The sequence below is a fragment of the Gymnoscopelus microlampas genome (assembly GCF_963454915.1).
Source record: "Gymnoscopelus microlampas genome assembly, chromosome: 18".
Classification (NCBI taxonomy): Eukaryota; Metazoa; Chordata; class Actinopteri; order Myctophiformes; family Myctophidae; genus Gymnoscopelus; species Gymnoscopelus microlampas.
In genome coordinates, this window is record NC_139955.1 from 36,580,144 (window position 1) to 36,724,322 (window position 144,179).

Below are 144,179 nucleotides of genomic sequence, written 5' to 3' on the forward strand. Positions count from 1 at the left end.
AGCCATCAATTAAACCAGGGATCCCCTGAAATACCAAATGTGCCAGATAGAGTAGTCATTTTCTTGCCCGTACATCTCAATAGACTTGTGTCAATGCTTAACCACTTAAGCCTTATTTTATACGTCGTCATACGATGGGGTCGTGCGGCGAAAATAGACAACCTACAAGTTCACAACAATGCAACACGTGAGCTTGTGAAGTAGATTGGCTATTTTCACTACTTTTGAAAATGTTTGACATTTTTAATCTACTGTATAATGACATGCTCAAAATAGGGACGCCAGGTTGAAAGTGGTTACAGAGACTTTTTCTCCAACTAGGAGAATGCAGCAGACCAAAAACATGGGACCGAATGCCAACTGATTCAATGAAAGAAAGAGTATGTTTGATTGCGTGTTTGTGTGTGTGTGTGTGTGCGTGCATTTGTGCGTGCGTGTGAGTGCGTGTGTGTGTGTGTGTTGGAGGGGGGGGGGGTTATTTTGTTTTGTTATCCACATACAGTAGTATTTCTAGTTCCCAGGGATGAGGACTGGAATGTCATGGTGTCCAATCAGATTAAAGCACCACAGAGTTAGAAGAGTGCCTTAACAGGAAGTTCAAACAGTTCAAGGCTCTTCTTCGGAAATGTATGTGAAAGGATAAAATGGACTGCATAGATTTTCACTTCAAGAGTTGTGTGACTTTTCACACTTTATTTTTATTTCTTGTCAATATGGTATGCATCCGCCCTCCATATTACTCCTGGCCTTAAAACACTGTGTTACTATGGAAATGGGCATTTACCATCCACCAAGGACAGTCCAATATCAGACCTGTTTGTATATACAGCTACAGTCCTGAGGCAAGAGAAAGATAGGGAGGGAGGGAGAAAAAGAGAATGCAGAGAATAAAAGAGATTTCTATCAGCCTCGGCTACAGGGCTTGCATCTCCAAGGTATAAATTCTGTTTATATAAGATAGAATATATATATATACATATATATATGAATATATATATACAGTACATATAATAAGCAATTAAGATTAAGGCCACAGTGAATTTATTTATTTTGTGAATTTCAAAATTCTGTATAAAAAAGGCACATTTGTTTTTCTATTTACATGTGTAAACACGAGGGAATATTACAAAAAATATTGAACTACTTACCAGGATTATTTGGTAGTTTATTTTCTTTCTTTTTTATGACCAGACCAATATTTTTCATTTGTAAAGCATTCTGTATAATCATCACAGCTTTGGTATTTTCACGGTTTTGGACTCAAGCGGGTGTGCAATGCCGCGTTGTTATCATGCTGATGTCTTTGTAGATATATTTTTGTTGTGCGTCTGATTTAAACATACATGTATGTGCTTTGGTTCTCCTCCTTAGTGGACATACCTCTTTACCTTTCACAACAGTATGGCAGCAGGGGCTACGCAGTCAAAAATGTATATTGTGTGCACATGCCTAAAATAATCTTACAAGTACCTTCATTTGCATCTGTTTGATGTTGTTGCTGTGGGACAGAAACCTTGCATCTCCATATCCAGTCTTTCTATGTTTATGTAGTCTGAATTTCATACTTCATCATACGAAAATGTTGCGCAAAAGTAGCGAAAATAGATCTTTCTTTGGCATGTGGGTAGACTGGTCTTTCATCGCAAAGGTGATGTTAATTGGTGCAAAAATGGCGCAAAAATGTCATAAACATTGTAGTGCTCTACGTCATGTTACGTCACAAACACAGCATGCCCCTATTTGGAGACCACTTGAAACTGGCCTGAACATTTAAAAAGAAATGGGGACGACAGGTTGAAAAGTGGTTAAGTCTGTCTGTGGGCTTTATAAATATTTAACCAATGATAAGTATTAAAAATACACAGGCCTCCTGGCCTGCCCAGTAATGCGTGTCGAAGTGTCACTGAGCGAGACACTTAACCCCTAACTTATCCTCCGTCAGCACTCATCATGATCATCTGAGCAGTCATCAGCTGGCTGAAACTGAAACTGAATTTCAGTAGTAACGGTTTTGGACATATAATAAGGTTTCTGCCCAACAGTGACGATAATCATATCTCTCCACTTCCTTTGGTTATTTAGCAAAATGTCTTAGCAGTACTGTTTTTTTTTTGTGATGCACTTGCCATTCTGGTGCTCTCTTCCTGTGCTGTGGCCAGTAGTCTACGCTTTCTATATGATCTGTCATGGTTTGTTAAGGACCGCACAGGCTTAACGTCTAATTGGTCCAGAAGGCCCGCAGGAGCTGAATTCGTATTGATCATGAGAGCTATCGTGGCTAAACTGGTTGTATTTTCACTTGGAAGGTGCAGCTGCAGAGTGAGAACAGTCAGACACGCTGTGACCTCCCTCTGCACCGGCACCTGAGGACAGAACAGGAGTTAAATGCTGGTTTACAACTCACCATGTCACACAATGGGCTCTGTGTCTGCACTGACAATCAGAATGTATGCATACTGTACATACTGGACAATGTTGACAATCAATTATTATGCTGAGTTGTGTTACCATGTTTTGTTGAAATCTGTCTCCATGACAGTCCTTGGGTGCGGATTGAGCTGTGTCCTCATATGCTTTACAGAGGCGTATTTTGTAAACTGTAGATAATATATTCTGTCTGCCATTTCCTTAAAGCACTGTTGTGAGATATTTAGAGGTATGTCCGCTGTTTATTTCTGCTCATTATGTTTTGTGTCCATTGTCTTGGGTTCTCTCCATGGCTTCCCCTATGCTGAAAATAGAATAGATTTTTAAGGAAAGTCAATGTAAGAAATAAAAGCTAATATTTCTTCATTGAAATCCAACATTTCTTTTTTTATATACTAGAGTTTCGGGGGGCTACGCCCCCCTCAACCCCAGCCGCGCACGGGGCCCAGCGTGGCCGTGTGTATATTGGGGGACCCAAATCGCCGGAGTGAAACTGTGGAAATTTTTTTTTGAAAAAGGAAAAAATTTGAAGAAATAATATTTGTTATGTTTCATCCGCCATCAGGGGGTCCGCGGACCCCCTGATGGTCCACTGACCCCCTGTGGAGTGTTGGGACGCGCGGGGACACCCCTGGAACATTGCGGACCATTTCGGTGTTTTTTTTTTTTTTCATGAAGGTGGTTGCTTGTTTCTGGCGCAGGCTGTGCAAACCTGGCAACCCAGCGCATGCTGCCGCACGTTTAAGTGGCGTAGCGTCATGAGGGTGAGTGGGGCCGTGGCTCGGTCAGTGAAGACCCTGTAGTGCGGATGATATGTGGCATAGAGGGGCAGATTGTAAATCCACAGAGGAAACATCCGTGGGCTACCATTGGTTCAGCGATGTGTGCGGTCGCCCTGCGGCCCCTCCTCCTCCTCCACCAATGTGCAGTATTGAGAGCCCTGACATCACAACAATTGGAGCGATGGGCACTGCACTGTGGTTGGTTAGGGTACACCTAGGGCGCAGGTAGAACCCAGTTAAAGCCTGCATGGGCAAACGCAGTTAGGACCCGCCTTGGTCCCACATAAACATGGCTAGTTGGGGCCCACCTAAGGGCCAGGTAGAAGCTACTTATAGCCTGCATGGGCATCGCAGTTGGGACTGAAGTGGATGCCGCTGACATTGCTGACATGGGGTCCATATGGTTTAGCCCACCTTGAAACCATATGGGAACTACGCTGGCATGCTGGCTGTAATGCAAACGCTGCATCATACCTGCAGTGTGTAGTTTGATGTTGTGTGTGTAGCAGATATGCCTGCAGTGTGTAGATCAATGTCCATAGGAAAGTCAATGCCCAGCAGTGTTTTTTTTCCCCAGCAGAGTTTCTAGTGTGTCTGTGTCTCTGTGGAAGAGGTTGCACATGAACTCTGCAGCCGCACTGAGGCGCTCCAACACAAACACTCTGACATTAAGCTGCTTGACACAACAAACATCAGCACCACGCTGCTGTTTGTCCAAAAGACACAATATGTCCTCTCCCACTGACGTCATGTGTTCATTTATCGACAGCCGTACAGACTCCTTTTGACACATTTTACGTCGTTTATCCAGCTCTCACTGACTCTCCACATCGGGCTGTTATTTTGCTGCGATCAAGTCAACGATGTGAGAGATTAGCTATCACAGATGGACGGACAGGGGGTGAAACATAGTCTTGCGCCATGCCTTTCGGCCTGGCGGAGACAATAAAAAACCGAAAGTAAAGGAAATGGCCATTTCTGCAACAGAAGTAGTCAATAAACTATGCTATGAAAACATGGGCCACATTGGCAAAGAATGTAAGAAAGAGGCAATCATGTAGAAAATAGCCGATCTCCAAGCTTACAAAGCCTCTCAACGTGAGGCGTTTCGAGCTTGTAGATCGGCTATTTTCACAATATTTACTTGTGGAACGGAGTCAAACAGAATGGGGGGGTCCCAGATCAAGTACGTGTATTTGTGGGGGGGGGGGGGGGGGGGGGCGGCGTGAAAGGGTTGATAAACACTGCTGTAATCGGAGCGAAATTATCTGAAATTACTACATGACCATAATGCAGCCTAACATGCGTTGCACGTGGCGGTCCTGCCATTACGTTAGTTACTGTAGTTGCTGTGGAGCGACATAGTTCTCCAGAAGACACACACAAACATACACCATGTACAATGGACGAACTGAGCAGCAATGTAGACATTCACCACACGAACGTGCATTGTTGACAAAGTGATTGCACAGGCGCTGCAGGCATGACAACCAGATTAGCGTTAGCGACATGGCAGCTATCACAGCGCCCTGTCCGTCGTGCTGCAACTGCCTGTGATGGCTACAGCAGTAACAGCAAGCTGTCTGCGATGCCATTGTCTGGAGACTGCTCGTAGCGTGACAGGACCAATGAGAGTGAGCGCTGTAGTTGTTGCTAAGATACGGTGGCGTCTCTGCCCCATAGCTTGTAGATCTCTCACACATGATTGGCCTAGGCTGCGTTGCCAGGTCTGACTTTGTGTCTAAGCAATGGTCGGCTTATTTTTGCGCGCCTTTGGGCTCGTTTGCATTGTGCGCACGGCAGCGCTTGTTTAGCGTACGTCAGCGCGACGTGGCAACGGACGTGGCAACGTGAAAGGTGATTGGCTGGTGAAAAGAAACACCCGACGTTACACCAGAAATGGTGCCTGGAGAAAATGGTGACCAAAAAAAAAGTTTGGAAAAAAAGGAAAAAAACCCCGCAGCGGCTGCCAGCTGTTGTGGTGATGAGGTCGTGCGCACGGTAAACGGTACGAAGCTGCTTCCACTTCCGTTGTGTCCGACATTTGGTGAGTAGAATTAATTATGTTGCGAGGTGGGAACGGTGTAGTGAGGCATGCCAGGTGCCCTACGCGAAACGTAAATTCAGGCCGCCCGCCGTGGCGACAGTGTTGGCGACATGTGGTCTGACGGTGTTGTGTTTAGTCGATCACAGAGCTGTGGGGTGTCACCACCGAGGGCGCGGAAGTTGCTCGGCATTTATATAGTTAGATTGAAAGAGAGCTTTCATGGAATGGTTGCCCACAAAAGACATGATAAATCTCACAAGACCATATTTTTCCAATTAAACTGCATTCACTTGTTTTCCTTGTTAGCATGAATACTAAGTGAACAAGGGCCTTTGAAGTCATACACTCTCCAGTGTATCACAACAATAGAATGGCAGATGAGACACAGACTGTTCCTAAGCTTATAGAAATGTGTATCACATCGTAGTATGTTAACCACAAGGAGCCCAGCTGCTAATTGAACAATAATCAATACTTTTTTGACCATTGGATCAAAACAATCAGATTGGTTTACAGTTGCTATAGAATACTGGAAACTGCCGGTCTCCAAAATGTTACAGAATCAATTAATCTTTATTGTACGGCTTACAATACATTGTCAGCATTTAGCAGGCACAAGCAGAGTGCAAAGAAAACAAGTGCTACAAAATAATTAGGTTACCAGGTAAATATCAAACCCACATCTGTCGAACCTGCTTTCGAATAAGATATTTAGCATGTGGACAAGAAGCAAACAGTAGCATAATGTTAACAAGTAACCAGCATACATCTACATAGTATAACTAGCTTCTAATAAAATAGGCAACAAGAAGTGATACAAGGAATGAAGAGAGCCAGGGGGTGAGGTGGAGGCAGAAGAGGTGAGTTTTCAGACTGCGACAGAAAATGGGCAGTGAGTCTGTAGTTCTGACTGCAAGAAGAGGGTCATTCCACAGCTTGGTGGCCAGGAGGGAGAAGAGTCTTGGATGCTTGGAGCACTGGCCAGGGTGTCGTAGGCCCGTGTTTCTCAACCTATGGGTCGGGACCCCCAGGTGGGTCCCCACATGATTTTGAGGGGGTCCCCAGATGACAGTGAAGTGACAATTAAAAAAAAAAAATTAGATAAACAAGCTCACAGCGCCTCGCAACACGAGGCGTTGTGAGCTTGCCGCCAGGCTGAAAGACAAGGCCGAGTCAGGGTGGGGGGTCCCCAGTTCAAATATGATTATTTTGGGGGGTCGCGGCCTGAAAAGGTTGAGAACCACTATGTAGGGAAGGGAGGGACAGACATCCTGTGTTAGCTGATCTAAGTAAGTATGTAGGAAGGGGTGTAAGAAGGATCATGTCCTGAAGGTAAAGGGTGCATGCCCTTGATTGTCTTATCACCAGTGTTTTAAAGCATGGGTTTTCAACTGGTGGTCCGTGGACCACTGGTAGTCCGTGAAGGTATTGCATGTGGTCCCTGTGTCAGTGTTGCCAAGTCCGCTTATTATAAGCGACTTTGGGCTTGTTTTTCCTGTAAAGTCACTTGTAAATATTGGTAGTTGGTTATTTGGGCCTCTTACTAATGTTGTTTAAACCAGTGGTTCTCAAACTTTTCCCATGTCAACGACCCCCAAATTAATGTATTTGTTTGTAGACCCCCATCTGAAAATATTTGTGCCAGTTACCCCCATACAAGATTAATTTGTTGTAATATGTTTGAAAAGAATATTGCTTATTTTTTGGGACTTGTTTCTCTCGCAAAACCTGGCAACGTTGATACTTGCGTACCGCTCAAATTAACCGCCATGCCTGTTTGTTCTGCTTTGACCGACGTGCGTGGAAACAGAACGTGTTGCTGAGCCACGCTGACAGTGACACACTGGAACCTCATAATGTGACAAAATATAATACAAATAAAGCAAAAGAAAGGCCCTTGAATTAGACGCTTAAAACAAAAATGTTCAGAGCCAACACTGTCATAGTTGGGCTGTTTGTAGCAGAGGTCAGTGGTTACCGTTAGTTAAAAGTGTTGAACTGGCACTAATCTATAAAGTACGAGTTACATTTTAAGCATTTAGCTCAAATTAGCAGATGCTCTTTAATCTGCGACACCCAACTTAACTCGTTGCATCGCATTTTTAACCAGCGACGTGGTGTGGTCTTGGAACTATAAAGCGTCAACCCCCTCAACCAACAACAACACGGTATGTGGTCAAGTTCTTATTTGTGTTAAAACAAGTGATGTGCTACATTGTAACAAAACATTTTTGCTACAATGTAGCATCTGTGAACACGTAAACAAACACCAAACGTCTTTGTAAACAGTGACCTCTAGTGGCGTATTGCTTTACTAGACTAGTGGTTCTCAAACTTTTTCATGTCAAGGACCCCCAAATTGACACTTATTAGCCCGCGGACCCCCATTTGAAAAGATATGCCAGGGACCCACCCCCATAAGAGAAGAATTTTAGTAGTAGTGATTCTCAACAATTTTAAATTTCAAGGACCCCCATTTGACATGCATTAATTTGTCTCTGGGACCCCAATTTATATTGTAAAATCAATGTTAATTTAACTCTGAGAGTGTACCAAATGGACCCGTTAGGGTCCATTTGAACGGGTCCATTTGGTACACTCTCAGAGTTACATACCCATAAGGGTCCATTGTGTTCCTAACTATCCATCATTTAGCTGGGGAGTGGACCCCCTGGAACTCCCTCAAGGACCCCTGGGGGTCCCCGGACCCCACTTTGAGAACCAATGTACTAGACAACAGATGGCACCTGTTGTTAAAGGTTGGGTATGCTCTACCTTTAACAGCACCCTATTATAGGCCTATTATGTTTTTGTTTTAACTACTTACTTTAAAAAAAAAACAAAAACATTTGTGTTAAAAGGTTAAAGATTATATTCGGACAGTAATCATTGCTATAGCGTGTTTGTTCAGTAAACGGGGGGTCTCCCTGTCTCTCCGGCTCTTTAATAAACAGAAAATACATTTTCATTTTCAGCCAGTCAGGAGAGAGTACCCATTTATCAGCTTAAATTTTATAGTGTTGCAGTTTAAAATGTGTCTGCTCACTTCTTTGCGTCATCACTTCCAATTTCACTTGTTTATCCTGCATCTCTCCTGATTGGAAAAAAATGCTATCCCGACCTGAAAATGAATTTTCTGTTTACTAAAGGAGTGAAGAGACAGGAAGACCCTGAACAAACAAACACACACTATAGGATTGATAACTATGTGAATATTGATCCATTTAACACGTATTTGAACAAAATGATCATCATACTATCATCATCATCATCATCATCATCATACTATAATTCTAGTAACCTCTGTAGTGGTACGTGAGTGAAGATACCCGGTTCTCCTCACTGGCTGGACCAATTGCTCTGATTTTGCACACAGCCATTGACCATTACCATCTGAACGCAACTGTGAAGCCCGTTTTTCAATTTCATCAAATCTTAGCTTCTTATTAGCGTTTTTGTGTTAGCGTTTTTGTGTCAAACACAAATTGTTCTTTTGCTTCTGTGTAAAGGTGAAGATAGTGGAACGGGAGAAGAGTGGGGAAAACCCCGGCCAGGACCCATCTCAGAGAAACTGCCAGGTACGTGACGGGTTACACATTCCGGGTTTGTTTGTATGTCAACGACCCCCAAATTAATGTATTTGTTTGTAGACCCCCATCTGAAAATATTTGTGCCAGTTACCCCCATACAAGATTAATTTGTTGTAATATGTTTGAAAAGAATATTGCTTATTTTTTGGGACTTGTTTCTCTCGCAAAACCTGGCAACGTTGATACTTGCGTACCGCTCAAATTAACCGCCATGCCTGTTTGTTCTGCTTTGACCGACGTGCGTGGAAACAGAACGTGTTGCTGAGCCACGCTGACAGTGACACACTGGAACCTCATAATGTGACAAAATATAATACAAATAGAGCAAAAGAAAGGCCCTTGAATTAGACGCTTAAAACAAAAATGTTCAGAGCCAACACTGTCACAGTTGGGCTGTTTGTAGCAGAGGTCAGTGGTTACCGTTAGTTAAAAGTGTTGAACTGTGACCATTACCATCTGAACGCAACTGTGAATCCCGTTTTTCAATTTCATCAAATCTTAGCTTCTTATTAGCGTTTTTGTGTCAAACACTGTCGCCATGGTTACGGGGCTGCCCAGCTATGGGACGAACTGCCTCCCGGGTTGCCAGATCATGTGCGCATATCCCCCCACGGATGCGCTGCGCCGACCGGGTATGGTCTAGTACCTTTAACAAGAAAATAACGTAGCCCAACTAGCATCTATGGAAATAGGTGCAATGATTAGGCTGAGTGCTATGCTGCACCAGTTATCATCACACATACTGTGAAGGTGCATAGCAGGCCTACTTGTGAGAATGGGGTAGACCTTTGTGTTAATTGTACATTTTAAAGTGCACGACTGCACTCCCAATAATGCTATTTAAAATATGTACATGATACAGTCTCTCTCTCTCTCTCTCTCTCTCTCTCTCTCGCTGTCTCTCTCTCTCTCTCTCTCTCTCTCTCTCTCTCTCTCTCTCTCTCTCTCTCTCTCTCTCTCTCTCTCTCTCTCTCTCTCACATATTTATATATTCTCAATATATATTCTCAATTTCACACATACACAGACAGAGCCCTCTCTCTCTCTCTTTCTCTCTCTCATATCTAACTATATAAATGCCGAGCAACTTCCGCGCCCTCGGTGGTGACACCCCACAGCTCTGTGATCGACTAAACACAACACCGTCAGACCACATGTCGCCAACACTGTCGCCACGGCGGGCGGCCTGAATTTACGTTTCGCGTAGGGCACCTGGCATGCCTCACTACACCGTTCCCACCTCGCAACATAATTAATTCTACTCACCAAATGTCGGACACAACGGAAGTGGAAGCAGCTTCGTACCGTTTACCGTGCGCACGACCTCATCACCACAACAGCTGGCAGCCGCTGCGGGGTTTTTTTCCTTTTTTTCCAAACTTTTTTTTTGGTCACCATTTTCTCCAGGCACCATTTCTGGTGTAACGTCGGGTGTTTCTTTTCACCAGCCAATCACCTTTCACGTTGCCACGTCCGTTGCCACGTCGCGCTGACGTACGCTAAACAAGCGCTGCCGTGCGCACAATGCAAACGAGCCCAAAGGCGCGCAAAAATAAGCCGACCATTGCTTAGACACAAAGTCAGACCTGGCAACGCAGCCTAGGCCAATCATGTGTGAGAGATCTACAAGCTATGGGGCAGAGACGCCACCGTATCTTAGCAACAACTACAGCGCTCACTCTCATTGGTCCTGTCACGCTACGAGCAGTCTCCAGACAATGGCATCGCAGACAGCTTGCTGTTACTGCTGTAGCCATCACAGGCAGTTGCAGCACGACGGACAGGGCGCTGTGATAGCTGCCATGTCGCTAACGCTAATCTGGTTGTCATGCCTGCAGCGCCTGTGCAATCACTTTGTCAACAATGCACGTTCGTGTGGTGAATGTCTACATTGCTGCTCAGTTCGTCCATTGTACATGGTGTATGTTTGTGTGTGTCTTCTGGAGAACTATGTCGCTCCACAGCAACTACAGTAACTAACGTAATGGCAGGACCGCCACGTGCAACGCATGTTAGGCTGCATTATGGTCATGTAGTAATTTCAGATAATTTCGCTCCGATTACAGCAGTGTTTATCAACCCTTTCACGCCGCCCCCCCCCCCCCCCCCCCCCACAAATACACGTACTTGATCTGGGACCCCCCCATTCTGTTTGACTCCGTTCCACAAGTAAATATTGTGAAAATAGCCGATCTACAAGCTCGAAACGCCTCACGTTGAGAGGCTTTGTAAGCTTGGAGATCGGCTATTTTCTACATGATTGCCTCTTTCTTACATTCTTTGCCAATGTGGCCCATGTTTTCATAGCATAGTTTATTGACTACTTCTGTTGCAGAAATGGCCATTTCCTTTACTTTCGGTTTTTTATTGTCTCCGCCAGGCCGAAAGGCATGGCGCAAGACTATGTTTCACCCCCTGTCCGTCCATCTGTGATAGCTAATCTCTCACATCGTTGACTTGATCGCAGCAAAATAACAGCCCGATGTGGAGAGTCAGTGAGAGCTGGATAAACGACGTAAAATGTGTCAAAAGGAGTCTGTACGGCTGTCGATAAATGAACACATGACGTCAGTGGGAGAGGACATATTGTGTCTTTTGGACAAACAGCAGCGTGGTGCTGATGTTTGTTGTGTCAAGCAGCTTAATGTCAGAGTGTTTGTGTTGGAGCGCCTCAGTGCGGCTGCAGAGTTCATGTGCAACCTCTTCCACAGAGACACAGACACACTAGAAACTCTGCTGGGGAAAAAAAACACTGCTGGGCATTGACTTTCCTATGGACATTGATCTACACACTGCAGGCATATCTGCTACACACACAACATCAAACTACACACTGCAGGTATGATGCAGCGTTTGCATTACAGCCAGCATGCCAGCGTAGTTCCCATATGGTTTCAAGGTGGGCTAAACCATATGGACCCCATGTCAGCAATGTCAGCGGCATCCACTTCAGTCCCAACTGCGATGCCCATGCAGGCTATAAGTAGCTTCTACCTGGCCCTTAGGTGGGCCCCAACTAGCCATGTTTATGTGGGACCAAGGCGGGTCCTAACTGCGTTTGCCCATGCAGGCTTTAACTGGGTTCTACCTGCGCCCTAGGTGTACCCTAACCAACCACAGTGCAGTGCCCATCGCTCCAATTGTTGTGATGTCAGGGCTCTCAATACTGCACATTGGTGGAGGAGGAGGAGGGGCCGCAGGGCGACCGCACACATCGCTGAACCAATGGTAGCCCACGGATGTTTCCTCTGTGGATTTACAATCTGCCCCTCTATGCCACATATCATCCGCACTACAGGGTCTTCACTGACCGAGCCACGGCCCCACTCACCCTCATGACGCTACGCCACTTAAACGTGCGGCAGCATGCGCTGGGTTGCCAGGTTTGCACAGCCTGCGCCAGAAACAAGCAACCACCTTCATGAAAAAAAAAAAAAACACCGAAATGGTCCGCAATGTTCCAGGGGTGTCCCCGCGCGTCCCAACACTCCACAGGGGGTCAGTGGACCATCAGGGGGTCCGCGGACCCCCTGATGGCGGATGAAACATAACAAATATTATTTCTTCAAATTTTTTCCTTTTTCAAAAAAAAATTTCCACAGTTTCACTCCGGCGATTTGGGTCCCCCAATATACACACGGCCACGCTGGGCCCCGTGCGCGGCTGGGGTTGAGGGGGGCGTAGCCCCCCGAAACTCTAGTATTTATATATTCTCAATTTCACACATACACACACAGAGCCAGAAAGAAAGAATAGGCCGGCTGGCTCAGGTGGTAAAGCCGCCTGTGAATCAGAAAAGTTCCCGGTTGGGTTCGATCCATGGCTCCCCCTGGGTTTAGTGTCGAAGTGTCCTGTGTGAGCAAGACACTGAACCCCTACTGCTCCCAATGAGGAGAATGGTACCTTCCATAGTTTCCTCCACTGTTGCTGTGTGAATGTGTGTGTGTGTATGAATGGTTGAATGTAATGCAAGTGCATTACATTGATTGCATTACATGATAAAGGTGCTATATACGGGCATGCACCATTCATAAATAGACAGACAGAGCGAAGCCTTTATTATTTGGAGTACTATCCTGGAGTTTTTTGTTTGGATATTCTTTGTAGGATGCATCTCCCAGTCTCAGTTACTATATGGGATAGACTGAGCGTGTTTCTTTTCACATCTTGTTGATTGTACATTTGGCCAGCCTTTTGTAAGGCCTCTTCTGGCTGCACTGTACAAATAGGTTATTTGCACAGTACGGTTGTAAAGGGAGAAAGGGGTTTTGTAAGCAACAGCACAATGAAAGAGAAATTGTTCTTTTGCTTCTGTGTAAAGGTGAAGATAGTGGAACGGGAGAAGAGTGGGGAAAACCCCGGCCAGGACCCATCTCAGAGAAACTGCCAGGTACGTGACGGGTTACACATTCCGGGTTTGTTTGTATGCTATGATTCTAATCTAGCAGGCTTTGATTAATGACAGATCTTTTTTTTGTGCAGTACATATTCATGCTTTTTCAAATTAAGTTGTTAATTTGCATTTTTATGGTATTTGCTAGGTCATTGGTTCTCAAAGTGGGGTCCGGGGACCCCCAGGGGTCCTTGAGGGAGTTCCAGGGGGTCCCCAGCTAAATGATGGCTGGTTAGGAACCAAATGGACCCTTATGGGTCTGTAACTCTGAGAGTGTACAAATGGAACCAAATGGACCCTAACGGGTCCATTTGGTTCCATTTGTACACTCTCAGAGTTAAATTAACATTGATTTTACAATATAAATTGGGGTCCCAGAGATATAAATGCCATTAAATGGGGGTCCGTAGCCTCTAATGCATGTCAAACTGGGGGGTCCTTGAAATTAAAATGGTTGAGAATCACTGTGCTACTGTAGGTGGTAAATGCAGAGTTGTTGCCTGTGTTTGTTTTAGACTTCCCCAGGCCTTGAATTATTGCCCCAGTCCGGCCCGGGATCCACCGCCAGCTATTTCACCCCAAGGAGTCCGCTATCATGGTAAGAAACTGAAAACTGTGGGCGCTGGGGGCGTGTCTCCTCCTCCGCGTCATCAGCGCCCATACCCTAGGTGGGGTTGGCGAAAAGGGCCTACTCTGTGTGGAGTTTGCATGTTCTCCCCGTGTCTCTCAGGGTAGTTGATACCCTCACAAAAACATGTAGTAATCCTGGTCACTAAACTCCTCCCCCATGACAGCCGGGGCGCCTGATGGAGGGGAAGGGAACTGGTTGGAATAACGTGTTCCTTCCACGCGCTACGTCCAACCAGGGAAACTCTCCCGTCAGGTGACAAGAAGGTCAGTTGGCTCTCAGGCATTGAAGGAGGCATGAGCTTGGCCCTGGCCTCCCTAGGCTGGTGAGGGGAGTGTAGTGCCCAGGATCACTTAGAAAATCGGCACCGGGTGAAAAATAAGGGTTACAAAATCGTGGGATAAAAAAATGAAAAAATGAAAACAACAACAACAACAACAACAACATGGTAACAGATGCACAGTGAGCAGCAAATACACTTCAAATAACAAAAGTAAAAGGCAAAACACTTTTTGCGTACCGCTCAGTGGTTCAAAGGAAGTCCACCATATGGTAAGCAGTGATTGTAATGGAATATGTAACTATAATGAAAAGGCTACTAACACAGTCTGCACAGTCTTTATTCCTGGGTTTTTTCCAAGCCTAATTTCTACTCTGCCACGTGACAGTGAAAATGAGTGAATTTTGAATCGACACCCTCGTCGTGTGTGAGGAGGAAGTATCATTTTGTCTGTTAGCTGGTGAGACAGAGACCCTGCAGAAAGAGAGTGCAGAGAGGGCCCTGGGAGAGAGGAGGACTATTTCTGTGTCGCCTGCAGCCAGTGACACAGCGCAAGTGTTTACTGCCGTGCCATTGCAGCCTCTCACAGTGGGAGCTGTTGAAGGATGACGGCTGACATTATTGTGCCTCCAGCCCCTCGCAGGAATGGTAGAGAGAGAGAAATGAGAGATTATTTAACCACCAGATCCACCAGACTGACTGGAACAATTCGGAGATTTAAAAAAACAAGTCGTTGCCCGGAGTTTCATGGGTATTGCATGCCCGCATTGTGTTTTGTCTCGATTACCTACACCCGATTTTAGATTACAATGTTTTAGGACCACATAATCCTGAAAAGTCAAGTGCTTCATTTTTTATCTACAGAAGAATAATACACGATTTTATCGACAGCTGGTTTAATAGGTGTGTGAATTGTTCAGATAACACATGCAAACCTGTAGGATGAATCAATGCACCGCTAGCTCCACAAGATGGCACTGGTAATACATGTCTTTAAAAGAAGCACTGCAGCCTTGCTTGTGACATGCAGAGAGAACTGTTTTCCCCAAGTCACTCTTTTGACTGGTTTACACTCTCTCTCCCAGCTTCGGAGTAACAACCCATGGAACTGAGCGGATGGATAAGTAATAACCTGAAATGGAAATAAACAGCTGGAGGTGAAGTTACCATGCATTTTTAGATGCAGCAACAAAAGGAATTAATTCACTTGCAGACTTTCTTGATAACCAGCCAGTCCTAAGGCCAAGTAGGTAGAGTCCCTTGAACGGCACTAACCTGGTAGATGGACTGTAATCTCTATATGCTGCAGTGCAGACACCCTTCTTCTCACCACCTCATCAAGATGACAATAAACAAGCTCGGGGGGGGGGGTTGGGTGTAATGGCGGTAGGCTACACAGGGAGCGCTACCTTTTGAAATATGATCCTCGCGTTATTTATTTACTCTTCCTACTTTTTCTGTTGAAGAGGCACACATGGTTGACACGGGTTTACAGATTTGCCAGTGTTGAACCTACACATACATAGACTACTCATTAGAGCAGTGGTTTTCAACCTTTTTCATGCCAAGGACCCCTAAATTGAAATACATTTGGCCGCGGACCCCAATCTGAAAATGTTTTGTGCCAGGAACCCCCAGAAGCAAAGATTTGAGTTAAAAATGTTCGCATTGAAAACATATATTTCAAAGATATGCACACATTTTCAAGTTTTTTCAAAAATAGCAGATCTACAAGCTCATAGCGCGGCACTCGGTGCCACGCTATGAGCTTGTATATCTGCTATTTGACAAAGCTAAGTGATTAAAATGATTGTGACTCTATGTTAACTCATTTCTCTGGGGACCCCCTGGTACCCCCCCAAGGACCACTGGTTGAGAACCACTGCATTAGAGGTTTATGTAATCTGAAACCAAGCACCCAACATATGAATAGGAATCTGTTGCTCTGGGATGTACACGACGTGGGCATTTTGACAGCACCTAGACACATCTTGGGGGGAGGAGGAGGATGATTAGGTTGCTGGCTTTACGTGGATGCATCGGTACAGACTTGTCTCCTGCTTTTCTGGAGTCTTAACAACTCTCGCTGATTAAATAGAAATTACTAACAAGTGAAATCAATTATGAGGGGGATGTACATTTATTGGAGTTTGACTTTCACGATCGATACGAGACTTTCATCGCAACAAGGCATGAAAAGATGTCAGGAATCGAGCAATAATGTATCTGTATCAGTCTCTCCACTCAGGGTTAGATGCCATCCTATTCAAAAATGACTCTCAAGGCTCCCCATGCAATTTACTCCCACAACTACACAAAAGACCCCGCCCCCCCCTGAGTGTCCGCAGGGACCTTGGTAACTGTAACAAATAACAGACTCTTACTAGCAGTTTATGCCTTTTCACAAACCTTTCCATTGTCCATACGCCCATGCGCCAAGAGCACCCTGACTGTGCTGTATCTGTTTAATAAAAGCTAACCACCATTTGATGTGGGAAAGGCGAGAAATAGTATCAACCAAAACTCATAACACTGATTTTATGAACTTCTCAGTATGGCCTCAGGGACTTAGCACCACCCGTGTCAGTTTATTTGAAGTATGTTTGCAATTATTGCATTTGTTAACTCGTACCACAATTTTTTTTACTCGACATGTTGCTTCAGGCCATTGACATTATTGATTTGAAATACAATTTGGTTGCAGCCTGTGCCCCATTTACGAACATTCTTTACACATTTACATAGTATAATATGTCTTGCCCCCATTTTCGCATTAATTTGTTTCATTGCATTAGGCATCAATATCACTGACAGTGTGACATTGAGTAATAAGTCATAGCATCGTGTCACCGTCGACACTCAATTAGAAGACGAGAAACGACCCATCTGTGACCTCCCCCTTCGGTGTAGCTCCGGGACTCCGTCGCATAGCATTGCCATCCACATTTGGTGGCTGGGCGAAACTGTCTATCTTTGCCCTGTTTCCCAACTTCGTTTTCAAAAATGTAAAGGTAGTCCAAAGTTCCTACAGACATCTTTAGTAAGGACGGGGTGGTAAAATGATCTTCTGCTGTGCAACGACTGTTTAAATCAGGAGTTCTGACAACCTTTAACACTGAAGCACGTTCCCGAACAGCAGATCAGGAACGCGCTTCTGGAATATGATTTTAGCACCCCGTCTTTACTGGATGTCAATGTTTTGTGACCGAGTCCCAGAGTGAAGGACGAGGTCACAGATGAGGATACTGTACACATAATGCATCACACTTAAACATTGCAAGTTACTCCATGGATGTCAGTTAGAGCCAGTTACTACAAACATTCTTTTGAGGTTCATTGAAGTTGAAGATTAAAATGTCATCGCTTATACAGCTTTTAATGCCTGAATGTTAAACTATAATGAAGGAGATTCAGGTAATAAGTTATCGGAAAGTAAGGTGTTCTGAAACCCAACACCCATGTGTGGTCTGTCACTGCCAACTCAAAACGCCTAGAGAAGAAAACTGAAAGCGTTATTCATTTAAGAATATAGCCCAGCTGGCAGGTTTGTTGAAAGCTCCCAAAGGAATCACAATGATGTTGTTTTGTTGGAAAGTGGGTGACTGTTGTGTGTTAAATTGATACTCCTCTGCAATCAGGTAATGATGTGAGGTAAGATCACATGCAAGTAGTCTACATGATCAGTTATAGTTTTGGACATTTTTAAGAATTTGTGAATACATTTTAAAATGTCACCAAAATGGGGATGACAGGGTTGTTGTTGTTATGGATAATTTGTACATACTTTTATATAATGATCAAGGTGTTACAATTGTGGCTTGGCAAAGCTTCCTCCCCCTCTGGATTTGGAACTATCTTATAGTCTTTCAAAGACAATTCTTATGGTGAAACTGCTGATTTCTGCCATCAAAGCAGTTGTATTGTTTGTATTGTTCTGGCAAAACAGTCCAGCTGTTTGCATTTTTCGAAACAGCGAGTGTACTAAGTGTTTATTGTGATATGGAACTTACTAATGTTTCAGTTTCCTCACCTACAATGCCTTCAAGGCATTGTAGGTGGAAGGAAACTGAAACAATAGTAAGTTGCTGATTCTACTAGTCAGGACATCAGGACATACCATTTAATTGAATTCAAATGTTTATGGTTACAAGGGAAGCATGACAGAGATGTCTGACAGCGTTGCACCAAATTCAAACCCTTGCAGGTGTACCCTGCTTCTACATCAGCAGCTGATTAGACATGCACCAGGAAATTATTTTGGATTTAAGGAAACACAGTACTTAAAAAAAAGACAGATGCGATTCAGTTTTGCTTTTTTAATGCCTCCACTTTGTTATTCTGAAGACCAAATCAGTTACGAGAACATTGATGCTTGGTTTAAGGCAGACTGCAAATGCTGGAACTTTCCCAGAGATATGGCAGTTTTAATTGGGGCACTATTGAACACATCTTAAAGCTTGCTATGAAACAATGCACAGTAAAACAATAACCACAGAAACAAATTGTAGCGCTAATTCAAGGAGAAGAGGCAGATAATGTGAAGCTTGTTTGATTATAACTTGTTGACTCGACTCAGTTCTAAAAACAGAGATGATATATATTTAATGAAATGTCTAGCATTATGTAATAATTATGGTAGAAGTTGTACAATTCTTGTAGTGTATATACAGTACAAAATACAAAATACTCCAGAAAATCAAGATAAAAAGCTTTGCTTTGTAACCCCCGAGGAAAACAAAATGCAGAGCAGAATTTTTATAAAAACACTGTAAGATAGTTTTCAAAACACAAAGCACAACAGTGCACAGGATGACACTGCATGAATACGATCCGTTCTTAAATCGCTTGATAAGCATTTCAAAATGCACAGCGTTTTCAAGAAAGAATCGCAATTCCCAACTTGACTCAGGCTGTTGAGACAAACACATATTTGGTGTGCTTAGGGCTGAGTAATGTATCAGTATTTATCGCTTATCGTCTATCATTGTAATCATGTCTTGGGATTATTTCGTAATATTTTGAATCATGATCCACAATTTTGTTGTCTAAATTAACACCACAAAGCAACTGCTACTTCAGATTTTTGAAATGCTTTGGAATGTCAGCTGATAATTGCATGTGTGGTTTTCGATACAGATATCGTAATATTTAACAGTATCGGAAGTTCTTCAGGTGATTTTGATATTCATTATTTTTCCCATATTACCCAGCCCTAGGTGTGATCATTGGATACTAAAAGGGCAATGGATTATTTTGGTAATATTGACTTGTGAGAGAATAGCACCAAAAATGACATGAACCTTATTTTCACCAGATCACACATTTCCAACTCAGATCCTCCCCAGCATACGGGCAATCCACCAGTTGCAAGGCATGACGATCTGACAGATGACCCGTCCCCCTTGATAGTAGTATGGATATGGGTTGAAACCTCCCAGGGGTTCGTGGTAGCGTCTGCAGTAGCGGTAACCACGGCGACAGTACTGGCAGCAATAGCCATTGTCATCTAGACGGTTGTCCAGCTCAATTCCAACGTCTCTCTGAAAAGAAGAGCGGGTCCCAATTAGAGCCGTTTATTCATAGTCTTTTGAATAACATTTAATTTAGTTTTAGTGATATTTTAGTAATCTGAAACGTTTTTGTCTAGTTTTAGTCGACTAAATATATGATTTTAGTCGACTGAATGTACAGTTGATTTCGGCGACAGAACTGTATTTTGATGGGCCGTCGTGGCGTCATAATGGCAGATTTTGCACTTGTTTGCGTGCTGAAAATAGCCGATCTACAAGCTCACAGCGCGCCGCAGAGCGACGTGTTGTGAGCTTGTAGATCTGCTATTTTCAGAGCGCAACACCCGAGCGCAACCAAACATAAAATGACTTGTCTTTCAGTTCTATTGGATCTCTTCTCCACTAGTCCCCCCCTAACATTTGAGTCTAGTTTTTATTTGTTGACAATATTGTCTTAGTTTTAGTCATCATAGCTTAGTTTTTATAATTTTTTTGTCAGTGAAAATAATCGACCAACATTTTCCGTCATAGTTTTCTTCGACGAAATTAACACTGCAGGACAGTGGATTTGACTCTGTGAATTGATGCTCCTGCTTTGGTTGTAGGCAAGGAGGATATACTGTATATGAAACATGTTAGAATTTATGTGTCACGCAAAGTTGTGCCGTACTTGATGGCCGTGTGACAAAGGTAACATGATGGCGGTGAAAGTGGGACACCTTGATTTAAGCTCCAGGAGCATAAAACATGATGATATACCCTTGACCTTTCCATTACGCCAGAGGTTGCGGTACTCCTGGCTGTCCGGCGTTCCGTTCTCTGACCCAGTGATCTTGGCTCCACCACCAGGGCCATCTTCAATCAAAGGGACTCTAACGCTGGTGGTTACCAGCATAATTACACTATTTCTTTCATCTCTGACCTCCTACTCCCCCGGTCGCGGCCCACACTCTGCACCAAAATGCTAGCCCCTCCTCCATTAGAGCGTTCAGATTAGCGCTGGCTACATCGTGGCGCCCTCCCTCTGACCTTGACTTTAAGTGGATGGCACATTCCTAAAGCAATTAGCAGAGTAATGATCGCCTAACAAGAATCCTTTCATTTGCTCTCACTGGCTGCCTCTGAATTTATAGAGGGGCCAAATGAAACCCAAACGCAAGGTAAATTGGGTAGAATTAATGGCCCTTGGCTTTTTCCATTGTGCTGGTTGGTTCATGCCCTCTCTAGACTCGTGGGGGCCGAGTGCCATGCCTTTTGATCAAGAGCAACTCCAAATAGGGTTCAGAGAAGTGCCACTTAACTCGCCCCACTAGTTGAGGCGGCGGCTGCCCTCGGTGCGTGTTTGACCACATTTCAATCTCCTGTAGCAAATGAATCCTCTGAGACGATTCAGCACTGTCTTGTTAAACAGCCTGGATGGAAGAGTCAAAGGCCTTCTTGGACCTCCACGTCCGGCGCGAGCTGGCATCATTCTCTATACCATGCTTACAATGAGTCGGCTACTTGCAACGGTCTCTCTAGTCTAGAACAAAACATAAGTCCTCTGTGGGGAATAGAGGATGTCAGGGCCATTGTTCCAGCCTATAGGCTTATGAGAGAACTGGACCCACGGGAACACAACACATGGCTTTGACCTCTAATCCTCCCTTCCACTGTCCACTTTCAACCTGGCGTCCCTATTTTTTGGGCATATTTAGGTTGTTAAAGGTAAAATTATACATATATATTCTTGTTTTATTTAAAAACTAGCTGCAATTTTGTTCACCATCAGAACCTAGTATTGACCGGATCATTGTGTGGGTGAAATAACCTCCCTCTCTTCTCCCTGTCCGTACCTCCCTCCACCTCCCAGTCTCCCTCTCTTCCTACCACCCCCCCCCCCCCCCTCCCCATTTTCGCTGAATATTCACCTATTATGACATGCCCAGAATAGACAGGTTTCTGCACAACTATTCACAGCATATCTGGAACACATCTTTCTAGTTGGACTTGTACTTGAGGTCACGTGATCACGCACTGCAGCTCGCTACTCCAGCTGAACCCGGTCATGCAACATCTGATTACAGTCTTATCAGATGTGAGCGTTTCAGTCAAAGCGGTTTGCCCCCTGAATGCGCACACACCCAGTAATGTTAGTAAACAAGAAATGTGTTCTATTGGGACGCTAAGGTTCACGTAGTAAAGTTGTTCAAATAAGGTTACTGGACCAGCTACTCCTTTTAGGTACAGTGAGTGCAGACTACAGATGGGTACATTTTCTTTTGTGGCTGGTATCTCACCATAACTTCTTAACCTGCATGTCTCACAAAAAAAAAGCAGCAGTAGGATTCAAATCACGAGTCCCATCCCAACTGTTCAGAGAGCGATGATAAATGGAGTTAAATTACATGCTGGTAACACAGGGGACAACACATAGAGAAGGAGAAAAAGATGATGTGTAAGGTGTGCTTGATTTATTGCTCTGACAAAGTCAGCTAGGCAATTAATGATTTATTATTTTAGTCGAGTTTAGGGTCATCAGCTCCCAGGCAACAATCTATTATGGAAAGAACACAAAGGCTGTCAATGGACCAATGATAATCTTATCTGCTTCTCACAGCCCAAAGTGTGACGCTTACGAGATCATGAGCGCTAGCCCCGGAAAAAATAAGAAAATATTTTATTCAAATGATGTTGCATTTATCAAAACAAATAGCCAATAGGTAGTATTGCTCCTCAGAGACAATTAATCAAAGCTATCCTTTTTTAAAACAGAGGGCACATATTAATCACTCTAGCTTTGAGTTTCCTACCTCTGGTGGGATGCTGTGGTGATAAGAATGGTGCACCTTGGGAAATCTCAGGCAGTCAGTCACAAACATGCAGCATTAATGAAGAGTAAAAGTCATTACCCCCTTGCTGCATCTGATTTCATTACACAGACATGCACTCGCACACACACACACACACACACACACACACACACACACACACACACACACACACACACACACACACACACACACACACACACACACACACACATACACACACACACACACACACACCTTCATGCATATTAAGAGGCATACGATATGAATGAGTCTGTCAAGTAGAAAACTTTGTCAGTCATTCAATAAGATGTAGCGAATCAAAGCATGACTCCTTTAATTTCCACACTTGTTGGTGCTATTTCACACACACTGATTGCCACTCTTCATGGGCTTGAAGCACATGCCGGGATATGTTATTAAATCTCATAGCCGAGCTCATCACGTCCTCTCTGATATCAAATTAAAACGCCAGAGACAAGATGTCTCATATTCCGCTGTGCGCTCCCCAGGGGTTTTACTCTCACTAGACACACACACACACACACACACACACACACACACACACGCACACGCACACGCACACACACACACACACACACACAGTGTATGAAAGGCTTTGCTACCAATGTTTAAACGATTTCCTGAACTGATCATTCCACAGTCTGATGATGAAGATAGTAATGTATGCACATAGAGAAATAACTGCTGGTTCACTTAACCACGTAAAAGCTGCAATCCATAACTTTTTGTGTGTGAATTAAACATTATTTTGACCAATCTGTATGGTGAAGTATCTTAATACGATACTTAATACGACTGTTGTTGGGTAGGACCGCTCCTGGTTGACAAGTGGCATTGCATGAAGCTCAAAAAGCGTAATAAATCCTCTGCTCAAACAGGCTTTACTCAGCAGTAGAACATTTTGGGGACCCATGTTCGAATACCTGGTAGGACATAAAACTTACGGATTGCAGCTTTAATCACTTAAAGCCCTATATACTTTGTTTTACATCAGAATGCTCACAACACGCCACAACCCTTGTCATGACACACCTATTTGTAACACATTTTTGCTAGTCTGGGATGGCTCAGGGTACAGTAGATGACAGGGTTAAGCAATTAAAAATGGGATTGCTTTTCAAGATAGGGCATTGAGGGCTCTCCCTCAATGCCCTCTAGAACCTGACTAACTACTAACTACCAAAGTGAGTGACACCGATAGCCACAATACTAGAGGGAGTGACATCAACGATCTGGTACCCACCTATAGAACAAACATGGGTAAATTAGATTCTCTTTCTACTGCACTGCCACCAAAGTGTGGAATGCCCTAACACCATCCCTTAAAAAATGTGGATCTCTGGCTTCCTTCAAAACAGGCCTGAAAATCCATTTCTCAGGAGGCCAACGGGGAGGTAAACTCACTTCTCCCATTGAAAGGTGATGGCATTCACGGCCTACAGTTTTTTCCTTATTATTCTTTTCCCTTTTTCTACTCTGACTGTGCATTTAGTGTTTTATATTTGTTGAGTGTTATTTTATATTATGTTGATACTATGTTGATGAATTGAATACCACAAAAGGACCACAATGGAACTTTTTTTGTTATCCTTTTAGCTCAAATGTCTGACTGTACCTCGTGCTGTTTACAATTCTTTCTAATAAAGTATTCAATCAATCAATCAAACTACGCCTAGTGAGCTTGTAGGTCTGCTATTATCGGTGAATACTTGCAGAACGTTTCCCTATTTTCCCCAAATGTTCGCCTGTTATGACATGCCCAGAATAGGCTACGCTAGGATTCATGTGGTTTAGTGACAAGCTAGTTGGCTCTCTCTGAGCAGAGATGCTACCACAAGGACCACATACACACACTTAGTGCCCCCTTCAGTGTTTTCTAGCTTTTTTCATGGGGCGGCAGTGGCTCAGTGGCCGGTAGAGCAGCCGGATGGCAACCGCAAGGTTCCCAGTTTAATCCCAGGCTCCCTCAGAGTTAGCGCCGAAGTGTCCTTGAGCAAGACGCTGAACCCCTAATTGCTCCCGATGAGCAGGTTGGTGCCTCGCATGGTTTCCTCCGCCATCGGTATATGAATGTGTGTGTGAATGGGTGAATGTAATGCACAATCTATGTAAAGCACTTTGGATAAAAGCGCTATATACATGCACCATTTACCATTTACCTTCGTTTAATGTTTTCCAGTACCAACCTGTAGTGTTAAACATTGATTTCAAAAGCACCATAGACCGTTTTTGAGAAATCAAATTAATTTTGAGGGTGAAATTCGAAATCTTCTCTTGAAATCTTCTCTTGATTTGGTTTGACAGGTGAAGGTCACCGTGCCCGCTTTCCACTTTACATTGCCTTTGTAGCCCACCTGGTTGCCATAGCGACACGATGTACTGATTTCAAACTACAACCTTTTGGTGAGAAAGTTGGTCCAAGATCAGGAAGTGAAATCGTCTGGGCATGTCAAGACTCATTTTAGGTGATACATATAAATGTGTGAAATCTCTCCAAAATGCACTGTGGTGCGACACATTGTGAGCTTGTAGATCGGCTATTTTTGCCACGCAACGCCATTGTACGACGAAGTATAAAACACAACTTATGCACTCCAAAACCAGTGGTGTAAAGTAACTAAGTACATTTACTCAAGTACTGTACTGAAGTACAGTTTTGAGGTACAGTTTGTGAGCTTGTAGATCTCCTATTTTCAAACATTTTAGTACTTTTACTTTTGTACTTTTCCGCAAGTACATTTTTAATTCCGATCTTTTCCTTTACTTCTACTTTGCAGTATTGATACTTTTACTTAAGTAAAACATTTGAGTACTTTTTCCACCACTGTCCAAAACCGTGCGTGCGTGTGTGTGTGTGCTGAAGCATGGTCCAATCATATTGGAAGCCCATCCTCGCTATTTGGGTCAAGGACGGTGGTGCCATTCCTCCAGCACACTGTCGGGTGATAGTTATTCAGTTGGAGATATCCAGGGCTCTGGCTCTGCTACACACCAGGCTACAAATGTGGCAGCCGTGGCTAAAAGGTCACCCCCATATATCTGCCAACCTCTGTCACAAGGACGCTAATGATTATTCTGCCTAAAAAAAAAAAAAATACAAGAGAGAGAGAGAGAGAGAGAGGAGTGCAGTATGGGAAGAGGCAGCTCAGTGATGGGATTCAGACCTATGAAAGGTGGATGAAAGACCATGGCACATCAAAGGGGATGTTTGTGTGAGAGAGAGATAGAGAGAGAGAGAGAGAGAGGTATAGGGTAAAGAAAGAGAGGTAAATAGATTAAGATAAAGAGAAATGGTACACAGTAAAAAGTCAAAAAATGGACTCAAAATGCAGCCACTGCAAGGGTCCAGGTGTGTCCATCTTTTTGCGTTTGTGCACTCACACATTTCTATGCGTGTGTGTGTGCGTGCGTGCGTGCACCTGTTTGCAACGAGTTGCTGCTGCTGCTGCCTCCGGAATAAAAATGTCTGGGATAATACATGTGGCATCCTACTGGCATGGGGCTGGGGGGGGGATCCGCCTACCAATTCCAGTCCGCTGCCTTTTCCCTCTCTGCTTGGTCACAAAGGCCTTTGTTATCGCCAGGCCCACAAACACTGGGCTGGATGTGGTCTTTCATTGCCGCTGCGGCGGGTATGCATTACTCAGTTGATAAAGGTGGACCATTTCAAAAGCCGAACAGTTTTTCATCCCCCTTGGTATGTTTTAATTGCATGGCGGTGCAAAGCAGCCAAGCCACAGAAGATGAGGGAGAAGAAGACGCGTATCGTGGGCGCGGTTGTTGAGTGCGGCGGGGAGGTGTTCCTGGGACTGGCCTGATAAATGCTAATAATATTATAGGGCGTCTCATTGCACTGCGTGTCTCTCGCTGTTTCTTTACTGCTCTGCGGAGAAGACAGAGCTCAGCTCATTATCCTCGAATTTAGCTTTAGTGGCCACTGAGACAGCCCCAGACATTGTCTGTGTTGAATGAGGCATTATGTTTGTGTGCGTGTGTGTGTGTGTGTGTGTGTGTGTGTGTGTGCGTGTGTGTGTGCGTGTGCGCGTGCATGCGGCGTGCTTGCACGACTGTGTGACTGACTGCATAATGTTCAGTGTATGCAGTGTCTGCATGTGATCTTCTCTTCGAGTCAAGGATAATTAAATATACAGTATCGAGTTGGTTTACGCGCAGCGCTCCAAAATATGCCGTTTGGCCGCACCGTTCTTTTTTATACGCTTTCATAATTAATGCTAAATTAATAACTGTGGCGGTATCTATTCAGTAATGAGTGACCTTGGGAGTCGGCCTTTGTGCAGTGATTGCCGCTGCTTCAGAAATAAAGTAAGAAGAAGAGATTCTTAACGGAAGCCATGCAGGGAGAAGTTTGCTGCCTTTGAACGCTGGATATTCCTCTCAATTAACCGAGAGACATTAAGGGAGTCTTCAATGAACTGGCCTTACTTACAGAGATATATAGAGCAATTGCTATGCCCTCTGGTGCACCAAGTCTGTTTTAACATCAATTAGTGAGCGATTTATATGCAGAGAGAGTCTGAAGTACAGCCTGAGCACATGGAAGGAGGGACTGTGTCTCCTAGTGTCTGTGTGGTTCTACTCTACAACACTCCAGGGTGAAGCAGTTAATCGAGCCAATCGATTAAATACATTTTTAAGAAAAGCAAAAATAGCCGGTCTACAACCTCATGACACATGGTGAGGCGACACACTGTAAGCTTGCAGATAAGCTATTTTCGCTATTTTTCCACGACACCGTTGTACAACAACGTATAGGGCTTAAATGTAGGGTTAGTGATTCACTTGTTTAATCTGTATCCTGACTGAGTTCTCTATCCTGACTGGATAAAATTGGTATCCCGACCTGAAAATGCATTTTCTCTTTAATAAAGAGCTGGAGAGACATGGCAACTCCTGTTACTGAACAAACACTCCATAGCAATGAGTACCATCAGAATATAGAGATATTTAACACTTATTTTACCCAAAGAAACTCCTAGCTTAACCTAGCTTAAAGGAGAATTTTGGACTAAGCTTTTCTTACCTTTTCTATGATGTTATGATATGATATCTTAGGATGAATGGTACAGTAGAAAATGTCTCCATCCCTGGTCTGACACAGCTTAAAACGTGCGCGGATAGGCCTTGCGTTAGATCACATATTTTAATACCTTTTTTTTTTCACTAGACAAGATTGAAATCTCGATATTTCAATCTCGTCTAGCGAGACTTAATTTTTTTTTTCTTCTTTTTTTTGACAGTGTTCTGTCACTATGAACGTCAGATCTAAAAAAAAAGAAAGAAAAAAAGCTATTAAAATATGTGATCTAACGCAAGGCCTATCCGCGCACGTTTTAAGCTGTGGTGAACCCAGGATAGAGTTATGAAAATCTTCTACTGTACCATTCATCCTAAGATATCATAACATCATAGAAAAGGTAAGAAAAACTTAGTCCAAAATTCTCCTTTAAGTGGTTCATCAGATACAAAATCAATTACAAGCATTTCGTGTTGATTGAAAAAGGAAGAATCTCAAACGCTTCTCAATTTTTTTCAATGAATCAAAAGAATTATCGATGGAATAATCTCTAAGGAGATGATCGATAGTTGCGGCCCTACAGCTTATCTTTATACCACCGCCCTCTGACCACTCTGGTGCGTTGTCCGAATAAACTGTGTTCAATGAATCAAAAACAAGGAGGTTCGCACTCAGAAATTAAAATTGTTCTCTTGTTTACATTTTCCACGTCTCAGGACAGGTGACAGATGTTTCTGCTATCCAGCCTTCATCATGCCCAGCCCTACAGCTACTTACATAGTCATTGACTTGCTGTTGCTCCTGGACGTCGCGGGTGAATCGCTGACCTGCGACCTCTGCATCAGGTGTGTCCTCCACGTCTTCCACCTCATGGAACTCGGCTTCTGAACACATGGATAAGATTCAGCTGTCATGGCAGCAACAGCAGCAGCAGAATGAATGAAACACTGGGAAAAGGTAAGAGAAATTGCTGAAAAAGGCAGATCTATATGTTCACGCGTTGCGGATACATTTTTTTGCTTGTAGGTCAGCTATTTTCTGTAAGCGACAGCGTCGTACGACAAAGCATACATCAGGCTTAAGAGACGAGCCAATGAAAAAATAAGATAAAGTAAAAAATAAATAAATGGGGAGAACAGACGAGACAGCCAGATGGTGATGCACTGCGCTGCGCCGTAACAGCGATTCCATTGTTAGCGATACAAATGGCAAAGCATGCAGTCAGGATGTTGGCTTGTTTTTCTTTACTGCTTGAAGTTAATTGCTAACATCCGGAGGAGAATAAAGGCAACATTTATTTGCCTTCAAGCAACAGCGATGCAGTTGTGACTCAGTGCACACTGCTAGACAATAGGGCAATTTTCCTCGAGTTTGTTATGCACGTCCCTCGAGAAAGTATGGTTTAAAGGCCGTTCTCCAGATGACCATCCCTCACTTTAAACTTTTAAGCCGCCAGAAACTGAGTCAGTCTCTCCCGTCTGGTGGTGAAAATCCTAACAGTCTCTAAAGGCATCGTGTGACCTGCTGTACGGGGGTGTCTTTTGAGATAGAGTGTTAATAGGCTGCGTTTAGAGGCAGAGGTGCCCCCGTGCCCCTTACCTCCCATGGGGGAGGGATGGATCCAGTGGATGGGCAGCTCCTGGCACATCTCCCAGATCTTGGAGTTGAGAAGGAAGGCTCGGTTAGCGATGGGCTCCTCGGCAGGCATCCACACCTGGGAGTCCTCCACCTTCACATTGATGACCTCTGTCTCCTCACCCACCTGCCAGAGAAAAAAGCACACACACACACACACACACACACACACACACACACAGTATATAAATATGTCGGAGCCTACACAACCGTTTGAAGCCTGCATGCGTAGTCTCTTCGTATGGCCTGCGCTTGCTCTCCTGTCCACCTCTAGCTCTATCCTTTTATCTATTGCCTCATTCTGCCCACAGGGAGTGGGGGCAACTTCCTGAATATTGACTCCCGTTTCCCCGACTTCCTCTCCTCTCTCCTCTTCACCTTCCTCTCAAGCCTCCGGGGCTGCTGCTCCCTTCTATTATACATCATTTAAATTCACAGACAGTGACAATTTGACTTTTAAATGACTTCAGTGGCCTTTATTGCTCTGAGTGTGGCAGCAATATCGTTAAATATGACAGACACAATAAAGCCCGGCGTTTCCCTCTATCCCCAACAAACCACAGCGCCTCGCTTGGCACCCGGGCTTAATTTGTTGATACTGTAGTTCATGAGCTGTAAAGTAAACTATTATTGCTTAATGATAGCGACCGCATGTCACTGTTGTCTAATAGAGATATATGAAGGGGGGTTGGTAATGCCTTCCCCCAACAGTGCAGATATTTATTTTCTTCATGTATATGTAAATACATAAACAAACAAAGCCCTCTACCCATTCCCTTGTTAATTAGCAAAGCCGAGCAGGAAAGCAGTTCACTTTGACAAATGTTTTTACAAGGTGATTTTCTCCCAGTCTAATGCTTAATTGCACATTAGTTAAGCTTGATGTAGAATCCTGGGGGCTATGGTAGGAGCAGGGATCATTAATATCAGGTCGTGCTCCCTTCCTCCTGTTCACTCCTGTCACTCTTCTTTTATATTCCAACGCAATCTCTCCTTGCCAAATTTCATTTGCGGCAAAGGCGACTCCACGATGACCTGTGGAGAAGAAAGAGCACACACGCGCGTGTTCCGTCACATCAAAGACGTTGCTCGGGCGTGGGCGGTGTTTGTGCTCATCCAAGCCTTTGACACAGTTTTTTCTCTCACTTTCTAGCCCAGGCCAGATCACACTATTCTAATGATGACTCGGTGGGTGGGCGGTAGTATGGCGGTTTGGTGTTTACCATTCCCTAGACCGCAGAAATTAAAATAAAACTCATCAAACACAAACGCTGCTCTCTAATTGGACCTCTTAACCATTGAATCCTTGTGAGCCTTTTCCTGAAAAGTGAACGGAGGTCACGACACGGGGCCTCGCAACATGACTTTGACTTCACAGTCGAGAAAACGAATCCAATAACTAGAGAGCAAGAGGGAGCTGGCAAAGGTCTGCATTTTAGCATGGAACAGGGCTACTTAAATACCAGCTGACAAACAAAAAGACAACATTATTATGGTCCATGCAGTTGTGAGCGTTTGTTTTTCTTTTCTCTCTGCTACTGACACATTACATATTGTGACACAAACCGTTTTTTGTGTTGGACATTGGTGAATGATGGTAATTTGGTTTGTGCGCCCAGTCCCTGGAGTATTTTATCTGAGCTTACAGCACACATAACTTACTTATACAGTGTGACACAGTGCAAAATACACACAAGCATGGAACAGATTTCACTGAGTAAAATGGAGCAAAAAAACAAACCGAGTACAGTTTATTCACATTATTCCAGTTTGTCATTGTGTTTGTCTGTGTATTGTTTTTCTGTTTACACCTATTGTCTGTGTGGGAGGTTCTGGATTGGCAGGCAAGCTTTGGTCATCCATATTAAACGAGTGTTTAATGGAGCAAGTGGCATCCATTGACAATGTTGCCGGGGTGTGAGGGAGAAGCCCTGGGATTACTTTCTCCGATGTTTCATAGAGGGAACAAATTGAAAATGAAGAAAGAAACGGCTGGCAAACAATTCATGTTTGTCACCAGGTTCTACTCCCCGGGAGCTTTATTTCCCTTATCAGCCACTTGCAGTTTTCCCTCCAGTTTTTCCCATTGTTTTTCACCTCGGCTTTATAGCCTGCCTCGCTTTGCTCTGAGCCCCATGTCAGCGGAGCCTACGGCTGGGCTGAGCTAGGAACCATTAGTGCTTGGCTTTAACCCCAGTGAGCTTCATGTGGTCACCACCTGAGGTGAGACCTGCTCTGGGCTTCATCAGGGGAACATGTGGGAGGATTCTCATGGAACATGGATCACGGGCTGCTCTCTAATCCTGACGGGAGGTCACGTCAAGAACAAACCGCCTTCCCTCCGACCACTTGTTGGAGAAAAGTCTTCCCTCCTTTTTTTCCTCCTCTTTTTCAGAATGAATATGGATAGAAAACATTTTTAAGAATCTGTGCGACCGACCGACCGACCGACCGACAGACAGACCCTATTCTCCCCGTGTCCCCTAGGGTAGGTACCCTCACAAAAACATGCAGTAATTCTGGTCACTATACTGCCCCCTCCCCCTGGCCAGCCGGGGCGCCTGATGGAGGGGAAAGGAACTGGTTGGAATAACGTGTTCCTTCCACGCGCTTCCAACCAGGGAAACTCTCCCCTGTCAGGTGATAAGAAGGTCAGTTGGCTCTCATGCATTGAAGGAGGCATGAGCTCGGCCCTGGCCTCCCTAGGTTGGCAGAGGGAAGGTAGTGCCCAGGATTACATAGACAAATTTGCACTGGGTGTAAAAAGAGATATCGGCATATAAGTGATATTACACTAATGGTATATCTGTTCTTGAGATAATTGTTTATTCCCCAAAATCACAAAGGCTAATTTGGCCTTTGGGATACACAAATAAGTCGAGAGTGTCCAAAAACGTAGTTACTGCACTTTGGCTTTGTAGGACAGTATAGACTCCTGCAGAGCCATGCTGTAAAAAGGGTAAAGCAATTCATTATCTGTTTAAGTTTAAAACAAAATATGGTGCGGCTCTGCAGGAGTCTAACCATCTATAAGAGGGTCTATATGTCTGTCTGTGACTGTCTGTCTGTGTGTCTGTCCGGAGCCGGACATCATAGATGACTGACATCACAAGCTGATCCTGGTAGTTTTTTTTTAGTTCACTTGTTTCCTAAATCAAGCTTGGAGTGCCTAAGTATGTAACTATTGGCATTGCTTGATTTTTTTTTTTAGGTTTGAGCATTGGGCATGAATATGTGCTTTATTGTGTTTAGGTAAAGTTTCCCTCATTCTCTGAAATAACCACACTCCTCTCAATGGCTTTAGATGAGTTACTTTGAGAGCTGTGAATTAAGCCAATTAGGTTTCACAATGCACAAAAGAAAACATAAATGGTAGAGACATATGGTGCTGCCTGAGCAATTAGTATCTGTAAACATGGATCAGACAATAGGAAGATGAGAGAAGGGCGATGCAGTCTGTTTTTCAGCCTGAACAACATGTGTTCTTAAAGTAAAAAAAGGACGTTTGATTTTAGCATGTACAGACAATGGGTTTATACAGGTTTCAGAATAAAGCAGGGAACAGAGCGTGTCAGATATTGCCAGTTACTTCTATGCCGGTGTGAAATGTAAATGAGAGAGTGCTAGCAGCAGAAACATTCGAGGGAAGGATTTTCTCTTTGAATACATAGCCCACTCAGCAAATTGCAGTGTGTCTGGAAATTGGATATTTGATTGATAGAATTTTCTTCCATCTCTCTTGCTGAAGTTCACGTGCAGCTTTAAGACCCAGAGAAGAAAGATGAACCGTTGAACTTGTAGTGGAGTGTGGTGAAATTTACCACGAAAGCATCTCTTTTTAAAATGTCTTTTTTTAAAATAAAATTTTAATGGCTTACCGCTCTTCTCAGACCTCTCTACCCCCTTAACCCATTCAGACCGGGAATGCATCTGTGTCATTTTAGATGTCTTTGTGAAAAATAGTGAAAATGTGTCCTTGACATGAAAAGGTTTGAGAACCACTGATATAGAAACATACGTTTTTCAAAAAACTGTTAGGATTTAGAAGACATTTAGAATCCCCCAGAAGCAAAGATTTGAGTTACGAATGTTCGCCTTCAAAAATACATATTCAAAGATTTGCACAAACTTTCACGATTTTTCAAAAATAGCAGATCTACAAGCTTGTAGCGCGGCACTTGGTGCCGCGCTACGAGCTTCTAGATATGCTATTTTTGAATAGCACCAAGAAATCTAAAAATGATTCTTTCCCGGTCTAAATGGATTAAGGGTATTTGGGTAGAGGTTTTGGAAGGGAGATGATTAAAAATTAATATTGACTCGAAGATTGACAGCAAACACCATTTGATGTGAGCCACAAAGGGGCTATGGGTCTGTGGGCAGCTTTCTGGCTGGGTTTCATAGGCACTACAAACCCAAAGTTTATACCTATAGTGAGAGGAGGCGGAGGAGATGGACAGGCTGTGGATTTTCTTTATGGAGCTCACATTGCGCTTCTCTTGATATCTACCTACTATATCCCATTAAGACCTGGAACGCATCTGTGTCACTTTTTGATTTGAGCTAAAAAGCACTATTTTACACTTTGGCTATTCAAAAATAGCAGATATACACGCTCATAGCGCGGCACCGAGTGCCGCGCTATGAGCTTGTAGATCTGCTATTTTTGAAAAATCGTGAAAATGTGTGCAAATCTTTGAATATATATTGTTTTAAAGCAAACATTTTTTACTCAAATCTTTGCTTCTGGGGGTCCCTGGAACAAAATATTTCAAGCTGGGGGTCGGCGGCCAAATACATATCATTCTTGGGGTCCCTGACATGAAAAAGTTTGAGCATCTCTGATATAGAAACCTACGTTTTTTTTCAGAATACTGTTGGGATTTAGAACACATTTGTAGAATCGGCTTCAAGTCTTAACGGGATATGCATGACCGCTTCTGTGGCGCTGGAGAGAGCATCTGAGGGTAGAGACAGCTGAGGGAGGGAGACATACTGTACCAGTAACTGTGTGTCCTCAGCCTCCTCCACCTCAGTCACTGTAGGAAGCCTTCGGGTTTGGGTCTTGATGTAGCACCTCTGATGTTTGGCAAACCGGATCCCAGTGATTCCCTTTTTTTAGAAACAAAAAAAAAAAAAGGAGGAAGAAATTAATCAGACAATTCATAGTAGTATCATTCCTGGCCCTCTCTCTCTCTGTGCTTGATATCCTACAAGGCGCCAGGGTGATGGTTGTAAAAAAAGGTTTTACATGTTTTGGATGATAATCAAAAGAGATTAGATTAGAAGAGATTTGGTGTCAAACAGTGGCGCCAGTTCAGCAAAAGCTAAGGTATGGCAAGGTTAGGGTTGCCAACTCCTAGAGATTGAGATAAGGGACACCTATCCTGGGCGTGCGGCAAAGCCACGCGGCTGAATTTTTTTTGGGGAGGGGGGGCGTCAAACCCCCCAAAACCCCTGAAATGCATAGAAAACTATGCATTATCCTACTATAATTCTAGTAACCTGACGGTGGGTGGATGGGGTCCTGGGTCTCCGATCAAACTGCGCATGCGTCGTGTTGCCAGGTTTCGCGAGAGAAACAAGCAACGAGGTCTATGAAAACGAGGCCAAACCAAACGAACCCTATACCACCAACATTGGCCCTACAGCGCTTACAGTAGTACGCCGACATGGCAACACCGAGACCCCGCCCACTCTCTGACTGTCTACAATTCCAAGCAACGAGGTCTATGAAAACGAGGCCAAACCAAACGAACCCTATACCACCAACATTGGCCCTACAGCGCTTACAGTACGCCGACATGGCAACACCGAGACCCCGCCCACTCTCTGACTGTCTACAATTCCACACGTCGCGGCCGCCATTGAAATCAGCAGCTCGCTCGCTTCACACAGCTCACGCACAGTTACCTCCTAAATGCTGAAATAAGCACACATTTCGAACCAATGTGGTAATATTCTCACACAAACAAGCCCAACTTACATTTCTGTCCATTACAAATGTCACAAGACACGAAGGAGACGAGGCAGCGGCCCCGCGGAAGTCGCGGCCTAGCGCAAGCATAAGCCTCGCCTGGGAGTGGGGCCTTTACCCCAACATCGCCGCGCCGCCCGACGGATGTCGGCGCGCTGCCACCCGCGACGTCCCGCGCCATGTAAACAAACTACCGGTTGTTGCTAATACTGTCTAAAGCATGTATGTGAATGCTTATGTCCAATACTGTGTTGCCGTTAGTTGGGTTTAAGCCAACAGCTGCCTATAATGGGCCGTCAGTGTGGAGCTAAGCCACGGGTAGCGTTAGCATGCGGCTAACGTTAATGTTACACAACGCAGCTGTCGTCACTCAAACGGCTACGTTAAACATCTTATCAACAACCTGTATGAACGTTAGTGTGGTCAATGTCATCAATGCTAACTAATTAGCCCGTTGAACAGTGTTATTTTGGGGACTTTGGTGGGTTTCTGTGACACAATGTCACGATGTAGCAACTCACAGTGTTATGTCACACGCAATTGAATAGCTTAGCACTTCCGGTCGTTCCTTCACAATAAAGGTTGCAATCAATTGAAAATAGCCCATCTACAAGCTCTCAATGCGTCGCGATGCGTTGTGAAAATAGGGAGATGGGGAGAGAGAGAGAGAGGGACGGAGAGAATACTCAAATACCTTGAGCAAAAATACTTCAGAGTACTCAACATGAGTAAAATACTTAAAAGTACTGAAAAGTTGAAAAAAAAGAGTAAAAATACTTAAAGATTGATGAAAACACTACAAATACCTAAAAGTTGATAAAAACACTACAAATACCTAAAAGTTGATAAAAACAGTAAAAATACTTAAAAATCTGTAAAAAAAACTTTAAAGCTAATACAGTCATTAAAAACACTTTCAAGTAAATACATTGAGTAACAATACTTACTTAACTACTACTACAAATACTCTTTTAGTACCGCCTCTTTTAGTACCGCCTCAATACCAGCTTCAATGCATTACTGAAATTACATTTATATGAAATACATCACAACACCGTCCTATTATATTAAAACAAACAGCCGAAGGGGTCCGCCATGTTCCACAGGGGTGCGCGGGCCCCCAGGGGGTCCGGGGACACCCAGGAAAATAAAAAAGAAATGTTGAATCTTTTTCTTTTTTCTTTTTCACTTTTGGAATTTTTTGTCCCACGCTTTTGGTACCCCAAAATAGGGGGGCGCCACGACGGGGCGCGCGCGGGGGAGAAACCGCGCGACAGGACGTGCATTAACCCCAACTTTGCAACTACTTTCGCCTGTGCCCTTCACCGGGTATGGTCTAGTACCTATAACACAATACAAACACAATGGTCTTACACCCTGCATTTTTTATATATAGATGTTTTGGAGCCAAGGTATGGCACCTGCCCTACCTTGCCATACCCAATTGACGCCCCTGGTGTCAAAGCAAAAAAGGAGTCGGCCAAAGATAGACTGTATAGGGTTTAATTGGTTTAAAAGTGAAAACCTAGTTGGTGAGGTGTGTTTTGATCTTTCCCCGTTGTTGTTGTTTTTGTGGTTCAACACCGATGACTGGGCCCACTCAGCCATTGCAACACAAGCCGATTGCTACTGGAAGCGACAGGGCTGAGGGTTGCGAGGGCTTCGCTGCGGCTGAACAATACTTCATTATGGGATACATCTCACAAAAGAGCCGAGTGGCATTGTTGGGAATGAAGTGCTTTCCACAGAGCGTGCCCCCATTGAATTAGCCAGTCATAGGTCCCTGTCACTCTTTTAATCTGTGCAGTCAAGTGAGGAGAGCCCGCTCTCTGCAGCTGATGATCACCCACCATGTGGACTCACGCTATGTTACGCCCTGACACAGAGGGAGCCTCAGCAGACAAGAAAGACCTGTTAATTCTCTCTCCCGGCGCCACTCTATGTTAACCCATTCAATCCAGGGACGGGATCTGTGTCAAGATATATTTCTTTGGCTATTCAAAAATAGCAGATCTTCAAGCTCATAGTAGCACCGAGTGCCGTGCTATGAGCTTGTAGATCTGCTATTTTTTTTTTTTAATAGTGAAAATTTGTGCGAATAGTTGAATACATATTTTTAAAGGGAACATTTTTGACTCAAATCCTTGCCTCTGGGGGGTCCCTGGAACAAGATATTTTGAGATGGGGGTCTGCGGCCAAATACATATACATTTTGGGGGTCCTTGACATGAAAAAAGTTTGGGAACCACTGATTACAGCAACTTAAGTTTTTTCAAAAAACTGCTTTTTGAAGAGATTTGTAGAATCCCCAGAAGCAAATATTTGAGTTACAAATGCTTGCTTTAAAAAAAAATATATATATATATATTCAAAGATTTGCAAAAATGTTCAAGAGTAAAAAAAAAATCACACCCTGTGTGAAGGTAGCGGCGCCTTTGATACATTTTGTCATCGATATGTGTTTATAATGTGTTTATAGCCACGTGTCACGTGAAGCTTGACCAATCACTTTGTTGTCGTACGCACCTGACCAATCAGAACGTTGACGCACACGGACAAAGTCAGGTATAGAGCAGGATCCGCTCTATACCTAAAGGTATAGAGCGGCTAGCGCCGCTAAAAATAGCCCAAAGAAATCTAAAAATCACACCCTGTGTGAAGGACGCGGCGCCTTTGATGAGCCCTGTGCTCAAACATACATACTGTTTGTCATCAATATGTGTTTATAACCCAGCCACGTGTCACGTGAAGCTTGACCAATCACTTTGGACTGGACGGACACGCACGCACACGGACAAAGTCAGATATAGAGCGGCTAGCGCCGCTAAAAATGACACTGATTCTTTCCCGGTCTTAAAGGGTTAATCTACGATGTTCAGCTGGAATATAAGGCTGAGCCTGATCAGATTGTATCCAATTTAGCCTCTGCAGAGCAAGAGTGTCTCGTTCAGCATACTGTATGAGAAGAAGACGGCGGGGATCTACATCTGCCACAGACGCTTTAATGTTGCATCAAGAAGAAGATTGTATAAGCGCCGGCATGAAAATGGACTTGATTCCATCTGAATTTAATTACACTGACATGGTGATTGCTGTGACATCTCCTTTAAATCGGATAACTTGGCCATACGGGGTGCTGTGTGTGTGTTTTTTTTTCTCCCTCCTCCACTTTCCCTTGGCGCTGCCACTCTGAAAAGCAGACGCCGGCTGCTGCTCAAGACATAATGTCAAGACATGGCTGTCATAAAGCACCGCATGTAATCTCATATTTGTGGGGGGGGGGGAAAGATGAGGCAATAATAGTCTCAAACACAAAAGCGTAATGTTTATGCTGGGCTTCATAGTGACGAGTTGCCGTTTAACGCTTTAAGACCTGGAACGCATCTGTGTAATGTTTTTATTTGAGCTAAAAAGCATTATTTTACACCTTGGCTATTCAAAAATAGCAGATATACAAGCTCATAGTGCGGCACCGAGTGCCGCGCTATGAGCTTGTATATCTGCTATTTTTGAAAAATTATGAAAATGTGTGCAAATATTTGAATATATATTGTTTTAAAGCGAACATTTTTAACTAAAATCCTTGCTTCTGGGGGGTCCCTGGAACAAAATATTTTGAGATGGGGGGTCGGCGGCCAAATACATATAATTTTGGGGGTCCTTGACATGAAAAAGTTTGAGCACCACTGATATAGAAACAGACGTTTTTTTCAGAATACTGTTGGGATTTAGAAGACATTTGTAGAATCGGCCTCAAGTCTTAATGGGTTAATTTGGGCTACTGTAATGGCAAGCCACAGCACCAGGGAGGATGGGACAATCTCAGTGATGAGATGCGATGATTACTGAAGTTGGTCAAGCAGAAAATGAAAAAAGACACATCATTACAGACATAAGGAAAAGGAAAAGGGATGTGGCCTTGAGAGACGATGCTGAAATCCGTGGCTGTCTTCAGTACACACGTCTGTGAGCAATGTTTTGATTGGAGGCTTAGTACCTTCATGCAATCTCAGAGAAAGGTTAGTGGAGGCTGTTGTAATCATTGTCACATGAGCAGCACGTCCCCTATCTATCTCTATGAGGGCCTGTCAGCACAGGCGCTGTGTAGTTCTCAAACTTTTTCGTGCCAAGGACCCCCAAATTGATATACATTTGGCCGCGGACCCCCATCAGAAAATGTTTGTGCCAGGGACCCCAAGAAGAAAATATTTATTGAAAGCAATATCTAAATTATTCAAAAACGTCCAAACATTTTCGATATTTTTTCAAAGATTCTCAATAATAGTAGATGTACAAGCTTGCAGCGCTGCACCAAGTGAAGCGCTGTGAGTTTGTAGATCTGCTATTTTTGAATATCCAACATATAAATGGATATAGTGGTTAAAATGATTGTGATGCTGTATTAACACATTTTACAGGGGACCCCCTGGAACCTCCACAAGGACACCTGGGGGTCCCCGGACCCCACTTTGAGAACCACTGATCTGGAGGACACAAACAGCAAAGATGCACCTGCACCTGTACCAGAATATGGAAGCTATGGATAGCATACCAGTACAACACTCAGTTACATAATAGCTGCCACACCACTGTGTCTTAATTATGTTTTCAATACAACTTAAAAATATATATTTTGTAAAGCAGTGCGTCTGGGGAAGAGGATTTATTAACGTACATATTATAAGCAACTATTTTAGGTTACATTAGGTTAGATAACTAGATAACTAAAGATCTCTGGAGCTGGGGGGCTAGCTAATCAGATTTCACATGAGGCTACCCCAGGTTACCTCGTGGACAGGCCCTGAGCGACTCGTAACAAGATTGTTGGACCAATATCTTGTTATATTCAAATAATGACTGGACCAGTTTTGTATAAGGAAACACGATATGGACTCCTGCCTCAACAAGAGCTTCATTACAGCTATCTAGCACATTTCATGAATAAGGAAACCGTCCTTATGTCAGCTCTCATTAAGGTGTTCATACAACACTTGCGTCATTTGAGACGAGGCTGTCGAACAGTGTGTCAATTTATTCAACAAAGTTTTCAGATGAATGTCTGAAGTCAATTCCCACGAATGCGCCATGTAGCAGTTATGAAGTGCTCATTCAGATGTTATGAATATTTTATGAGCCCGGAGTTAATGTAAAATGTAACTCTGTCTGGTCGTCTCCGAGGAATCCTTATCGCCAGTTCTTTGTCCGTCCGTTCCCTTTCAGAAAAGTGTCTGGTATTAGCCTGAAACAATGGCGAGAGGATTCTGCCTGTGGTCTGTTCTCCTAATGGCATAATCCCCCAATTTTCAATTTCTTGCTCAGCCCTTGGGCTCTGTGGAGATTGTTTTAGAGGTGGCTTTAGTGAGTGTAATGGCATGCAACATCCCTTTTTACACGCACACGCACACGCACGCACGCACACACACTCACACAGTACATACAGTATATAAAATATAGCATATTCTTGTTCTCTATTTCATTCTTCTATTACAATAGGATTTGAATCAGTGTGCTCCCTCAATTGTTAATCAGTCTCCTGGTGCAGACTATAGGATCAAATAAATCTCCCTGGTTGATTTGCCTCACTGACAGAAGGAGAGCAAGCCAATAAGCCACAATATGTCTTTGTGTGTGCATGTGCGTGTGTGTGTGTGTGTGCGCGTGTGCGTGCACGGCGAATGAGCACACACATCAACGTGCATGTTGGAGACAGTCGAGACATACACAGAGACGGAGAGAACTGGAGAGAGAGAGAGAGAGGGACAGAGAAACAGTCTGTTATTGGATATTCAGTGTTACTGACATAATGTCATAAGCATTGTATTGCATGCAGTGTTGAGGTTCAAGATGTGATTTCAGAAGACAGTCAATTAAGCATAACGTATGTATTGGCAAAAAGGCGCACTGCGACATGTAGTTTGGCGAAAATGACACATTTTCGATCAGAAAAAAGGTGTTGTGTTTTTTTTGCCAGCATAAATTAGGTTTTACCTCTCACAAAGACATGAAAAGATAATTATGTTTATGAACTATTTCACATATAATTCCATCGATCGCAGAGACACAAATTGTATGTTCAGACAGGCAGTCCAAATCAGATGTTTGACCTATCCAGATTGGAATCAGATTGGTTTCCCAGTCTGAACACTAAAAAAACGACATACTGTAAGTAAGCATTACCGAGCCATGTGGCCCATAGGGCAGGAGCCTATCTCCTGTTTCCTTAGTGTGAGGCAGCTTCATGTACAAGTACACCCTATGGACATGGCGCTAGTATGTCACAGGGATTTACCCCCAATCCAACCCTTGATGCTGAGTGCCAAGCAGGGAGGCATTTGGTCCCATTCTTATAGTCTTTGGTATGACCCGGCTGGGACATCTACAAGGTATTAAAATAATAATGTAAATAGTACAGCAAGAGTATAAAAACATGCAACATCAACTGAAGCATTCAAAATACAAAATAATTGATGACATAAATGACATGGTATGGGAATGGCATAGACTGGCATACTCACCGATACCCAGTGTTGTCCCTGAACGTGTTCAATGAACGATCGTTCATATTTTTGGGCGAACGTGAACTGAGCGCACTGTATTTCCGCTAGATGAACGTTATTGTGAACGCGTTCATTCTGGCGTTTGTGAACGGCATTCTCTCACAGTATAGCTTTGTTCAAGAGTGTGCGAGATTTCCATGGTTACATCGGTTTGTCATGTTGTATTTCATCCTATCTTGTGTTTCCAAGGCGCCATGAACGCACCATCAGCCAAAAATAAAAGAAGCAGGGCGGACTCTACTAGCATTCATCTGCGCAGTGCGGTGTGAACCCACTCTACATGCAGACTACAGACTAACTATGCAGCACCCATGATTACAGATAGCCTCTCCGGTTAAAAATGCAAGAGAAGGACCACTTCGCTTTATATGTCCGAATGTCCACTGATCAGTTGTTGTGTCACTCTAGTAGGCCCATGCTGAGTGATAATGATCCACAGCTGTTCTTCTTGCAGTGTCTCCAACGCGATTGAGATCATTTTGTAATTAAAGAAAGCATCTGCGCTTTATTAACTACACACGTATGAACAACAACAAAAACAACGTTGCTGTGTAACTGCTTGTGTTTAAAACAAAGTCTTTTTCACTATTTCACAACTTTTTCTGCTGCATACAAGCTCACAACGTGTCGTGGATGCGACTGATTGTGAGCTTAAAGGTCTACTATGTTTTAAAAACATAGCTAAAAATGGCATAATCCTGGATTACATTCATATAATATAAATGATACAGTGATGGAGATTCACATGCTTAATATATAAATAATATTAGTAATACTAATAGTATTTATTATTAGTAATAATCTGAGTTTCAGTGCTAAAACGGATAAAATAATTGCTGTCTGTGGTTCTATATGGGCTTTGGCAATACATTTGACAAATAATAGCTCGCAGCAACGTATTGGAAAAAAACCCTAAAAAGAACTAAACTAGTTAATTTTGAAACCATGAACTTTAGTTCAAAACTTTGAATTATGAACTATGAACTGAACTAGTTCATTTAAAAACTTGTGAATTAGTTCATGTAGAAAGTGAACTTTCCCAACACTGCCGATAGCAGTATTTTAAGCAGTGTCGGCAGCTTTTCCGATACTGGTATTGCTATCGGAACAACTCTAGAAAGAACTCATGCTATCATAGAATCTTGAGTGAGTGTGAAGAACACTTGGCTTTTGTAATACTTACATTTTTGAAGTCGTGGACCTCCAGCACCTCGTCACTTCCGTTCCCCATTCTGAAGATCTCGATGCGGTGGGCGGGGTCAATCTCCAGGACGCTGTCCGTCTCTGTACCGTCCAACACCGCCTTGTAGTGATGGTCGTACACCTGCACATACAGACAGTGGTGTAAAGTAACATTTACTCATTTACTCAAGTACTGTACTTACATTTTGATAGCAATACATTTGTACATTTTGATACCAATACTTTTGTACTTTTACTCAAGTAAATTTATGACAACCAGAAAAGGATTGAGTATTTCACAATCTCCGAATGCTATATAGAGTGTGGAATCTACAGTATCTCCCGAAAGCCGAGACGGGACGCTGTCAGCTCTTTGTCATTTCCGTTCACGAAAATATATTTTACAATATCTTTACATTTTATTTTTGAATTCCCATTTCTGCTAAGCAGCAAGACATATATGCTTCTGTTATTTTGATTTATATTAGGATAAATTTGGGCGACTGTAAAGACAAAACGGAAGCGGGGAGGAGGCGTCACATCCGCTTTATCCCCCGATCCTCCGACTGTATGATTGAAGCATTTGAAAATTGTTGGGAGGCAACAGTCTGGCTCGCGAGACTAAGTTTGAGAGACTACGCTAAAGTCAACATAATATCACTATATCCTCATATATCATTATAATGTGATTTGAGGATACATAGTGCACTTTGACCTTTTGCAATACGTCTTGTCAACCAATAGTGTTCCTACTCGGCCACGGGATCTAAATGTCTCCATAGAAGAGCAGGGACACTTGCAACATGTAACCACTGCAGTTGTGTTAGTTATATTGTATTAACACACAGTACTCTACCATACAGAGTGGTCAAAATAATGTGACACATACCCACAACAGGGACACCAGGGTTAATGTGGTTAAGTTGATATCATCATAAATCTTGTGACTTGGATGCAGAACTATGCCAGTATACTGGCTCACCTTGCCACTGTACTGTAGGTTCTAGTTGTTAAATCATAACACGTTTGAAGTCAGTCTTCTTGTTGAGCTCAAATGGCTGCATAGACATGCAGCCGGTTGTCCCGGCGACTAACGCTGCCTGCATGTCAAGCTTACATCATGCTGCTCAGCTACAGTCGTTAGGTCTGTAATCTCCAATGACCTGCAGCAATTCTTCAAGTCTATCTGTCCCTCAAACACAAAATGTAATTGATACAATCTGCACACAAGTTCAGCGATTGAGCTCCAGGCGTTCAATCTGTGAGCTGCCATATATTCAAAACCCAGGCTCAGTGACAATAATCACTAGTCCCCGGAATATATTTACATTGACAAGCTCCAAGCTTAAATGAAAAAAGTGCATCACGAGAAGTTTGCCTGAAGTAAGTAGTAAAAAATGTCTTTTTTTTCCAGCCTCCTGTTTGGTTCTAGCTTTTTTTTTTCTTCCTTGACTGTTCCCTTAAAGCGCTGTTGTTTATCACAGCCGCTTGCTTATGTACTGTTCTCGGATACGCATGGATAGCTCTTAAAATTCCCTGTCTACAAAAATGATTCATGCCCACCAGCTGAAAATATGCTATTAATATTTATGTGAGGGCTGTGTTATGATGAGAAATATATTGCTGAGTTCATCTTCATCTGTCTCGGTGGCAAATCAGAGCCTGGCCAATGAGATGAGTGATTAATGAATATGCGTAGACGGGCGTCCGTCTGGATTTACAGTACACCCCCCATCCCCCCCATGAAAAACATTCGAAGGACCTCTACATACAGTACTAGCCCAAAATCAGATACTTTATCATCCAGTACATGCATTTAGCATGCTGTTGGTTCATCCGCACAAAGTCTTAATAATTTGTTTTTTATGGGAGAGCTGAGTAATAATGATCGAATATAACATCATTCTTAATAGAGGATCACAGAAAGAATGACACTGGAATATGAATCTCCATTAAGATGGGTCACAATGGCCTTGGTACAAAACGTACTGAGTTGGACCTAAATACATTGTATGGGATGCCAAATTAAGAGTTAAAGTTCTATCTGAGCATTTTATTTCAATATTAAAGTTCTATCTGAGCATTTTATTTCAATATTAACATGAAGGTGGAACAGGGGTAATAGATTCTGGGAATGTATTGATTAATACTAAATCACTGAATTACATTTTCAGCAGGCAATCACTTTAGATGGAATTCCAGCAGCGAGATTCTACCCTCCTCACCAGGTTGAAATAGATAATAATGTATTACAACAGTTTCACTTCAGCCGGTTCAATATCTAAAGCTGCTGCAGTGCAGTGTAATTGGCATTCTGAAAATAGAAATTAATGGCTTCAGTAGCTTCTCTTTAGTATGCTTTTAGGGTACTGTAGATGCGGCATCGTGCTGCGAAACTTGTAATGCAATTTGGGGCCCATGAACCTATTCTGAGTGGAATTTGTTCAGGGGAAAATAGCAGATCTACAAGCTCACAACATGACGCGATGCTTTGTGACTCGCGCTTTGTGACTTGTAGATCGGCTATTTTCTATGAAGAGATTTGGTGTGGGGCGAAAATAGGAAGGGAATCCGGTCAACTAAGTATAGGGAAGTGTCACTGTACTGTAAGGACATTTTCAGAAAAACAGTTTTTGTTCAAATCATCAGGATTGTGTAGTTTCAGTGACAAACTTAATCATCTTGTATACTTACAGTTGATATCATGCACAGGAGGAGCTTTATATTGCTACGTTGATACTTAAACATTGTATGTGAAACCGTGATTTTATACATGATGCTGGATTTGTTTTGCACATTTCTGCCTTCTGTAGTGCCATCTATCCATTGTTCTTTTCTTATAATGCACCTTATGTATATTGGACATTGTATATTTGATTTGTCTGTGCCTTCCTGTTATTTGACTTGTTCTGCGTTCCTCCTTCTCTTCTTCTTTCGTCTCTTACCCTGTTCTAGCTCTTCCTGTAACTGCAAACGTTACAGGAATGAAATGAAACGTTAGCTTGCATGAAAAAAGTATTTCACCGGCCCCGACGGCTGGCGTAGCGGTCCGGGCACGCGTGTCACGGACCGTTCCCGACGTCCTTTGCTGTGTGTCACTCCCCATCTCTCTCTCTCCCCATTTCCTGTCAGTCTACTGTACTCTAAAGGCAGAAAAAGCCAAACAAATATGGATGGTGGACGTCACAAACATAACATGCCCATACAGTACATAGGGAATCATTTTAAACTAGATTTGAAGTGGCCTGAAAATCTAGTATTGGACATTTGAAGTTCTGTAATGAGAGAGTGCAAAAGAAGAATTTTAATTTACATCACCCATCTCAACCAGTTTCTAAATCTAAACAGTGACCTTTTTCAGAAACCTGTGCAGAAAACTCTTTCACCTACTGTAACAAAAGACCCTGGCTTTTCCAAGAAATAATGACACAGGAAGTTAATTAGCTGTCCATATGGCCTTAATTAGGTGGTAAATGGCCAAGGAAAGACTCCAATTTAAATTACCTTCTGCATAAGGCTACCATATGATTACCTTGGTGTGTAGGCTTTTACTTGTGATTTCTTAACCACTTAAACCCCCTATAATTTAGTTAATCTTACAACGAATAGCATCACCAATAGCATAGCTCACAATGCATCGCGACATGAGCTTGTAGATCTGCTGTTTTTCGCTATTTAAAAAAAGTTTGAAATGGTTTGAAAACTGTTGGCCAAAATAGGGACACCAGGGTGAAAGGTTAAGCAGTTTTATATCGATTAAGACCTGTGTTTATGGTATTATTAAGATACTCCTGTGATATACCGTAACATCCTCTAATTCATTGGTTCTCAAAGTGGGGTCCGGGGACCCCCAGGGGTCCTTGGGGGGTTTCCAGGGGGTACCCAGAAAAATGCGTTAATATCGCATTACAATAATGTTAACCACTTTAACCTTTTACACTTTGGCTATTCAAAAATAGCAGATATACAAGCTCATAGCGCAGCACTGAGTGCCGCGCTATGAGCTTGTAGATCTGCTATTTAAAAAAAAAACTTAAACATTTGTGCAAATCTTTGAATTTATATATTTTTAAAGCTTTGCTTCTGGGGGTCCCTGGAACAAAATATTTTGAGATGGGGGTCCACGGCCAAATACATATCATTTTGGGGGTCCTTGACATGAAAAAGTTTGAGAACCACTGCTCTAATTATTTCAAGTCTCAAATTTATACCAAGGTCCACCAGTCTTTTCTGCTTCCGTTCTCAGAACACAACGGGGTGCCAGAAATGACATACTGTACAAGAATAAGAGTTTTTATTTCAGAGATGGCAAAGCAACAGCAACAAGAAAATGTTCTTCTTTGGATTATGTTTTTCTTTTTCTTTTTTTCCTTTCTTTTGCCAAAGCAGCATCATTATTTGAACACATCAAGGTCACATTCCAAACAGCTCTGTGGCAAATTGAACACAATTATTGCAAGAAAGAAAGAACCCCCCCCCCCCCCTCCCACCCACTCCAAAGTGTGTTTTATTTTGTATAATGATAGAAGCCTGAGGAAGGCTTTCACGACCAAAACGTTGCTTCGCTTCATTAAACTTTTCTCTTGTACCGTGCAAGTTAGCAGTGTGCAGATTTATTCTTTTATTATAATAAAAAAAAAAATACTGGTACTCAAAGTTCCTTCCTGTTGTGTAATCGTAAATTTTCATTTCAGGGACCCCCAAATTGATATATATTTGGCCGCGGACCCCCATCTGAAAATATGTTGTGCGAGGGACCCCCCAGAAGCAAACATTCGTGTTAAAATGTTCGCTTTCAAATAAATATATTCAAAGATTTGCACAAATCTTCAAGATTTTTCAAAAATAGCAGATCTACAAGCTCATAGCGCGGCACTCGGTGCCGTGCTATGAGCTTGTATATCTGCTATTTCTGAATAGCCAAAGTATAAAAGGTTAAAACTATTGTGATGCTATTTTCACACAATGGTCTAATGCTCCTCTGCAATGGTTGGTCTTTAAGATCTCAAATGCCTCTCACTGTCATAAGAGTCAGATAAGGCATTCAGAGCTCCACAGCACGGAGGACAGTGTGTGGGGGGGGGAGCTGTGCAGAAACCTCCTCATCATGACAATGGCTTGTTTATTCTTACACTTTTCTCTGAGGTGGTCTTTAACGACCTCCATCCAGATGCTTCCATACACACGGTACACCCACAGCAAGAGCGAGAGCGAATGAGAAACTGCAGGCGCACAGGTTGTTGTTGTTTTGTGTTGAATGGGCTCTGGCGTGGCACTGGAAGACATTAAGCAAAGGTCATGCTGATATCGTCATAGGTGAGTGGGTTGCTGAGGGGATAGTGATCGCGCGCGCGCCTGTGTGTGTGTGTGCGTGTGCATGTGCATGTGCGGAAGAGCTGGTTTGCCATAAAGGGCGGGATGAGTTGAGGACAATATGTGCCCCAGTTAGTTGTCCTTGAAGGTTGGACGATAGAGGCTCTAGTCAGGTGGAACTGGATGTCTGTCACTCACAGCGGGGAAGAGAGCAGGGCATCGGGAGGTGGACCCTGCACGCAGCACCGGGTCTCCGGGGAGCCCCTGGCAGCCCTGTGATGGATCGAGGTGGGCGGGCGCTCAGACAGCCATGCTGGGGCAACAATCAGTCGCTATTTTAATTATAGTCCTGTTGCTGTACTCTTCTGGTTGGGTTAAATAAAAATGTAAGAGGGTACTAGTTTGGATTTGGCCTGACAAACTTCACAAAGGTTTTTTTTGTTGTTTACGAGACAGTTTCTTGGGTAATACACAGCAGGCACTGAAGGCAGCTTTATTATAACAGGGCTGCAGGTACTCGTGTTGCCTCCCAGTTATGGAGAAGTCATCTGACTCCTCCACTGCAAAGCTTAAGATTTTTGTTGTTTTCAAGACGAGTGTCTAGTTGAATTATCCACAGCCGTGTAGTAGCAGTAGAACTGGGTTGCAGGTACTTTAGTTGCCTCCCAGGTATAGAGAAGTCATCCGACTCTTTCATTGCAAAGCCTAAACTCGGAACAGCTGGGCTTGTCAGGGGTGGGGAGACAGTTGTTTATCCCTGCTTTCTCGTGACGTAACAGAAGCCCCCCCCCCGCCCCCCCCTCCTTTCTCTCTCTCTCACACACACACACACTCTCTCTCTGTCTTTCTTTCTTTCCTGGCTCCCACTCTCACAGAGTAAACTCCACTGGTTCCTTGTCCTCCAGGAGTGGAAGAATGCAGCAGGGTGCATTATTTACTGACCTGGAATCGAGGTAGATGTCTCCCCAGGGGTTTGTCTGCCATTTGAAATGTTGTTTTAGTGTACTTTCTCTTAAATTCTTCCTTTGCTTTCTTTCTTTCTTTCTTTTTTTTTCAAAAGGTGAAAGGCAACATCTCTGTTAGACGCATTGCAAATTGCCACTGCAGAGGTGCAGCAAAAGAAAGTTGGCGCAATTTCCACCACCATAATTAATCTCCCCACGGAATGATGTATTTTAAAGAGATGGACACCATAGTCACACCATGAATACAAAAAGAAAAGATGAGAGGTAAACAAACTTCACATAAATCACATAAATATTTGCCATTAAGTAGAGAAGATATACAGTATAGGAGGGGGGGAAAGGCTAAAATGCTCCTATGGATGTGTTAAAGGAAAATGAAGACCCACAGGGGAAATAACTTCAACCAGTACAGATCAATCGGAGACTCTGGTGCTGATGGCTTTCACACATGTAAACACATGTTCAATATATCTACAGTAGCAGACGTGTGTGTGTGTGTGAGAGAGAAGAGAGAGAGAGAGAGAGGGGGGGGGGGAGAGAGAGAGAGAGAGAGATTGTATGTGTTTATTGTTGTGTCTCCAGAATTTTGCACTGAATTCTGTAATATCCATTAGGGTGGGGCAATTAACAGGAGATATATCTAAACCGACATTTAGAACCAATAATCGACTGACTGCCCATGTAGGTTAATCGAATAACCGAGAAGGTTTTTTTATACAACAAATCAACCAAAAAATGTGTTTTATAATCGATTAGACTGAGTAACCACTTAAGCCTTGTATTATACTTTGTTGTAAAATGGTGGTGTGCTATTTTCATGAGGCAAAAGTTAGAAATAATATTGATTTAAAGTCCTATCTCTCAGCCCTAATATCCATGGTATTATTATTATTATTATTATATGCATGTCAATGGCATAAGTATGTCAAATGTACACTGGAATCAAGTCTCTCTGTGGAGAGGAAGAGACAGAGAGAGAGAGAGAGAGAGGGGGAGAGAGAGAGAGAGAGATTTGATTGTGTGATGTCTGGAGACATGGGGATTATGCTTGTGGACATTGATTACCAGGCCTGTCAACTCCCAGGGCCTGTAGAATATGGATAAATGGAGTAGGAAAGCTCAGGGCCCGCCAAACACATCCAGGCTGCTGTTTGGTGATGCCTTCTGAAGGCAGACAGCTGTTCTTGGATGCACGCCAGCTTGGAAAATTCAATTTAGAAAAGAGTGGTCAGTCACTAATGCATCATCAACTTAGTTGGTATGGGGGAAAATGAGCCCACTGATGGTGCGCGATATCAATCTCAGTGAGCACTACTTGACAGCAGACACTAGACAGAATACAATGCAGTGCGGCGTATTGCAGAGGATGTACAGTAAAATGAATGGGCTCATTTTGTGGCACATCAATAACAGATGTACGGTACAGCCACACGATGTATTTTCCCTCTTGTTTTGTTTGAAAGCCAGTGAGCTATTACGACTTGCATGCCTCATCAATGCCAATTTTCTCCTCTTCCTTGATTATATTATTTCTGATCACTGTTGAGGGATGTTGCTCAGAGACAATCACATTTACTCATGAGCCTTGTGGAGATCGTTGTGGTGTGCTGATTTAACCAAATATCTGCTATTAGTGGCGACCACTTGATAAGCCCATTGGCATACATGTCATCACTTGGCCATTATTTTTATATGCTGGCACTCAGTCTAAGCGGCATGAAGGCTGCTTTCATCGGATTGTGTTTTGTCGTGGACGGCAGTGCATGCTGCTCTTGGTCAGTTTTTGTGATAGATCAATAATCACGCATGGCCTTTCGTGACCAAGTGGGGAGAAATCTTCCAATTATAGCATGTAGGCATTTTGTCCTCAACTTTTAACTGGGGGATGTAAACATTCCCCAGTTAAAACATCCAAGTCAATGTAATGAAACATCCAAGTCAATGTAATGAAAGGACACCAAATCAGGAACAAGCTCTAAATATAAATACTTGTAAGGCATTGAAACACTGGTGCATTGTAATTACAACTACACTCTTCTGTGGTTTTGTTAATTGTGGAGGTACAGTGCTTTGCCGGATACTAGGAAAGGAGAAACAGTGCCAGAGTTTGCCCTTCTCTTTAACTTTGAGACCTCTCTAAATTCTATCAATAGCCCTGTTGAAGACTTGAAGTCTACTGAACGTTGGGCATCTGCATGGTAGACAGAAAATGCGGACAAAAAACAAAAAACTCAACAAAACTAATCTAAATCTATTCTAGTATTACAGAAAGCATAATCAGCATCGCATATTGTACATTCTCCCAAATTTGTGTTGGCTTAAATGTTTGTTGGAAGCCACACAAAAAAAACACAATCTGTATTTGTGGTACGTAGCGTTTAGCAGAGCGTTAGGAACTGGTTAGATTGCTTTTGGGAATTCACCCAAGTGATTACTTTAAGTATTAGTTTAATGTTAAAATGCTTTGCAGACATAAACTCCACACTCTAAGGGGCTCTACAAAGACTCAGTGGATTCATTGTGCAAAAATTGGTTTGAGGCTGAAGAATCTTTGATTTGATAAGTAGCCTAGAGGATTTCTTAGACAGCAGCAGTGTTTCCACACAAGATAAGGCTTTTCCAGGTCCCATTGGTGTGGGAGGTTATTCTGCTTACCTTGGCCAAGCTGGGATCGGAATAGTTTTTCTTTATGGAATGTCTTTAACCAAACAGTAAATCAGGGTTCCTACACATTTTCCAGGCTCAAATTCCCAGAAATCTCTGTAGATTTGTCACACCATATTTGACATCCGACAATCCGAGTACAAATAGCTAGATGTTTATGTACTGTAACTAAATCCAACCGTTAACGTATCTTCCATTCTGTCTATATAGGTTATGCTAATGTCTTGCCAAATAATTTCAAGAAGAAGATTGTAGCTACGTAGTATGTACTGTAGCTCATAGAAATCAATTAACCACTTAACCACTTAAACCCCGGCATCTGCAAATAGCAGATCGACAAGCTGAAAATGCGACGCATTGCGAGTTTGTCGATCGGCTATTTTAAGCGAAAGCTTTCACCACAATAACAGAAAACAGAAGATACACCAGTATTGAGCCCTGAGGGACTCCAGTTACCCATATGGGGTTTAAGTGGTTACATAGACCATCTACAAGCTCACAACACGTCACAATGCGACACATTGTGAGCGTGTAGATCGGCTACTAAATCCTTTTTTTTTTGCCTTCAATGTCATGCATTGTATACCTTCAACCCCTACAGCAACATAAGGGATGTTCATGTACAATTCACCAGTGAACTATAAAAGAGAGCTAAAGTCCACTAACTTTGCTTCATTGGCTGTTTATAAAGTAAAACATCAAAACATACTTGTCAGCACTGTTTAACAAATCATTAAGTAAACTAACTGAAACGGTCCTACCTATACTCATTATTTCCCCTTAATAGATTGAAAAAATGATATATTATTGTTCTCCCCTTGAATCTCTTTTCTTAATAAGAACCGAGAATGAGTCAATAAAAATAATATGAAATGTTCGCACTGTCTGAAGCCTTATTTATTCACTGTGTCCATGGACATGACTATAAATGCAGCCATACAATTATGGCTTGTTATGAAGAAAAGATAGTTTACGTTTTCTATTAACTACACTGCGTAACTAATAAATGTTCAGGCAAGCATTTGCCACAATGTTATTTGTGATGCTATGTATGCAGCAATTCGGAGATATTTTCTTTAAACTAATTTGGTGGGGGATGTTAGGATTTGGTGCAAGTTATTAAGTCAATAGTCTGGAAACATAATTATTTTTCCAGACTATAATCTTTCTTCTTATTCCCATACTTATCTAGACCTGGAAATGACTAAAATCTAATTCAATACTTTTCCATACTTTTCATACTTGTGTAGGAGGAACCCTGGAAAATAGATCATGGTGAAAATATATGAGAACATATTTAGTCAGAATATTTCTATAAAAATGTATTATGGAAATGTATGGAAAAAGTGAACCAAACATATATTCAACTATACCTTTGTTTGTTTTTTGGTAGATTTTTGTATATTTTGAAACAAATATATTTGAGTTATTTTATTTTATTCAGTATAGATAAAGCTGGTAATCCTTTTTTTTTCAATGTTTGGAGCGGGGGAGCCTGGTGCAACGCTCAGGTCCTGGACCTGGTGAGACGAAGGAGGGGCCCGGACAGGAGGCCATCCACAGAGCCTAGCCCCTCCACGTGCCAGAGCCTCCCCCGGTCCCAGCAGAGTAGTTCGAGAAGCAGACTGAGGGGCCCTGTCTTTCCCTAAGAGGACTGACCGTGGGTAGCTACTGGGACGTAAGTCAGGGCTTGATCAACCCCGACTGGGTCACCTGGGCGAGGGTGTATGTTGCGAGACCCGAAACACCCGTCGACCCCAGGCTACAACACGGGATGATACGTCCCAGGTGCAACCATGTGATGTTTTTTATTTATTTGTATGACATTTCTGCTTTCAGTTGTATACGGTTCATAGGGTTAATATTGAATGTTGAGAAATTCATCAATCAGACCATTGAAGTGCATACCCCTCACATGTGGCTACACTACATCTACACTATGGATTCTAGAAAGAGCCTTTTTGTTTTAGTTCTGCAAGCACTAATATGCACTGACGTATGTTAATGGACACTTTGAAGTTTTTACTAATGTAAGTGGCCTTACATAGTGTCTGCCCTGAGATTTGGGGGTCGGCCGTTCGATCCTTGGCTGAGTCATACCAAAGACTATAAAAATGGAACCCAATTGCTCCCTTCTTGGAAATCGGCATCAATGGTTGGATTGGGGGTAAGTGCCCGCAACATACTGTACTAGCGCGGCGCGCCATATCCAGGGGGCGTACTTCAATCTACGTCATGCTAGAAACAAGAGATTTCCTGAGGTTCCTGACCTGCAGTATGGGCTGCATGGCTTGGGAACCATGGTTTCCAAGGCTACTTACTTTAGGCCTAATGCAAGTTAGAGAAACCATATTTGAAAACGTTCCACACAAATTCATTCTGGGTCACGAGGGCTCATTAGCAGCCAATGTTATAACCATTCTGTATCGGGTCCTTGTGAGCAAACGAGGTGCTCTAAATAAAAGCAATGTTCTTTTTATACCCTTCAAAAACTGCTCTTGAAGGAGCAAAAATCAGTTACCCTTTAAAAAGCAATGGCCTCCCGTCATACCCCTTTCCTTTTTAAACAGTAATCCATCTTGGAGATAACTGAGGATTTCAAGAACATAATTGTAGGGTAACCAAAGTGGAATTTCGGCTCCATTCAGAAATTATGATGCAGCTGCATCGTGTTTATATTCCTGAAATCAAGCCGGCATTCACCAGCTTCATCATGCACCATCTTGGATGTAGTGCACCTCTCTCCTCCGTCATCCTGCCCGTACGTGAAAGGAGTGTAATGACCCACTTTCTCTCCTTGTCCCCCGGCGACTCTGTGTCGCTTGCCACGTTTGACCACCTTGCTGTGGTCGGCTACAGTCTGCAGCTGCTGTTAATTTGCAGGAGCCCCGCGCACCCCTTTTTTCAGCTCCAAAGCATATATGACTAATCACACCAGCCATTTTAAACAACTTGAGCTCTCTGTGGCAATAAATCACCTTGATACGTGCTACTGTGCCTATAATAGAGCTACGTCCAGGAGGGAGGAGAGTGAGGGAGCTTTGGGAATATTCTGTCTGCTCTCGGTCAACATGCTGTTGTGAAGCAAACACGGGCTCTAGGAAACATTGTTGTCTGATGTTGTTTGTTTCTTTTATCCCAACAAAAATCAAAAGGAAAACTACAAAGTGTTTTTATTTTATTTTGCACTACAGTCCAGGGAATAAAGTTTGTCCTCATTTATTTATTTATTTGTTGGTTATACCAAAACAACAGACTTGAGAAATGTCTGAAAGTCACTGCTACAGAAGTCTACAGAAATCTCCATTTTACGTAGGCAAAGACACGTCTCAAAAGGAATGGGATGCTGGGCAAGCCATGAGCGTCTCGAAATGACAGTAATTACTAATTGTCTCCGCCAGGCCGAAAGGCATGGCGAGAGAGTATGTTTTACCCCCTGTCCGTCCGTCCGTGTGTCCGTGTGTCCGTGTGTCCGTGTGTCCGTCCGTCATTCGATCTGTCTGTGTACAGCTAATCTCTGGCACCGTTGGCTTGCTCGCAGCCAAACTGTGCACACATAGTCCCTGGATACCAGAGCAGAACCTCTGCCCCAATTTTTTCACAGGGGCCTGTTATAGCGCCACCAGGAGGCCGATTTGTGCAAAACACATTTTTTGACAGTACTACTACAGATTTTGTCCAAAAATCCCGCAAATCGGTACACAGTATCTCTATAGTCATTAAACGAAACGGGTCTTTCAGATTTCTCATATTCCATCCTGATTGGCTAAAAATGTCTTCCAAAGTTTGCAGGAGTGCTCCGTTTTGAACAAAATGCCTCAAATCATGAACACAGCATGCAATTTCCGTGAAATTTTGCACGCACATTCCCATTAGGCCGAGGAAGAACTACCATTTGAACATTTTCAAATCAGCCACATGGTGGCGCTATAACAGGCCGATTCGTGTTTTTACCTATAATTGCACCGATCTGTGTAAAACTTTGTACGCACACTCCCTATAGGTCAAGGAAAAACATTTGCCCTGCATTTTTCACATCTGCCTTTTATAGCGCCACCAGGAGGCCGACTTATGTAAAACATTTTTTTTTTATACTACTCCTTCCAATTTTATCCAAATGTCACGCAAATCGGTACACATGATCTCTATAGTCATGTGATCACGACGGATGTGTTTGATTTTTTATATTCCATACTGATTGGCTAAGATTGACATCTAAAGTTTGCATTATTGGCTTGTTTTGAACAAAATTCCGCAAATCATGAACGCACCGTCCAATTGCGCTCAAACTTTGCACGCACATTCACACTATGTTGAGGAACAAATGCCACCCTTTTAACATTGGCCTGTTATAGCGCCACCAACAGGGCTAATTTAGCGAAACACATGTTTTTAACAAAATGCCTCAAATCATGAATGCAGTCAGTGTCCGATTGTCGTGCAAGGCCTAAGAAGAAATGGCACCCTTTTCACGTTGGCCTATTATAGCGCCACCAGGAGGCCACAATAGCCTATCTGACCTGGCGGAGACCTGTGCTCCGAGGAGCACTTTTTCTAGTTTCTGATGATTCTCTCTCGCAGTCATTTTAAGGCTTTAACCTATCGGCTCAGGCCTTTTTTTAAAGACATTTAGGGCATATTGTGCATTTATGCAGCTCACCAGCCTAGTCATTTTTAGCTCCGCCAGCAGCGGGGCTCTAATGATGGCAATTTCCGTCTGTCCAACAGTTTGAACTCTGCTTTAAACTACAGCCTGGATTTCTTTGATTGATTGATTGACATCTTTATTGACACACAAAAACATCTACACAACGTTCAAGATGCACATAGTGGTCAAAAGGATAACACAAAAAGCCCAAGAGCTTATTTCCAGTGTGGTTCTATTGATGATGTGACATGGGGGGGATCGGTAGAAGCGGGAGTAAATACAATGAAAAAGCAATATAAGGCGGCCTACTACAGACTTTAAAGTCGGGAGATCAGTCGGTTGAAATGTGTGAAACGCACAGACAGTCGGCTTCTAGTATGGTGCTAAAAATATGGCCTGACGTACACTTCAACAACTGGCCTGCAGCCTTTAGTCATTTTTGCTTCAACTAATTATTAATACATACTGTATTATTAAAGATAATTGGCACAGCGGCCAGTAATCTAACTTTACCATACTCATAACGATCATCATTTTCAACTGAAAACATGGTCAATCGATCTATGTACGGTATAATGATTGTTTCATAATTTAGTTGGAGAAGAAGCACACAGGCTTGCGATGGTGAAAACAAAATTGAAACCTACTGTATGTTAGAATATCACCTGATGCTTCAGTTTGGATTTTACAGACCTTTATAAAAAGCAGAAGTATGTGGGGAATTTGGGAGTTGGTACAACAACTAAAGTGGCAACTATGACTTTTTGAAGGGAAAAAAGGACAGCATTTGCATAGTGCTTATCTTGTCCAATGAGACACTGAAAGTGCTTTATAGTGTACAGTATGCCTCACATTCACACATTCACTCATCGATGGCAGAACCAACCATGCAGGGCGCCAACCTGCTCATCAGGAGCAGTGATGGTTATGGGTTCAGTATCTTGCTCAAGGACACTTTGACACAATGCTATAAACTGCAGGATCAAGCCTGGAACCTTCTAATTACCAGATGATGACCACTCTTCCTCCTGAGCCAATTGGAGGCAGAGGAATGTGGTAAATTATGAATCAAATATGTTTTAGATCTGGGCCTGTTATTACAGAGAAAAGTACTTGAGCCCACTAGGTTTGTGAGACTCGTTCCACCTCTGAGTAGCACTAGAGCGTAGTCTGGTCTGAAGTCTGAATCATGAGTATGTTTGTACATGCCTACATGTTGGGGAAACCCCACCTGGTGTGCCTAGTAGTTGTGTGAGAGACACTTAACACCACCGGTGCATTTGAGGTATGCAGCGTGCACACGTTTAATATCGAGTCTCTGCCGTGCAGACATAACTCAAACTCTGGATGCCAGCCTGAGTTTTACGTTTCTATTTCCTTTTATTCCTAGTATTATTCCTGTTTACACCGTCCACTTATCTCTGTATGCTTGTCAACGGCGCACTGTAACGCGATGAACAAACTCTGTCTTGTGAAGATAGCATTGAATAAAATCCTATCTCGGATTACTGAAGACATTTCTACTGTTTGAGTTTGACCAGTCTCCTGTGATGAGAAAGCTGGCGTAGTCAATAACAAAATTCAGTGCACTCGGGCGGCATGCTTAGTGTGGTGCATTGGTAAAAGTAACTGTCCACCAACATGGAGTCCATTTTCAATTGGAATAATGAAACATGAAGGAAGGCTAAAAAACATATTTGGCTAAAGTGCTTGACCTTTAATAATAAGCCAGGCAGCCATTATCGTCATCATGGGACTGACCTCTGCTGTCTCCTTGTGGCCCTGCTGGTTTTCATCTACACCACCCTCCTCCTAATAAATCAACAAGAGTGTGTGATGGACTCCTGTAGCTAAGTGGCATTTAAGGAACAGCTTGTGTTGTGAGAGATGCAAGGCTGTAGTTTGAGTAGTTGTAGTTTGCTGGAAATGGAGACGGGGATTTTATTTTAAGCCAGTAACACCCCTCTTCTTGTTGTTGCCCTCATGGGGTTCCAAAGGGCAACAAAATAAATATCTTCGATTTACTACCAGTCACGTTCACTTAGTAATATCAGTGATAGGGCACATCTTTATTCATAGGATTGTAGAAAAAGAATCTAAATCGTGACTTCAGTGTCAGTGTTCTATTCAGGCACTGATTTGCTGATGTTTCTCATCCTGGCAATTTTGCAAGGAAAGCAGTAAAAGTCCCACTGCGTGTAAATTTGTTAAAGTGCGAGAATATCAAATTGTTTTCTTTGTTAAATATAACAGTAGCTTCGGTGGACTGCTGTGGTTTATTCAGAATTTCAAAGTCACAAACACAGCACCATGTGTGTCAGCGTCTCCCTGCTTTTATGATCACACACATAATATGATATTCTCAGAACAGCGAATCCCACAGGACACTGCGCTTCACCACTGTCTTATTACACAGAGAACTTGTTAGCTGCGTCTGCACAAGGTAGACCGTTGGGTACGGTCCCTAAGAGACCTGCTGGGAGATTTACAGACTCATAATTGTTCAAATGTTGTTTACACGATGCAGCTGCTTACGAAACACCATAAAAGGGGTATAGGGATGCACAAGCATCTGAGCTACAGTACACTATAGAGCATGGGTCTTCAACAGGGAGTCCGGGACCCCTAGGGGTTCCCCAGAGTTACTACGGGGGGGGGGGGGGGGGGGGGCACCAAATCTTTGTGTGATAGGATATTCTTTTACATTAACCACTTGAACCCTAGCATCCCTATTCTGAGGAGAACTTATAATATCCAACATACAGTACACTGACGATGTTGTCAAACTAGTCTATGAAGCTTTATAATAAATCTATGACAATATTTTATCTGCAACACAATTTTATACAATATGTAGTGGGGGTCCCTGCTTCATCTCGTTCTCAGTTAAGGGGTCCTTGGCCTGAGAAACATTGAAGACCTCTGCTATAGGGGCACGGTGGCGCAGTCTGTGGCGCTGTCGCCTCACAGCTAGAAGGTCCTGGGTTCGATTGCATGTTCTCCCCTTGTCCCCTAGGGGAAAGTAACTGGTTGGAATAACGTGTTCCTTCCACGAGCTATGTCCTACCAGGGGAAACTTCCCCCTGTCAGGTGATAAGAACCAGCCTGCTCACTCCTCATGCATTGAAGGAAGCATGAGCTCTCCCCAGGCTGGCAGAGGGAGAGTAGCACCCAGGCTTACAGCTTAGGCAATAGGCACTGGGTGAAAAAAATGGGTTACAAGAATCGTAGGATAAACATTTTTAAAAAAGAGGAAAAAATACCCTGTTATAGAGTGTGACCAAAAGCCAGTGGAAGCCCTTTCTAAATTAGTGTTTCTAATTGGTGCCCTTTGTTCCAGTGAATAGAAATATTACTGCTACAGTACAGTGACATTCTGGACAATTGTGTTCTTCCAATTTTGTGGCAACAGTTTGCGGAAGGCCGCTTCCTGTTTCAGAAGGACAATCCCCTGTGTGGTCTCCATGCTCCCCCATACAGAAATATTGTGTAGGGATGAGTGCGGAAGAACTTGACTGTCCTGCACAGAGCCCTGACCTTCACCCGATCAAACATAAGAAATAAAAAAAAACTTTGAAATGAATTGAAAACATCCAATTTGAGCCAGACCTAAACGCCCAACATAAAAATGTCTGACCTCACTAATGGCTCTTATGGCTGAATGGAAGCAAATTGCAGCAGCAATGTTACAACTAGTGATAAGCCATCCCAGAATAGTGGAGAATAAGGCACTCGGCCTGCCCACCACCGTGGAGGTTGTGGGGTTTGATTCCACCATGGTGTATCCAGCTTTGTCTAGCGGGTACTGATTGAATATTTTATTTACTGTTTGCAAAAAAATCACAGAAAGTACAGTTCAATACAAAAGGATGCTAAAAGGATTAAACCCAAGAAAGCACTATGGCTTGTTTCCATTAGGGTCCTGTGTATTCAGGTCATCGAAACATTTAATGACAAACAATAATATACAATACTATGCAAAAACATCATATAAACGAGTAGTAATCGAGAAATATGTACAGTAAACAACATTTCTGGTGATTTTACAGGGGCCAGTTTTGAATTGCAACCACCTGTAAGTGCTCTTTTAGAGCGGTTTTGAAGGATAGTGAGGATTCACACTTTTTTATGACTGTCGGTAGGGCATTCCACATTTTGTCATATTGTCATGGCCAGTGGCCTTGTTTTGTTGCAGAGTGCTACATTTTTTAAACACCATCAGTTGTCACCATGGTGAGTTTAAAATAATCTTTGCATCATACACCTAGATTTTTGTAGGATGCTTGGATGTGCTTTACACCATAAAGCCCAGAGTGAGAGGGCAGTATGTGAACAGGGAGTGTTGGCCGGGAGGAATAGGACGAAGACTCTACGTCCTCCCGGTGGGGGCTCCTGACTGGTTGGAACTGCAACAGCAGTGACAACACAGAAATGTGTGTGGGGTGGAATAATCAATTGGCATAATGACTAAATTGTGGAGAAAAAAGTGTAAAATGCACTTTTTTTTAAAAGAATGTTATAGTAGCGAAGGATGGACCTCTGGACCAACTTCATATCACTTTCACTATTACATTACATTACAGTCATTTAGCAGACGCTTTTATCCAAAGCGACTTACAATAAGTGCATTCAACATAGGTAGGGAACGAAACTACTAATCACCAGAGGTCTTAAGTGCATTTCCTGTAAAAACAAGCAACCAAGAGTATACCTAGCGCTAAGGTAAAAGTGCAATATATCAGCTATCTACTTTCATAAACACATGAGATAAAATAGCCAAATCAAATGAGCACGAGCTAATAGATCCAATACAACAATACAACAATAGTTCCTACAACTAGTTTACAACAAGTAGGCCAGGCAAAGAGGAAGGGTAGTGTTTCCTGAAGAGGTGGGTTTTCAGCCTGCGGCGAAAGATGGGCAGTGACTCTGCTGTCCTGACATCAGTGGGAAGTTCATTCCACCACTGTGGGGCCAGAACAGAAAAAAGTCGTGACCGTGTCGATCGACCAGAAGGACCGTTGAGTGGGGAGGGAGTCAGTCGCCCCGAGGTGGCAGACCGGAGTGGTCGGGCAGGGGTGTGGGCATTGACCATTTGCTTCCATTTATCCACTGACACGTGATGTCCGGCTCACGTTTGACGTTCCAATTCATTCCAAAGGTGTTTGATGGGGTTGAGGTCAGGGCTCTATGTAGGAAAGTCATGTTCTTTCTGTCATTCTGATACAGGAAATTGCTTTCACACACTGTTGCCACAGAATTGTATAGAATGATAGAATTAAGATTTACTTTTAACTTTTAACTTTTTTGTCATAGTGTATCTCACTAGGACTACTGGCACCGATGAGACACTCCGGGTTCTGTTGCCATGGCCCCGGTGTGAGTTACATGTCAGCATTGCCGGGCCTTTTATTTAATAAGACTGAATAATTCTTGGAAGGCCCACAGGAGGAGCACATTATGGTCCCCATGGTGAATAAATCTGGGACTTCCAATGAAACATTGTCTCATGCTTTTTTGAGAAATGGGTCACGACCATCCTGATTCAACACAATTTATGGATGTACACTAAGCTGGGAAGTAGACACTTTAGGATTACGATGCACGTGCTAATTTCAGTGCTATGCAAAAGTAATGACTCCTTTAGTTCTTTGTCTATACCAAAATAAACGCGTATTCAACTGATAGGGATTGAGTGTATTTATTCCGATGGAGGCAAATGGGCAGGTTTCTGTTCATTGTAAGTCACTCTAATCACACAAGCCATTTTAAACTCTGAAAAATAGTATATATATTCTACAATTTGTGCTGGATTAGGTTCCGAACAAGCTACCAAGCTCTCTGACACATTTTGCCATGTAGCATCTAATGGTGATCATTACTTTCCGCTCTATGTCCATTTCAGCCCATTTCACGTCCACTGAATGGAAAGGAACCCTACCTGAAATGACTCTTCTGATGTTCACATCTAATAGATTTTCGTCAGGCTTTTGGTACAGCAGGCAATGCAATCTTTATTTATCTTGGCATCATTTCCACTTATCATGTGCAGTGCAGGAAATAGTCTAAAGAAATAGTACATCACATTATGATGACGCACAGTAACCCATTAGTCAGATGCATTGCATGCACGCACGCACGTATGCATGCATGTGCAGTAAACACAAGGACAGGCTCTGCTGTTAGTGAGCCTCCATTTGGTCTGAGAGGGGAGAAAGTATACCGAAAGAATATACATTAGATCAGGGGTCTTCAACAGGGGGTCCGGGACCCCTAGGGCAGTGGTTCTCAAACTTTTTCATGTCAAGGACCCCCAAATTGACACTTATTAGCCCGCGGACCCCCATTTGAAAAGATAAGTCAGGGACCCCCATAAGAGAAGATTTTTACGTCTCTAGCAGTGATTCTCAACAATTTTTAATATCAAGGACCCCCAGTTTGACATGCATTAGAGCTACGGACCCCATTAAATGGCATCTCTATCTCTGGGACCCCAATTCATATTGTAAAATCAATGTTAATTTAACTCTGAGAGTGTACAAATGGAACCAAATGGACCCGTTAGGGTCCATTTGGTTCCATTTGTACACTCTCAGAGTTACAGACCCATAAGGGTCCATTTGGTACCTATCCATCATTTAGCTGGGGACCCCCTGGAACCCCCTCAAGTACCCCTGGGGGTCCCCGGACCCCACTTTGAGAACCAATGCCCTAGGGGGTTTGATGTCGAGGGGAAAAAAGTTTACTAAATATTGAGAGTTTTAAGTGGTTAAATGTCTGAAAATACACATTAACATGAATCCAACGAACATCTATGAAAAAGTTTAATCTGCAGCACAATTTTATACAATATGTAGTAGTGGGGGTCCCTGCTTCATCTCTCTCTCAGCTAAGGGGTCCTTGGGCTAAAAAACGTTAAAGACCCCGGCAGTAGATCTTTCAGACAATACTAGCGTGGTTGGTTAATGATTTGACAAAAGGCAGTGGATATTCAGCTGTCAAACGGCATCGGTAAAGGGAACGCTATTAAGCCATCAGACACTCGCTCTGCCCCGAAACCTTAGCTGAATATCTGAATATCCACTACTTTTATAGAATGGCAGGAACTGACCCACAATGGATTCATGAATGGAATGTGCACTGCTCTTACTGCAGAAAAAGTGACCTCTATTACTATTCTTGTTCTTGCTCTTGTTGTTCATCTTCTACCACTTACTGTACTTATTACATATTTTTGTTTCAGCAATCAGCACTTATCTTGATTTACAATAGACACATGCTAGGTATGTTATTTACTCATTTACCACTTTTAACCTGGTCTCCCTATTTCTGGCATGTCATTATAGTCGAAAATCGAATATAGTGAATATAGCCGATCTGCAAGCTTACATTGGCTATTTTAGTTATTTTGTCGTACAACAAAATATATAGGACCTTTTCTGGTAGCACTCTAATTCCTTGGCCACTTAGCCTAATTTTGTTCACTTAATGCATATATTCATTTTCACTGTTGATCATCTGCACATACTGTATAGCGCTTGGAAACGTGTCGTCACCACGGGGGGGGGGGGCGTGGCATTGTAGCTGCAGACATATTGGTGGGAGTCAATGTTAAGTCAAGCTGTTTATGAGCCACCAAGATGTCCGCCGCTACCAAATGACACTTGTTGACGCCCCCTTCAGGATTTCTTTCCTACGCACTATATCCTTTCATATTCTCAATGGCAATAGATGTACAGTATTTTCATTCATAGGAGTTTTAGAATGTACATTTATAGTTTATAAATGAATGCGGCGACCCAGTGCAATGTCTAGTGTTGTGTCCAACTATTGTATTGACATTTTTCTTACCTACAGTATCTTTAGTTTGTGCCTGTTTTTTGACCTGTTCCTCTGTTTCAGTCTTACTGCTGTTGCTGCTGTAACACCTCAATCTCTCCCTGGGCATCAATACAATCTTATCTTATCTTATGCCTAAACTTTGACTGTAGCTGCTACATAATTATAACTTAAGGTTTCTCACATTGTACTTGAGGGGGGCCATTATGTATACAGTCAGTGGTTGCCTTGAGAAGCAGAAATGATTTACCAGACATTTTGATAGTTATTTAAGATTCTTCTTTCAACAATCAAAACACATCTTTAGTCTAATAAAGTAAGCTTTTACTTGTACCAAAGGCCACTTGGCAGCTGCACTAAGGAGTGGAAAATAGCATAAGTTTTGGTATGCTTCCCTCACCAGCTGTGATGAAGTATTATTTCCCTGCACTTGGCAGGGTACCTTACTCTTTCATAAAGCAGAACTCTGGAGTTTTTTGTGATAGTTTTCTCAGCCTTGCTGCTTTTCTTCACTTGAGACTAATGCATTCAACCACAGCGGTAGCACACAAACAGGACATTTGGGGACACAGACCCAATTCAGGAAGGTAATGAAAAATCAGACTTTATATGTAGGCCAGGTTATACAACATTTAAGTACAGTTTTGTGTAAAAGAAAAAATATAATCAACTATTTATTTGTTTTTCATTTTTCTCCCAATGTAGTCATTATGCCTATTGTGTTTAGTCCCTTTCCCCTAATGTTGCTCTGGGGAGGGTGTGTAGACAACCACGTGTCTCCTCCTTCGATATACATAGAATCACAAGCCACTTCTTTTCACACCTCTTCGGGAGAGTGTAACACGCACGTGTGGAGAAACATTCATGCCCTCCCATGGGGCTCCCTGCTGAACAGGCACCCTGACCAACCTGCAGGAGTCACTATAGTGCAGTCAGTGACAGAGACCCCCCCCCTCCCCCCCCCCTCCCCACCCGGAATCCCACTGCCGGTGAACACCGGGGAAATTGTGTTCGTTGGTGTGTTCGCCTGGCCAAGCTGGAGGCACTGCAGGAATGAACCTCCTGTGGGCAGGTACTTTACCCCCTGCTCCACCCGGATACCCCAGCTTTATTTAAGTTTAAGTATTATATTTTGCCTGATGTGATACTTGTACCGTTATTATTTTGGGACAGTGAAAGAAAAGACATCATGTACAGTATACGTAGAAGTGTGGGTCATGACCAAAAGAATAAGGTCGCGGATACAAGCGGCCCTAATGAGTTTTCTCAGACAGGTGGCCGGCCTCCCCCTTAGAGATGAGGGTGAGAAGTTCAGTCATCCGCGAGAGACTCTTGAGTATAACCGCTGCTCCTTCACTTGGAAAGGAGCCAGCTTAGCTGGTTCGGGCATCTAGTTCGGACTACGGATGCCTCCCGAGCGTCTCCCTCGCTGCACGTCCCAATGGGGGGGAGACCCCCTGGCAGACCAAAGACCAGATGGGGAGGATTATATCTCCACACTGGCCTTGGAAAGCCTCGGGCTCCCCCAGGAGGAAGTGGCTAAAGGGAAAGGAAGTCTGGAGCTCTCTGCTGGAGCTGTTGCCCCCGCGACCCGATTCCGGATAAGCGGTTGAAGATGGATGGATCATGTAGCAAGGACACTGGAGAGGATTGTAAAATGAATGGAATACAAAGAGCCTCGTTGACGTTTTACAAGGAAGAAGAACATAGTCCACAGATACATGAAGGTGAAAACCAACCAGCGACCTTTTTTGGTCCAGCGGGGGAAATTCAGTCGCCGGAGGCAGAAGAACAGATACAGAGTAAGAGAAGGGTAGCGAGTCTAGTGACATCAAAACTGGCATAGTCAAAAGAAGAACAAGATCCATGGTATATTGGATCTATAAGGCTACTGTGAGGTGCACATTTTAAATTATGCCATTACCTTTCCGTGAAACCTCAGGAACTAAACTCAAATGCCATCCAGAAGTAATGAGCCATGTTTCTAACCTGCTTGAGTATTCAGAGGCAAAATCCCATTTTGAAGTAATGAGAGGAGCTACATTGATTTGGCGAACAAGAAAGAATTAGAACTATGAACTAACAGGATAGAATTCTTACTAACTGATAACTACAAACCTAAATTGAAGTCTAAATAATATATGCTATGAAATGTTTGAACAAATTTGCCCTGTGTTAAATATGCCAAAATGAAACCACTTACTTTAATAGGGTTTTGTGTCATTTTAATTGAACAATTTCACATGAATTCCAAAAATTGCTTTATGGTAAAGATTTTGCTGCACAAAAACATGGGGAGGGGACAGAGCGGTGGTGCAAACTTGAGAATTAAGTGAGTAGCCAAGAATCTGTGAAAATACTGAACAAAGAAAGAAAGAAGGGTGGATTACTGCCAAAATTCCATTCCCTGGACTCATCATACAGAGATGTGCATGGGCTTAAAGGGAATATGAGAAATTCTTCTTTCCAAAAAGAAAAGAAAAGGATCCTTCATGAAGGATCACAAATCACAGTTTCTGACCCCACTTCTACTTTCCTTGTTGAAGCACTGCACATCCTGTAGAAATGACATAGATGCATACATCTGATTAAGATATATTCTGTACATATAGTGTGATGTATACGAATAAACATAGTCTACCATAGTGTAATGTTTAATCTGTTTCAAATTCTGATGCAGCATGTTTTTGTGGACATATGCTGTATTTTACTAAAATCTGTAAAAGTATCATAGTTGCGCCAGTGTCTGCTATTTCTTTCTATTGTGCTTTTAATGTCAGATTAAGACAAAGCTAAGGCCTACCTTGGGTTGAAGTTTGTATTTAACATAGCCCCAGCATCATCTCCATATTATTTTAAACATTTCATCTCAGACAGAACAGCATCTTCTCAAGCTTTATCATCATTGCCTCGCCAAAGCAAAACACATTTGGTGGACAAAGGTGACATTCAAGCATTCAGCTCAGTCTGGCAGAGTGGCAGCATTTCCCATCCATAGATCACAGTAATGGTGACATGTTTTTGAAGAGCTGCACGTAAGGTTGCACAGCAAAGATTTTGGTCTGAAAGCAACATGTTTCTGGAGATGATCATCAGTGACATTGCATCAGTATTGCAATGTAGGTCTTCTCACTACTATTCAGAAATCTTAACAATCACAGCATACAATGGGAAAATGGACAATGGGCACAATACTCAAAATAGGAGAAATATAGAACCACATATCCATTCTTGACTGTATGCAGTGAAGGGGAAGACGAGGCAAATATTTATACATTGCAGAAACTGCGTCAGGGAGTCTGCAGTCCCCTCCAGCGTTGTGTGGCTGTGAGTGGACTGTGCGGGTGGACCAGAGCAGGCTCTCTCTGGGAGCGAGAGAGAGAGAGAGAAACTGGATGTAAAAGCTCAATCACAGCAAATTGTACAACAGAGTGGAGAAGGCTACTTGACAGGCACAGCCTGTGAGACAGAGAGAGGGATGAGATACACAGGGTCTGGAAAGATGGGATGGGGGGGGCACACTTTGTGTCTCAGTTTACCAGCTGTACCGTATGTGTGTGTGTGTGTGTGTGTGTGTGTGTGTGTGTGTGTGTGTGTGTGTGTGTGTGTGTGTGTGTGTGTGTGTGTGTGTGTGTGTGTGAGAGTGTGTTAGGCGTGCAACGCGCCACGCACAATTTGCTACCGGATTGGCGACATGAACTGCTGGCACTTCAAACGTTAATCTCTGCTACACTTCCCCATTAGTCGAGACTATACACCGGGAAACCCGCAAACGGTGCAATGCTGCGTGGCGTGGCACAGTGAATGCCCCCAGCGGGCTGTCTGTTGCTGTCTCTGTCCCAGATGAAAGCAGCGTGCCACAAACTGCCATGAAGCCTTCACAGGTCCACCTCGGGCACTTGGATGGCTCTCATTTAAACGACTCTCCTCCCTCTCTCTCTCCCTCTCTCCCTCTCTTCCACTGTTCCCTGTGTGGGAGGCATAATACATCATTTTAAGAGAGTGAGCCTGTAGTGGCCTAATTCAGCAGCTTGGGAGAAACACCAGTGAACACAGGCCTCCTAATGAATGAATGAGCTTGACATGTAAAAATCAGAAAAGATTACCCGGCTGAGGGCATAGATTCCCAGAAGGTCCTGCCAAAAGCAGCTGTTCAGATAAAGCTCTGTTGCTTCACCAGAATAATAAGTTGCTCCGTGCACGAGACCCAGCAAACGGAACAAGGGGGGTAAAGAGAAGTTAGGAACCTATGTATTCCCCCTTCAGTGGAACAACGAGAGAAAGCGGAAGCATGACAGGAAGATGGAATCATGATCAAGTGTTCCATCTCGCCCTCGCCCGCCCCCCTGTCTCATGCTGACACAAGGACGTCGAGGGGATTCTCAGGGTGGACATAGCGTGCAAGCGATAAATAAACACAGGCCTTGAAAAGCCCTACACCTGTGACCATCGCAGAAGCAGCAGGTGCGCTTTGGTTCATTAACGAAGGCGTTCCTGACACTGAAGCCCCCCACCGCCACCCCTCCCGAGGCTATCGGGAGCAGCGACTCAGTGGCCACCTTGGGACTGGATAAGGAGCCGCGCCAAGGTTAGCAATGCAATTGTAGCTTGAATAATGGAGCACTTCCCTCAGGCCTGACACCCGTGGATTTCTCTGGCAATTTTGCAAACACCTGTGAGCCAGTTGAGGCTCTCCAGCATAAGTTGGTTTACAGCATCCACCATTCACCCAGTTACCCAGCACCTTGTTGCCTAGCTAGCTCAATGACCCTGTGTCTCGTTGCCCTGTTGAAATTAAGCTAGCTCAATGACCCTGTGTCTCATTGCCTTGTTAAAGTGAAACTAGCTCAATGACCCTGTGTCTCATTTCCCTGTTGAAGTGAAACTAGCTCAATGACCCTGTGTCTCATTTCCCTGTTGAAATGAAGCTAGCTCAATGACCCTGTGTCTCATTTCCCTGTTGAAATGAAGCTAGCTCAATGACCCTGTGTCTCATTTCCCTGTTGAAATGAAGCTAGCTCAATGACCCTGTGTCTCTTTGCCCTGTTGAAGTGAAACTAGCTTAAGGTTGTTTGTGAATTGGAGATGCAGCCCAAAATGAACAAAATCTATCTCCACCATATGGAGGATATTGCTTTTTGGAATTATGCACAACTGCAGACAAAACTCACACCAAACGAGAGCTAGGTTTATTAAAGGCCAGGGTTTTTCTTTTGCTCAAATTATAATGTGCAAAGTCATTACTACGATTCTCTTATTTAGAATCAATGTCCAGATTCTATTTTCGTGCAGTTGCAGATGTAAACTGGTAATAACAGTGAATTAATTTACAAGGAAGCAAAATCCCCTAGCGAGCTCTGTGGCCCAGAACAATAATGAGCACATAGTAAACATTGAGACAGAAATTTGCCGTAAGCCAAAGAAGAATGTGGTTTGTCACACAAACAACACACAACTACACACAATACGTAGGAATAGAAAAACGTCCCCACATGCGCGCCGCACGCACGCACAAACAAACAAACTGGCAGCAAAACTGATGGCAAACTATCTTTGCCAGCCCTCTGTAACAACATATGTTAGAAAGTAATTAAAAGAAGCTCCCTAGTGGTTATCATGGCATATTGAAATACAATGCGCAGAGCAAATTACCTCTCCATGGTTGTTTATAGCAGGGCTCCAGATCACATTGCTTTAGCTGCGCACACAGGTTTTCTAAAGTGGGGGCTGCCAGGGTGCGCCATGGGGGCCAATTGGAAGGGAGAGTAAAATTCATAAAAATAAAAATAAACTTTAATCTCAATTCAATTCATAGGATGCCAGTTTAACCACTGTAAATCTGGCGTCCCTTTTTTGGACATGTCATTACTGTCTGAGATTTTCCAAAATATCCCCGAAATGTTCACACAGTAGCGGCTTTGCTAACAACGCGTCATGATACACTTTGTGAGCTTGTAAAGGGGGCGTCTACAGCCCAGAACTGACAAATACTTGGCTCTGGTCGTGCTGTGGCATTGGCTCATAATTGCAATTCTAAGGCTTAACGTTTTAGGAAGAACCATAATCAATGACTTAAGCTTTGGGAGAAATGCAAGCAAGGTTCAATTAGTGTGATAAGTCCAATTATTCTATGTATTAACATAGTTTTCCAAGCACAAGATCATTGAAACAGGGACAGCCGTCATAACGTATGTAGTGTTGTGAAATATTCATATAGCCCTGTAAAACAGGTGTGCATAAAGCTATATAATATCGTTGATCTATCTATCTATCTTATCTATCTTATCTATCTAGCTATCTAGCTATCTATCTGTCTGTTTCACTGATGGTGTGTGTAAGGGGGTGGGGTGGCTCAAAGCTGACAGACAGGTGATTCAGCTTTGAAGTGCCGCCATCTCGCTCGTTGATGTAGGCCAGAGAATGAGCGTCCCCCTCAAGACCCCATTAAAGCACAACCCTGGGTCTGTAGGTTTGATGTTCATTGCCCGGGCAAGCTCTGCCGTCAATGCATTTTGTGCCACGTGACAATGATCACAGCTTATTAAAGTGGAAATAATGACTGCTCTACCTCCGCTATGAAATATTTAACAAGGACAATGGAGATGGCTCAAAGGTGATTTATATCTGTGTTGAAGGGGGCGGACATGGACGTACCATCTATACAGGAAGCAGAGGTGAACCTTGGTTAACCTGAGCTCAGGACCAGTGTTGCAAAGTCTGCTTATTATAAGTGACTTTGGACTTGTTTTTTCTGTAGAAGTCACTTGGAAATATTGGTAGTTGCAGGTTGCATTTTCATGGTCTTGTGTTGTAGGAAACGTGTCACAATGTGACACATTGTGAGCTTATATGCTGTTTTCAAATAGCCGATGTATAGGTTTAAAGTGGCTGTATTAACACATTTTGCTGGGTGTGAGTGATCATGCGGTCTAATGGCTTCTTTTTGGGCTTGTTTTCGTAGACCTGGACGCTTGTTTCTCTTGCAAAATCTGGCAACACCACAGAACCTTGAAGTGGGAAAAGGTTCGTTTAGCAGGAGTTTTGTCCCAGTAGCAGGATTTTTGTCCCCCTTGAACAAACGTGTATTATTACAAGACATGCATTAACCGCTTCAGCCCTATTTATTCTTAGGCTATTTGAAAATAGCCGATCTACAAGCTCACAACGCGTCGCAAAGCGACGCGTTGTGAGCTTGTAGATCTGCTATTTTTATACATTTGGAAACTGTTGAAATGGGACATTCTGCATAATGACTACTTTTACTTTCAGTACTTAAGTATATTTTAATGCGAATGCTTTTGTACTTTTACTCAAGTACATTTTTGATACCAGACCTTTATATGTAACAGAGTATTTCTACATTGTGGTATGGCTACTTTTACTTGAGTACAAAATGTGAGTACTTCTTACACCACTGCTAATTACCTCCTCTGCAGAATGCATTCTTTTATTTTTTTTATCCCACTTATACTGTAGCATGGCTTCTTACCAGCAATTAAAATATAAGTAGTGTTTATGTATATTTTGGGGCAATATGGTGTTTGTATAACTTTGGAATACACAAGTGAGGTACAGTAGCAAGAGGGTGAAGCTGTAATAACAACCTAGAAATTAGTTCTGAGTCAGTCAGCTGACAATATCGTCTTAACGCGCACACACAAATCAACACAATATGTTTTATGTTCCCCCAAAAGTATATATTAAAGTTATTGAAATCAAGTTTTTATGGATAGCTTGTATGTTGGTTTCAGTTTTCAGTACCATTTTGATACTGCATATTAATTTAGGATGTTCAGGCAGCTGCATCAAAGGTGTGCGGTAATCTGAAAATAATACACACCCTCCGGTCAATCAAAATCGAGTGTTCTCCGCGGCCATGGTATGATTAAGCAATAACTCATGACAGGCCATGCTATATTGTCATTGGGGCTGACAACCCCCTTAGGTGTGATATAATGACAATATAACATGATAACATGGCCTGGAGTGAGTTGTTGCCTTTATAAAACTACCAAATATGGCAACCTGAAAATCATAGACATATCCCATTTAATAACAATTTCAGTACAAAAATAATTTCTACAAGAAAGTAGTCCCCAACTGCTTGCACAAACAAAGTGGTTGCTATCCCCTATAACTGCATGGAAGTTCCCGGATATTGTTGACAAAGTTTTAACCTACCTATTTTAACCTAGCTATTGTAAATGTGATATGAATCAATATTGAGCTGCATGGTCTGTTTATCACCTTAAATGTTATCAAAACCCTTTTTTTTTTTGTATAGGTGAACTAGTAAATTAAACGGGGCTGCCCCTGCAGTATTTTCTAAATACTAGTCAGTTGCACTAAAAATGTATTATCATAGTTTCATTTCAAAACATGCTTTTATTTGGGAAAATACGGTGTTATGAAATTAAAATCAGACAGCCCTTGTAGCTCTCCTTCAACTTTGTGAAGTGCTAACTGTAAATTATTACCACAAGTTAACTCATGACGTTTTCAGCATTGTACTGCCTTGACTACTTCACTGCAACTTTAGGGGGGAAGAAATACAGTACCTTCCTCAATGTAAACAAGTAACAACACACTGGATAAAGCATGGATAAAGGCGTCACAATGTTTGCTGGAGCACACCAACATTCAGCGAAGTTAACCATGGTTAACTATAGTTTCACGTGAGAAAGACATTGATATCCTAATTCTTGTCTTAATGTCACTTTTCCTGAATCAAGTCAACCGATTTTGATTTGTAGGATAACAATGGTCGCAAAATGCCCTATTTTTCTGCACCATTTAAAATTAGATTTGGTTATTTGAATATTATATTAAGCATTTACAAATGGCTTATATGCTATTTTTCTCTGATTAGATTTGGCTGTATAGTTTGAAATGTGCTCAATCCTGCTAGCTCTTTTCTGAGTGCGCCCTTAATTTTTGAAAAGTCGTCGTTTGTTACAATATCATAATTTAAACATCAGTGAACTTAGTTGCTGCGCACACAGCTACTGCGAGCAAGTCAGCTATGCGAAAACATCCGCACATCAAGGGGGTAAATGCACCCCGCTGTCATGCGGTTATTTTCTCATAACTGACTTTCTCCCAGTGCATTATCCTTACACCTTACATAATGCATGCAGGGACGGAAGAACAGTCTCTGAAGCTGTCAGAATTAATGTTAAATGTCTCCAAGGAACGACCACTGTTTTTTCTCTATTCACCCATGGGCATTAGAGCACAAGGCAGACCTCTAGTTTGCAGTCAGCCGTGGAATATTTACTCTACAGTATGTGGGCTTCAAATCCCTGCCACATTCTTATCTTATTCTACTTAAGAAATACAATTGTTTCAATAATTTCCATGCTACATAGCACCTGAATGTCTGTGTGACATTGTCGATATTGTTGCCACGGACTTGAGTAAATTAGCTTCTATTTTTTTGGCCCCTTGGGAAAATCTGCAGAAGGAGCATAGTGAAAATGTTCTCCATCAAAGGTGAGTGAATTGGATTTTACAAGATGAATTGCTGGGACAAGAGTTTACTCCAATTATATCACCAAGAGCCTCGAATTCTAGTGCAGCTGCTTCGGCCAACAGCAATTAAGCTCAGGATTGGAGGTATCAAGATCTTGCATACTGACAAGATGTTTACAATGTGCAAGAGCTGCTAATAGAGTAAATGATAAATGAGGCTGTAGGCCAACGTTTCCAGCAGTAAGATGCCAGTGGCTCTGTCCAAGATTCCCCCAAAATCATAGAGCTGACAGTCAGACCATTGGCAGAGCAAAACACAGCTGTCTTTCCCATTGCCTACAGAGCTTTTCATACGGCATAATATTATACAGAATGTGAGGGTTGTCTTTGGCTCTTATAGCTAATTTATAATATACACCGTCAAAGAACCAAAACTCAACTGAAAAATGTGCGACACTTTATTTGAGAGTTGAAAACATGTTGTTTTGGTTGTTCACTGGCAGAAGCTACACAGTTAACTGTGTGTCTACCAAACAAAGATTTGTTTTCAGTCTTACCTGTCCTGGGCTTGGACTCCAGAAGTACCACAGGCTGAAAACGCCTAGGGTCAAAGCCAGGAAGAGCAGTCCTAGAATTAGAGCCCCTCGCTGGTAGCTGCGGTATCTGGCTTTCTTCTCATTCCCCACCTCAACCTGAAGACAAAGGTTTGGGGGAAAATTACTCCAGGTAGCAGTTATCCTTTTGTCTCAGAAGGGATATGTTAACGATATTTGTTACTACAATACTGTAATCCTGAAAGCCACACTTGAGTAAATATCTTACTAGAGAATGACTGACGAAAGTGAAAGTCACCCACTAGACCACGCAAGTAAAAGTCTTAAAGTATCTAATATTAACTGTGCTTAGTTATCAAAAGTAACTTTTATGCTGTTAATAAAAATGTCAGGCAAATGTAGTTTATTCTGTTCATTCAGTTTTGTGGATTTTCTGGCAAATGTCAGGCAAATGTAGTTTATTCAGTTCATCCAGTTTGGATGAGTCATTCTCCTAAAATTTGAGGGAGATTCTTTGAATGTTGAAATTGAATTCGCCCCTGGGCAGAAAAAGAAGATATTTCAGCTGATAAGAATCACCCCATACTTCAGAAATTCTAACATATCTCTTAGATATGGCCATGGGTGATGATCGATGCTGGCGGGGAGAGTTGCATGCATCTTTCATGGTAGCGCTAGCAATGAGGTGCTGACCTGAATGAAATGGAGTAAAAAGTCAAGATTTTGTATTGTAGTGGCGCAAGAGTGAAAAGTAGAGTTAAGTACAGATCCTCATAACTCAATTAGACGCTGCCATTCCAGACAGAGCTTTTTTTCTGAATCAATCCCTATGTCATTTCGTCTTTTATTTGTGATTGATGGTCTGATGTATTGATCGATGTGTGAATTGTTTAAGCCGTCTGCACATTGGCACGGTTAATAAAGTATCTTGGATCTCTAATGACTCACAAAAGGCTAGCTACAGTAGATGAATTGGTAAAAGAAAGAAAGAAAAGAAAACATGAACATAAGGCAGCGATCTACTTCCATACAAGCCATGACACCACAAAAAAGCCTCTCTTTAATGAAGCTACCGTAATGACAAAAAACATACAATGAAAGCAATGATACATGAGGTACAGCATATGGCGGAGCCGCACTTCAAAAAGGTCACATTTATTAAACTTTTCCTCAAATTAAAACTCTCCCTGCTATAGTGAATTCCCCAAGCTTATGGACACAAATTAATAAAGGCAAGCTTTTGTTCCAACACAGTTCCAAGAGAGACGAAATGAAAGCGTCTCATTCACACTGGACTACTTTTGAAGCTCTCAGAGGACAACGGAAAGGGAACAAAGTAAAAACCGAACCAACTTCAATTAGAAGAATTGGTGTTGCTTATCTGCGTGTCTTTTTGTGTGTGTAAGTGATGATGAAGCAGCCTTGCCCTTCCATTATGATTGAGGTTGTTAAGGTAGTTTGACTACAGTGGATTTGGGAGACACTATTAATTCCTTATTCATTATAAAAACAGTTTAGGAATACACTCTGGGATTTTGTTTCTTAATGATGACTTTGTTTTTCACAAATGCAAATAGCTCCATAGGATATAAAGTTTTTCCTTTTTTTCCCCCTTTTACCCCCTTTTCTCCCCAATTTAGTAAATACCTATTAATTCCTCCCCACACACACGTGTGTGTTGTCACTGCTGTTTTATCATACTGACTCACCTGCCAGTGAGGAGCCCCAATCGGGAAGCCAATGTCCTACTCCTCCCGCTCATTCCCTGCTAACAGGTGCCGTCCCAGCCCGTAGGATTATATGCAGTAACAATTATCACCCTCGCCGTCCGGCTTCCCTTCCCTGAAAACTGGCCAACTGTGTTCGTATAGATGCTCGACAAAGCTGGATGCACCGTGGTGGACTCGAACCTCCACGGTGGTGGGCAGCCACTTTACCACTGCGCCACCCAAGCACTCTAGGAATCGGATATATACTGTACGGTAATTTCTGATTTGCTCTATGCAAAAGATGGTATGACTTAATAACAGAATTAAAGCGAAATTACACTTTAGTAGAGGTTTGTGTTGTTGTACAGTAGTTACCTTGCGATGATGTAACTCCAAATATTTAGTTTAAGTTTAAGACCAGTTTAACCAGTTGAAGAAATGTTGAGCTTGTTCAAACTTAAATTGGAGGTAAATTGGAGGTCTACATTACCTCATTGACCATCATACCCAACTTCATAAAATTATGCCAATATCTTCAAAGCCATTAGTTTGCTGCTGTCTGGATTTAGCATCCTTTGTTTAAGTATAGGTATTGTACAATGTTGTAAATATTAATATTGCCATCCCATAGTTTGATAACGTGCCAAACAATTTGATATAGTGTAAAATTGTGCAATACAGCATAATATGCATCTTTACAATCCTTAACCGCATTAACTCTTCTGTCCTGTCCCTATTCTGGGCATGCCCGAGTTTTAGTTTAGAGGCAGAGGCACCCCGGTCAAACAAAGTATATAGGGTTTACAAGAGTTTTCAGGACACTGTGTGGTCTAGAAATGGAAGTAACACATGCGATGGCTCTTTATAGGAGGTGGCAGTACAGTTGGGGGAGGCTACTAGAACACTGTATTTAACAACAACACATGCAATACCAACAAAGTCTGTGAGTGGCCAGTAATTATGAAAATTGACCTTTTTAAGTCATTATAAAGGGCTTTATAATGGATTATGATTGCATTATGAGTACTTATGAGTGCTTATAACTGTAATTAAACAGTGTTATAAGCTGATTACAATGCATTTGTACTGGTCCTTATAAGTCATTATACAGTAAAATGCTTTGTAATGTTTTGTGATAATTCTCATACAGCATATAGAGTATTATGAGTTCCTGTAACTATGGCTATACGGTGATATAAGCAGATTATAATGCAGTAATCATGTCTTTATAATGCATTATAGACATTAGGGATTCACAGCAAGTGTTTACCCCAATGGTGTATTAATTAGTTCATCAATTACTAATTTATTATTGAAATATTTCATCGTTGTTGTTCATTTAACGTGTTTGCAACAGTGCGGTCGTTAGAAGAAAAAGTGATTTCAGATCAAAGCGTGAAGCCCTGAAGCAAAGGTATGATGAGAACCAGAAGACTATAATCACAGAGCCAGACGCATTCCTCACACAGAGAATCTCTTTTAGTGTGGAAAGAAAAATGTGGCTGAGATCTCTCTCCTTGCTCGAGTCGGGTGGGGGAGCAGCAGCAATGGAAACTTAACTTGGAGGACAAACCCCTGTCTGCAGCATGAATACAGAGTACTCACAGAGGAGGAGGAGGAGGAGGAGGTGGAGGGGTGGGGGGGTACAGTCAGAAGAGAGAGACACATGGAGAAAGACAGAAATAAAGAGAGCGATGCAGAGAGATGGAGGTAGTAGAGGCAGAGCCAGAGAAGCACAGTCTGTGTGTGCCAAAGCGGACGGTCAGTGTTCAAGGAGTCTGGGCCATGAGATTCAGCCGGACCAGTCAGTCCCGTCTGGTGCTCTGTGATGAGCAGAGCAGGGCCCTGGAGCCCCCTGCTGTTCTTGTGGAAAGAAGGAGAAAAATAAACCTTCCCAGCCACTGGTGGAAAGTAACTAAGTACATTAAACGAAAGTACTGTACTTAAGTACAATTTTGAGGTGTTTTTTTTACTTTGCTGGAGCACTTCCAACTTGCAATACTTTTACTTCTACTCCACTACATTTCAGAGGCAAATATTGTGCTTTTTGGTCCACTACAATTATTTGAAAACTTTAGTTACTAGTTACTTTGTAGATGTGGACTATTATTACAAAACCACTTAAGACCTATATACTTTGGCAATTTGAAAGTAGCCGATCTACAAGCTCACAACGCGTCGCAAAGCGACGCGTTGTGAGCTTGTAGATCGACTATTTTCAAAGGGTTCTTATACATTTTAGACATTTGAAAACTTGTGAAATGGTATCTGCATAATGAGTAGGCTACTTTTACTTTTGGTTCTTTAAGTACATTTTGATGCCAATACTTTTGTACTTTTACTCAAGTAGATTGCGAATATCAAACTTACTATTTCTACAAGAGGGTATTTGATACGTTTACTTAAGTAAAGTAAATGTGAGTACTTCTTCCATCGCTGTACCCAGCAACGGCATACAGTATCATATCACGTCCCAAAAAAGCAGGTGGTTTGTTCTGGCAGTGTCACAGCACAGTGGCGGGTTCAGGTCAGAGAGAATGAACACATCAATCACAGAATCCCTGACTACGTACTACTGTACTGTAGTTTGATCAAGGTAGTTCAAGGCACCATCTGCTAACAGCATATTCTGTATCTCATTGCTTGTGGTGTAGAGTGACTTAAGTACATGTTACTCAAGTACTGTACTTAAGTACAATTCTGAGGTACTTTTACTTTACTGGAGTATTTCCAATTGTCTATACTTTTACTTTTACTCCACTACATCGCAGAGGCAAAACTTGTACTTTTACTCCACTACAATTATTTGAAAGCTTTAGTTACTAGCTACATTGCAGGTATAAATTATTATTATAAAACATACATTAACAACTTTAGCCCTATTCTATACCTAGGCTATTTGAACATAGCAGATCTACAAGCTCACAACGTGTCGCATCGCGACGCGTTGTGAGCTTGTAGATCTGCTATTTTCAAACATTTTAGTACTTTTACTTTTGGTACTTTAAGTACATTTTGATTCCAATACTTTTGTACTTTTTTTAAAGTACATTTTTAATTCCGGACTTTTACTTGTAACAGAGTACTTCTACATTGCAGTATTGATACTTTTACTTAAGTAAAACATTTGAGTACTTTTCCCACCACTGCATATTCAACAACAATCAGACACGATGAGGAAGGCTTGATTTAATATTCACTGCAATTGAACGCATTTGAAACTATTTGGCAGATAGCCAGACAACGTGAAGCCCCCCACAGGTGGTTTCCTAATCATAATTCTCGACGTATACTTTGGACACGTTTCTGCGCCTGCTAGATCGATTGGCGTTGCTGTGACAGGGGGGACGTGATGGATGGCTAGAAAGCATGCTTCATCACAGGGAATAACGCTACGGAGCAGAGCCCCGCGCTGCTTACACCCACACGTCTGTGTGTCCCGTGGTACTGTGTTGTGTTGTTGCGTACGGGGGAGAGGGAAAATGTGGATTTCAAATTTCAAAACCTATAATAAACCTATATTCTTCTGCCTTCTGTGGAAAAAAGTACTCAACATATTTTTTAAGTATCTAGTAAAAGTATCTGCTGTATACTGCAATGTAGAAATACTCTGTTAGGAGTAAAAGTCCCGAATTCAACATTTACTTTGAGTAAAAGTACAAAAGTATTGGTATAAAAATGGACTTAAAGTACCAAAAGTATAATATGCAGAATGCCCCATTTCACAAGTTTTTCAAATGTATACAATGTGTGAAAATCGTTTGAAAATAGCAGATCTACAAACAATGTGTTGCATCGCGAGTAGAAGTAAAAGTACTGAAAATAGGAAATACTCCAGTACAGTAAAAGTACCTCAAAATTGTACTTTACTTAAGTAAATGTTACTTTCCACCACTGCTCCGACCCCACTTGACCATGAGTTCACGAAAAAAAAAGAAAAAGGAAATCATAGGAAGATTTGAAAGCTCAACGTACGTGAGGCATGAGGATATTTGAGAATAAAGCGAGGGCAGGGGCGCAGGTGGAGCTGTGAGAGGACGGAAAGCCTAACAGACGAGGCAGAAGGAAAGAACGATTTCTCTGAAAATGTTCTGATATCATCATCACTCGCTCGGATATCAAGCCCTGTGCTTTTTCAGATTTTTTTGCTCATGTTCAAAGTTTAGAAGTTCAAGAGCAATGTAAAATATTGTGTTAAAAAAAAAAAGAAACGTAGAGAAGCATCTTTCTCTATTCATGTCTCCTTTTGTCCCTCTCTTTTCCCCCCAAGCCACCTCTGACAACCACCTACACATTTTCCTTCAATGAGCAGCACCATTTTAAAAGGTGTGATTTTTTCGAAAAAAGCAAGTAAAACTACAGATGAATTCAAATCATTTTTAAAATTACAAACTGCTTGACTGCATAATGATGAAGTCAGCGTTGCAATTTTAACCCTTTCAGACCGGGAAAGAATCTGTGTCATTTTATTTTTTTAGGTTTCTTTGGGTTATTCAAAAAATAGCAGATCTACAAGCTCATAGCGCGGCACCAAGTGCCGCGCTATGAGCTTGCTATTTTTGAAATATCGTGAAAATTTGAGCAAATCTTTGAATACGTATATTTTTTCAAAGCAAACATTTGTAACTCAAATCTTTGCTTCTGGGGGATTCTACAAATGTCTTCTAAATCAGAACAGTTTTTTGAAAAAACACATTATGTTGCTATAATCAGTGGTTCTCAAACTTTTTCATGTCAAGGACCCCCAAAATTATATGAATTTTGGCCGCGGACCCCCATCTCAAAGTATTTTGTTCCAGGGACCCCCCCCCACAGAAGTTGTAACAGAGTCAAAAATGTTCGCTATGGAAAAATAGATATTCAAAGATTTGCACAAATTTTCACGATTTTTCAACCAAAAAAAATGCAGATCTACAAGCTCATAGCGCGGCACTCAGTGCCGTGCTTTGAGCTTCTAGATCTGTTATTTTTGGATAGCCAAAGAAATCTTAAAATGACACAGATGCGTTCTCGGTCTGAAAGGGTTAAAAAAATTAGCACAATAAGGGAAATAAGTACATTTATTATTATCATCATCATCATCATGGTCATAGTTTAACTCACATCTTTCCACAGAACCTGTTGACTGCTGGCCTGAGACCTAGTTTCCATAGTGAATAGAGCACAGAAAGATTCCCTCTTCCAAGCTGGGGTAAGAAATACTGAGGCTCTGGAAGGCAGAGTCCCAGTATTCATTCCATCGGTAATTTGGGAGTGTGCTTGAAGGAGGAGGGAAGTTTTCAGATCGAGTGGAATTACAAAAGCACTTGTGATCCCCATTATAAGCTTAGCAGATGTCTCCTGCGCTGCCCCATGCAGTTCAATGGTGGGAAATCATAGACACATTCAAACAGTAAATTACATCACAGCACTTTGAGTGACAATTGGTCCAGCACTTTCACCCAAGGACGACACATCATGTTGAATGTGAGATAACAGAATTTACATATGTAATATGTTCAGTCGTATACAGTATGAGGCATACAAAAGGCATTATTTTATTCCATATTTAGGTGACTGCCTGCACTGCAAAACCACAAATAAGTACAATTAATGCATTATTTTGCATAGAAAGGTAAAGGAGCTGGTGGACGTTTTGTGACTGAAGAGTTCCAATGATGGCCAGGCTGAGCTTGAAAAATACAATACAATGTGTAGTTACTGTATTTACAGAATGACAAACAGAACAAAGCACTCGTAGCCCACAGAAATGAAGAAAAGGAATATCAAACAATCTGTGGTGTCTTTTGAGCACACTTCTGTTTGTTTGTTTGTTTGATTGATTGATTGATTGAATACTTTATTAGTCAAGAGGTGTCAACAGCACGACGTACAGTCAGACATTTAGGCTAAAAGGATAACACAGAAAAGTCCAGGGGACTTGTTTCCATTGTGGTCCTAATAATAATAATGTAGCTTTAACGGTTGCCCATCACATACTGCAAGAAAAGTATTCTGATTGTCAACAATAAAAGCATTTTCAAAAGGTAGAATAAAAGGCTATATCAGGTGAACATTAAGGCAGATGTCAGGGAAAATAACATGCTTGGCAAATACATGTACTTTTCTTTTTTACGTGTTTAACAGCGTCGTGTGGGACCTCAATTTGAGAAGCCTCTTGGTTGTATTCAGAGCCATAAAGAGAGTTCTGACACTAGCGTCAACTCCCATTGTAAGAATGGAATGCGGAAGTGCTCTGTCTATCCCAATGAGATAGTTCCAATGTTTGGGACTATAGCCCATAGGAGCCCGCTTTGCGGCGAGATCAAAGCGTGTCGTTACTCTCTTTTCTACACTCTGGTTGTATTCAGGAAGCAATTAACATTGAATGAGTCGCAGGCTCACCCAGGAGGGGTTAAATAACACACCCAGTAATTGAAGCCCTCATACAGACTGGCAACCCCCAGAGCAGGGGTATTCAACTAGATTAGGGCAGATGAACAGCCACCACGTAAGACTGCAAATCTGCCTTAAGTTAAACACAGGGAAATAAAGTAACATGTACACTTCAAGAAGTTGACAAGATAACATACAGTAGACCTGAAGGCTGTGGGATTTCCTTTTCAAAACGTTGTTTCAGAGAATAACACCATGTTTTGCAGTAAAACTATGATCTGATTTTTTTTTTTTTTTTTTTTGCACAACCGCCCCAAACCAGCCCCGCTCACAAAACAGTCCTGGGGAGCACCGAAACGGGTCGTACCGGGCACCACGAAGGGTTAATCCGCCCCTGAATACACACACGCACTAGATTACTGATTTTACTGTTCCTCACATCCCTCACATCAGTTTAGTTTTGTTTGTTTGTCTTTGGCTAATTAATACATATTTGTGGCTTTTAACTGCTCCCTCCCGTTTTTTTGCCGTCCCCTAGTACCCCTAGGTCAGGGTCGAAACAAGTTGTACGCCAAAACGTGAAGCGGCCTGTTATAGGGCTCATTCAACAATCGGAAGTTATTCTTCCATGGCCTACTTGGAGTGTGTGTGCAAAGTTTCACGACAATTGGTCCAGCTGTGCGGAGACACACACGGACAGGCAGGGACGGAAAATAATCTCTGGCCTTCGGCCGTCCAGCCTGGCGGAGATAACCTTTGACTCAACTGAGGTTGTGTAATGAATACTGAACATTGTATTGTTGCAGTAACAAGGCAGACAGCTGCATACTTGCACTTTGATTTGTGTCGGGAATCTTTTCGGAGAAATGGCCTGATGATCTGCACGTACAGTACACACGTATGCATGCACGCACGCATTGTCATAGTAACAAGGCAGACAACCGCAAACTTTCACTTTGACTTTGTCTAGAGAGTAATTTACTGGAAATCAGTTGATCTGCTGTAAAGCCCCCCCCCCCCTCTTTCTGGGCATGTCATAAATGTGTTGCAAATTCTTCGACATGAACACTTGAAAAACGGCTGAAAACCAAATACTAAAACACTTAATGTTAATTATTATTATTATTATTATCATCATTATGTATTTTTTGTACCATTGCTGTCATGGCTGTGACTCTGTTGTATTTAATAGGGGTGTCACGGTACACACATTTCAGGATACGATACACGATATTAGGCTCACAATATCGATATGATACTATTGTTATTATTTTCCCCAAATTATCATCAACATTGGCCATCATCTTCAGTTTAAAAGTACATAAACAAGTGGAGTAAGTTCTCACTATAAACCACATTGTTTCAGAGGATATATAGACACTAATAACAAATATAATATAAATGTCATCTGGACTTTACCAACCAAGTGTAGCTTAGTTACATCAGCTTTAACAAAATATCTATAAGCCAGGCCAAGGTCGCTTGTAAAAAAAAGAGAAATAATCTTTATCTTAGAATAGATGTAGACCTATTTCACAGTTCAGAAACATAATTGCCTTGACATTGTGCCTGTGTGTTACGTTACACTTCACCACAGGGATCATCAATGTGTCCGTACATGGACGAATGTGTCCCTGGCAAGACTTGGCCTGGTCTGTGGCAAATTCTAGATTTTTAGCTTTTTACATTTAACATTATAATGTTGTCATTTTGATCACAAGAGCCAATTACTGAATGTCAGTCTCCAGGTTTTCTTCAGAATATGTATGACTCATTTGCTGATTTACTATGACACTATGGCACATTTGGAGTCCACTAGGACAGTCGGTTCTCTAACTTTTTATTTTCAAGGACCCCCATAACTCTGAGAGTGCACAAATAGGACCAAATGGGTTCTGCTTGTGCACTGTCAGAGTTACAGACCCGTAAAGGTAATTCAAGGTTATAGCTCTGTATGTGTTTCTGGTAATATTACTCTCCGCTCATTTGTACATCCATGGCAAAAATAGAATTTTGACAAAAAGTTCCACCACAAGCCAGCATGACCCCTCCAAAAAGGGCTCCTGGACGATCACAACAACGCAACCAATTGTCTTTACAGAATGACATGTTCCTATCAACACTTTTGTCTGCCTCCCTTTCTCAGGACATGACAGAAAAAAAAAAACATACAAAATCATTCTTCATGTACAGTATCTTCTGACTGGAAGTGATGGATGGGCAAAGACGGCGTAATACACGATAATGGCGTTATAAACTGACTTGCACAAAAGCAGCTGTCAACACAAACATACAATAACCTTTCTTTTATGTTGTCTGATGAAAAAAAAAACAAGACTTAAACAGTGATCTACTGTCAAATACTGTGCTCTGACACGTTTGAAATCATTCCAGTGTTCCATCAAGATTAAAAATCCCTCTAAACATAGACGGGGGTAGAATAAAAATTCACTCAACACTAGAGAGGAAAATCGCGGTTAAAATTGGTCAGGCTGCAAGCGTGGCAGGCAGGCAACTCTCGAGCACACATTAAGTCTGTCAGATCTGATAGCTGTAGGACCTAGTCAGCTCTTTCCTATTGATATAAATCTTCACAATTACTGTGACATTTGGCTTGGGTAAATCAAGCGGCAGGTCTTTCAGGAATAGTGTTGTGTCAGCATCAGAGTTGAGCATCCAGGGACCCCCAATTCCCTCGGCAGCATTCAGAGCCAGACCGAGGCTTTGACGCCCACAGAAAAGAATAAACAGCAATTTAGTTTAGAGTGCATGACAGATACTCGCAGATTACAGCAGGTGTTGATGTGAGCAGCCAAAGCAAGCCCGGGAAGAATGTGAACGTAAACATTCCCTCTCTCCCTCTCTCCCAGCTTCAGTCCTGATAGCAACTGATGGGATGTTTTAATATCTTTTGGATTTAGCACAAATTGACTGCCGCCACCCACAGGAAGGCCAATTACAACTCAAACAAAGAGTTGTGATAAAAGGTGTGATGCAGAAAGAACGGATTGTATCACGTTTCTTAAATTCTAGATTCAAAATTGCATCGGTTGCTTACAGGTCATGAAAGCGTTTGTCCATTAAAAGTCGGAGATGGATTTCTCTCCAGGCCACAGAGCAGAGAGGTGTCACAGTTTTCATGATGATGAAAGTGATAATTCAACACCTTTCTTCAAGTGCCAGAATAAACACCAAACACAAACCCTGCAGCCCTTTGACACCCCCGTGATCTTCTGTAGCGTAATTTGCTTCATTAAACTGAGTCTTTGGCCATACACACCTCAGCTACTCCGCTATAGCTCTATCCAAATGAACTTGTTGTGGCACACCAATCAATCACTACCTCCTCAATATACCATGTCATATTTCACAGTCGCCATGCTATCCAGGAAAGCAATTGCCAGTTTTCCCGTTTTTTTTTGTTGCTTTCTTTTCTTTTTTAATCGCTTGACAAAGTCTCACTTCGATTTCTCCCTCGCCGAGGAACCGAGTCATGATGGTTGACACCCACACGTCTGTCCTGTCTACAGCCGGCTCCATGCTTGGCTGTACTTCCCTGTCACTCTCTACTGCGGGCCCACATCCATCTTGTCACAGTCGGCGGGCAGCGACACAGATTAACAGTCCCGCCCACATGACGGGTGAGAGCTCAGAGAGAAAAGGAAAGGGAGAAAGGAAGAAAGAAAGGAATGGAACACTGCAAGCTCCTCTCTCCTCTACTCTTACACCTGATATGTAATAGCACACACGCACACATTCAGACTCTGTCACGCACGCGCACACACACACACACACACACACACACACACACACACACACACACACACACACACACACACACACACACACACACGTGCGTGCGCGCGCGCGCACACAGGTCAAATATGGCTTATTATCCTCTGTGATTCGATTATCCACCTCCTGCCTTGCTGCAGCTCCAAGTCTTTCATTACAGAGGAAGAGGAGGTGGGGTGGAAGTGGGCTGGGGGATGTGTGACAACATGAAGGGGCAGTCATGGAAACGGACTTGGCTGGAGGAAGGATCTGAGAATCTCATCCTCCCTCCCTCTCTCTCTCTCTGTCTTGTCTCTCCATCTATTTTCTCCAGGTTCATCTCCACACGCTTCAGTGAAGGTGTGGAGGAAGTGTGTAGTCCAGCACAGCTAGCTTGTAAGGCACTCCGTTTCCCAGGACTCACTTGGCTGCTTAGCAGACCGTAGTGGAACCCTGACACATGCTGTCATGATGCACTATTGTATTTTCTCTCTGCCAAACAATGCCGGGAGAAGCGGCAGTCGCCCCGCAAATGACCCCCTGTTGTCTTGTGGTTCACGACCAGACACGTGGCTGAAGTGCCTTATTGTGGTTTATTAGCTGTTGTGTCGTATTTATGAGCGTGTTAATTAACAGACCGTTGTTGAGATTGCAGCAGTATAGTTCCAGAGGCTCTGCTCTGTGAGATGAACGTGAGAAGAACTTCTATTCATTGTGAAATAGCTGAGCACATAACTGTGTACAATACATACCGCGATAAAAAAAAAAGTCATTTGAACATTGATGTTTAGTAGTCCACCGGTGGAAAAATGTAAATAGAAGTTTGAGGGGATAATTCTGCATCATCTCCACAGAGTTCTTTTTGAATTGACATACTGGAGGAAGTAGATGAATAGAAATGCGGATTACGACGCTGCAAATCTTCACCAAGTTTTATACATTCATTTTCGTAAATCTCACCTTTAGAGGAAAGCTACTTGGTGGGGGATTTTCTCAATTTCTTGCTTGGTGGGACAGGTGTATTTACTTAGATAATTGTATTCCTCATCCAATTTATAATGCGATTAAATTTTAATACAATTCTTGAGTTTGAAGAATGGCAGATGGGTGAAAATTATCTCGGCAGCAGTATTGCAATATCATTCTCCTTATGTTGCAACTTTTCTAAGGAAAAGTCCCGTTAAAATAGAAGGGAAGCGACACTGATAGGGAGAATACCGTTTTTTTTTTTTAAAGGATGCATTGAAAGTGGTGTTTCCACAAATAAATCACTTGAAGTAAAAGATAGAAATAGGTGGAGTTTTTTTCTCCGCTTTGGCAATCATTGCTCTGTCCTGGCTGGGGCTTTGTTTAGCTAGTCACACAGCTCTCTGGGGGGAACATTGACTGGCACGGTCAAAGCAGAACTCTGCTGAATGAGCTTCCAGTCCACCAATATCCCAGTATGTGTGAGCCACAGAATCAGACAAACAGAGCTGACCGTAAGTCATAGTCAAAGAGTAATTACCTCTGCACCACCATGCAGGAGCAGGAGCCCAATTGACTCCTCTAGGTGAATGACAACAGGTAAAAGGCCAGTGATTAGCCTTGGGGTCCCAGAGGCCTTGCTAGATTTACAGGCGGAGGCAATGTTCCATATAGGGCAATGGATACGCTTAACTTATTACGTTATGCACGTATTACGTGTCTCATTATGTTCAGCACCACTATCATTTAGCTCATCAGGAGCTGGTGAATGCAGATAAATTAAGATATTTGTCTTTTTCAATCTGTTGTTTTTCGTATAAAGGGCTGGTTTCCAAATATCCATATTTTTTCCTGCTTTGAGAATTCTGTATCATTTCATATCTGAATGCATGTTAATTCCACAAGGCACTGTACAATGTAATCAGTGGAATCAGTGAAAATGTCTTCGGTTGCAGTATATCACTATTACAATTTGCAAATGTAAGTAAGTACTAGTAATTAATTAATCATGAGCTATGATAAGCACATAATATTATGTTTATACCTCAGTCATCCTCAGTTGTCAAAGGTTACATTTTTCATTTTGGATACCAACACAAAGTGAGACTACGCATTGCAGTTTAGAGAATTTTAATTGGAATATAAAAGCAGAACAGAGGACCCATCTGGATCTTCTGCCTTTAGTGAAGAATTTTAAATGTCTGTTGCCAAAAAGCTGCTGCAGTGGGAGGTGAATGGTGAATGAATTTTTTTTGAACCTGCAGGCTTTAGGAAAGAAGAAAAAAAAATAAGTTGTACAGGGAGCTCTCACAATGGGGCTTCGTCGGCAGTAGGAAGTGGTTCCTAAGCAACTATTGGCGAGTCGCTGTGGGTTATAGCAGCAGACCATTATAGACTGAATCATTACAAGAGTTCTCTACTCCATTTTCATAAAGGCTTTTCTGTCCTGTGAAGTAAGTACATATTAGCAACTATGTTGGCTCAGTTCTGTTCAGATCTCGCAACCAGCAGGGCATATTGACTTAGATGTATGAATCAGATATTTAAGAGAATTCCCTTTGGATTCTACTGAGCTCCTTTTTACATTAAAAAAGTAATGGTTTTGCACTCCCTGCAGGAAAAAGGTCAAAACAGCAGGCAATGTCAAAAATAATAGTTGCTTAACTGGTTGAGATATTCTTTCAACTGCCAGGAACAAAGTCAAATAATAGCTTAATTTGAAGAGCAGCATGGGCGTAAATAAATAATCAATCAGCAGATAAAACTAGGATGTGTCTTGCTTCCAATTAGGCAAATAGATGTCAGCTTTACCTGTGGCTCCCTGTTTGAAAACAGTGGGTTTAATTTAATTTGAAACAGCAGGAAATGTGAGTGAAGGAAAAATACTGGATCTTGACAAGTAAGATATGAGCACAAGTTATCTGATTGGCAATTTCATACTGCAAATAAAATATAGACCCACATGCGAAGAAATCCTCCGCTCGTTTTTGATGTAAATTGCTTCAACGTCATCTGTGAGAACTTGCTGAAGTAAACTTGACATGAGACAAATAGATGAAAAATATTCAATATACTGTACGGGCATGCATTATTGAACTGTGGGACAAAACAGCCCCGTGCTGCACATTTATTATCATGATTTTTCCTCTACAGCTTGAAAAAGGAATTATATAGGCTATGGAGTACTTGAATGGACCTTTACTCTCTAAGAGTCATTATTGAAAGTGGGCCCCTAAATTATTTTAATGTAGCCATTTTTTCTGGTGCTTTCATTAAAGGGAGACTTGGACTGCGCACAACTATATCTTAATTACCTGAAGAGGGATAATTCACTTTATCACTTTTAATTTGATATGCGGTTTATAAATGAGTAATGGTTTTTGGGTATTTTATAATTTGTGTTCAGTTTCAACCCAAGGAATGGAAAGGTAAGGTAGTATATTTAAGGCCGACCTTGGTAAAGGAAGCCAAAGTGGAAATGGGTAAGAAAGGGAACATTGTTTAGCAACAGTAATAAAGTAAAGTCCTGTGGAACTCAAGCTTTTCTGCTCACCTGCATCTATTTTGTCATAAACTACCATCAAGCACTCTAGCCCACACATAGGAGACATACATGTGTGGATCGGAAGCATTTAATCTGTGTTGATGTGTGAGGATAGCGACCATTATGCTTTGGCACAACAGGTTTAAAGACAGGGCAATCATTTTTAAATGCTGGAAATTGAAATAATGTGATGAACAGCGCCGATACAGTAACTGATTAAATATGTTATATACGTTTTTGGAAATCGGTATTTGAATAGCTAAATCCGGCGAGCCACACTGACTCCTCCATCAACACCCGGCACTGCTGAAGTGCTCTTGAGAAAGGCATTAACGGACACATACAGTACACACAAACACGGGGCAGGGGCGAAAACATAATCTCCGCCTCCTAGCCTAAAAATAGTTGATTGAATTTTGGTTACTCTACTTTTAATTGTATTGTAACAAACACTAAGATGGAATGGGGAATGTTTTAAAACATATTTAACCTATTAAGACCTGAAAAAACGTTTTCTAAATCCTAACAGTTTTTCAAAAATAATGTAAAATTTTTTTTCTCACTTTTTTCCAAAAATAGCAGATCTACAAGCTCATAGCGCGGCACTCTGTGCCGCGCTATGAGCTTGTATATCTGCTATTTTTGAATAGCCAAAGAATTCTAAAATGACACAGATGCGTTCCAGGTCTTAATGGGTTAATTAATAGACTTTTTTCAGCTTTTGGATGGACTTTCAGTTGAGAGCTTTTGAGTGACCTTCCTTCATTTTCATGAAAGCCGCATGCAGGAACAGATATCTTTAATCAAAATTATTATTTAAAAAAAGTGGAAGTTTCACCTGACTAATTTAATAAAGGCCTGAGGTGTTTGAACCGCCCCGAAGGCTGTGTTCATTCTTGGCGGCCATCAAATTATATCTCTCTACGTATTAACACAGCTTATTTCCTGTGGTCGTGCACCACACGTCGCATGGCGGCAGCACACCGCTAGTTGGATTCACATTTGCAAATTTAATCAAACAGAAAAAAAACTGATTAACATAGATTATATGCAAATGAATGGGAAATGGACAAAGCATAACACTTCAGCATTTCCTCATTGAAATAATCTAATGCATCAATTTAACTGCTTAAAAGGGATGTAAGTGATATATTTTGGTTACAGTTCAATTACAATACATTCTGATGAACATTATACTGTTTGGGTTGCCTGTCTGTTTCTTTTTATTTACTATTCTTTTTACTATTTGTACATTTACTTAATTTTGCTCTTTCCACCCACCTTGGTGGTGGGTGGGATGGTTGGGGAAATAATATGTCGAATACAGTACAATGTATGTATCTATGTTTACTGTCTGTTACACATGGAATATACAAAGAAAGCATTTGAAAAACACTATTGGCATTAAATAACTCTGGACACACTGGAGTTTTACTGCTATAGAATGTTTGTGTTGCTGGATAACAATTATCCAATCAGGAGAGAGAACTCTCAGAACAGAATAGACCTAAATTCCTAAATTGGAATTGGAACACTCTACAATTGAAGCTATCTCGAGTTCTCTCTCCTGATTGGAGAAAAGTGGTAGCCTGACACTCAGCCTGAATTTTCATTTCGTTTCACTCCATTATTCAGTCTGAAAGCCCTCTCAATGCAGCCGATTTCTGAGATGGGGGCGTGGCCAAAGTTTTTTTTTCAAAGACTCTTTGGCGATTGGTTCATACTGGATTATCCCGATCACGATTTGTTGTACAGATTTTCAACCGAGAAACACCCGCCTTCGACAGCGTCACCAGACGCTGAATGCGAGGCAAACGATTCAGGGGGTGGAGCCAGGCTAGAAAAGTGGTATCCCGACCTGAAAATTATTTTTTACTAAAGAGCTGGAGAGACCCCTGTTACTGAACAAACACTGTACTACAGCAACAATTAATCTTCTGTGGGTTTTCTTTTTTTTACAAAAACATACAGTATCAGTTACACCCCCTTTAAGCCCTATCCTATACTTTGTTGTACGGAATTGTCGTGTGGTGAAAATAGCCAATCTACAAGGTCTTTAATTGTCTTTTTTTTTATTTTTTTTACGATTTTCGCCTATAATGTCATGCCCAAAATAGGGGCACCAGGGTTAATGTGGTTAATCAACCTATATGAACCCTCTCTTCTAAATGTGCTTGATTTACAGTAGATAGAATGCAGGCTTATAATTGCTGTGCTGTGATTAGCTGGACATTTGTGATTACTAAATTGAAACTTCTTCCCACTATTTCCAAAATTCCTCACTGCATAAGGCAAAGGACATATATAAAAACAACAATTAAAGTCAATCTGGAATTTCTATTATTTCAATAGTTACTTCGTATACTGTACATATGTAATTTTTTTGGATAACTGGCTGCTCAATATACTATAGCTGCTTGATACTAGTTTTTCATGAAAAAATAAAACGTAATTAGAATTAAAGCTATGGTGAAATGAGTTTAATCTGAACTTCAGTCCTGGGAGAATTACATGAGATTGGATAATTGGTGTCATAGCAGCAACGGCAGTGAGGGTGAAACACAGAAGAGCTACAGAAACAAGAATCAAAACTAGATTAGAATACAAATGAAGTTAAAATAAAATAAAAAATAGTTTAGTTGCTGGCCCTATAGATCTGTACTGGGACTCTGAATGACTGAAAAAAAAATAGCAGATCTACAAGCTCGTAGCGCGGCACTCGGTGACCCGCTATGAGCTTGTATATCTGCTATTTTTGAATAGTCAAAGAAATCTTAAAATTTCAGAGATGCGTTCCCGGTCTTAATGGGTTAACAAAGTTCAGCAATGAACAGTACATCCTAGTAGCCCGCATGTGCAAGTGAGCCAGAGCCAGTGTAGGAGTCAGGAGTAAAAAAATCGATTCTAATAATGGCATGAACTCCATTCCCATTGTATTAGCTATCAGTAGTAAGTTGTGTGCAGTTTGAGAATAAAGTGGCGCAAATCACAATGCAGTGTTCAATGTTGAAGTGGCACTATACAGGCAGCTTGTGTGTAAATTGTGCATGCCGTAGGCAAGGTCAGGTTTATACAGTAGCATATTTCAACAACAAGGCAATTCCAGATGCTAGTGTGTGGTGACAATATTCATACTTCTCATTTGACCAAATGGAAATGATGATCTCTAGACCCTTCAACAACAACTGCAAAAGTGCTTCACATGGACAATATTGGTGAAACTAAGAGATTTGCTTGTTTTTACATACATTTTCTACTACACCCCAACTTTCACACTCTTTTTAAAATGTACTTTAACTTTTCCTTCGCCAGGCACTTTTGGCCAGAGGTGTTTCTGTTGGAAAAAGTTTTTGCCGGTTTTGGCCATTGCATTTGCAGCAGTCACAGTGCATCACTGCCTCCACATTATTTGAACCAGTTCCTCTGTAAACGCAAATATACTGCTACTCAGAATTTGTACTTTTTTCCCTCGCAAAGAAATGTGAAGTGTGAGGGAAGATAGCGAACCAAATTCTCATAATTTACTACAACTTTGATTCCATGGTACAACATTGATTACGATTTTATTATTGCAAAGTTAACACATAGAAATCTTAATGATAAAATAAGCATCTGGGATTCTACTTTTTTGTTGTTGTTTGCATTGCTTTCAGGGGAGTCATATTAAAGTAAAAATGACCTACTGTAATTATCAGTGGCCTAAAAAAGTACATTTTATAATCTGGGGTAAGGACAAAGACAAACATGACAGCACCTTCACATGTAACGCGAAGCTTTACCAATACAGTACCTGTTATTGCATCAGTTAGCAGTCAAACAACCTGGCTTGTGATACTGTAGCTTTTCCTCAAAGTTGACTTTCTGCTCTTAGGCTGAGATGAATTAAAATGACTGATTGGGCACGCTGAAGTTGATTGAGCACGGTGCTGTCGAAAATTCTGACTGATTTCCCCGTTATGGTACCTCTCCCTCCCTCCTGACTCCCCTACCCTGTGCATTTCTAGCAGTCAGGTTCAAAGATGCTCTTCAAATCTATGACCATTGTCCAGAGGTCATTGTGGACGTTAGCTCATCACGCAGAGCGCTGCACACTTTGGGAGGCAGTCCGAAGCCTCCAGCCTCCCACATCAACATTCTTTCCTGCCCTTAGGCCAACAAACCAGATTTTTCATGTCAGCTGGCATGCACCTTCAACTCATAAGTAGCTGTTTGACTTTCACAAGTCTCACATCATCCAGGCATACACACTGTCAGGCAAGGTTGCCATATCCTTGGTCCATAATTATATGCCAGTTATAAGTGTCCACTCGCGCATGCAGATGGGCTGCGCTCCTTAAAACCCAGGTAGTAGCCACAGCTACTATTTGTCATTCCCCATGGAAAACATAATTAATTAATTATTACTAATTTTGTTAATTTGGGGGATTTGGTTTTCGGGAATGATTCATATTATAGCAAATGTCAGATGAAGTTAAGTGTGCATGAATGTGACTTAGAAGCATACATAAGCATTCTGTCTTTCTGTATTCGGGAAATAGTTCTCTGTGCCATTTCACCAGATAAGGAAGTTAACAAAGTAATGTGGGAAAAGACATTAGCTTCTTCGCTAATAGCCAATATTTAGAATAAACAAATGGACGGCCCCTCAAAATGCTGACTGTTTGTAGAAAATCCTGACTGGAGCTCATTACTGTCAAACCGGTTCATCTGCAGTACCAACGATTGTCAATCGTTAACTTAATACAGTACCTAACAATGACAGGTATTTCAGAAGAGACATTTTTGCAATGTGCGTATGCCTGACCAGCTGGGCTGCAGATGGAGCGCATAGGAGACGGCTTGGTGCCGCCTTAGGATTTACACACAGGATTTGTTTGGGGGGGATTGGGGGGAGCAATCCATGCCTCTGCTTTTGATACCCTCCCGGACATTCATTTTGATCACAGATTCTGGACTGACTGAATTAAATACATGCATTTCCTTGAAATGCAGACTCTCATATTATGTTTGATACTTACCAACAACATCTACATCAACCAGCTAGCAGCAGCACCACCACCCGGGTCGGCCAGCCTATTAACCATCTCGGCATCCCGGGCCACATCTTAAAGGCATGTGCCGACCAGCTGGCGAGGTATTTTTGCAGACATTTTCAACCTCTCCCACTCCCCAGGCTGTGGTCCCTGCAGGCTTCAAAATGTCCACCATTGTGCACCATCCCCAAGAAATCCAAGGTAACATTGGAGACCTGTGCTACTAATATGGTACAAGGAGAACAACAACCGCTCCCTCAACGTCAACAAGACCAAGGATTTGATCGCAGACTTCAGAAAGCAGAGGAAAGAGCACGCGCCTATCTTCATCGATGGAGTTGCGGTGGAAAGGGTCGGCCAGTTCAAGTTCCTTGGTGTACACATCGAGGAGGAGCTCAAATGGGACACGCACCACCCGTCTGAGGAAAAAATCTCAGCAGCGACTACAGTTGGCCAATATTGGTTTTGTTGATCAGGAGTGGGCCCCCCCGCATTCTCAGGCTGTACTCACAGCTCCATTGAAAGCGTCCTGTCAGGCTGTGTCCACTGCCTGGTACGGAAACTGCACCGCTGGCGAACAGAACCTATACAATCGAGCTTCCCTCCCTCCCGGAGCTGTATGAGAAGCGGTGTGTATAGTCAAAGCTCACCGTATCATCAAGGTCATGCACCACCCCAGCCACAACCTGTTCACACCCCTACTACGACGGCGGCCAGGCAAGGACCACCAGAATTTTGAACCGGCTACCATCAGACTGCTGAACAAGGCCTGATCACCGCCTATCACCAGGCCCGGCCTGTCAACTGGAACCTTTTACTCAAAACTAGGGTTGTCCGATATTGGCTTTTTTACCGATAACCGATATACCGATATTGTCCAACTCTTAATTACCGATACCGATATCAACCGATACCGATATATGCGGGGATTATTGTGATTAGGGTAAGCTCAAATTTCATATCACACACACCATATACAGTAAGAACTCCTGTAACTTATTTATAAAGCAAAAAAAAAAACGATACCGATATTTTCCCGATATCAATTTTTATGCTAATATCGGCCGATAATATCGGGAGGCCGATAAAATCGGACATCCCTACTCAAAACGGATTGTTTTTAACCCCCCCCCCCACCCTTCATATGAATATGTTCCTCTGTACAGACTTCACTTTCCCTGTGGACCTGCCAATTCTTTTGTACCTATTAAATTTCTGCTCTGTGTTTTTTTTTGCACCTTATGTCTAATCACACACCTGCCGCTATGGACCTTCCAATGTGTTACCACTTTCACACCTTCTTGCTTAACCTCATGCTCTGCTGGTCTTATGCTAGGTGTATATATATGTAGATATCTTGATATTTTTTACATCTCTTTAACGTGTTAATTTAATTCTCCCTGCACTCCCTCTACCTGCCCCCACACTTTCTTCTCCCTTTCTGGAAAACAACAAAAAATGTATGCCTGTAAACCAAGTGATGTGACAATAAAGTTGATTCTTCATTCTTGATTTACACAATGTTAACATTTAAATGTTAAATAAAAATAAAGAAATAAAGAAATGGCTGAAATAGCAGATACACGAGCTCACAGCGTATTGTGACACGTTGTGGGCTATTTTTGCTATTTGTTGTACGATGACATAAGTGCTTACAAAACACACACACACGCACACACACACACACACACACACACGCACGCACGCACGCACGCACGCACGCACACACACACACACACACACACACACACACACACACACACACACACACACACACACACACACACACACACACACACACACACACACACACACACACACACACACACACACACACACACACACACACACACACACACACACCTTTTCAATATATGATATGAAAAGTGCAAAAATGAAAGCATATTGTATGTCACGTCAAGCTAGCTGTTGAGTATAGAAATTGAAAGGGCTTTTGATATCTGGCTTTTGTCAATGGCAACCTTGAATGTTGACAGAGCAATAGGGCTTTTTAATTGTATCTCTGTATCTTTTCATAATTATACCGGGGCTTCGCGGCTTCTGCATTCCGCAGTGCCATTCATTGTAAATGTGTTGGCAAAAGATGGATTGAGGGAGTGAGCATAATGGTTGCTGTCGGATGGAGGAAGCCTTGTATCTCCAAAACTGTTACTTTTAACCCATTGAGAGCTGAAGCCGATTCTACATGTCTCCTAAATCCCAACAGTTTTCTGAAAAACGTATGTTTTTTTGGACCCCCAGAAGCAAAGATTTGAGTTAAAAATGTTCGCTTTAAAAATATATATATTCAAAGATTTGCACACATTTTCTCAATTTTTCAAAAATAGCAGATCTACAAGCTCGTAGCGCGGCACTCGGTGCCGCGCTATGAGCTTGTATGTCTGCTATTTTTGAATAGCCCAAAGTGTAAAATAATGCTTTTTAGCTCAAATCTAAAAATGGCACAGTTCCAGGTCTTAATGGAATATTTAGATAGGTACGTCATTCACTGCTGCTGTGTGCTTATACTGTACAGTATATATTGTGTTCTGATATTATGAGTTCGATATCCAGGATTCAAAGAGGATTTTATTTCAGGTTGAGATGTTTGAATTAATATCCCTTCTGTGCAGTCAAATAATATAGTCTATATCAACTGACAAACATGTGAATTACAGTCAGAGCACAATATTGTATTTTCACAGCTCAGAATTATTTCTGCTAGTGTAAACATAAGCAAATTTCAAGCGGGGCGTGATGGCATGTGATTGACTTTGTGTGTTTGATGAGGATGCAGGCAATATTGTCTTTGCTCATTAGAAGCACCAGTGGCCAGCTGCTAAGACAGCTGTAGCATACATTAACACCTGCAAGAGGTGGAACAGGGCGCATCATTGTACACAAAGTGATACATCTTGTTTGTCAGGGTTGGGTTTCATACTCTAATTCGGCTTTTTTTTCACAGAGTGCCGCGCTATGAGCTTGTAGATCTGCTATTTTTGAAAAAACGTGAAAATGTGTACAAATCTTTGAATATATATATATTTAAAGCGAACATTTGTAACTCAAATCGTTGCTTCTCGGGGTCCCTGGAACAAGATATTTTGAGATGGGGGTCTGCGGCCAAATGCATATCATTTTGGGGGTCCTTGACATGAAAAGGTTTGAGAACCACTGACAGCAACATAGTTTTTTTCAAAAAACTGTTAGGATTTAGAAGACATTTTGTAGAATTGGTCTCAGGTCTTAATGGGTTAAGTATGTTATTTAATGACTGTTTTGGCAAGTTATAAAACGTTTCACTTTTTTTTGGTACATGAACAAAATGCAAACAAAGTGGATTATCACAATGTATAACATTAGAAAACCTGACTGAAAAAACTAAAGCCAACTTCCTGTTGATTTTACTACCTGGGACTTGAAGATCCGGATCCAGATCCACGGATCCAGTCCGTATCTTCTTCCTAATTCAAATAGCAAAATCAACAGGACGTTGATATCTTTTTTAAATAAATAGGTAAATAAATGCAGTCTGGTTTTGTAATGTCATAAATTGTCATTGCTTTGTTTGCATTTATCTATGTGCTAAAAGCGAGACTCTTTCACCTGGAAATGCAATGGGCAAGGCTATTTTGTATTATTCATCTTTAATCAACAGAGCAGCTATTGAAGATATTTTGTCAGCATTTGGAGTCACATTATGGCAAGGCAATTACACAACCCAAATCTCTGCCAAAGTGTAATTTTCCTTAATTGTGTGAGATGATCAATGGCTCACAGTCACACCAATTAGGATTTTGTCTTTAGACACTGGTTGATGGTCTTCATAGGCTGGGAATGAATTGACAACTGAAAAACAACACACATTTTGTTGAAAACCAGTTGTTCTATTTCTACTAATAATGTATTTCTGTAAGCAGAAAAGGGGATTACCGCTAAACCATTGCAAACATGGTAAAGACATGTGCTCAGGTTTTGAGATTGTGCATTGCTCTGTGCATTTGCCTTGGCGGTAGTGTTAAGACAGAGCAGACCAAAAGGCAATTTCAGTCCACACAGCGTAGATCCAGTCGGAGCACTTCTCAATGGAGCAGCCCTGCATACAAGGCTCAAACTGGTTAAGCTCTCTACAAAACACTCATTACCAAGTTCAGCACGGTCAGCAGATTTGAGAACTTTTTTGCAGTGTTGTTGGCAGCCTGCTCAACTGTGACTTACTGTACACTGTATACTCATAGCAGTATTGCTTATACCATTTACTCCTCTGCATAGCACCTACCTGACTTACTTCAAACCCTCTTATTACTGCAGTCACAATATACAAGGACCAGGCATTGGGGCTCCTTTTGACAATAGCATACCATCTACAATCTGCAACTCCAGCCCACAAATGCTGCTGTGGGCTGGAGTATGTGCCCCAGATTTTTACTCTTTTCTTTTTTTGCCCCTCTGTTTCCAGCTCTCTACTGCTGCAACAGTTGCTGTAGGTTAATCAATATTGAGCATGGCCTATTTCTCGCCTAAAATGTATAGATCGTTTACAGACAAGCTGTCAGAGCCAGACACGAGTATCTGTGTTTTTATTCTCCCCGCTTGTCAGCTCTTCTGCTGGACATGGCTGCTACTGGGGCTTGAGCCGTCTGGAGCAGCTAGGTTATTATAGTTTGCGTGTTATTAGTTTTTATTTTTATTTTGTTTTGAGTATTTTTTTTCAATATCAGTGTCATTTTGATTCGTTTTAAAGTGTGTTTGCTAGTTTAGTGAAATTGTAATTTTTTCAAAATGCTTTTTATTGTAAATATGGATTAGTCAGGGGCAAGATTTACAAGGTCGGAAAAATTGCAAAAAAGGCTCACAATGCGTTGCAATGCATCACGTTGTGAGCTATATATATATTTTTTTTTACTAACTTTGCAGATTAACAAAGACTAAAACTAAGGACAGTTTGTTTAGCCATCAACATTTTTATTTTGCCTATTTGAATCACACCAGTTCCAGTTCCTGAGTGTACCGACAGTCAGTGTGGGTTGACCGGTCAGAGTCCCGTTCACTCTCTCTCTCACTATTGGCTGCGTGTCGAGTGGTCCGAGGCAGGAGGGGAGGGGTCAAAGTTGAATTTCGTTGAACTTTGAGAGAAGCAGCAGACGGTGGAGACTTGGCGGAATGCCTTCCCCGACCTTCAGCCTGCTGGGCAAAAATGTATTGGAGTGGTTTTCTTTTTTTGTGTGCCAATTCTTTCCACTTTTCTCCCCATCTTGTCACTGATGACCACTACTGGTTGGACCACATGGCTCCTCATGGCTACTTTTCACCTGCTAGAGAGAAGCTTCACCGGGAGGTCATAGTTCATGCAGAGGAACACCTTACAAAGATCGCCCTCCTCCTGGCATCCATCTCTCATCGCCAGTTGTGTTGGTTATTATACGTTTAAAAATAATTCTCCATATTTTTGCCTTTTTATATGAATGTTAAAAAATGATATCCTCGATTATTTGATCAATTGAAAAAGTAATTAATAGAATAATCAGTAAGAAAATAATCGATAGTTGCAACCCTACATCCAAGTATGGCAGTGTACCACTCACCTCTCTGTTCCAGCCCCCATATTGTACTGTATGTCAGGAGAATGTGGTACATACGTAACCCATTATCTTCAGGTGTAGAATACTCTGGAACAGGTGTATGTTATATCAATCATGGCCATCCATCTGCTTTTCTGGGTCATGCTGGGAGTGACTGGGATGAGGACACGCTTTCCACAAACCCCTATAAACCCTCTATAAATGGGAAAGTAATATGGAACAGACCTGGGCCTGCCCCGAACAGGTCACCTTGGAAGATGCGGGGTCATCTTCAAACTCTGCGTGCGTATCGCAGGGGACCCGAGGGAGTGCGGTGCCAGGCCAGGCGTAAAGTGGGTTGGATCAGCGGTTGTCCAGAAGCGCTAATCCGATCGCACGGATTGGCGGAGCTTTGCGTCACGTTTGGGCCGCTGCAATATTACAGTAGTAGCATGCACATTAGAACTTTATTAGAACTCCAAATATGGAGATCCCCGTATCTCCATATTTAGTCAAGTTGTCACATTGTAGTGGTGGGTACCGCACTGGGTTCTCTGTCAACGGTACGTGTGCCCTGCACTAAGTACAACAAGTACAACGGGTATTGCATAAACCGGTGCATTCCCAACCCGCATCGTTCCTGAGTAGGCAGGTGCCTTATTTATAAATACCCTGTTGATTGTAATATCTAACGTTATTGTCTTCGCCAGGCCGAAAGGCATGCACCCTGTCCGTCCGTCCGTCCGTGTGTCCATCTGTCTGTGAGGAGCTAATCTCCGGCATCGTTGGCCCGGTCGCTGCGAAACTGTGCACACACACTCCCTGGATGCCAATTCGGAACCTCTGCCCTAATTTTTTATATGGGCCTGTTATATCGCCACCAGGAGGCTGATTTGTGCTAAACCCATTTTTTTATATTACTCCTACAGATTTTATCCAAACATCACGCAAATCAGTACACAGTATCTCTATAGTCATGTGATCAACACGGATCTGTCCGATTTTCCATATATCATCCTGATTGGCTAAGGTTGGCTTCCAAAGTTTGCAGGATTGGTCCGTTTTGAACAAAATGCCTCAAATCATGAACGCAGCTTGCGATTTCCGTGAAATTTCACACGCACATTCCCACTAGGCCGAGGAAGAAATGCCACCCTTTTCACATTGGCCTGTTATTGCGCCACCAGCAGGTCTAATTTAGCAAAACACATTTTGGAACAAAATGCCTCAAATCATGAATGCAGTGTCCGATTGCCGTGAACGACCTAAAAATAAATGGCACCCTTTTCACATTGGCCTATCATAGCGCCACCAGGAGGCCACAATAACGTACCTGACCTGGCGGAGACCTGTGCTCCGAGGAGCACTTTTTCTAGTTAGAAGTTTGGTAACGGGTACTGCGCTGGATATTCTAACAATGGATACAGCGTGTACTCTGACAACAGGTACAGTACAATAGGTATTGCATCCCAACTTACATCATTCCCGATTTGCGTGGTCCCCGAGTAGGCTGTTGACCAAAGGGCACCCACCGGTCTAGTTCTAGTGATTTCCAACTAATTGAGTTAGATCTCAGTTTTTGAGTACAACATATCCCATAATACTTTCACCACACCTCTGACACATTGCACCCTCTCCAAGACGTATAAAGGATGATCTCTTAATGATTAGGACTGCTGCATTCATTTGAAATGAGGCTGGCTAATTAGAAGGTTGTATCCGCAGAACTCATAAAGGGTACTGGTACAATGGTTGGTAACCATAGAAACCAGAGTGGGCTTAAGGGAGATCTGCTTTAACATTAGCCAAGCAACGAAGGCAAATATATTCTCTTTCTATAGAACTTTCTATAAGATTGCTTATTCTTTTTGTCTTGACCACTCCTGTTGCAATTAGAAGTGACTCATTGTATGAATCATCTACTGTACCTAATGGTAGCAAGATTCTATAGTATGATTGCATTCATAGTATGTAGGGTCTTTACACTTACACAATCTACTCTCCTCAAGATGCAATAACATAGAAATAAAAAAAACAGCATGGACAAGCTTTTGCACAGGGCTGCCTGTTCGTTACCAGCCACTGCTCAGAGCCAATCTGCAAGTGTAGCTGGATGATTAGACATATCCAAGCAACTGCAGAATTGGACAGAGTCGAGCGTTTTTACACCCGATTCAGTGCTTTTTATGTGCTGCAGGATAAAATTGAACTTCTCCGATGGTAATTATGTAGCAGTTCATAGTGCCTGCGCCCAAGACGTATGCTGCAAATGTAATGTTACAGTAACAATGACAAAGGCATACAGCATAATAGCAATCAATTCCTGGGAAGTAATGTCTTCCTTTCGGATTCTAAAAGAGAGCTCTTTAGAAACTCAGACAGACTATTTGCATGTGTTATTTTAACAACCAGACTTTGACTTGGATCCAGAGAGCAGAAGAATTGATAAAGGGATTCAAAATTAAAGTGTATGAGAATCAGCCGATAGCTAAAATGAGATAACGCTGACGTTCTGCTTAAGGGCAGTGTCTCACACTCTTTTGCTCTTTGAAATCACACCAGAAATATTTTTTTCCCCGTTTTCTCTGCTGACATAATTGAGCAATGCAAATCAATATGTGCCATTTTGAAATGTCATCCATCTCTACTTTACAAAAGTGGTGTTCTAACATTTTCATGCCAAGGACCCCCACATATTATTTTTATTTGGCCGCAGACCCCCAACTGAAAATATTTTGTGCCAGGGACTGCATACAAGATTTGTGTTCCAAATAGTTGAAAACAGCAGATCTACATGAATGAATGAATGAATGAATGAATGAATGACATTTTTATTTTTGTGTCATGCCACCATTTTAGCCCATCCCATATGGGATTATATGCCACATTACACAGAAAGAAAACAAGACATGAACAGTCCTCCCTGTTCAAATTACGTCCTTCCTTATAACATACCACATACATAAAACATGCATACAGTACTTATATGAACAAAATAAGAACAAATAAGAATGCCATTTTACATGTAAATGGCCCTCCTCCTCATTGACCAGGCCTGGTCAAGAAATGAAGCAAATTTAAAAATGTCATGTTGAAAGAGACGTTTCAGTTTCTCTGAATCATCCAACCACACATATTCATACTTAGGGGATCTACCTTATTAAAACGTCTCTGCCTGATAGAGTTGTAGAATGGACGATACAAAACAAAATGCATTTCACTTTCATTAAGATCACACAAACCACATAATCTATCCTCCTCAACAGTGCCTACATATCTACCCGTCTCAATATGAAGACCAAGTATGCCAGCCCTGATTTGAGCACATAAGCTTCGTTTCTTTTTTGACAAATGATACAATACATAATTATCTTTGGTTTACACCATATATCCAGAGCCCATCTGTCCTTTACTTGTTGAAGAATATTTTCTTTTATTACCATACTCTCTACTTTTTCTTTATTATAAGGTCTCCATACCCTGCTCTCAAAAGAATGTCATACATGTCCGTAGCCCATGAGCCCTTGATCAAAATGTCCCACTCGAAGACCTTTCTTACAATTCTATTGGTGTTCAGCCCCAGTATTCTATTCCACAAACGTACCATGTGCTCTACAAGTTCACTACGAGCTATTTTCAAATAGCCGTGTCGTATACAGGGCTAAAGTGGTTAAACTGATTGGTCTCCGGACCCCAATTTGAGAACCATTGCTTTACAGTACATGACCCCCAGGGGTTCTTGAGGGGGACCAAGGGGTCCCCAGCAAAAAAATAAAAATGTTGCGTCACAATAATTTTTAACCACTTTAACCATGTTATACTTTGGCCATTCAAAAATAGCAGATCTACAAGCTCATAGCGCGTCATTTCGTGCCGCGCTATGAGCTTGTAGATTCGCTATTTTTGGAAACATTTGTGCAAATCTTTGAATATATATATATATATTTTTAAAGCAAACATTTCTAACTCAAATCTTTGCTTCTGGAGGTCCCTGGCTCAAAGTATTTTTGAGATGGGGGGGGGTCAGCAGCCAAATACATATCATTTTGGGGGTCCTTGACATGAAAGATTTTGAGAACCACTGCTCTAGTCCACTGTGTTGGACCTCTAATGTATTACACTTACATTATCTACCTCCAATATCCCTCTCTTCCCCGGGAGTGTTCAGCAAATAAAACAGGATAGAAATGAACAATGCAGTAATTGCCACAAGTAATGCCATGTACTAAACCACGTCGTTGCTGCTTTGTTTATTCCTGTCAAAGCCTGTCATGTAATGAAAACCACATTATACCGAGGAGGATAGTACACCTCAGTCGACAGTGGTGTTGTAGCACACTGCCTGTTAAGCACTCAAATATATTTTGCCTGGAAACGGCTGGCTTAAATTGCAGAATAGGGAGAATGTGACATGAATTGGCAGTATTATAACAGCATATTGTATCACAACGGCACTGAAGGCGGATGAAGGCTGCAACAGAGGGTGGTCTCCGGTCGTCATGGATTCCATGCCGTTGGATTCAGGCCCCTTTCTGCCAAGGACCTTGTGGTGGCTGCAGGCGCGTCAGTCTCCCCACGTTAAAAGACGTCACGCGCAGGCGTCCTCCCTCAGGGAACCTATCCATTTTACATCCTGGACAAAGACAAAGTCCGGTGGCGTTGAGGCAGTGGTAACGGGGGCAGGACAGTGAAGTCTGGTAGTTCCCAGTCACAACCTGGCACACAGGCTGTGGGTGTTTGATTCAGTCGCTAAGCTCTTGGACTGAGGCAGAAAGAGCTTCTCGGCAGCTGCACCCATGGACTGAGCAGCCCCTATTCAGGGTCCACTCTGCTCACCCCAGTAAGGGAACACAAAAAATTAAAACATTTACGTATTGGAGCCTGGAATGTGCGGACCCTCACGGACAACCAAGCCAGCGATTGACCTGAAAGGCGAACTGCCATCATCTCCAGAGAGCTAAGGAAGTTCCAGATCGACATTGCAGCGCTCTCCAAGACCGGACTGGCTGATGAAGGGCAGCTGAAGGAGGAAAAAGGCGGATATACTTAATTTTGGAAAGGAAAGCCTGGAAATGAGCCACGAATACATGGTGTGGGTTTGATATTAAGAACTGCCTCATCAACCACCTCCACGAACTCCCTGTGGGCATCAACGAGCGTCTAATAACCATACATATGATGCTTGCCAGCAGTCAGATGGCCACCATTAGTGCCTACGCCCCAACGCTTGATGCACAGGATGAAGTAATGGAAGCCTTCTATGCTGACCTGGACAAAAATCTATCTGAAGTCCCCAAATGAGGACAAGTTAATCCTGCTTTGAGATTTCAATGTCAGAGTGGGACGAAACCACCACCTATGGAGGGGCACGCTGGGGGAGAGAAGGGGTTAGAAACACAAACTCCAATGGCATACTACTGCTAACCAAGGAGATACAAGAGGATTATTTGATGTCACAAGAGCGGTAGATGGTACCAGCTATTGCTGCCTAACCCCCCTTTGCTCTAAAGATGGGCTCTTGCTTCTGAAGGACAAGGAGGCAATAGCAAACAGGTGGAAAAAAGCACTATACCATATGATGCCATTAAGAATATGGAAAACAACAAGGCTGCTGGGCCTGACGGCATCCCAGGAGAAGACTTGAAGTAAGGCGGACCCGATCTTCTTCAGCACATCCATGACCTGCTTCTCAAGATCTGGGAAGAAGAGAAAATCCCTGCACAGCAGATGCCTTAATTGTCTCCATATTTAAGAAGGGAGACAAGGCAGACTGCGGAAATTACCGTGGCATTTCTCTCCTGTCCACCTGGAAAATGTGGACCACTTCCAATACCTTGGCAGCCTCCTATCATCAAAAGCTGTCATTGATGATGAAATGCACCATCGCCTCAGCTGTGCCAGTGGGCCTTTCTCAAGGCTAAGGAAGAGAGTCTTTGAGAACCGCGACCTCCAAGCAAAGACCAAAATCTTGGCCTATAAAGCTGTGGTGCTTCCCACTCTTCTGTATGGATCAGAAGCCTGGACCACATAGAGCAGGCATTTGAGGCATACCATCAGAGATGCCTCCGAAAAGTCCTCAGGATTAACTGGGAGGATCGGCGCACTAACACCAGCGTCCTGCAGGAGGCTGACATTCCCACCATCACTGCCACCATTGCCCAAAACCAGCTCAGATGGACTGGCCATGTTATTCGCATGCCTGACTCTCGCCTCCCAAAACAAGTCCTTTATTCCCAGCTTGTTAAAGGGAAAGGGGCCCCTAAAGAAGTGCCACTTAGACCTAAAAGCTTGGGTAGACATGGCAACAGACAGGGCGACCTGGAGAAACCTTGTCCGTGAGGGTGCTGCAATACACTATATAATGATGACCTCCGCCATCCGACAAGCGCAGACTCAGGAAGGAGAGAGCAACCACCAAACAGGTCCAACCCAAACCCACCGCCACTACATTCCCCTGTCCACACTGCACAGCAATAATCGGGTCCAGAATCGGCCTCTATGCCCACCTGAAGACCCACAAGGACCAAGAAGGAGGACAGTCATACTGGACTACGAGTGACCGCTGAAGATGATGACTGTATACACTATACAGCATTGTCTGCCTGTCTGTCTCTCACACACACACACACACACACACACACACGCACACGCGCGCACACACACACACACACACACACACACACACACACACACACACACACACACACACACACACACACACACACACACACACACACACACACACACACACACACACACACACACACACACACACACACGTGCCAGGGTTAAAATGTTTAACCACAAATGTGCTGTAGAAATTCCCAACAACAACAACAGGAGGAGCAGTGTTCACAGCATATTGTCGCCGTCGGATAGAAACATTGTATCTCCTTATTTGAACTTTTTATCGTTTTTAGCGGTGCCAACCGCTCTACATTTGACTCTGTCCGTATGTATGAGCACGGCGTATGAGCACGGCATTTACACAGCTATAACTCCAGTTTGCAGAACACACACACACACACACACACACACACACACACACACACACACACACACACACACACACACACACACACACACACACACACAAGCCAATACTGCACACATGCGCACACACGAACACACGCACACACACACACACACACACACACACACACACACACACACACACACACACACACACACACACACACACACACACTTGACGTCCGTATGAGCACGGCGTATGAGCACGGCATTTAAACAGCTATAACTCCAGTTCGCAGCATGCTACGGAGTACAAATTTGGTACATGGACTGAAACCACCAATAGGGACGAACTGTAATTACTTAAGCCCCGCCCCCTCTGTCTGCCCATTGGCTGGGCTTTAAACAGCCACCAGCGGCGCTGTTCAGTAGCCTTGAAATGAATTTACAGGGATGTAACATTGTTTCTGTAGTTCATATATAGCCCAATTAAATACACTCATCAAAGGCACCGCTTCCTTCACACAGGGTGTGATTTTTTCATAAATGAATGCCCTACTTCATCATACAAGTGTCGCTCAAAAGTTGTGAAAATAGCAAATCTACAAGCGCACAGCTTGTAGATCGGCTATTTTGGCTTTAAAATGTTTTTTAAATAATACTAAAAAAGGAACGGTTTTGGACATACAAGGTTTCCACCCCACAGACAAACGATACACAGCACACTTTATCCTGGAGGGACAATCTGCTCATCTTTGAGCCGCGTATCACTTCCATTTTCTTGTCAGAAACTTTGAATTGAAACTGACTTATCTTGGAACTCCCAGTGCCTCCAAAGTGCATCTGAAACACTCTCCTGAGATTCCCTTCTGTCTAAATTATTTATCCGTGTGACAGTTAAGTTGTCATTCTTGTGACTTTCTTGGAAATAGCTTTTGGAATTAGAATTTAGATACGGGCAAAAAAACAAGTCGGGGATCAGGGTCAATCCGTTTCTATAATCCTAAATTATCTGTAAGCTTGGAACTACTGACCTCATGTTTCCCCAGGTTAATCAACTACTCTATTCTATTAGGGGTGCAACAGTTAATCAAGTTTCAGGTTTTTTTTGCACACCATTATACGACAAAGTATACAATAGGGTTTAAGCGGTTAATCAGACTACGTAATGATTTATCGATAATCGCAATAGAGTACCGAAGTCTTGACGTCACTCCCATTACCCCTGGGTAACGCCGTAACCCAGGGGGATAGCGCCCTCTAGCGGCAGTGATGTTAGCCTTCGGCGCTCGAGCCTATAGCAAGTGTATATGCTGATTGAAAATACAGTTTAACATAACAATTAGTATATTTCTTAATGTTTGCCTGTGTTGGCATCCTTACATTCTTTTGCGTTTTTCGAGCCAAGGCTCTTCATCGGGTCAAAAATAGTTTTGACCCGATGAAGAGCCTTGGCTCGAAACGTCAATAAATTTACATTGGATCAGATAAGTGTGTGAATTAATCAAAGTAATAATATAACTACAATTTAAATACTTAAATATAAATAATTCCAAAATAGGCAGGTCACTAGTAGTAGTCAGTATGCTGCCAAGAAAGTATGCAAGCAAGAAATGGGAAATAATTGAATAAGGTCTTATGCAGAATAAATGGCCAAACAAGAAAAAATCGTACGGTATGATTGTTCAGATTCCAACCCTACAATATACATACTGTATATTCCATAACATGTACAACGATAAACATGTATACAAAGAAAGAGCTGGACTGATTGTTTACTGTCTGCACTGGGACACTTATTTCAATTAAGTATGACCAATAGGAGTTTGTATTTGCAAATAAGTGACCAAGACTGGCCAGCATGTTGTTTAAATACTGTCTTACTGTATGAGGGGCCTTGAGCATAATATTGCAATGTGTTTAAGGCGGGATAAGTGCACTGGAGAGCATTGGGTATACCAGTGGTTCTCAGCCTTTTCTGGATCAATTCAGGGCCCACTTGAAAATCTCAAATGCGTGTTCACGGCCCACCCATCTGACCACTTATCACCAAGAGTCTCATAACGTTAAGTGGTTTTCAGAGCATGTTTATTTTAATGATCACTCAATCGCTTGTGTTCCGGCTTGGATCAATGGAACTAACGTAGTATAAGTTCCTGTTTATCTGTATCACAGAGAAACCTTTTTTTTTCAGGTTTTAAAGAAAAAAAATACAGTGATTTTTTTTTTTTACAGTCACATTTTTACGTTATATTGATTCATGTTAATGTTAATGTTTTGCCGACTTGCAATACCTCTGACCAGTGGGCCCACAGGGTGTATCTACTGTACATTCACATTAATGTCTTCTACCTGTGTGATGTATTCGGGCTACATACAGTATGCCTGCGGGTATGCTGGAAGTGCTCTCCAGATGCATGCTGGTTCAACCATTCAATTCCGGGAATTGGCTATTCAAAAATAGCAGATATACAAACTCATAGCGCAGCACCGAGTGCTCCACTATGAGCTTGTAGATCTGCTATTTGAAAAAAATCATGAACATTTGTAACTCAACAACAAATGTTCGCTTTAAAAAACATATTCAGAAATGTGCACATATTTTCAAGATTCTTTAAAAAAAATAGCAGATCTACAAGCTCATAGCACTCGGTGCCGCGCTATGAGCTTGTAGATCTGCTATTTTTGAATAACCAAAGAAATCTAAAATGACACAGATGCGTTCCCGGAGTGAATGGGTTAACCCATGCCCTACAAAGAACCTCTTGAACCACTAAATTGTGTTCATTACCAGGGACATTAGTGTGTCAGTGTACAGTAATATCTTGGCATTAGTACATTTGGAAGCATAAGCTTGTGTGTTTCTTAAATTGATTGTTGTTCACAGCATGATCCGGATTGATTTACTGTGTACGGTGTGTAGAAGGACGACACCGTCTTCTTACTGTACTGGTTCCATATACAGAGCCATCGCTGGTTCTATATATCCTCTTATCTATGCCCTGTGTTTCCTAGAAAACAATATAAATTCTGGCCCGTGGCAGGGAATGGCCTTGAGGTGGCTTTTGTGTTGAAACATCACAAACCAACGTGCCTTCTCCATAAAATTCAGTGGGCAGCCGTGCCGTTAGCTGTGGAGAGATGGAGGTCCTCCTAACCTCACACTGGAGTGCAAACAGATGGGAGCCTCTGCAGTACACCCCAGGCACGCACACATGGACACACACACACACACACACACACACACACACACACACACACACACACACACACACACACACACACACACACACACACACACACACACACACACACACACACACACACACACACACACACACACACCCGCAAACAAACAAACAAGTGTTTGCATGCAGTGTGTAAACAGACAAACATTTCAAATACTGGCTACAGATGTGATCCTATTGTTCTGATTTACACACTGTAAACGTTACATGATCTTTACATAAGTATAGATCTATAATCTCATTTCTTTCTGGGGAACCTTTGCTTGAACCCATACTGTACCTGTTCTCAGCAATATTGCCCCCCAGGTGATTGCAATGTTTTGGTTAGGCCTGTGCAACTGTCATTAGCAGCTTAACTGCTTAGCGGCTGTAATGTGAATCCTGCTCCAGAACTGATAAACTGTGTCCACTGGTGTAGTGTTTACACCGCGCTTAAGCCTTCACATATGTTTTGGAAATGAACATCTGCTGAGGCATGTGATATATGCAGCTACAGTAGATTCAGCTCATTTAACTGCACCAGGCTTTCAGATACTGTACAACATTGTACAGTATGACTCACGAGACCGTTTGTACCAAACAGTGACATTTGTTACACCCTGTTGGTGTAATTGAAACACTTTCCGGGTTGTTTAGAGGCCCAGCAAAGTGTGATTAAAATTTGGGGTAGATTTAAAAATACCAAATCATATCAACTACTTTATATCCTTTATCTCAGTAATCTTTAATCCCAGAGTAAAGGAACGTGCTGGATCACTAGATCATTGGTATGGTATCATTCTCACTGTAGCTGCACTTATTTTGATAGTATTATGTTTACTTTTATGGCTCTTCCCTGAAGCCAAAACAGGGAAGGAGAGAGACATTTTATTTTTAACAGTGGGGCTATAAGCATTACTGTGTCGGCAGGTCTGTCTGTCTTTCGGTCCGTACATCCGTCTGCCCGTCCGTCCGTCCGTCCGTCCATTTAATACTTACTTCCCAAACATGATCTCAAATACTACTGGCTGGATTGCCGTGACATTCGCTGACCCCATGACCTGTAGTGTCACCAGGAAAACACACATTTTGTTCACATTTTGCTACGAAACAAGAGCTCTCCAAAACAACTGGCTGTATTGCTACGGAAATGACTGTGTGCACCTGCCAGTGGATGGCCCCTACTGATTTTGGGTGACCCCATGGCCTTTCCTCTAGCATCGACAGTTGTCCGTTTTCACACAAAATATCTTAAAATATACTGGGGCAGATTACCATTCGTTGCTGAGCGCATTCAGGCTCTCCAGAGGAAGAACCCTACTGCCTTTGGTCTCCTCTAGTCAGTTTCTAATTGTACATGATATTAATGTGATGGGTGGAGTGCCATGAAACTTGCCAAGCACATTCATTCTCCCTGGTGAATGAACTCTACTGATTTTGGTGAGCCCATTGGCTTTCCTTTTTAGTGACACCCTTAAGCCAAAAAGGACTGTGTAGCTAAATATGTGTTGTTCTTTTAGTGAATATATAATACTAGAGTCTGAGTCATAGTGCTGGGGATTTGTCAGAGTACCTGTTGTACCCATATATGGAGACGTCTGTATCTGTCTGTCTACCTGTGTCGCTTTTATCGGTGACGGGCACCGCACTCCCTCAAGCCCTTGCCGCTGCGCGCGCCAAGTTTGAAGTCGGTCGGTCCCATCTAGCGGGCGTATCTGTAGCTCTGGACGACCGGATCTCCATATCAGAGTCATAGTGACATGCCTATATATGGGCATATCAGGTTTGTTTATGTTATGTCTTAGTCATAGTGACGTGGCCGTGGTCTGTCAGTCCACCCGCCCGCCCTGCCATTACCATTAGCCAATTATAATAATAATTAAAAAATAAATTAATAATAATACTAATATAGGATACATTATATACACATTAAAGTCTGGCACTAATAACAATCTTTTACTTGCTTTTATTGCCCCTCTAGTGAGAGCACCAGGCTCTAAATCCTGGTTTATACACAAGCTTGCGATGCATTGTGAGCTTGTGGATCTACAAAAATCTTTGGATCTGCAAAAAACATTTTTACATTTTCACAACCCCTAACTCACTAAGATTAATCCACTCGGGTATAGTACTTTTCATAGTTTACCTTTGTGAGTATTGCTCAGAGTTAAGTTGAAACTCTCTATATGTATATGTGGCTGAAATAATAGAGAGTGTCGGCCTGGTTGGAGGGAGAGAGAGAGAGAAAGAATAAACAAACACTGAAAAAATATACAGTGAGCAAGCCACACAATGATGCCACCACCAACTGCAATCTGCTGCAGGAGATGAGTATCTGACCGGCCAAAGAGCCATCCTCTGTGCCAGAGCTAGTCCTTGGAACTATTTAATCACAACACGGAACACTGTGGCAAATTGGAGCTCTCTGATTGGCCCGCGCTTAACAACCGTGACCATATGGTAGGAAGTGATATACCTACCTGCTATCTTCCTGTGACTGATGTCTCCAGTAAGAAATGATTGCTTCATTTGACCATGCATTATTGGGCTGGCTAGGGGGTGGAGCGCAATCAAAATGTATCGGGTCGCTGTGCGGCGGAGCACAGTGCATCACCTGAGCCTTTGGAGTGGTCATTTCATCCTCGCAAAATGGAATTTAACCGAGTTGTTAAAAGCAACCATGCTGTAGTTCTAGCCTACGTTTTACCAAATGTTTGCTGAAGGTATTGCTTAACCCATTAAGACCGGGAAGCATCTGTGTGTCATTTTTAGATTTCTTTGAGCTTGTAGATCTGCTATTTTTTTTAAAAATCGTGAAAATGTGTGCAAATCTTCAAAAAAAATGTTAAAGCGAAAGTTTTTGACTCAAATCTTTGCTTCTGGGGATTTTACAAATGTCTTCTAAATCCTAACAGTTTTTTTTTCCTAAAGTTTATTTTTATTTATATTTTTTACTTATGTTGCTATATTATCAATGGTTTTCAAACTTTTTTCATGTCAAGGACCCCCAAAATAATATGTATTTGTCCGCGGACCCCCTCCCATCCAAAAATATTTTGTTCCAGGGATCCCCAGAAGCAAAGATTTGAGTTAAAAATGTATGTAAAAAATGTGCACAAATTTTCATGATTTTTCTAAAAATAGAAGATCTACAAGCTCATAACGCGGCACTCGGTGCCGCGCTATGAGCTTGTAGATTTGCTATTTTTGAATAGCCAAAGAAATCTTAAAATGACACACATGCGTTCCCCTCCCGGCCTTAAAGGGTTAAAACTGCACGACGTACTGCAATGTCCTTCAACTTTAATAATTCCAATGTCTCTACCATATCACTTCTAATGCTAAACACATTTTTTATGTGGGGAAAGGTGATATAGCCTATCACCATGACTTTTACATCCATACCCAAATGACCTTTTTAAAAAGGGTGTAATAAACAGAGTAATTTGCTTGTGGTCAATTTCACAATGGACCTAGTCAGTGGCAAAGCTCTTAATTGAAAAAAGGAGGGTTCTGTTTAGTGATATTTGCCAGACAATTGTACAGCGATACGGAAATCACATTTACATATCGCACATGTCTCGTAGTCGAAGCAGGCCAGATATGTGGCATTTACGTAAATGTCACCCAAAGGAATAAACAACCGTCTTTCCTTTCACATCCATAATAATTCATTAGTGCTGATTGACATGCTATGCTTTCAGGACGCGTTAGAATGCTACGACTTAATAACAAAGCCACAAATTATTAAATGTTAATGATCTTTGGCAATGGAAATCTTGTGTTAAATCATGGCGATATGAGACGTAATTTGGAAATGATCATTATGCATGCCATGTGAATTGGAAAGTACATGTGTTTGCCTAATTTAGCCATTAAATCAACAAATGTAATATTGTGGTCATTAGGCTTTTGCTTGTGGTTTCGTTTTTTTATGCAGAAAACGAGGAGCTTTTACGATACCCTGTTGTGTGTGAGCGCAGAGGCGATATTAAGGTAGAAAATTGAGTTATCACATCGTCTCAGCTAAGTGAATTCCTGGGACTATTATTAAATTACAAATTGGTTTCCAGATATATGTGGCAGTAAACTGAATATTAAAAAGAGCATATGATTAAATCAGTGTGCTGTGGGAACGAAAGAGAAAGGATACAGGTCCTGTGTGCAATGAGGTTTTCAGTCGTAATGTGGTAACGACATGCCAAAAAACACAGATCTTTATCAAAGTCTTGTTATCCTACATTGCACATTGTGGGTACACTCTGACCATATTACTAGAAATGACAGTTAAGGGGAGGGGGAAAAAAAACATATTTATATTCAAAAGCAAATTTGAAACGGTGTCTCCTATCTTACTGTCAGACTGCTCTGAGACATCCAGACAAGAGTTGACATATCTGCTGATAGAGGCATGCAGTATGTCCTTCTGCTACGGCCTGCCATGCCACCAGCCAAGTTATAATACACAATCATTCTCTGGACCGATCCATACACTACAGTATATCGTTGCTGATGGTTCAGAAACCTTGTATGTCCAAAACCGTGACTTCACTTCAGTCAATAGAAAAAAAAACCTGTGCTCCAATGTATTTAATATTTAAACACAAGCTCTTGTTAATACTGCTTAGCCCATTAAGACCTGGAACGCATCTGTGTCATTTTTACACTTTGAACTATTCAAAAATATGCTATGCTATTTTTGAAAAATCGTGAAAATGTGTGCAAATCTTTGAATATATATGTATTTTTTAAAGCGAACATTTTTAACTCAAATCTGTGCTTCTGGGGGTCCCTGGATCAACATATTTTGAGATGGGGGGTCTGCATCTGAATTGTGGGGATCCTTGACATGAAAAAGATTCAGCACCACTGATATAGAAACATACGTTTTTCAGAATACTGTTGGGATTTAGGAGACATGTAGAATCGGCTTCAGGTCTTAATGGCTTAATTGGTTAGGTATTTATAAAGTCCACAGACAGACTTAACCCACGCTTTACCAGGTGTCCCCATCACAGGCATGTCATTATAGGCATATACTAAAATGTTAAAACACATTTTTCAAAGGTAGTGACTACAGTGCAGTTGACTTGCAAGCTCTACACAAGATCTTCAAGCGAAAATTGACTCTTTTTTTCCCCCCCTACTTTTGCTTGACACTGTGAAGTAGGCTATAACATCTATATCTATACTATAATTTAAGGAATCTCTCTCTGAACCGCCTTTTCTCCTCAGTGGGTTGAGCAATCGATCTGAACTTTAGACACGGAATTTAACCATTGGCGTATGAACATTTTCCACATTTAAGCTGTTAGTGTTTTCGTGACAGGTCCTCGCCGGCTATGGGATCTCTAATAGAGATTCATTCATAAAAAAAAACACAAAAAGATTAAATATAGCTACAAGGTTTCTGCCTGACAGCAGCAATATTTAGCAGCAGTATTTTACAGCTGACCTGATGTTGACTCTCTCTGTTTTTTCCCCTTCCCTCTGAACTAAATCTGTAGATGTAGAATGTTAGTGATGTGCACAGCAGATTCTATGCTCCTATTCAGGGTTCAATTTGCTGGGGGTGGGGGGAAATCATGCCTCTGCTTTTGATACCCCCCACTGGTCATCAGTGGTGTAAAGTGACTAAGTACATTTACTCAAGTACTGTACTTAAGTACACTTTTGAGAATTTTTTACTTTACTGGAGTATTTCCCATTTTCTCTACTTTTCAGTCCTTCTGCATAACGAGTACTTTTACCTTTCGTACTTTAAATACATTTTGATACCAATACAATGTACTTTTACCCAAGTACATTTTTAATTCCGGACTCTTAATGTATTTCTACATTGCAGTATTTGTACTTTGACTTAAGTAAAAGATTTTAGTACTTTTTCCACCACTGACCATGGAAAATGTAGACTGTCTGATATGTTTGATATCTATGTTTGATTATCACTATATTTATCAATTTAATAAACCTGACATCCCTATTTTGGGAAAAAAATCCAAAGAAAAATCTAAAATGTTAAATTATTATTATTATATATTTTTAAGTGGTTTTAAGTTGGGTTTGAATAAATCGAACCCTGCTCCTATTTGCTACAGTCAATAAAGGTGTGGGCACGTCCTTTCAATGTTCACAAGATTAGACTGTCTGGAAACGAGGGTATTTCAGATTCTTCAGCAAATAGGCTCTATGCACAGCAGCCATATTGGGAATGAATTGGGCCCCTTCCTTACTTCCTTCACAGGTGATACCAATGATACTAATTAAGGCTCTGTTCCATTTATTGTGGCATAGTGGTTGTCTTATTTTGAAGGACCCCTATAACTTTGAGAGTGTACAAATGCATTTGCACACTCTCAGAGTTACACACCCACCATAAGGGGCCATTTGGGAACCAAAATGGAGTGTTTCTAGTGAGCCAACATGCACGATATCAGCACCCTGACCAGAATGGAACAGAGCCATTAGTATCATTGGTAACACCTGTGAAGGAAGTAAGAAGAGGCCCAATGTCTTTCCAATATGGCTGCTGTGCATAGAGCCTATTGAGTTTGTAAACCTCTGTAGGTTAAGGTACATTGGAACAGCAGAGTTTACAGCAGCACAAAATGTACAAAATAGTGTTTTCACCAGTTTTTAGGCCTCGGGTCTGTTTTGCGGATTTCATGTGTTTTCTTTTGAGTTTCCCCATTCACACTTGAGAAACTTGGTTTACAAATGTGCTAAACAAAGTATTGTTTACTTACTAACAGTGGATACATAAACTCGGGTTAACCACAACATTTTTCATTATCAATTCCTGACCAAGAATAAAGTCACAGTCGATAAGTAATACTGTATCAGAATGTCATTTCAGAAGTTTATAAAATAAATGTAAGTGTACGCTTCTATTTGAGGTATAGTAACACAAATCCAAGCTTACAGTCAGTTGATCACAAATTGCCTGCTGGCAAATAAAACAGTCATTTCATCGCCTCTCACTTGCAACATTCTATTATGAGTGATGAACCCTTTCGTCAGCTACAGATAACATGGGTGGCTTCTAAAAAGCCATCGGCTGAATTGTTTTCTGTGACTGATGGATCTTTTTTTCCCTTTGGCTTTCCTGAGAGAGAGAGAGAGAGAGAGAGAAATTCAGTATCTTTTCCAATGTAATAACATTATCTGGTTGCAGGAGGATTCCTGGGGCAGCAGGTGACCAGAAGTTTGCCAGTTCAAGTCCCCAGTAACCACTGTCAAATTTCACCCGCGCAAGGCCCTTAATAACTCCCCATTTACTCTGCTAGAGCCATGGCTAAAAGTAGAACACTGTAGTTATGCTGGACAACTCCCTACAGTTCAAGTGTTTGAATGTGAACCACAGCATTGTTGAAAGCCCAGATCACACAAAGAGGGTAGCTCCAAGCAATGTGGAAAGAAAAAGGCTTTATATATTTAAAGACGGGGGAAACGAATAGGATAATCTATACTATGATTCACAGAATCTGTGTGTGTCTGTCTGACTGTCTGTGTGTCACACAAGACGTGTCCCTGGCATAACTTGGACAGCGTCCGACCGATCGGTCTCAAACTTGGCGTGTGTGTCTCATATAACCGTGAGGTGTGCAGCGTTGAATGGCAATTCTGAAGGACCAACGGTTTCCGAGAACTGAAAATTCACGAAATACTGTATCTGTTTCAGTCGGCCCACTGGTCTGTGTGTTCGGGAGATTGTATGCATCGCCTTAGCCAACCCTAACCATCGGCTTCACAGAGTGGCGGAGCGTCACGACACATTTGTGCTGCTAAGCCAGTATAAGTCCCTGATTGGCTAACCCGACCCGTCGGCTTAACTGATTGGCCGAGCTTCGCGTAACATTTGTGCCGCATAGCAGCATAATAAATGGAACGACTTGCATCGTTCCCGACATGCATGCATGGCCCCCAAATAGGCCGGCCTAACTCTAACCCTATTTGAAAGATGTTGATGACATGCCAGAAATAGGGACGTCAGGTTGAAAGTGATTTAAATCTGTTTGTGGGTTGTACATATATTTAACAAATGGAAATTACAGACTGAACAATGTTCATCTACTCCGATCACTTTCGGATAGAAACCTTGTATGTCCAAAACTGTTACTTTTCACGAAATGGACAAAAATAAGCTGTGTTCCAATGGATCCAATATTTAGAGACAATGAAGGGAACACTATGTGCCCAAAGGGCACAGCAAGCAGGAGACATTATACTTTAACCACTCCAGCATCCATATTCTGGGGGGAACATTAGCCAAAAATGTGCCAAAAATAGCATATTTACCAGCTCACAACGCCTGCTATTTTTGCCAAAGAGATTTGGTGTAGACGGAAAAAAGCAGTACAGTTGCAACTCAGGTCCGTTTCACTAAGACTAGAGGGTTTAAGTAGTTAAAGGCAGGCTTCCAAAAATAACAGTAATGTTTGCGATGGCAAATCCCCCTCACTACAGCCACAATTCATCTAGCCAGCATTAGCAGGTAATATTTAGCTATGTTAAGCCTTAAAGTCTGTGCAAAAACTATAGTTTATGTTGGCCAGTCATCTCGTGAACAATAGTTATTAGATGTCTCCACAGCTCTACCTATAACTATCATGAGTGCTAAGAGTTCTTCTAAGCTAAAACTATTGAATACCTATCTGAGAACCACTCTGGCACAGGATATAGACAGGACAGAAAAAATATAATATATCATGACATTTTGACAAATTATGTTCAATTTTTTTTTCACCCCAACATTTCAAAAATAGCAGATCTACAAGCTCAAACATCTTTTTTTCATGATTTCTGAAAAATGTTGAAAGTAGTAAAATAGGTATTAAGTGATTAAAACCTGGAAAAGGCAACACTTATGCCATATAACAATATGAAAAAAATCCCAGAAGAGGTTCAGTCTTATATCATGATGTCGATATAATATCTATTGCCCAGCCCTAGGGACGACTGTTGAAACTGGTGATTCTTAGAAATGGAAAACAGATGTTGACATGAAGACGATAGTCTCGCGTAACAAGATGATCAGAGATCTCCGCCTACTGATATGTCTGGTGACATCTAAATTCAATGAATGGGTTAAAACTGGGTCGGAAGAAATTGGTGATGTACAGCTTCAGAGAACCAATGCAAAGACTTAAGGGGCTGACCTGCATAATATGAATATATTTCTCAATATTATTGCGACGGTATCAGGATTGATTTTCAAAGCGGTGGGCCTAGCTAGGTTTGTTAGCACTGGTTTGTTCTCTTCTGTTCTAGCCACCGCATTGGATTTAGATTTACCCAGATGTATCAGTAAGCGGATATCTCCGATTGTCCCTATGTGAGACTATGGAGCGAGAGTTGTGTACCCGCTGACTGGCCTGAAAGGCCTATTAAATATAAATAGTCAGTATAAAAGACATGTTTCCATTTCTAATAGCATATAATGAATATAAATTATAACGTCGCTGTCGGGCATAAACATTGTATCTCCATGTTTCATCATTGTTTTTTCCACAAATTAATTCCCTGTATTTTATACTGTCAGGCAAATATTAATATTGCAGCTCTACAATCTCACAACGCATCACATTTAGATGTTTTGTGAGCTTGTAAATCTGCTGTGTTTGCTATTTATTTAAATTTTTTAAACCTTTGAATATTTTCACCTATAATTACATGGTGAGTAGGAGGTTGAAAGTGGTTAAGTCTGACTGTAATAAATATTTAACCAATGACAATTATTAAGTGAGTACAAAATAATAACCAGAGTGAAGTAATTGCGATGTTTTCCATTTCCTGAAAATTAAAGGTCTTGGACATCCAAGGTTTCCGCCTGACAGTGACTGTATGATTATATTTAATCATATGTATATTTATACATAATGTATAAATGTTGAAATTATTGAAATTATAACAGTTGATCATACATACAGTACAAGTACAGAGCTTGCACACTTTCCCCAAGTGATTTACTGAAACATCACAACCCCATCACTATACAGTATATGTACATGTTAGGACTGGGCAATATTACTTCAAATGAATACCATGAATATTTCAAACTTTTGCCTCAATTACAATTAATGAATGAATATATAAAGAAATAGTGAAAATAGCATATCTACAAGATCTAAAGAGCTTGTAGATCGGCTATTTTTGTGACCTTGACTCTCCAACTTGACCCTACTGATCTTCAATTGATCATAAATGGAAGGGAGAACATGTTGTTCTTTGTTTGAAGCACACTGGACTATGTTTGACAAAGTTATAGCCGAAAAAAACATTTTGACCTTGATCCAATTATCTCCAAAATTACATCAGCTAATCTAGGGACGGTTGGCCAATTTTGCGTGTTTTCACGCAGCGGGTTCACCCGTTAAGTTGCTAACAAACCGGACAAAATAACAATACCTCTCCCCAGGGCTGTGTGGTAATAACAAGGGTAAAAACCAGATGCCATTTTTCTCAAAACTTAATTTTAATTACCTCAGAGTTAAACCTATCCTCCGCTGTCTTAAAGCTGCTTCTCCAACATTTTGTATTCAGCGCCACGCTGCCCTGTATGAGCATTTGTTTGTTTTTATTTCTCCGGTTTAATACGGCTGCTAATATCAATTACATTAAAGATTGCCTTTGTGTCTGCGTCTCCGCAGCACAGGATGTGTGCACTCACTCAGGAGGGGGATCGGAGAGACGGGGGGAAGAAGAGAGAGAGAGAGCTAACCTCTAAACACAGGATTTCTAATTGCTCTGACATTGCTCACGCCATTGGGCCTCATTTGTATGTTCAGGTGAAGGAGCAATTTGGTGTAATGCATTGACACAGATCATTTCCCCCGCCTCGTTTTCCCCGCTCCTCACCTTCAGCTTCATCAGGGGGGGGAGGTGGACGGGGGGAGAGAGAGAGAGAGAGAGAGAGAGAGAGAGAGAGAGAGAGAGAGTAATATACTGAACCCATCTGTTCATCTGTCAGACCTCTTTCTTCTCACAATTTATGGCATGTCTATTTGTTGAAGTGCCCAGCCTCCCGCCGAGGCCTCCTGGAATAGGGCTGCGGATATTAGCCGGTCGGTCTCAACGTCGGTCTCGCAACTGATGAGGAAAGAAATGTGAAAGCAATTTGACGAGCGCCGGATCATTTGTGATGGAGGCTTCAGACACTTGGTGGACTAACCCATTAAAGAACCTGAAGCCGATTCTACAAAATGTCCCCTAAATCCCAACAGTATTCTGAAAAAAACGTATGTTTCTATATCAGTGGTGCTCAACCTTTTTCATGTCAAGGACCCCCGAAATTATATGGATTTGGCCGCGGACCACCCATCTCAAAATATGTTGTTCCAGGGGGGTCCCAGAAGCAAAGATTTGAGTTAAAAATGTTTGCTTTGAAAATATATATATTCAAAGATTTGCACACATTCTCACGATTTTTCAAAAATAGCAGATCTACAAGCTCGTAGCGCGGCACTCGGTGCCGCGCTATGAGCTTGTATATCTGCTATTTTTGAATAGCCAAAGTGTAAAATAATGTTTTTTTTTTAGCTCAAATCTAAAAATGACACAGATGCGTTTCAGGTCTTAATGGGCTAATGGTAGTTGAGGCAACAAATTGCACCCACTTTACACTCATATACGGTATTGGGTAAGCCTACCTGTCTGAGCCTCGGAGGTGTCTAGCTGGCTCTATAGGGATATAGGCGCGGGTCTGGCAGCATTGTCAGACATGTTTTAGAACAAAAGTTCCGCCCCAATCAAAAGCAGCCAAAGAGAGACAGGGAGTTTGGTGATACCTGCATCCCCTGGACCAGCTGCTGCCTTTGATCTACTCGCAAAGGTTCAGTTGGTCTGGATTATGAAACCATCTTTATACATACAGGCACATATTTTATCCAGCAGGAAGCCAGAGACTGCGCCATCTGACACGGCCCCGAAAAACGGCTGGTTAGCAACAGAAGGGGCAATCAATTCCCACTGTGGGCCAACTCAGAATCCAACATTTCTCTTATTGCAGACATATGTGTGTGCTCAATTAACATAAATTATATCACGGCACACTTCTGAGTATGTACTGGCTAGGGATAGTCTGGATACATACTGTATGTGGATTTGCAATAATAACTCTCTATCACAATATGATGATCCTTGCTTTTTGATAAAACATTACACTAATACTGCAGAGAATTCGAGGAAGAGAGAGAGAGAGAGAGAGAGAGAGAGAGAGAGAGAGAGAGAGAGAGAGAGAGAGAGAGAGAGAGAGAGAGAGAGAGAGAGAGAGAGAGAGAGAGAGAGAGAGAGAGAGAGAGAGAGAGAGAGAGAGAGAGAGAGAGAGAGAGAGAGAGAGAGAGAGAGAGAGAGCAGAATCTGTGTTGTGTAGTTACAGTAGTATGCCTTCAAAACTGCCGCTTCTCCCTATGCCCCACGCACTGGTCAGCTACATGTCAGGATGACCTTTTGTTTTGTTGTGCGAACTCTTATCTTATGTGTGTGGTGCACGCATTTGGAAACAGTCAAAGGAACAGTGGGATGCAGCCTTTGACTGTATGTAGACTACTGTACACTTATCATCAGACCATTGACTGTATGGCTGCTGATCATCAGACCATTGACTGTATGGCTACTGATCATCAGACCATTGACTGTATGGCTACTTATCATCAGACCATTGACTGTATAGGCCATTGACCAGACCATTGACTGTGTAGGCTATTGATCAGACCATCGATCAATAGCCTCAATCAATAGACCATTCCTCATAGTTAAAACACAGTCATTGATATTTTCCCCTGGCAATTGTAAACATACAGTAGTGCATGGTAATGCCACTGCACTTTGAAACTAATGTAATTCCTGACAGATATGAGATCATCATCATGATGCGCTTCTGGTTAACATGCTCAAAGCTTAAGTCCTATTTTCATCTGCAAGTTCACAACAACACATCACAATTGCCACACGTGAGGTTGTGGATCGGCTGTTTTCGAAAAATAGGGACGCCATTTTAAGTGGTTAAATTTAAACACATTGATACACAAATCTCGATGAAAGAAATCAACATGGCAGTGACTCCATTAACATCAAAAGCGGTATACAGCGGTGTACTTCCCTGACTGTAATTATGTTACATTAGGTTTACCAAAGAGCAAACTGAGATTTTACAAGCTTTTATAATCGGTGTAACGTTTCATGACCATAACTTAATCAAAAAATCTAAGGTGTGATCTCTACTTGAAATAGAGTTCTATTACACCTCAGGTAGAGAAATTAATTTCCATTTGTCAATTTGAAATGTAAAAGAAACCTTCGCCCTAAATGTCCCTGCACATAACTATATTATGTAAATATTACAAATATAATATTGTTACATTTGGAACAGAGTTTTATGAGGCGTTCATTGAAATGAATGAAGCTCATCATCTCCTAGCACTTACTCATTACATTTGTGTCTTCACTTGTTGATTATTTTGATAATATACTAGTAACAGTATGTTATTTAGATAGATGCTAGGTACAGTATGTTGTTTGTAACGGAGTACTTCTACATTGCAGTATTGATACTTTTACTTAAGTAAAACATGTGAGTACTTTTTCCACCACTGCCTAGAGTGCCAATGTTGACCCAGAGCACTTCATAAGTCTCTCTGAATAAGAACGTCTGCTGAGTCTGAGTGTTTAAGTACAGCATGTGTAAGGCTGTCTTTCAGACAGTCAGAGTGAAAATATACAAGGAAAGGTTTCAGCCACATTAACCCTGGTGTCCCTTTGGGCATGTCGTGTGAAAATGCTCAAATTGCCTAGGCCTACAATATATGCGTAATATGTTGTACGCTGGTGTTGCACAGCGAAAATAACACATCTACAAGTTATGAGCTTGTAGATCGGCTATGAGCTTGTACAGTAGATCAGCTATTTTCATTGTATAATGTGTCAAGCTTAAAGGACCACTTTATTATTGAATTATCTTCATATAATTCTATTGAGTTAGCATGCTATTAGAAGCCATTGTTCTTGCATTAATAATAAAAAAAAATATATATATATTTTTTTTTAAATGACCAAATCTGCCTACCGATGATGTCACTGGTAGGCGGGTTTCTGAACTATCCACAGCCCTCCTCTGAGACACAGAGGGAATAGATAAAAGTTGTACCATAAATGGCGGCAGTGGCTCAGGACAGGGGCGCAGCCATGGGTGGCCCACCCACATATAGAGCTGGCCCACCCAATCGATTTTGCAAAAATAAATAAATTGGGATTTAAAAAAAAATATATATATAATTTTTGGATAAAATGCACGCTGCGCCCAGCCTTTCCTGCTCAGGCCCAGCCTATACTAGCGTTCTGGCTGCGCCACTGGCTCAGGATGTAGGTTCCCAGTTCGATCCCGGGCTCCTCCAGAGTTCGTGTCGGAGTGTCCCTGAGCAAGACGCTGAACCCCTAATTGCTCCCGATGAGCAGGTTGGTGCCTTGCACGGTTTCCTCCGCCGTCGGTGTATGAATGTGTGTGTTAATGGGTGAATGTAATTATCGTAAAGCGCCTCGCTATATTAACCCATTAAGACCTGGATCTGTGTCATTTTTAGATTTGAGCTAAAAAGCATTATTTTACACTTTGGGCTATTCAAAAATAGCAGATATACAAGCTCATAGCGCGGCACCGAGTGCCGCGCTATGAGCTTGTAGATCTGCTATTTTTGAAAAATCGTGAAAATGTGTGCAAATCTTTGAATATATATTATTTTAAAGCGAACATTTTTAACTCAAATCTTTGCTTCTGGGAGTCCCTGGAACAAAATATTTTGCTGGGGGTCCCTCGCCAAATACATATAATTTTGGGGGTCCTTGACATGAAAAAGATTGAGCACCACTGATATAGAAACATACATTTTTAAGAATACTGTTGAGATTTAGGAGACATGTAGAATCGGCTTCAGGTTTCAATGTGTTAATGCACCATTTACCATGTATACCAAGTATATGTACACACATGATATGTACAGTAGCAGAGCCCAGATGCCCAATATCTCCCTTGGCATTGGGGGGGGGGGGGGGGTTCCCCCTTTGGTTACATAGGGGGCTCATCTGGGATAGGTTCCCTGGTGGAGTTAAGGTCTTAGGGGGATGAACGTAGCGGTGTAGCTCTTGGCCAGGCGGGATTCCCCTGATGATTGATTTCCCATGCGGCAGACCACAGCTCCTATCCAGATGGTTACACATACTGTATGTATGCTGTAGATACAAATCAAGTCAAATGGCCAGATTTCCAAATAGCTTATGCTTTATCATTTGATACATTGGCTACAATACAACCTTCTCTAGAGTAACAAATGATAAATGGTGTACATAATCACTTGTTCAACGACAAATTATTAACCACATTTGATATGAATCCTGGCGTATCTAGACAGAGCTTAAGTGGTTAAAGTGTTGAGTATAATGATGAGCAAGCTTTAGTTGTTCTAAATAGATCTGCATTTTAACCCATTAAGACTTGAGGCCGATTCTACAAATGCCTTCTAAACCAGTTGTTCTTAACCTTTATCATGCCAAGGAAGCCCCAAATTGACGTATATTTGGCTACGTACCCCCATCTGAAAATGTTTTGTGCCATGGACCCCCAGAAGAGAAGATTTGTGTTAAAAAAAATCTAAAGTAAAATAACAGATGTACAAGCTCGCAACGCGGCACAAAGTGGCGCGGTGTGAGCTTGTATATCTGCTATTTTTGAAAACCACTGTTCTAAACCACTGTTCTAAACCCTAAGAGTTTTCAGAAAAACTCATGTCTCTAGCCTATGTATATAACAAAAATCTAAAATGACGCGGACGCTTTCCCTGTTTTAATGGGTTAAATAACACATTGCATTGTGATTTACGTGAGAAAACTCTAAAATGCATCACATTTATCATCACGTTTAACCTTCAGACAGTGGTTCAGCTCAGGACTCTGTTTTATGGCCCAAAGACGTTTTTATCATTCATTCCAAGTGGTGGTTTTAATGACCCTGTTTGAAACGCTCCCATACCTTCAGTAAGTGAATGGAAGCTTGTCTTTGCAGACGTAGAGCCGTGAAGCGCTGACATTCTGTGGCACATCCGCTTTGAGTGACGGGCTGCTCTCCTCCGATTTAGGCTAATAAAAAATAACCTCCACCTCGCCTCCTGAGCTGACATTCTGCATAAGGGAGGATACAGGAGGAGGAGCGGCAATTTATTTCTTCAACGATGGGTTCACTTGCATTTTTAATAATTCATCCGTCACACGTCGAGCTGTCAAGTTATTTCGCTTTGATCAAAAGGTAGCCTATAGCCTGTGTCACGTGGAGACGTCAGATCAGTTTTACTGTGAAAGCGTTTAGACCGTCAACAGACACCTGCCTGGTAATTGTGCTCCTCTTCATATTCACTTGCAACACAACAGTGTTGATTTTGACAGCAATTTTTGATTTAGTTTATTGAATAAAGTCCTAGTCATAGTCTTTTGAATAAAATTCCATTTAGTTTTTGTCATATTTCAGTCATCTGAAATGTTTTGGTTTTTGTCTAGTTTTAGTCGACTAAATATCATCAGATTATAGTCGACTAAATCTACAGTTGATGGCGTCGTAATGGTTGATTCTGCAGTTTTGCATGCTGAAAATAGCCCATCTACAAGCTCACAAACGCGCCGCAGCGCGACACGTTGTGAGCTTGTAGATCTGCCATTTTCAGAGCACAACACCCGAGCGCAACCAAACATAAAATGACTTGTCTTTTAGTTCTACTGGATCTCTTCTCCACTAGTCCCTGCCTAACATTTCTGGTTTTTATTTGCTGACGAAATTATACATATATTTAGTCATAGTTTTAGTCATCATAGCTTAGTTTTATTAAGTTTTCGTCAGTGAAAAAAGGCAGTTGACAAATTTTTCTTGTCATGGTTTTGCAACACAAGCTGCTGTTGCCCATAACTTTCAAAACCCCAACACTCTAACATACTGGGAGCTTATAGATATTATAATCATAATCAGTGTTTCATTTGTAAAAAAAATATTAAAATAAAAAAAGAGCAGTGGGTATTTTGTAGGGTAAGTGATATTTTTAGGTTAAAACTAAACGTTTTTTGTTAACAGGTTAAAGCATCGCTATAGAGTGTTTGATCATTAACAGCTAGGGGTCTCCCCGTCACTCCAGCTCTTTAATAGACAGAAAATACATTTTCAGGCAGGTGACAAAATCTCAACCAATCAGGAAAGAGTATCCATTCATCAGCTTATTTTTTAGCGGCGCTAGTCGCTCTATACCTTTAGGTATAGAGCCTGCTCTATACCTGACTTTGTCCGTGTGCGTACGTCAACGTTCTGATTGTTCAGGTACAGTACGTCAACAAAGTGATTGGTCAAGCTTCACGTGACACGTGGCTATAAACACATTATAAACACATATCGATGACAAAATGTATCAAAGGCGCCGCTACCTTCACACAGGGTGTGATTTTTTTTTTATAGTGTTCCAGTTCCAATTTTGTCTGCTCATTTCATTGTGTCATCACTTCCAATTTCACTTGTTTAATCTGTATCCTGACTGATTGGATAAAATTGGTATCCCGACCTGAAAATGCACATATTCTGGAGAGATTTACTGAACAAACACTCTATAGCAATGAGTACAATTTGAATATAGAGCTGTTTAACACTTATTTTAACCAAAGAAAATCACTTGCCCTACCTTTAATTAAATTGTGACATTATCAAACATAAATCTCAGACACATCAGACTGTCCACATTTCACAAAAGGAACCCTTGTATTGAATTCAGTCTGACCAGAAGCATGGATGAAATGTATGATCAGAAGTGTGTGGGGGGGGGGGGGGGGGTATAAAAAGCAGAGGCATGGACCCCCCCCATCAGACGTTAGCTTGTAAGGTAATATAACATTTCAGGTTAATGTGCAGAGCTGTCAACTCTCAGGCGTGGAGCGAGTTGACACCCTGCTCACACGCAACACCTCTCTTACTCACGCTGTGAAACATCAAATACAAAAATGTCCTCCCCTCCTCGACTTCTTTGAATCTTATATGTCCCAATGCCCCCACATCCACACACAGAGACTGTATCGTACACATTTAGGCATTTATTCACCACCTCATACTGTGTGTGTGTGTTGTTCCTATTTGTCCTGATACCTCTGTGTGTATGGAATTAAAATAGTCAAGGACAGTCATTGTTCATCTGGTAAAATCAAGATAACCACACATCTATGTCGGCTTTTGGCGCTTCCCTACAACTCCCTACAACCGACGCGACGGTGCACTCACCGACCATTCAACGGCAGATTGCCGTCAACGGACGCTTTCCAATGCTTTCTTCCACCGACTTGATGTTTTACAACTAAATGTTGTAAAATAAGATAAATATGGAGACGTGAGATTTCCAGCCGACAGTGACAATACAAATTGAAATGCAACTTTTCCTCGTGGTTGAGTAATTTGCTCATTTAAAGATGGGCAATGAGCATTTTTATACAGTACATTTTTATTTAAATATGTGTGTTCTCGGACCCAATCTCTTGACAATTTATTTCACCAGGCAAAGGACAAATTTAATTTAATACTGTGAACGCTACAGTAAAATGAAAGTAAAAAAAAAACCTCAATGTCACCACTTTCAACTCTACGAGGATTTCTGGAAGAGCATGTACTGTATGGACCGTTCCCCTCTGAACACACATGCAAGCATGCACGCACACACACACACACACACACACACACACACACGCACGCGCACGCACTTAAATGAGATGCTATATTATAATGTCTATTACTGTATGACACCTTGTTGTTATTCAAGAGCCAGCTTAGTATTAATATAAACATAATTACTGCGAGTGGACAAAGATATTTCCCACAAGATGGTAATGGATAGTTGGATAATAAAGTTATCCAAGTCTCCATGGCAACAGCACACATTGATGTGGTGTCAAGGAAGAGTGAAGTGTAGACGAGGGTTATAAGCAAATTCATGAGATTTTGAGTGGGCTTGTCTTCTCACTGTAAAATTGGTCTTGTACAAGTGCAAATTGAAGTCCCGCTTTCGTGGGTCCATTGAACACACATCAAGTGAATGCTTTGCCACAAAATGATATATTGGAATTTGAAACAGAATTGCTTGTTGTTCTGTTTACAAATAAAAGAAAAACTATTAGTACTTTGGGGAATGATGCCCATTGCCCAACCAGGTGACACATTATCATAAGCGTACAGTACGCACACAATGAGGGATTGACTGAATCGCTTAACCTCTTCACTGTGTGGATGAAAGCTTCTCTCTTCACACTAGAGGTCACATATCGTTGCTGTCGGGCAGAAACCTCTTATCTCTCCATGTTTAAACTTTGTGTGTTTTTTCGTAAATTAATGCCCTACTTGATCATACTACAGCAGGGGTGGGCAACGTTGATGATGGAGAGGGCCACTATATTTCCACACTCACTCCAGAGGGCCACATTGCATCATTTTGTTTGGCAGACACCTCTTATCTCCATATTTTAACTTTTTTTCGTAAATGAATGCTGTACTTCTATGTCACACAAAAGTAGCAAAGATAGCCGATCTACAAGCTCAAGTTTTGAGCTTGTAGATTTTGAGCGTTTTGAGCTTGTAGATATTTTTGATTTGGAATGCTGATTTTTTTTTTGCTATTTTTGAATTGGAATCCTGAAAAGTAACATTTGTATTTAATTTCAAATGCATTTAGTTATACTTATGTTAACTCTTTGAACTTAAATACAAATACATTGGACATAAAAAGACAATAGCATTTTAATACTAGTCATTAAGCTACTAAGCTACTGACTAAAGTAATTAAAGCGGGTCATGTTCGCATGTTTGGAATTGGAACAGCTGAAATCAATAATATATCAGTATTCAGATATTAACCTGCGGGCCGCATTAAGTGAAGATGGGGGCCGCATGTGGCCCCCGGGGCCAGTACTACAGCGTCACACAAAAAATGTGGCTGAAAATGAAGCTCAGATTAGGCATTCTAGCATGCCTCTATAGCTCTCTTTTTGGGTACTTTGGATATAGGCTGTTTCTGTGTCTGTAACTGTAAAGGAAAATGAGCCCCACTCCGGAAATGGTTGCCTCTACACATCATAGACGTAACATATGAAAACGCAGCATTGTCTACTCTACTGGATCGTATCTCAACGTCGCTGCCATAATGGTCCGGGCAACTTGCCATAGCTCCACTGCAAGAAATATGAGTTGTGTGCAGTCTGTGGCTGCATATAAGTACTGTACAAAACCTTTTTTGGTAACACTTGCTATGCATGACATGTCTATAATACTGTTTGACAAATACACACTTACAGTATTGTGTATAACATGGCATAAAAGTGTTTTCTGTGGAGCTTTCTGTCTCGGGGGGAGGGAATCATTTAAAAGTATGCAAATTGTGCGGGCAAAGCGTGGGCACATGGTACTAATTTGTAATAATTATGTTCCTGAAATATCGGGAGATATGAAATGTATTATTTTACGATTATAATCTTTTGGGGGCCATCTAATGGCCTACTAAAATGCTCTTTGGAGGTTGTATCAAATTCAGTTTTCAGGGTGAATTACATTTACCTTGGGAATATTTCCCAAGGTAAATGTCATCAGATGTAACAAGAAAAATGTAGAATTCAACAACACGCTACAGTGTCAACAGTGGGCAGCCCAGATTTCCACGGGCCATATTCGAACCCTCTGTCACCTTTCATATTAATTAACAGGTTGGTTGTCCCACTTTCCAAAGATGAGCGTAATGAGACCAACCATTTGCATGGTTTGCAAATTACTCACGATCCTTGGTGAGTAATTTAGATAACTGGACGCCAGTGTCGGCCCTATGGGGGGGCATTGGGGGGCAATGCCCCCCCAGATTAGACTTTGTGCCCCCCCAGTTCAGATTGGCCAGATGTTTTTATTATTTTAATTTTTTTCAAGCAGCGCAGCGCAGCGCAGCGCAGTATAGCCTGCCTTTTTTTTCTCCCGCTGTGGAGTCTGTGCCTGTGGAGATGCAATGCCGACATTACATTAAAGACATTATAGGCCTAATGCTGTAATTGTATTTGTTGTTGGTGCATATAGGGGCAAGGTAAATGAACCGAATTAACCGAAATAGAGTTACAAAACACCCCAAAAAAGTAAAATATCCATCCAATAACCGAAAAAAATCGCGCGCCGGCGCTTCGCGCCGGCGCGCACGGGTCCATCACGCACGCGCGCTGCGCGCGCGTGCGTGAGGGACAGGCAGGTGCCCCCCCTAGAATAATTAATGCCCCCCTGCTTATTACTGTCTGCAGCCGGCACTGCTGGACGCATCCCTGGAAAGGGGAAAACAACAGTGACAAGACAAATCTCAATATCTGTGTGGCTTCAGGGAAAGTTAGATCACTAGGGCTCAAAAAGGAAGCAAATCATTTTAATACTCTGACTACTGTGTGCTTTGATTTTAATGGTTGTGATGGCACAGCACATCATATGGCTGCATCCCTGAAGTTAATAAAAACGTGAATTGTGGAGGGGAAAACCTCAGAACAATAACACCTAAACTATACTCACATTGAAGTCTTGACACTGTATACGAAGCGCTAAATTGCCTGTCAAGGCACCCTGAATTCCCACCCTCGATTTTCCAGCTTACACTATAGGTACTGTACCATTCACCCTTGTGTAAAGTATATTTATTCTACCACTGTGTCTGTCTGAGTTATGAACTCCATTGGAGAAAATGCAGCATGACCTGGAGCAAAGAAATGGGAGAGAGGCCAGTATTGTTGGTGGCCCTGTTTCACTGCAGCAAATAATGAAGGAGTGTGATTGTCCTCAATGAATCCTCCTTAGAGTAGATATTTCTCCTCTGCCCGGGACGGCTCCCTCCGAGCATGCCATAGCCATTCATTTACTCACATCCTAATAAGCCATAATTTCCCTCAGAGCAAACTAAGAGCACTTAGTGTCAACATAAAACCAATACATTACTTTGAACACTTTTGGCAGAACCAAAGTCCCGTGCCTTTCTCTGCGCCAGTACTTTGGTGCCCCTTAGGGGTTGCTAAAAAAAGACAAGTCAAACATAACTACAAACTGTTCATTGTGTGGTTGTGTGGGCAGTGACTTTTGTGTTTTTAGGAGACAGTATTAATTGAAATAGTAGTATGACACTTTTTTTTTGTGCCCGCCAGGCCGGACGGCCAAAGACTGGACTGCCGAAGGCCGGAGATGTTTTCACCCCCCTGACCGTAGTGTGTCCGTCCGTGTGTCAGTCTGTGAGCAGCTATTGTCCAACACGTTGGACCGATCGACGTGAAGCGTTGCACGCACACTTGAACCGCAGGTCGTACAATCAAAAATATTTTGCCCTGATCATGATGTAATTCACATAGGCCACGCCCATTTCTGCCTGACCAGATCTTCCGCCATTTTCGGTTTTCTTCAAAACACGACTCCTACAACGGTACACGTGATCTCTGTGCTCACGCGATCAAGACACGATCTGTCCGATTTTTCAGATTCCATTCCGTTTGGCTATGATTGACTAGTTTATGATTGACAATCAAAATCATTTTTTCCCTGCATTCCTTGGATCATGATGCAACTCCCTAGTCTGGCCATTTGTGCTAGACTAGATTTTCCGCTATTTCGCGTTTTCTTCCAAACGCACATTTTGCTACAGCTCCTATAACTTTTGTCCAAAACTCACACAAATCGGTCAACATTTTCATGTGATCATGTGATGTCAGATATCTAATATTCCATTCCAATTGCCTAAACTGCCTTCCAAAGTTTGCGGGCCCTGGGAAGGCAACCCGGCCTGGTGGAGAGACCTTTCTAGTTGTTTCATAACGTCCCTCTCTTAGTGAGCAAACTATTGCACTTTATTCTCCCTTTGTTACACTGCAAAAAAGAAACAACAACACATTAACACTCTGGATTGTGCAACGTGTACAGTAACTACGTTCATTAAGACTGTGGTCATTATATTCAAATCACAGCAACATGACAGCTCTGTTATCACCTTGCTTGACCTGTAGCCTACTCATTAGAAAGAGAAAAATCTATATATGAATATTTGCTTCTGCAAATAGCAGCAATTTAATAAAACAAGCAAGGCAATGTTACTATCCACATAAAACATTTGCCTTCTTCGCATTACTTTGATGTGGGCTTGTAATATTCCTTTAATGAACAAGCTTGTTGGAGTCTTAAGCTCTGTTCAGATCAAAGACTTGCGATAAGCCGAGTTGAAACTATGACCACTTGCAACACAATCCCCAAACTGTGGTTTGCATCATTCATCATTCGACTATGTAAATGAGCAGAGACTGTTTACCGTTTCATACAGTAGTTCACTGCAGTCTCTTGGCAAGTCAACCTACTTCCATGTCATTGTCATTGGTTTATTTAATTTGTATGTAGTAATAATACAATATAATATTCTTGTATATATTATATTGTACATTGCTTTATTTACAATATATTATTTTATATATTGTCTGCGTGTTGTTGTTGTGCAAAACATTTTTAAGACCTGGAACGCATCTGTGTCACTTTTTCATTTGAGCTAAAAAAGCATTATTTTACACTTTGGCTATTCAAAAACAGCAGATATACAAGCTCATAGCGCGGCACCGAGTGCCGCGCTATGAGCTTGTAGATCTGCTATTTTTGAAAAATCGTGAAAATGTGTGCAAATCTTTGAATATATATTCTTTTAAAGCGACATTTTTAACTCAAATCTTTGCTTCTGGGGGGGGTCCCTGGAACAACACATTTTGAGATGGGGGTCCGCGGCCAAATACATATAATTTTGAGGGTCTTTGACATGAAAAAGTTTGAGAACCACTGATATAGAAACATACGTTTTTCAGAAAACCGTTTAGGATTTAGAAGACATTTTGCAGAATCGGAACCTCAGGCCTCAATGGGTTAAAATCAAGACGTCATAACGTTGGCTTGATTGGCACTTTTAGCGACAGTATCTGTTGTATCTGTTTGTCTGACAGTGATAGTGATGCCGTTGTGGCGCTGGCACCATTGTGCACTGGCACTAAGCAGCAGTACTTCTTGTGAAGAAGAGATGCCAAAGGCAGCAAAGGGAGCATGGGAGAATGTGGACTTGCAGTTGGATACTACAGCGCCAGACCCAGGGGTCTTGATGTATGCTATGTTTTAAAACTTGTTGCTTGCATCTGGACAAGTCAATCTCATTTTAAACCACTTCAGCCCTATAAACCTTAGTGTACAACAAAGAGAAAATAGGAGATCTACAAGCTCACAACAAGTCGCATCGTAACACGTGGCAGCGTGAAGCTTGTGAGCTTGTAGATCAGACCTATAGACCACCGAAGTCTGACGTAATTTACACATCCTTGGCTTGTCTACCTGGTTCGCGGTTTTCCACCCCCATTCTGAATCCCATAGACGTCTTTAATATCGCGTCAAATAAGAACTGTGTTCCAAAAATAAACAAGTGACCCCGGCGGTTTGACTCTTATGGATATGAAGCATCAACTGACGGTGAGAAAACGATAATGTTACTTCCGCCGAATTAGTTACATTTTCGCCAGAAACAAACTGTATCAAATATGTGACTGACTATCATAAACGATACAGAGCCTCCTCCCTGACAATATCGCCGAGACAGTTTATTTATTTCTGGACCACAATTCTTATATGAGACGATTCTAAGATGACCCAATGTTATTCTCCATAGCGAAATTACTTTACGAACCTGGGGATGAACGAGTGACGTCAGGACTTCGGTGGTCTATTACCGCAATTTTCAAATATTTGATTTTGACTTATTTTAGAAGTAGGAACATTTTACCAAAATAATGGAGGGAGGAGATGAGTGAAGTGCAGCGACAGTGTAGTCACGTAGCAGTGGCCAGTGGGTGAATCTGCAAAGGAAACAAACGCTTGCAAATTCTGCTGAAATCGATGGCAATTTCTTCTTCGCGGTATTCAATTTGGGCGTGTCATCAATGCACTCATGGACCCTTTTGTCTCCCTATCACTGAAGTTTCCTGGTTTCTGTGAGGGGCAGGAGGAAGGAGACATCCACCTGGTGTTGTCAGGAGATCTCCATTTTAACCAAGCTCTTGGGACAACCATTCTCAACCAGTGACAAATATTTTCAATCTGGCTAACTATTCGGGTGGTACTCATTGAGCTATATAAGCACTAGAGAGGGCAGAGAAAATCCCTGCCCACTGCTTGTACCGCTGCTATGTCCACAATCTGCCTTTACAGAGATCTTCCTTTACAGAGAGATCGTTCAATCGCACAATAGTGAGAGCACATTCTGTTAGTTGCGGTTCTATACCTTATTTTATACTCTGTATAAGTATAAGCCTATGCCATCCGTTGTGATGCTTCACGTTAACTTGTATCTACATTAAACTAACACTGTGTAGCATAGCAACACGTGGTTCTTTTTGCTCACATGCATCCAAGTTCCCTCCCCTTTTTTACAGCATGGCTCTGCAGGAATCTAGTGACAGCGTTGCTCAGTCTTGACAATATGGACGAGTTGGTTAAAAAGACTTCGATGTCTGTAATATGGTTTGGATTGATCTCTTCCTTCTCTCTATACCGAGTTGCGATTCTTTATTTATTTATAACAGTTGGAGGAGGTAACGTATTTCTGACAAGTTCATCATTCCAGCCGGTGAACATTTGCAAGTGTAACAGTGTTAGCAGTCTTTTAACAAGGGCAGGGCACACACAAAAATCAGTGCAAAAAAAAGTATTAATAGCTTTTGTAGTGTCACTCTGGGTTCCAGACCAAAAGAGAGGGCTGATTAGACCGCCCATATGCAGGCTATAGTTTCCGGTGTAAGGTGAGGGAAGTCGACATGGTGCACTCGACTAAGCGTACCACTCAATCTAGCCCATTTAGACCTGTTAAACATCTACGTTGTTATACCTTTCAATCCGGGAAGGCCTCAGTGTCATTTTAGTTGTTGCTATATATATATAGGAACATGAATTTTGTAAAAATCTTTTGAATCAAACATTTTAAAAGTTTTTCAGAACATCTTGGATTTAGAAGACGTTTTTAGAATCTGCCTCAATTCTAAATGGGTTTGAAGGCAAGGGACTCCACCAAACTTGATAGGCTAAACTCAGATTTTCATTCATTTTGTCTATTCACTGGCAGAAAGCTAAACATTGTACATATCTACATACTACATGCGAATTTGTGTGCGAATGTAACGCACATCGTAAAGTCCTTTGGATAATGGCGGTTGCCAAATTTAAACGCACACCTTTTTTTTTTTTTAATTCCACCAGCTGTAGCGTAAGGGTCAGGGTAATCAGCAGTCCCAGCGGGGATTAATGAGAAGAGATAAATCAACTGTTATGGCATGAGCTGATAATGTAAACAATAAGATATAGTTATCTGACAAAGGTTGTAGGACTGCAACTCATTAGTGGATGGATGGGAAATAATTAGTCACGGAGACGGCACTTAATCTTAAGCAAATGATGACTGTACTCTGAAGTGTCCGCATGTTATCATCGCTGTACGGATTAACCCTTTAGGACCGGGAACGCGTCTGTGTGTCATTTTAAGATTTCTTTGGCTATTCAAAAAATAGCAGATCTACAAGTTCATAGCGCGGCACCGAGTGCTGCGCTATGAACTTGTAGATCTGCTATTTTTTGAAAAATCGTGGAAAATTTGTGCAAATCTTATATATATATATATATTTTTTTTTTTCTAAGCGAGCGTTTTTAACTCTGTTTCAACTTCTGGGGGTCCCTGGAACAAAATATTTTGAGATGGGGGTCCGCGGTCAAATACATAACATTTTTGAGAACCACCGATATTATAGCAACATACGTTTTTTTCTTCTTCAAAAAACTGTTTAGGACATTTGTAGAACCACCAGAAGCAAAGATTTGAGTTACAAATGCTCGCTTTAGAAAATATATTTTCAACGATTTGCACAAATGTTCATTTTCTCCCCCAAAAAATAGCAGATCTACAAGCTCATAGCGCGGCACTCGGTGCCGCGCTATGAGCTTGTATATCTGCTATTTTTGAATAGCCCAAAGAAATCTAAAAATGACACACAGATGCGTTGCTGGTTTAAATGGGTTAAAGGAAGCTAATATATGTGTTTAGCAGGGGAAGTGATGCTAAGCCAAGGCCTGGCTAAAAGCAGGGACTTATTAGAACAGGAAAAGGACCGGGGCCCCTTTGATCGGATTACTGTATTTACTCAGCGAGGGGTTTGTAACCTATAGGTGCCTTAGCTGCTCACCAGCCTCTGAAGCCTGGGCCATTATATTCCCCCTGATTAAACCATTGTTAGCGCACTTCTTTCCCTTCCGGCGCAGCCAATCAGGAAACACTTGTGTGACAAAGACAAGCAAAACTTTCTCTCCCCCCTCTCAACTTCACAATATGGTGAGATTAATGTTGCAAATCCTGTGGGTCTGCAGAAGACATGAGCATTGTTCCAGGCAACACTCTGTACACCCCCTGCTTGTGAGCACACACACACACACACACGCACACGCACACGCACACGCACACGCACACGCACACGCACACGCACACACACTTCATAAATGTATTAGGGGATTTGTATTCCTAATGACACCTGGCCCTTGCCACCAGAGAAATGTAAATAATCCCATCACAGAGCCCAAAATCATCAGCGACATTCCTAATCCCTTCTTTAAGGCAGTTACACCGACCCCACCCATTAATATCCTCCCCCCTCCCCCCTCATAAGGAAACAGCTTAGCATACATTATGGAGTTATAATGTGGTGAGTGCTTACAGCCGAAACTCGACGATCTCTGTCTCCTGTTCGGAGAAGAACATGCCACCTCCTGCTGGCTTTGTAAAGGGAGCTGCCACAGAGCATCACAGCCCCCCCCCCTTTTCTAATACAGGGGAGTAAGGAAAAAAAAAAGAAAAGGAAAAAAAAAACACATTTCCGCTTGGTGACACATTGGGACAAAGTTAGAGCAGTAATAAATCAGACGAAGGCAAGGGGATTTAGGCCCCCGGAGAAAAATGGTAAAAGTTAGGCACAATTGAACTAGCATTCCGTGGAAACCCTTGAACCCAAGTAGTCACAGTCGTTTTTGGACTTGTGACTTCAGAGTACATTAATCACTGAAGCACTTCTCCATAGATTACATTCAACTTTCGTTCCAATGTTTGCTTACTTAGAAGAAGCGACATGCAAAAGTGACCTATACATAATATTTTCTCCTCAATACTAAATCAAATTCGCAATATATATTTTGCTCCTTCCAGTGCTGTGACCCTGATATTTTTATGCACATTGAAAAGTTTTAGAAAACTAAAATACCTGTCTCTCTCTCTCTCTCTCTCTCACACACACACAAGCACGCACGCACGCACGCACGCACGCACGCACGCACGCACGCACGCACGCACGCACGCACGCACACAACTTTTTGACGAGTCACTGTGGATCACTTGCTGAGCATGGTTGGAGTTTCTTGCACCCATAATTCCAATGGGAACTGAATATTGTAGCTAAATGGCAAGCGAGAGAGAGAGACTTTATTTTGCCATTTGCACAAATGCATAGGAACTCTTGGAGCACAGCTCCCAGGGTTAGCATTTAAAAGAGTGAAATGAATTGAAATTTCATCGTCAAAGTAAAAAAAAAAAAGTATTTCAGTAATTGACACACACACACACACACACACACACACACACACACACACACACACACACACACACACACACACACACACACACACACACACACACACACACGCACACACGCACGTATATGTATATATACAGTACTGTAGATGATAGGTTATGCTATAGAATACTAAGCATCTGTGGACAAGAATACAGCATACATCTAAATAATACATACTGCAAGCAAGTAAAGAACATGCACCTGAATAGCATCTGTTCAAAAGGTACAGCGGTAAGGATGATAGAGGATGGGGTTTTCTCAGGAGGTGAGCCTTTCAGACTGTGGCGGAGGAGGGAATCTGCAGACCTGATTAGCAAGGGGTGGGGGGTCATTCCACAGCTTGGGATACAGGAGGGAGAAAAGTCAAGGTTGCTTGGAGCGTCATAGGAATGGGAGGGGGACATGTCCCTGTGTTTGCTGATGAAAGAATGTAGCCTCTAGGGCTGGATCATATAACTGTGGTATCTATTGCTTGGATTGGGTCTGTGATCATTATTATTGCTGGTGATCAATGCACAAACCGATCAAGCTAAAATTCAAGCTAAAATGTGACTGTTTGACCCATTAAGACCTGGAACGCATCCGTGTCATGTTTTGATTTGAGCTAAAAAGCATTATTTTACACTTTGGCTATTCAAAAATAGCAGATATACAAGCTCATAGCGCGGCACAGAGTGCCGCGCTATGAGCTTGTAGATCTACTTTTTTTTTTTTTTTATTGTGAAAATGTGTGCAAATCTTTGAATATATATTGTTGAAAGCAAACATTTTTAACTCTTTTCTTTGCTTCTGGGGGTCCCTGGAACTAAACATTTTGAGATGGGGGTCGGCGGCCAAATACATATCATTTTGGGGGTCCTTGACATGAAAGGTTTGAGCACCACTGATATAGAAATATATGTTTTTTTCAGAAAACTGTTGGAATTTAGAAGACATGTTGTAGAATCGGCTTCCGGTCTTAATGGGTTCACAGAATGCTTTTGTAACTGGCATAAAGCATCCAAACATTTTTGCCAGCATGAGTTGTCTGACAGACATTACAGTAGCATTTAAAATATGTGAGAATTCTTGTGTCACTCAACAAAACTCACATTAATGCTTTTTCGGTCAGACATTATTTCTAAAGATCAAACAACTGCCAATCTCTAAAATGGAAAAATATAATCTCATCAATAAGATTTCTTGGTAGTCAAAGACTTACATTAAGAGGACAATCGATATGGGGTGCTATGGAACATTTTTTTGTGGGCATATTGATGGCCACATATAGAGTCTTCAAATACAGTAGGATACATAAATACATAAGACATTATTATGCATTATTGTTTATTGCTGCTGCCACCAAGCAGAATCTATATAATTGTCAATATCATATTTGTGGTATGTAGCCAGGAATTGACATGAGTGATATGACATTGTTTAAAATGACATTCTAACGGGAAGGACAATTTCATATTATTGATATTGCTCCAGTTGGTGTTCTGTCGGTATTGCAAAAAAATTGGTGTTTGTGTGTGCTTAACTAACACAGTCAATTGTGTCAAATGATGTAGGGGCCTGCGTGTCATTGACTGTCTAGCTCCTGTTTTCATTTCCCCATTTACCAGCTCTCTAATTTACTTACACAATAAGTAATTCACTAGAATCAATGTTTCTGTGTCTTAAAATAGACAATCTATAGACCAAGATTTGTCATTTAATCCAAATCCAAAATCATTACTGCTCCCTGTTCTGCAGATATCTTTATGTGACACTGCTATATCAACATCACCACTCCATTTTCTTTTCTTTTTTTTCTTACTTGATATTTGTCTATCCTGTTACTTAAAGGGTAAGACCACTTTGGTAGAGGTTTGGGTTGTGTAGTTACCTTGCCATGATGTAACTCCAAAGGTGGGCAAGAAATCAAAAATAATTGCTCCATTGATTAGAAATTGATCATTCTAAATATGCTCCTCATTGACTTACATTGTATGGTAAAACAGCTCTCAAAGTCACTCTTTTAGCAAGTAAATGAACCCAAACAAAGTTGATTCAGGCAATATAGAGCATCACCAAACCCAGTACTGTTTGATTTTTTAATAAAAATGTCAGCTTCCTGTTGATTATATTATTTGAAGATCTGGATCCGGATGCGCCGATCCAGTCCGGGTTTTCTACTTATTAAAAATGGCAAAATCAACTGGAAGTTGACATTTTTATTTAAAAAAAAAAACAGTACTGGGTTTGGTGGTGATCTATATGGTCTGAATCAACTTTGTTTGCGTTCGTTTTTGTGCTAAAAGAGTGACTTTGAGAGCTGTTTTACCATACAATGTAAGTCAATGAGGAGCATATTTTGAATTATCAATTTCTAATCAATGGAGCAATTATTTTTTATTTCTTGCCCACCTTTGGAGTTACATCATGGCAAGGTAACTACACAACCCAAACCTCTACCAAAGTGGTCTTGCCCTTTAATAATTTTCTTGACTGGAGATACTCTGTTTATTTGCTTCAGTAATGACTGTATTACTTGTGAGTATGTAAAAAAACAAAAATGAATAAACAAAACGTTAAAAAAACAAAAAAACATCACCACTCCAATTTACCTCCCATTAATAGCGGCTAGTCAGGCCCGCTCTACTCAGAACTTGACACCATTGAATCTTTCCGGGTGATGAGGACACGATTGATGTTTTTTCATCTTTGTTACTTTTCTGTTTCCTTTAAACAGAGACACGAGTTGGTGTGCTGTGTTTGGATCCATTGTGATTGGACAACTCTGGTCTCGGGCTCTGGCGGTGTTGACAGTAAAACATCCACTCTATTCGGTGTCATTGAGACGTTTTTCCCTTCCTCTAAGAATGTCCTCTATCGTTTGTCCCTCATCTTTGACACAGTCACAGTCACATCTTCAAAGTAGTGCAGAGGACGGACTTTGCTGCTGACTGGGTGTGTAGAGTCAGTGATAGTTGACACAGGGAGGTGTAACTGTGTAGAAAATAGATGTGATCCTCTGTGTGTGTGTGTGTGTGTGTGTGTGAGAGCTGCTCCAGCTCGGCGTGTCTCCTCCTCAGATCAGTAATCTCCCGCTCCACACACACTTCCTCAGTTCTTCTGCCAGCCTCTGATCAGCTCCCTCACCTCAGACCGTCTTTTCTCAATGGAAGAGTAACGATTGTGTGACTGTCCCTCAGCACAGTGATTGATGGACTTCACCTCCTGGTGAACCACCTTCACGTATTTCCTTCTCTCTCTCTTGCTTTCTCGGCAAGAGAGAGAAGCTCTTTCTGTATCTAAGTCCTTTCTGATGCAACTGAGATCATATCATGACCTTTGTGCTCTTCCGTGGAGCACAGATAACAAATACACTGCTGATCAGTACGGAAGAAAACCTTCCTCATCTCGTCGTGACATGAGCAGATGTTCACCTGAAGCTTGTTGGAGGCTTTGACCAACTTGTGTTTCTTAAAGGCAGGAGACTGATAGTGAGGCTGGAGGTGAGTGTCACAGTAAGAGACCAGACACTGTAGTTACAGTTTTCACGGCTTTCAGTTTTGTCCCAGTGTAGAAATCAGACACCACGTCTCCAGATCCAGCATGCCAGTGATCATCAGTCTTCATCAGGCTCTCCACCACCTCTGTCAACATGTTTTTCTTCAGTACGGGTCTTGGGATGAAAGTCTGTCTGCACTGTGTGGACATGGCTGAATCTCCATCTTTTATCGTTCTGATTCCAGTATCCTTCAATAATGCACCTACTGCAGTTGTTGTGTCCACAGGGAACAGCTAAATTGTTCCTGGTCCAGTTGAATACCTTGCCGTGCCATTTCATGTTTCAAATATTTTTTATTGTGAAGCACAGGATAGGATTATACATTTCTGTTCATATACTGTACATGGATTGCTTCCTTTTTTTAGACATACAAAATAGACAGGTAAAATGAAAAGAATACACTCAAACTGCCGTGCCATTTCATGACACAATGACAGTGAATGTTTATACTTTTATCTTTCAAGGGATAAGAGTTGTGTTTCAATCTGCACATTAAATCAGTGATTCTTCTTCCTGTTAAAGGTAGGGTAAGTGGTCGTTTTTGGTAAAAACAAAAAGGGTTTTGTTAAAAGGTACTATATTCTGATAATAATCATTGCTATTGACTAGGGCGTTTTGTTCAGCAACAGGAGTCTCCCTGTCTCTCCAGCTCTTTGATAAACTGAAAATACATTTTCAGGTGAGAGTACCCATTTATCCGCTTCATTTTTATAGTGTTCCAGTTCCATTTTCTTTGTGTCATCACTTCCAATTTCCATCGTTTAATCTGTATCCTGTCTGAGTTCTCTATCCTGATTGGATAAAACTGGTATCGCAACCTGAAAATGCATTTTCTGTTTAATAAAGAGCTGGAAAGACATGGAGACTCCTGTTACTGAACAAACACTCTATAGCAATGGAGTACTATCAGAATAAAGAGCTATTTAACACTTATTTTAACCAAAGAAACCCTGTTACACTACCTTTAAGCTGATTGTCAATCACTGGGCTTGTCAGCTCATGCCAGTTCTACTTTGTTTCTAAACAAAAGAACCTTCTATGTTCAGATCTGTGAAAGGCCAGTGAAAAAGCCATACCTTGTTATAATGAGGTTCAGGTCAGTGCTGACTGAGGCAGTGAAAGGAGGGAATGAACTTCCTTGTTGGGGTAGAACACAGGTCATTTGTAAGAAGTGTTCCATGGTTTAGAGGTGACCGAAAGCATGGTGGATGATTTTGCTTTCACCCCTGTCTGTGTGTCTGCGTGTGTGCGTCGCATGCACGCATGCGCGCTCTGGAGTAGGCGCTGTTTGGAGTAGGCATAGCCATTTTTATTAATTTACCACTCACCAGGTCTGAGAAAGCGGGGGGGGGGGCATTTTCTGGCAAGCAAATCTGTATTGCCGAATACAGTCCGCCTCCTTTAATTTCTGTTATTG

At 41.9% G+C, this 144,179-nt stretch overlaps 2 protein-coding genes across 8 annotated transcripts in view; one reads left to right on the plus strand and one right to left on the minus strand.

Annotated features, from left to right (window-relative positions):
* Positions 1–2,799, plus strand: part of elf1 (E74-like ETS transcription factor 1) — a 53,884-nt gene extending 51,085 nt beyond the window's left edge. For all 6 annotated transcript variants that reach the window (XM_084041470.1, XM_084041469.1, XM_084041471.1 and 3 more), the window contains one exon: positions 1–2,799. This exon is cut by the window's left edge and continues 1,257 nt beyond it. The gene's annotated coding sequence lies outside the window, so the exon portion shown is untranslated.
* Positions 2,800–18,253: 15,454 nt separating this feature from the next.
* tnmd (tenomodulin) lies at positions 18,254–81,275 on the minus strand (the record flags this gene model as incomplete). Of its 2 annotated transcripts, none has more annotated exons than XM_084085673.1 (7): positions 18,254–19,687; positions 28,304–28,407; positions 29,126–29,288; positions 34,163–34,273; positions 42,879–43,019; positions 74,335–74,469; positions 81,144–81,275. In XM_084085673.1, 7 exons carry the CDS (start codon positions 81,273–81,275, stop codon positions 19,478–19,480), a joined length of 996 nt encoding a protein of 331 aa, XP_083941799.1. In that variant the 3' UTR covers positions 18,254–19,477. The 2 variants fall into 2 exon arrangements, with proteins under 2 accessions (XP_083941799.1, XP_083941798.1); XM_084085672.1 differs by having other exon boundaries at positions 28,304–28,410.
* Positions 81,276–144,179: the final 62,904 nt, after the last annotated feature.